The 144,179-nt window shown below is 39.2% G+C and overlaps 3 protein-coding genes and 1 pseudogene across 6 annotated transcripts; 2 read left to right on the top strand and 2 right to left on the bottom strand.

Annotated features, from left to right (window-relative positions):
• Nucleotides 1-30,026: 30,026 nt before the first annotated feature.
• On the bottom strand, nucleotides 30,027-31,091 carry Polr2e-ps1 (RNA polymerase II, I and III subunit E, pseudogene 1; annotated as a pseudogene).
• A 1,010-nt stretch (nucleotides 31,092-32,101) lies between these two features.
• Nucleotides 32,102-39,239, bottom strand: Cggbp1 (CGG triplet repeat binding protein 1). Of its 2 annotated transcripts, none has more exons than XM_006247975.5 (3): nucleotides 39,088-39,227; nucleotides 38,328-38,540; nucleotides 32,102-36,040 (listed from the first exon to the last, which is right to left on the bottom strand). In XM_006247975.5, exon 3 carries the CDS (start codon nucleotides 36,019-36,021, stop codon nucleotides 35,518-35,520), a length of 504 nt encoding a protein of 167 aa, XP_006248037.1. In that variant the 5' UTR covers nucleotides 36,022-36,040; nucleotides 38,328-38,540; nucleotides 39,088-39,227; the 3' UTR covers nucleotides 32,102-35,517. The 2 variants fall into 2 exon arrangements, with proteins under 2 accessions (XP_006248037.1, NP_001099370.1); NM_001105900.1 differs by having other exon boundaries at nucleotides 32,106-36,043; nucleotides 39,088-39,239.
• Nucleotides 39,240-39,532: 293 nt separating this feature from the next.
• Nucleotides 39,533-104,065, top strand: Zfp654 (zinc finger protein 654). Of its 3 annotated transcripts, none has more exons than XM_237855.11 (9): nucleotides 39,533-39,905; nucleotides 60,622-60,767; nucleotides 77,943-78,024; nucleotides 91,173-91,308; nucleotides 93,258-93,460; nucleotides 94,007-94,146; nucleotides 96,717-96,858; nucleotides 97,945-100,258; nucleotides 101,109-104,065. In XM_237855.11, exons 1-9 carry the CDS (start codon nucleotides 39,720-39,722, stop codon nucleotides 101,114-101,116), a joined length of 3,357 nt encoding a protein of 1,118 aa, XP_237855.6. In that variant the 5' UTR covers nucleotides 39,533-39,719; the 3' UTR covers nucleotides 101,117-104,065. The 3 variants fall into 3 exon arrangements, with proteins under 3 accessions (XP_237855.6, XP_063126906.1, XP_038944688.1); XM_063270836.1 differs by lacking the exon at nucleotides 39,533-39,905 and adding an exon at nucleotides 61,223-61,272 and having other exon boundaries at nucleotides 60,657-60,767; XM_039088760.2 differs by lacking the exons at nucleotides 39,533-39,905; nucleotides 60,622-60,767; nucleotides 77,943-78,024 and adding exons at nucleotides 83,299-85,846; nucleotides 85,965-86,054.
• A 12,272-nt stretch (nucleotides 104,066-116,337) lies between these two features.
• On the top strand, nucleotides 116,338-120,986 carry C11h3orf38 (similar to human chromosome 3 open reading frame 38). Its single transcript, NM_001005552.1, has 3 exons — nucleotides 116,338-116,532; nucleotides 117,837-118,075; nucleotides 120,099-120,986. Exons 1-3 carry the CDS (start codon nucleotides 116,406-116,408, stop codon nucleotides 120,777-120,779), a joined length of 1,047 nt encoding a protein of 348 aa, NP_001005552.1. The 5' UTR covers nucleotides 116,338-116,405; the 3' UTR covers nucleotides 120,780-120,986.
• Nucleotides 120,987-144,179: the final 23,193 nt, after the last annotated feature.

The following is a 144,179-nucleotide window of genomic DNA, read 5'->3' as shown; positions in this document are numbered from 1 at the left end:
GCTTTCCAGGATCTACTGCCTTCATTGTGGTCCTGCCTCTTTCCTCCTAGGTATACCAGCAAATCATGACCCTCTCAATAAAGGTAATCCACTGATCAGATCAGAGCCTTCATGATCCAGCCTCCAGGTATCACACTTTCAACACATGAGGCCTTTAGGGGACAATTCATATCAAACTGTAACTGTGGGCAAATTATCACTTGGGACTAACTCTCCCTGGGGCCCTCAGATTTGTTCTAGGCAGGCGTAATAATAGCCACATATTCCTCATTGATTAAGAGCTTCTTCCATGGACAGTTACTCTGTGGAAATTGCATTAAGCCCCACCTATGACACACAGCCTCCTGGGAAATGGGAGATCCTCTGGCTTAAGGTTTTAGATGCTCCAAATTAGCAATTTACTACTGTGTGTGGTTTCCTTACCTTGCTTTCTGCTGCTGTCATCCACTGAATTCCCTAAACTCCAGACGGCCTACTCCCTATCAATGTAACTTATAGTTTGAGGACTGAACCGTTCAAGATCGAAAGTTCTTTAGTATTAGTACCTCTAATAGTTGCCTATTTAGGAAGATGACCTCACACTAGTTTGAATACATATGAAGGTAGTCATTTGGTAAAACAGGAAATTACAAGATTCCATTCTCAGCCAAATATGGACATATACCTTTCTTTAATCACAGCACTTGGGAGGCAAGGAAAGGCAGATCTTTGGGAGCTCAAGGCCGGTGTGGTCTGTAAAGTAAATTCCAGGACAGCCGGGGCTACATAGTAAGATCCCGTCTTCAAAAAATTCTCACAACCAACCATTGTCCCAACTGGACTACATGAATTCCTTCTAAGATTGCCTCCATAACCACCTCCACCCCACTCTACCTCTTAAATATTATCATTCTGGGACCAAGCCTGTAAGACATGGGCATTGGAGGCAAATACTCAAACCATACCCAATCTACAGCATGTGACATGTGATTGCCCAGGAAATGTAGCTGAAAATACTGTAAGGCAGTCCCAACCCTTGCCAAACAGATCTATTCAGGCACCATTAAAATTCTTTGTCTAGGACTAGAGAGATGGCTCAGTGGTTAAGAGCATTTACTGTTCTTCCACTGAGTTCAAATCCCAGGCACCATGTGGTGGCTCAGAACCATCTGTAATGAGATTCGATGCCCTTTTCTGGAGTGTCTGAAGACAGCGACAGGATACTCATATACATAAAATAAATAAATAAATCTTTAAAAAAAATTCTTTGTCCAGTTGCTATTTGTAATGGCAGTGAAACAGAATGAGAAAAAGTTCTCACAGTAGGAAAGCAACCTAACAAAGTGCAGTTGCCTGTTGTTACTGAACTCAAGAGCTACCAGCAGCAGAGACTGGCACATCAAACACTTGGTGGCAGGCCTGGAGACGGTTCACTGGCTTCTCAAATCTTACCTGTAGCCCTCCTTCAGCTCTTTCTCTGTGTGTAGAGTTAATAAAGTCTTATTCTGCTCGGAGCCTGGGGGAGGCTCCCTTCCGCATGCATGTTCCTTCAGGACTGACCACAGCTGAGTAGGCTCAGTGTAGCGGCAGATTGTTTGTAGCTCTGGCTCGCATACTGAGTGAGTTTATCTTTACAATCAGGCATACAGGAAATGTTAAAACTCCAGTGCATTTGAGGATTTTTAACTGGTATGCAGTCACCTCACTGGCTTGTTGGTGAAACAGAAAAAGAAACCGAAAGGAAAGGACAGGGGACTTAAAACACTTAGTACTTAATATACATCAAGTTTTTAAAGACCACTGAACCAGTGCTTAAAGGAAATATTATAGTTTGGATATATTTATCAGAAAGCTTGAGCGAGTTTTAAGCTGGGATTACAAGAAGCTAGTAAAGTAAACATAGAATGAAGAGATAGAAAAGGAGGGAAAAAAGGTGTGGGAGGAGGTTAAAAACAAAAGTAAGCAGTATAAATCAAACAGAAGAAGCAATGAAAGGTAAATAAACCCAAGGGGCAAAGGCGGAAATCAGCGAGGTAAAGTCGATTCTTTGGAGCGATAACAGAGACCTGCAAATACCGAAGCTGTTTCCTTGTTCAGAGCCCAAGACACTCTTGCATGGGTCACTAAAGGAACAGTACAAGTTTCTTTCGACATTGTTTCTGAAAGTGTGGCGCTGTGAAGACAGCTTACCTGTTCATCATTCAGATAAGAGTCAAGTAAAATGTGATGACATTTATTATAGAACGTTGTGAAGGAGCGGAAAAAAAGCCACGATCTAGAAACAATCGGTGTCTCTCTCAAACATGCTGCTCAGAAACAAAATTAGTGTAATATCACGTGGGAAAGTTAAAAATACAGGAGAGCAAGGAAACACTGAAGTTTTTACAGTTTTACAACATACTGTGGGGGGGGGGGTTAGCATAACAAATGCAAAAGAGAAGAGGATCTGAAAAAAATAAAATTGACCGAGGTGAAAACCAATCAAGACAAGGACCCCTGGATGGGAATAAGGCCATGACCACTCCAGGTACGATAGAGAAGGAAGTTTCTATTGCAGGTACCAGGGAAGAGAACAGTCGCGGCTCTGGACAAGTCCAGACTGAACGCGGCCAGCGTATGAGACCAGACCGTGGACCAGGGCAGCAGCTGGATGGAGGGACGTGGTGTAAGCAGACCAAAGAGGATCGGAGAGAGAAGAGGACATAGAAACCAAGAGAGTACAGGGCCCAAATGGCTGGCTTATATAGTAAAAGAGTAGTCTCTCGCCAGCAAGAAAACGTGCGGGGACATAAGAATCCTTGCTGCAGCTAAAACATTTATTGAAACTTAAGGAGAGGCCCCCACATGGCGCGGCTTATATACACCCTAGCGCAGCGCATCCACACCTGATTGGTTGCTTACCCATGATCTCATTAGGCACGCCCCGGAGTGGGCAAAGGCCTGGCACGAAGGCACTCTTGCACATGCGCACACAGTTAACTTCCTGAAAGGAAGTCGGCTGGCGCGGCGGAGGCCAGCGCCATCTTGTAACAGCAAAAGCTATCCTGGCCTTCCACGTGGGGCGCAGTGGAAGCCAGCGCCATCTTGTGGTGGTGAATGTTATAGCGGCTCTCTACAGGGAAACACTGACAAGTTAACCATAGGGTAGGGAAGTGCTGAGAAGAAAGCCTTTGGAACAGCTCCTTGCAATTCTGAGAAAGTCTTTTAGTTGGTAGGCAGCTTCAGTCTGTTTTAGTATGTTAACAGGCCCCTCAGTTAGCCATGTGCTCCCGGTTTCTTTGGGACCTCACAGGCTCTGCTGGTGATGGCTGAACGTTGGCAGCACACAGAGTAAGTCTATTTGCATCTGAGATTTTTATTTAAAATGTTACATCACTATTCATGATTAATTATTACATGACATGAAATTGTATTTCCAGTAAATGAATACCGGAATATAAGTTCTTTCATGGAACTTCATGGCTATATCTCCCTTGACAAGATTTAACATTTTTTTTGACAATTTTTTTTCCTTTACACTTTATTTTGCTTTCATTGAGAGAGGGGGGAAAAGCATTTTTCGTCTCGAAGGAATTTATTATCCATCTTAGAACATAACAGAATATTCTCAGTCCGGATGAGTAAGTGATGAAAAAACAATGTAAAAAGACTAACCACCAAGTCCTTATGTTTTGGATATGTCTTTGTCTTTTGTCAGTTTGGTTTGGTTTACTTTAGTTTTGGTTTTTGGGACAGGATCTCTACATGGTCCTGACTGTTGAGAATCTCACTACATAGACCAGGTTAGCCACCCACTCACAGAGCTACTCTTGCCTCTGCTCTGAGAGCTGAGACTGAAGGCCTGTGCCACCATGCACAGCTCTGACCTTGAGTTTTACCTTTTCTACTAGTTTTCTTAGATTTCCTAATTATCTACATTTACCCCCAATATCAAATATAAGTGTTTATATAGACAACATCAAAACAAAAACATAAAGAAGGAACTCAACAAAGCATAATATTCCCAAGTTCCATCAGAATCAATGTCATTATTTTAAAATCACTTTTCAGTTCATGTCTAAGCAGGAAGGCTGGAGTCTGGGGAGAACATGTGCTGGTGAAGTGCTTGTCTAGCATGTAAGAAGGCCTGGACTCCGTGCCAGGAGCACATGAAGTAAGCATAGTGACACACACCTGCAATTCCAGGACTGGGAGATGCGGGTGGGGGGTGGGGTGGTAGACATGAGAAACCAAACCTACTCCATCTTGGGACAACCTCCATCTTAAAGAAAAAGGAAAAAAGAAGGAGAAAAGCCTGAGAACTTGACCTGCAGCAGAACCCAAGCTGCATTCACATACCAGGAAGGAACCCACGGCTTGTCCTTGGTCAGAGTCACTCCCTAGCTACTTCCTAGACACAGTTAATCAAAGATTAGTCTGATTGTTTCAGATGTACTTTCAGATCTTTGTGATGGTCTTGCCTCAGAGCACTCACCTGTTAGCTTGTAGCCATTCTATTAGATATTTGGCAGGTGGGAAACCCCTTCTTTCAGCCCCTTATTTGTTCCTTGTCTCCTATAAAAACTTGTCTTGCAGAGGGTTCAAAACTGCTCTGTCTGTCTTCCCTTCCCTTCCCGTCCTGCTGTGTCAGGGTTGGGTTGGAGCACAGTCCAAGCCTGAGCTTGTAATAAAGAGACCCTAATTACATTGGAATTGTCTCCTTGGTGGTCTTTTGGGGTTCACAAACACTTCTTGGCACAACAGAGGCAAGAGAAAAGGAAGTTCACAGTCATCCTCAGCTACATACTGAATTCAAGGTTAGGTTGGACGTCATGGATACACACAAGGTCAACAAAATACTGAATTGTCTTAGCTGAACTAAAGCCTAGTTTTCAATTTCTGTTTTTTTTTTTTGTTGTTGTTTTGTTTTGTTTTGTTTTGTTTTGTTTTTGTTTTAAATTAATCTCCTTGAGAATAGGGATACATTCAGATATTCTTTTTGGGTTTTTTTTTGTTTTTTGTTTTTTTTTGTTTTTTTTTTTGGAGCTGGGAACTGAACCCAGGGCCTTGCGCTTGCTAGGCAAGCGTTCTACCACTGAGCCAAATCCCCAACCCCCACATTCAGATATTCTTAAGTTAGTATGTAAATGTTTACTTAATTCATAACTACAGTTAAGATCTTTAGGGATGACATCACTCCCTTCTGTTTGGATGCTTGTAGAATATAATGATTGAATTAGTCACATACTTTCTACTTCTCTGACACTGGTGACAAGGCAGGGAGGCTGAGTGCTATTCCTACTTTATCCTGAAATTAATCCCAGTTTTTTTTTAAAGATTAATTTATTTTATTTATACAAGTACACCAAAGCTGTCTTCAGACACACCAGAAAAGGGCATCAGATCCCATTACAGATGGTTGTGAGCCACCATGTGGTTGCTGGGAATTGAACTCAGGACCTCTGGAAGAGCAATCAGTGCTCTTAACCACTGAGCAATCTCTCTAGCTCTAATCCCAGTTTTTAATGAAAATGAGGACATGAATGGTCCTAGGTATCATTGAAGAGAATTATAAATGGGGTGGGGGGAACTGCCAGAGATATCTGGAAGGTTCCATTTTGAGCTACTCCATGGGGCCATGGAGTAAGAGAGAAACAGCAGAGGAGATAGGCAAGAGAACCAGAGGAGGTCATAGGACCCAAGAGAGCACATCCCTCAAATGTCTGAATTTGCTGGGGGAAGGGAAGTTCAGGGGCTGGATAGTTTTAGGGTAGGGGGCAGGTTTTGTCATCCAAGATGACTCTAAAACAATTACTTTTGAGTAGAGACCGAGGAAGCCTAGAAGCTAGCATAGCTTGACCCTAATATGCTAACAGGTACTACAGGCATAGGTTAATAGAAGAGCCATATGCCTCTTTTGCCAAATATAAGGAGAATTACTCTAAGAACTTTGTTTTGTTTTGTTTGAGACAGAGTTTCTCCATAAATTCCTACTGTCCTGGAATTCTGTAAACAGGGATGGCCTCAAACTCAGAGCTCCACCTGCCTCTGCCTACCAAGTGCTGGGATTAAAGTTGTGTACCACCACTGACTGTCTTGGAACTATCGGGTGGCTCTTATCTCTGACTTGTTCTCGAAACTCCTCCTCCTATTCTTCACTTGGTCTGCACTTCAATTATTGTTTGGGATTAAAGGTGTACTACTTGTACTTATGAGAAATAGGCAGGTAATTGTTTTAAAAAGACCCTTAGGTGAATCAACATTGAATAGTTGGGACAACACTGATAGTTTTTTTTTTCTATTTACTAATAGCAAACTGGAAATAGGATCAGGTAGTCATGAGTACAATGAAGAGACAATCTAATCATTCTGGGGCCCCATGGAACTATTAACAGCCAGCTCAACCATGAACAACTTAAACCTTCTTAATGTATACCAGCTCAGTGTTCAGAGCATTTAGGACACAGCTTTAAACTTTATCCTGGTGATTGAAAAGCCACTAAACTCTAAGTGTATGTTTCTTCTATCTCTGTGTCCAATATCATAGGATTGTTGCATGAATAAAACATAAATAGGGCTGGAGAGATGGCTCAGTGGTTAAGAGCACTGACTGCTCTTCCAGAGGTCCTGAGTTCAAATCCCAGTGACTACATGGTGGCTCATAACCATCTGTAATGAGGTCTGATGCCCTCTTCTGGTGTGTCTGAAGACAGCTACAGTGTACTCATATATAATAAATAAATAAATCTTTGGGGCTGGGGATTTAGCTCAGTGGTAGAGCGCTTACCTAGGAAGCGCAAGGCCCTGGGTTCGGTCCCCAGCTCCGAAAAAAAGAAAAAAAAAAAAGAACCAAAAAAAACCCCATAAATAATTAAATAATTAAAACCCTAAAATCCATATACCACTTTTAGTTATTTACTTCTATTCATTTCAGTGGAATTCCTATAATTTAAATCAATTTCAAGTAAGTGTGCTAGTTTTATGGGAAAATAGAACCTAATTAACTATCCTGTATAATTGTCTCTAAAATATAATGAAAACACTTAATCTATGTTCTTAAAACTATTTAAATTTATTCATTTCTATTTGGAAATTTTAAAAAGGTGTATACTAAGGGTGTGTTTTCATTCTGGCTAGATCATACAGACCTAGAAGTTCTTTGGATGTGATCCCTGGCCGAGATGCCACGATGCTGGATTAAAACTCCTCAACAAAATCTATTGGGTCACACACACACACACACACACACACACACACACACACACAAAGACAAGCAGAAGAACGATTGGTTAAAAGAACATAGGGGGGTCGGAAAAAGATGGATATAAAGGGTGAATATGATCATAATGTATTACATAATAGATGTAAATGCTGTAATGGTCACAACTACAATGTATAGTATATTAAATTAAAATGTGCTGGTAAATAATATTTGAAAAATTATGTGAGCTTCTAAAAAATTATGTGGTCTTTTAGAAATTTCATGGTCTTTAAAAATACTGCTAAATGATACATTTGTATTGCAAACTTGTATAATTTCATGTAGCTGTTACTTACTTCACACCTTTGCATGAATAACAGGCCAGGCATGATCACAGTGTATGATTTTTTAAAAGGTCTTTCATTGAACTATTTTTGGAGCAGTACCAGCATGGCTTAGAAAGAGGGAGTAGGGCCTTGGTGACAGTGCACTTGAGGCTGAGAGCTTGGATTCCTGTGTTCCTTATCTTCGTCGGAATGTTTCACATCTTGGCTGTTAGAAGCCTCCTGTCCGGTATTCCTTCTGAGGTCAAATGTATCCTTGAGGGTGGAGACCAGCTGACTTTTAGGGCAGGAAGACTGCAGATTGCAGAGCTAATAGAAATGCACACAGGGAGGGTGTGGCTTACCCCTTAGGCTGCTGCAGACTTCCCTGAAACTAGTTTCACTTTCAGCCTAATCGTCTGGTTTGACAGTGTCTTGGCAGGAGTACACAATTTTCCCTTTCACCATCCTTAACAAAGAACAAGCATTTTCCACCAAGCCCCTTGTAACATACCCAGCTAGCAAAGGCTCTTGCTAACTCGTATTTACTTGCTTGGGCTGGGGACCAAGCCATAATTAACAATGCTGTAATTAACAATGCCAGTCTCCTTATCATAGTCTCACTGGGACACCGCATGGACTCGCCTGCTGAAATGATGTGCAGTAACTTTCCTAGACTTATGCTCTGTGTGTCCCCAGCATGGTGTGCGCATGATGCCTCAGTGCTTCCGGTGTGGAGCCCTCTGGTTTTACCTATCTGATTGAGGACTCTGGGGCCCACAGGACAGAAGCTGCCACTTAGCCAGCAAAATCCTCAATACCTAGCTGAAATAAGACAGTCACTCAGTATACGATCAGCAAGAAAAACAGACTGAGACTTGAACCAGAAAGAAATTTGTTCTAATGGACAATTGTCCCATCCAAGTAGCACAGTTATCACTTTGTGGCCCATGCATTTTATGTATATATTAACTCACCTTAAAAATAAACATGAATAGTTTTTAAAGTCAGTTTAAGTAGCTTCCATCAGGTGAAACAAGGGCAGTATAAATATAAACTTAAGTCTTCCAGACTCCCCTAGGTCTTTTATCTAAATTCAGCAAGCATAAAATATACATAAAATTCCACTGCTTCTCAACATAGTCTCGAGCACGGAAGGAAGCTAGCTGATATGCTGAGACGAAATTGCCTGCTTACAATAAGAAGGTGTTGGTCTCACTCACCCTGGGTTGGGTTCCCATCCAACCAACCTGAAGAAATTCAAACTTTCTCACTGGTGTTTAGATACCCCCACCCACCCCCATCCCCCAAAAGAGAAAGAACAAGAAGATGTAACATCTGCATAGTTCTTATAGATACAACACTTGGAAAGTTTTGAAAACAAAAACTGAAGCAATGGACTTCCTAGGAGTCCAGTAGCATCTTGTAGCATCTCACTCACTCGTGCCCTCATCCCTCCCAGACACAACCCAATTAAGCAAGCATTTTGGGGTTTTGTTGTTGTTGTTGTTGTTGTTGTTTTGTTTTGTTTTGTTTGTTTTGTTTTGTGTTTTGAGGCAGACTTTACTGAGCTTGACCTCTTGGCTATGTTCCTCTCTGCCTGCTGATAAAACAGTGGTCCTCAGTCTTCCTAGTGCTGCAACCCTTTAATACCCTCATGTTGGGCTGACCCATAAAATTACATTCATTGCTACTTTATAACTGTAATTTTGCTACTATTATGAATCAGAATGTAAATATTTGGGGGTGGGATATCACATTCATTTAGCCACTCAGCAGAACAGAAGTGCTGCTTTCTCCCTCCATAGCCTATGACCTCCTAGCACAGGCTTTTGAATAACTGTACAGAGAGTGAGGGGGGTGGGGTAGCAACATTACATCCACAGTCATGAAGTGGACACAGAAATGCTTGTGCTCACTTAACATCCTCTGTTTGTTTTTTTTTTCTTTTTCTTTTTGATACCTTATGTCTTACATTTGAAATGTTATCCCCTTTCCCCTTTTCCCCCTCCCACCCCGCCTTCCCCTGCTTCTAAGAGGATGCTCCCCCTCCCACCCACCTACTGCCACATTACCACCATGGCTTTCCCCTACACTGGGGAAAAGAACCTTCACAGGATCAAGGGCTTCTCTCTGCCTATTCATGCCAGAAAATGCCATCCTCTGCTACATATGAGGTTGGAGACATGGGTCCCCCTATGTGTACTCCTTGGTTAGTGGTTTAGTCCCTGAGAGCTCTGGGTGGGGTCTGGTTGGTTGATATTGTTGTTCTTCCTATGGGGTTGCAAACCCTTTCAGCTACTGGTCTGCTGTATATGGCTTTTACTATGTTTAGGTATGGGCCTTGAATTCCTGATCTTTCCAAGACTTTTATCATGAAGAGATGTTGAATTTTGTCAAATGCTAATGAGAGGATCATGTGGGTTTTTTCCTTTGAATTTGTTTATATAGTGGATTACATTGATGGATTTCCATATATTTAACCATCCCTACATCCCTGGGATGAAGCCTACTTGACCATGATGGATGATCATTTTAATGTATTCTTAGATTTGGTTTGTGAGAATTTTATTGAGTAATTTTACATCTATATTCTTATGGGAAATTGGTCTGAGGTTGTCTTTCTTTGTAGGGTCCTTGTGTGGTTTAGGTATAAGTGTAATTGTATCTTTAAAGAATGAATTGGGTAGAATTTCTTCTGTTTCTATTTTGTGGAATAGTTTGGATAGTAGTGGTATTAGGTCTTCTTTGAAAGTCTGATAGAATTTGGCACAAAACCCATCTGGCCATTGGCTTCTTTTGGTTGGGGGATGTTTAATGACTGCTTCTATTTCTTTAGGGGTTTTGGGACTGTTTAGATGGTTTATCTGATTCTGATTTAACTTTGGTACCTGATATCTGTCTAGAAAATTGTTTGTTTCCTTCACATTGTCCAGTTTTGTTAAGTATAGGCTTTTGTAGTAGGATCTGATAATTTTTTTTAATTTCCTGTTTCTGTTGTTATATCTCCCTTTATATTTCTGATTTTGTTAATTTAGATACTGTCACTGTGCCCTCTGGTTAGTCTGGCTAACTTGCTGATTTTCTCAAAGAACCAGCTTCTTGTTTTGTAGATTCTTTGTGTAGTTCTTTTTGTTTCTACTTGGTTGATTTCAGTCCTGAGTTTGATTATTTCCTGCTGTTTACTCCCCTTGAGTGTATTTGCATCTTTTTGTTCTAGAGCTGTCAAGTGTGTTGTCAAGCTGCTGATGTATGGTCTCTCCTGTTTCTTTTGGAGCCACTTGGAGCTATGAATTTTCTTCTTAGCACTGCTTTCATTGTGTACCATAAGTTTGGGTATATTTTATCTTCATTTTTACAAAATTCTAAAAAGACTTTAATTCCTTTCTTTATTTCTTCTTTGATAAAGTTATCATTGAATTGAGTGTTGTTCAGCTTCCGTGTGTATGTGGGTTTTCTGTTGTTTTTGTGGTTAATGAAGACCAGCCTTAGTCTGTGGTGATCCGATAGGATGCCTGGGATTATTTCAATCTTACTGTATCTGTTGAGGCCTGTTTTGTGACTGATTATATGGTCAGTTTTGGAGAAGGTACCATGAGTTACTGAGAAGAAGTTATATTCCTTTGCTTTAGGATGAAATGCTCTATAGATATCTGTTAAATCCATTTTGTTCGTAGCTTCTGTTATTTTCACTGTGCCTCTGTTTAGTTTCTATTTGAATGATCTGTCTATTGATGGGAATGGGGTGTTGAAGTCTCCTACTATTATTGTGTGTGGTCCAATGTGTGCTTTCAGCTTTAGTAAAGTTTCTTTTATGAATGCAGGTGCCTTTGTATTTGGAACATAGATGCTGAGAATTGAGAAAAAGATTTTTTCCTTTGATTAGTAAGAAGTGTCCTTATCTTTTTTGATGACTTTTGGTTGAAAGTTGATTTTATTTAATATTAGAATGGCTATGCCAGCTTTTTTCTTGGGACCATTTGCTTGGAAAATTATTTTCCAGACTTTTACTCTGAGGTATGTCTGTCTTTATCACTGTATGCAGCAACATGATGAGTCCTGTTTACCTATCCAGTCTGTTAGTCTATGTCTTTTTATTGGGGAATTGAGTCTATAAATGTTAAGAGGTAGTAAAGAATAGTGTTTGTTTTTTCTTTTTCTTTTTGTTCTTAGAGTTTGAATTATGTTTGTGTGGTTATCTTCTTTTGGGTTTGTTAAAAAAAGATTAATTTCTTGCTTTTTTTCTAGGGTGTAGTTTCCCTCCCTGTATTAGAGTTTTCTGTTTATTATTCTTTGTAGGGCTGGATTTGTGAAAAGATATTGTAGAGGGCCGCAATACGTTCGCCACAACTAGATGGCGCTGTCTTCCACTGCGCCCCACGTGGTAGGTCAGGATAGACTCCGCCATTACAAGATGGTGCCAACCTTCGCCGGGAGAGCCAGCCCCCCTTTCAGGTAGTTAACTGTGCGCATGTGCAAGAGTGCCTTCGTGCCAGGTCTTTACCCACTCCGGGGCGTGCCTTATGAGATCATGGGTAACAACCAATCAGGTGTGGGTGCGCTGCACGAGTGTTTTGTAAGCGCCCCATGTTGGCGCGGCATGGCTTTTCCTCTTCTAAGATTAATAAAGTGGTCACAGTAAGGATTTCTAATGTCCGCGTGCTCCTTGCCGGCGAAAAGTCGCGCGCGGGACATTTGGTGCCGAAACCCGGGACACAGAAAGCTACAACATCGCCGGTGCCAAGAGGAAGCCTCCGTTTCACGGAAGAAATCCAGAAGCTGTGGAATGCAGGTAAAAAACTCTGAGAGACAATGTTTAGCCCTGATCTGCTCCAGCTCAGTCCCCGGCCAGACGCGGCAGGTGCCGCTATGGTTGCTCTGGCAACCTTCGAGTTGTTTCTATTGACCTTTGAGTTTCTAGCTACCGCCAAACGGCGTCAGAGGTCGCGTGGGAACTGCCCAGCTATAACAGCAAAGCGGAGAGTGTTGGGGGAAGGGCGAGGCAACAAAGAGTCAGAAACAGAGGATAGTGAAAAGTTGCAACGAGAAAAGGATCCTGATCGATCTCAAGCACCAGGCCCCCCTGCGGTCTTACCACCGCCAGAGGTGAAAGATTGGGGAAAGAACGCCCCGGGTGAGAAGGGAGGAGGTAAAAGGAACACAGTATTTTGGGAGAAAAACTTTGTCTTAGTGCTTATGAAAGGTGTAATTAAGCTCCCGCGCCGGCTCTGGGGACGCCGCGGCGTCCAGGCGCTGACGAGACAGCTTTACAGAGTCATACTGATCAGATTTGATAGAGGCAGACCGCATGAAAATTTATTCAGGAGAATCAAACAAAAGGACATCTCAGTGCCCGTGCACAGCCTGATAGAGTTAATGTAATTGGGTTGTGAGTAAAAAACTCAGGACTGTGTTTTACTTCCATACCATTGGCGAATGTCGATCGTACTGCTCAGATAATATCTCTCAGTATCTTACAGAAATTGGGTTTCAACACGTTGGTGGACCAGTCCAAGAATTGAGACAATCCATCGCCCATATCAGCTCCACTCGAGTGGATAGTCGCCGTGAACACCATCTGGCTTTTTCCCCTCTTTGTCTATTGTTTGTCTCTGGTGCACCAGGATGTCCCCATGTCTGTCAGTGTATGTCTGTGGTTTTTGTTTCTCGTTGTCTAAAAGTTTTATGTTTCATGTTCAAAAGAAAAAATGGTAAAAACTTTATCTGCTGGTCGTGCACACCTTGACTTGGTTTTAACTCGTTTCAAAAAGGAACAAATGAATAAAAAAGTTTCAATCAAGTTTTTAAAGCCCTGTGCCTGGAGCCAGGTGTCTAGATTAGCTGGAGAAGCTGACCAGAAGCTAAGCGTCTACACGAGCTGATCTTAAAAGCGCCAATAGCTTCTTCATACAAGAGTTGATAGCTGTTTCTCTTAAAAAAAAAATCCCTGACTTATTACTTGACTCAACAGGTGACAAGATGCTTCTCTTAAAATCATAAGTAAAAGAGTAAAAATGATGTTTGGTCTATATATTAAAGATAGGTGTAGCCACTTCAATTTTGTTTCTCATTGGTTTTAAATGTATAAATATGCTCTACTTGCCTTGGTTATGGACTATTGGCTTTCAAGTTATTAGATATGGTTAAAAAGGTATAATATTGGTAACAGAAAGTTAATATAAAGCTGATAATCTGGATGGAGTCATTCTAGATAGCGTGTGACATGAGCCAACCCAGGGAAACAGGTCTAAATTGAGGTAATATTTTTATGGAACTCTTATCCTAAAAACCAGGCTTCTAAAAGAATTTAGGACATTGTCCCTTGTTGAGGTATTGGAGACCACACCATTGTGCGTCCAAATGTAAGAATTGACAGTCAAACTTTGTAACATAATAGATAGACCTGGGGTGCCTTGGAGACTAGATTGTTTGTTGGAGGTTGAGTTTTGCTTTCCAAAGTTGTGGCTTGCCCTGAAGTTATCTGTATTCTAATGCTAATTTCCACTGCCCGGAGAACAGCTGCCTAGTCACATACTCAGAACTCAGGTGACCTCATGGCTGTATTCTGGTGTTACAAAGAGAACTTAAAGATTGTGGTTTAGGATTGCCAGTGTTACATTGACTAACTCAAACTTATTTTTAATTAAGGAAAAATCAAACAGGTAGAGATTGTTACAGGATTTATAAGGATTGATGAGGTTTTAGAACTTGTGAGAGCATTACAGCCAGTTTCCTTACTCCAACTGCCATTTCAAGACAGATTTAGAGGATTGATTTTATACAATTTGTTTTCATCATGACAATTGTGAGTTTTCATTTCGAGAGCTTGCTTATAGTTTTAGAGAGCCCATAAAGTGATATCATTAAGAATGGCTAACAGCCTTATATTATATAATTTTGTTGCTTCTTCAGTGTAAGAAGTTAGAACTTAAATCTTTCAATGTATATGGAAAATTTTTACTACAAACTTTGCTCTCAAAATGAGCTTTAATATTTGGGGAGTAGCTGTTACACTACTCCAGATAAGAATATTTAAAGCTAATTTTAAGCTTCTAAAGATATGTTAATTGGCTAAGTACCTCACCTTACCAGAGGACTTAGGTCTTTGTTATACACATTGGAGATAAAGCTTCAGTTGTGTTAATACAGAACTGAAGACTAGAGTCATAGAAGTATTTTAAAGAAGAAACCTGGTAAAACATATCTTATTCCAAACAACAGTTAATTGGTTACTACTAAATACTGATATTTGGCCTATTACATATACAAATTTTTCAGACAAAATTGATAATTTTACTCTTTACATGATTTTGTACTTTCTATATATTTGTACACACAACCCATAGGAAATGCGCTTACTGTATTTATAGGTGGTTCATCTAATGAAAAGGCTACAGGTATGATTGGATCACTTGTTTATTCTCTTGAGTTTCTATTGCTTCAACACAGATTATTAAATTCCATGCTTTAGCCACTGTTTTTAATATGTTAAAAAATCAAGCTTTCTATTCATATACTGATAGCCAATGTGTGGCTTGTGGTTTACAATTGATTTCAATTACTTAATGCTTTATTAGAGACAAGTTTTCTACATGAAATCAGTGAGTGATTTCAGTGTAAATGTCTGACAACTCACTGTCCCTTCAGTGCTCTGGCTCAGACAACTAAACAAAACCATAGACCCAGCTCTTTAAAAATGGTAATAGAGTTGATAACACACCCTCACGAAAAGAGGAAGACTCCATTTGTATACTTTCAACTCCCAGCTTCACCCTGCCAGCTCAGGGATTTCTAGTAAGACTGAATCTGGACAATATTTACAAGATTTGACATTTCTAATTAATGCTTATGTTTAGGTAAATAAAGTTTGTGAGGTGCTAGAGAAATGGCTAATGGTTAAGAGCACTAAATACTGTTCCTTTATAGGACATTTAAGAACTCAAACTGGATTGCCTGGGCTCTTTACAAGAGAGGACAAGATTCCAGACAGATTATAGGCCTTACATAAGAACAATTAGTAAAAAAAAAATCTCATTCTTTATATATCCAATACAATTATGCTAGAGACAATAATTTGGTATACAAGTCAATTTATAAATACAAGTGCTCAGTGTCCTCAACTTAATCCTCGAGGACTTACCTTAATAAATAATATCTTTACTATATCTTAATAATTAAAAAGGGGGAGTTATCCCTGTATGCTAAATAATGCTCCTTTTATTTCAATTTTAAAAAATTTGGATGCCAAAGTTTATGGCACCCTACAACTAGGCATACTTCTGCCTAGGTGAAATAGAGAGATCCACTTATTGACATGTTCCTGTCCAGATATTTTATATGGGGAAGAGGGGATGTTTGTGTTTTTTCTACAGGATGCTACAAGAGTGTGCCAGCTGCCTGAGTGGTTGCTGAGACTTGCTGATCCTGGTTATTCAGCTCTCCTGGTTCGGGTCCCTGGAGTCATTCCTCTGCCCTGAGAGGAAGATAGAAGGTTCCCCTTCATCCTTTGTCATCACAGAGATTTTGCCGTTGCTGCAGTCAGTGTTACCGCTGCGTATGTTCCCGTCCCATTGTGGCCTACGCTCAGACTCTGTACACTGCTGCTTCCTGGAGAAGACTGGACTCCAGCTGTTACCCCTGTCCTTTCATTTCCCTGGTGACTCTTGCTGCCTTAACTGGTAACTGGTGTTGTCATTTTACAGACTGTAGCTTCACAGAAAGCTACCTGTGTAAAGCTACAGTGACTGGAGAACTCTGTCCTGGTTATACAGATCTCAGAAATGATTCCATTGTCTGCTGGTTGTTTCAGAGAAGAATGACTGATCCTGAACTGTCCTGGAAAAGACCTTGACACTTTCGCTGCTATTGTAGCAGCCATTACTGCTGCAGACGTTGTGTCTGCAATGTCTGGAGTTATCCTCCCCCAATCTATTGTTAGACAAGTACAGTGGGTGAACTTTCTAGAGTAGTTACTAACAATTGGGAATTCTAAATTTTATTATAAGAGCAGCTTGACTACGGTCCTTGGTGGTAACAGCTGAGGAGGACCATATGAGGTGCCCACTACTTATCGGGAGTGGCTCTGTTTGATGCAGCCCTATGCTGTGGATCAGTATTCATACCATGGTTGGTTTACAAACTCAGATCTCAACAGTAACGTGACAAGGCCGTTATCACTCAAGCACTTGTGGCCATTGTACAAAGGGCCTCACCTGGAAATTGGTTATCTTGTTCAGGATTTACTCTGTATCTGAGTTCTCTGCTCCTGCACCCCATGGATCTGTGGATCCATTGCACTGGGATTGAGAGAGACTCAGTGTTCCTTTGATCAGCCCTTGCACATCGCTGAGGTTTCCTCATTGCACGCGATAGGGTGATCATTTCTGCTATAAAATTATATAAATTATAAGGGTGAGATGTAGAGGGCCGCAATACGTTCGCCACCACTAGATGGCGCTGTCTTCCACTGCGCCCCACGTGGTAGGTCAGGATAGACTCCGCCATTACAAGATGGCGCCAACCTTCGCTGGGCCAGCCGGCCCCCCTTTCAGGTAGTTAACTGTACGCATGTGCAAGAGTGCCTTCGTGCCAGGTCTTTGCCCACTCCGGGGCGTGCCTTATGAGATCATGGGTAACAACCAATCAGGTGTGGGTGCGCTGCACGAGGGTTTTATAAGCGCCCCATGTTGGCGCGGCGTGGCTTTTCCTCTTCTAAGATTAATAAAGTGGTCACAGTAAGGATTTCTAATGTCCGCGTGCTCCTTGCCGGCGAAAAGTCGCACGCGGGACAAGATATTGTGCAAATTTGGTTTTGTCATGGAATATCTTGGTTTCTCCATCTATGTTAATTGGCGGTTTTGTTGGATATAGTACCCTGGACTGGCATTTGTGTTCTCTTAGTGTCTATATGACATCTGCCCAGGATCTCACCTGGCTTTCAAGTCTCTGGTGAGAAATCTGGTGTAACTCTGATAAGTCTGCCTTTATATGTTACTTGACCTTTTTCCCTTACTGCTTTTACTATTCTTTTTTTGTTTTGTGTATCTGGTGTTTTGGCTATTATGTGGCAGGAGGAGTTTCTTTTCTGTTTTACTCTATTTGGAGTTCTGTAGGCTTCTTTTGCATTCATGGGCATTTTTGTCTTTAGATTAGGGAAATTTTCTTCTATAATTTTGTTGAAGGTATTTACTGACCCTTTAATTTGCAAATCTTTAAACTCTTCTATATCTATTATCCTAAGGTTTGGTCTTCTTATAGTGTCCTGGATTTTTTGGATGTTTTGGGTTAGGAGCTTTTTTGCATTTTGCATTTTCTTTGACTGTTGTGTCAATGTTTTCTGTGTTATCTTCTGCCCCTGAGATTCTCTCTTCTATCTCTTGCATTCTGTTGGTGATGCTTGCATCAATGTCTTCTGATCTCTTTCCTAGGTTTTCTATCTTCAGGGTTGTCTCTACTTGTGATTTCTTTATTGTTTTTAATTTCCATTAAAAACCATTCTTGGATGGTTTTGCTCAATTCCTTCACCTATTTGGCTGTGTTTTCCTGTTTTAAGGGATTTTTTGTGCTTCCTCTTTAAGGGATTCTACTTGTTTATCTGTGTTGTCCTGTATTTCTTTAAGGGAGTTACTTATGTTCTTCTTAAAGTCCTCTATCATCATTGTGAGATGTGATTTTAAATCCCAATCTTTCTTTTCCAGAGTGTTGAGGTATCCAGGACTTCCTGTGATGGGAGAACTGGTTCTGATGTTACCAAGGAGCCTTGGTTTCTGTTGCTTAGGTTCTTGTGCTTACCTCTCACCATGTAGATATGGCAGGTGTTAGTTGGCCTTGCTGTCTCTGACTGCAGTTTGTCTCTCTGGTGAGCCTGTGATCTTAGGAGTAAGAGCATTCCTGGGAGACCAGTTCTCTCTGGGCAAGATCCAAGCATGGAGGACCTGTTTTACTTTTTTATTCAGTCTAAGACCTTAAGCAAATGAGATAATATCTCTCACATTGAGGGTGGTCATTATTCCTCAGTTAAAACTCTCTGGAAACATCATCACAGATAAACCCAGAAGTGGGCCTTCTAGGCCCAAATCTAGTCAACTGGACAACAGAGATCATCCATCACATATATATTTGGACTTATTCTGACTATTCCTATACTGTCTTTGCACTGGTTTCTTGATTTATTTCTTTATTGATTTGTCTGCTCTATTGAATTTTCTCTCTGGGCTTTCTGTTAATCAATGTTATGAGAAGTTCTGCGCCAACTCAGTGAGTTTTGTTGTTCCTTTTCATATGTAACTTTGTTTGATAGAAATATTTAATAGTTAACTGTAGCTGCATAATAGGCTTATAATTTTTTTGGAAAATCAGAGTACATTTTAGGCTTTACTTCCTTTTGAATTTTCCCAATTATCTCATCCTAATCTGTAAAATAATGGTACCATCAAGAATTTTAATCAATGTATACCATCTGTATTTAAAATTAAAATGCACATTTATATGCTGTTCTTTCTTGTATACTTAGTTTTCTTTTTTTCTAACCATCTGAGATGATTCTAAGTAATCTTTTTACAAAAAAATTTATTATGTTTTAGTTATATATTTTTTGTGGTTTTGTGCATGTGTATGCGGAGTCTGAAGAGGTCAGAAGAAGGTGTGGGATATCCTAGAGTTGGTGTCACATATGGCTGTGATCTACAGGATGAGGGCACTGAGAACCAAATTTGAGTCCTCTGGAAAGCATTGTCTTACTCAGAAATGTTTTTGTAGGTGATAATTCTGGAGACTTTGCAAACCAGAATAATTTTTATTTTGGTCTTGCACATGCATTCTAGTTTCAGTAAGTGTACCCATGTCGTCTTAAACTAACAGATCCTCAGAGTTTGGGAGGAATTGATCTATTGACTTCTAAATAGTAGCCAATACTTCAAGAAAACCTATCTTTGCAAGGTATCCTCTTTGTATCTTAAGGCTGCAAAGACTAGAAACTATCAAGCACATTGTGCGTCATGTGTTAGTGGTGTGTCAGTTTTTATACAGATAGTATCTTCCTTTTATGGATGTTTAAAGAATTCCTCTGAGTCATAAGAGTTCTGAAATTTCACAGATGTCTATAGTATAGTTGTTTTATTATTATTATTATTATTATTATTATTATTATTATTATTATTATTATCTGTATCACTATGTATTTCGTTGTTGTAACTAAGATCAAGTCTCACTGCCAAGATATCTTGAAGCTTTCTGTGTAGCCCAGGCTTGCTTCAATCTTGTAACAAACCTTCCCTATCTACCAAGTGGTAAATACAGGCACTTGCCTTTTCTTTTTGTCAGCTTCTCATTGTCTTTTCACTTTCTAGAGAAATGAGATACATTTAACACAAATCTCTGTGTTCATTTTCATCCAGGTTGCCCATCCATCGACTTGATGTCCAATGACAGACCTTTCTTAGGAACTGAAGGGATTATAAATGTAGCTACTCAAGCTTTCTTACTCTTCAAGTTTACAGCGACTGTCTTAGTTACTCTCCTGTGAAGAAACACCATGACCAAGGCAACTTCTATATGGAAACATTTAATTGGGGTTGGCTTAGAGTTTTGGAGGGTATTAGTCAAACAGGCCACAGTACCTGAGCAGTTGCTGAGAATTTGCATCCCCAAGCATCAGGTAGAGAGAGCCAGACTGGGCCTGGTATGACTTTTGAAATCTCAAAACCCACCCACAGTGACATACCTCCTCCAAGAAGACCCCCACCTCCTAGTCTCTAGTAAACAGTCCAGCAACTGGAGAGCAAACATCCAAACATCTGAGCTTATGGAGGTCGTTCTCATTGAAACCTCCACAGGAGCCCTGAACTCTTCAGCCTTTTCTGCATTCTCTCTATCTATGACACTACAGATACCTTCTTTCCAGATACCCCAGCAACTGTTTCTTCAGCGATCCTTCCTCTTAGAATGGCGGGGTTATGGGCTTTGGTTCTCCCTCTGTTTCGTCTCACATCTTCATTGGCTAAGTCTTCAGCATGTTCTTCAGGATACATGTAGAGCCGGATGATAATTTATGACCATGGTCTTTGAAGCACCATCAAGACACTGTTGACTAAGTTCAGCAAGCAAGATGGGGCTCCACCATCTCCTCTGCCATCTTGCTTCACGTATAGAAAACTTGATTTTTTATTAGTCAGTGAGTGAAACTGTTATGATGGATTGAATTGTGCCTCCCCCCAAAAGATATGCCAGAACCTGTGAATAGAATTTGGTTTTGAAAATCAGATGATCCCAAGCTTTCAATAGCTTGCCTTGTGTATCACAGCTTTCAACTTTCACTTTATAGTTGGGAATATATATCTTCACTAGGAAAAAAGTCTTCATTTTTTTTTTCCTGGGTTTTGTAGTATGGTGTTTTCTTGTCATGGTGGGTAATAGGTAGGAATACATAGTTAATAGTTAACTACATGAAGATAGACATTGGATATTTTAAGCACACTGTGCTGCTAAACTGTAAGGTATTAGAAGTTTAGTATTAGATGCACTTTTAAATGGATGATAGATATTTTCCATTTACAAAGGAGTTAATCTGGAGATAATTCACCATCACCTAAGAACTGTCTCTAGAACAAGTACAGACTTAATTAAGTTGGAAAGCATTAAAATGTTTCTAGTTCAGTGTGAATGGTGTTCGTATAAACACAAGGAAATTTAAATAAGGACACAAAGGAAGAATTCCATAGAACAACAGAGACAGAGACTGGAAGCTGCAGTTGTCTGTCAAGGAATATCAATGATTGCTGACAAACCACAAAAGCTAACAAGGGGCAGGAAGGATCCCTCCCCAACACACTGATTTCAAGAGTTGAGCCTTTATAAGTCCCCAGACTTATAAAGTCCCCCTGAAACCCAGTCTCACGTATGACAGGCAAGTGCCTTATCAGCAAGATACATCAATCAGACATGCGCCAACACCTTGACTTTAAGTTTGTTGTTTCCAGAATTGTAGGAGAACACATCTGTGTCACTTTTAGCTACCCAATTTGTGGTTGCCTGCCTATGAGCATTGCTGGGAAGTGCATATAGCTGCATTTCCTTGTTTTTTATGGCAACTCTGTGAATCCTGTTTCTATCAGTCTCACTTGCAAGAAGACCATAGTTAGTGAAGTGATAAAGAGTTGATGGACAAAGGTCTAAGATATGTGTCCCAGCCCTCCTCCTCTTTCAAAAGAAAGAAGGCCACACTTGAATAAATAGGCTTTTGTCATGGCCCATTCACATTTGGGAGAAGAGTTTTTACTCAGTCTACAGTTCAAGTATGAATTTCCTTCAAAAGCACCCTCATAGTCACCACAAGGATTATAGCAGATCCCAGTGGGCCAAGTCAGCCCACTCAGAAAACCATCACAGGTCTACCTGTCATTAACTTAGTAATGGCATGAATCAACTTAAGCCATACTTGATATCTAAATAAAGACAATATCAAGGATGTCTTGACACATAACAGCTATTCTGTGCAAACAGAAAACATCCTCACCCTCTTCCTAAAACTGAGGGCAACAACCCATGAGTTTTTTCATCTGATATCTTGTGACTTAGATACTATTATGTAAAATTAATAATACTTAATTACACTATCAAGTTGATACATTTTTACTTCTCAAATAAGAAAAATTGTTTCATATTTATATGTCTATATACAAACTCAAAGTTTCTATGAATACCTTATGCAAAATCCTATTCGTAACAAAATATCAGTATGTCATAATTGCAACAATTTTTCCTGTAACTGCCCAAGTGATTGTACTTGGAATTTGCTATTGTTTGGATCCAAGATGGATTCCTACTGAGGTCTCTGCAGTATGATATACATGTTCCACACCTTTCTTCTAGCTTTAGGTGGTTTGAGACTTGATGATTCTTGGGCTTGGCTGGGTCATTTTGGCCTCTACCTTCCTGTTCTTGTGATATGATGTGTTTGTATTGGTACCACATATATTAAATTAGGGGTCTGCTGTATACCAATTTGGCTTATCCTACACTATCACAAACAAACCTTTTTAGACATAAATTCATGTCCTGTAGAACTGGAGACTACTATTTCAGCATGTCAATACTTAACTCAGTTCTTGCTCTTAAAAGGTCACCCTACTCTCTTTGATGCTACAGAAATAGAAAACCTTTAGGAAAGTTGTTTTTAAAACTGACTTTCATATTCTGTAAAGATTGTCTCTATGTTCCCAAGGTTGACTTTTAACTTTTAAAAAAATATGTTTAAAAGTTTTAGTACATGTGCATTAGTGTTTTGCCCACATGTATGTTTTTGTGAGGGTGTTTGATCTCCTGGAACTGAAGCTAAAGACAGTTGTGAGCTGCCATGTGGGTGCTGGGAATTGGACACAGGTCCTCTGGAAGAACAGCTGATACTCATAACTGCTGAGTCAACTCTCCGGCCTGGCTATTTAACTTCTATGTATGAACAAATATTCAACAGTTCCTAGATCCTTAAATGATTCCAATAATTGAGGACACAAAAGTTATTAATAGAGAGACCTGGAGAACACTTTTTATTTTGTTTACTTTGTTTTTACGATGTTTTATTTTTGAGTGAGGTCCTCACACATCCAAGGCTGACCACACGTCTACCTTATGTAGCTGAGGGTGGCCGTGACCTTCTAGAGTGGGTTTTTTAAATTAATAGCACAGAAATATAATATACTATAATCATAAACTTAAAATAAGATGTTAGTAAAGGTAAATGTTCAGAGAGCAACAAAAATATCTTGGAAATCTAAAGCAGAATAAAACTATAGGAATAATAAATTATAAACACTTCAATATAAGATAATATACACATATGCCTTTTAATGGTAATCTCCTTTCCCTGTCTTCTTTATTTTTACTTTAATCAAAACTTGTTTTTCTAAGTCGTTTTGTATTGTCTTTGATTTTGTGTTGTATGGTAGTAAATATTTATAATGTATATAAAGATGATATAAATCTATATTATATGTAGCAGAAACAGAGGAAGGTACCAAACTTTCTATTCTAACACATAGGGTATGGAAGGACCAAACAGTGCTGTTATTTCTGTTTATAAAATAATGCACACCCCACACCTTTCAAAAATAAAGAAAATTATTTTCAATCTTAGTCAACTCTTTAATTAATTGTGAGGGAATAATGAAGTTGGTTTTAGTCTCACAAGGAACTAAGAACTGTACCCTCATTTCATTCATTCCTAGAAACTTGATGTGTTAGCACATGTGAATGATCATGTATCTGTAGGTGCGCATTCAAGTGTGTGTGAGCATGCATCCTGTGTGTGAAGGAAAGTAGACCATCTTCAGTGGCATTTGTTAGGCACCATCCTTCATTTTTTTCTGTTTTTTTGTATAAGTGGGTTCTAGGATGCAAACTGAGGTCCTTGTGTTTGCAAGTCAGTCTCTTAACCCACTGAGCTATTCTCCCTGTCCTTGTAGGGAACTGTCTTAGTCAGTACTGGAACTTACACAAGGCATGAAGCAGGAGCTGATGCAGAGGCCATGGAGGGATGTTACTTACTGGCTTGCTTCCCCTGGCTTGTTCAACTTGCTCTCTTATAGAATCCAAGACCACCAGCCCAGGGATGGCACCACCCACAATGGTCTGGGTCCTCCTCCCTTGATTACTGGTTGAGAAAATGCCTTACAGCTGGGTCTCATGGAGGCATTTACTCAACTGAGGCTCCTTTCTCTGTGATAATGTCAGCTTGTGTCAAGTTGACACACAAAACCAGCCAGAACAATTTGTTAATTTGACACACAAACACATCACTATTAAGCTTCAACTTTTACTTTCTTATTCATCTCCAAGATCTAAATAACTTTTAAGAGTCCCACAGTCTTTACATATTAAAAGTTCAATCCCCTTAAAGTAACCAATATCCTTTAAAATTTAAAGTCTTTTTAAAATTCAAAGCCTCTTAACTATGAACTCCACTAAAAATACTTTGTTACTTCAAGAGGGAAACATCAGGGCACAGTCACAATCAAAAGCAAAATCAAACTCTAACTGTCCAATGTCTGGGATCCACTTACAATCTTCTGGACTCCTCCAAGGGCTTGGGTTGCTTCTCCACCTCTGCCCTTTATAGCACACACCTTGTCTTCTAGGCTCTAAATGCTTCTACTCCACTGCTGCTGCTGCTCTTGGTGGTCATCTCATGGTACTGCCATCTCCAAATCTGTTCTGTCTTCTGCTGCAACTAGGCTTCACAAATAGCCTCTCATAGGCTCCCTTCATGGTGCCAACCCTCAACTCTTTTGCATGACCCCTTCAGCCCTGGTCCATCAATTGGAACTGAGGCTTCACCTTCACCAATGGCCTTCTATGGCCTCTCACAGTGCACAGCCTCAGCTGTTCTTCATGACCCCTTCATGCCTTCAGAACCAGTACCACCTGAGTGACTCTCACACACTACTTAGTCCAGCCACAGTTCGAGGTACAACTAAGGCTATCACCAGAACACAGCCTCTTTTGCTCTCAGAAAACACATCCCAGAAGATTTCACCTCAGTGATGCTTAGCTCCTGCTGACCAGCATCAATAGTCACAGTAATGCAACGGTTTCACTTCAGTAGTTCTGCTATATTGTTCGTCACAGCCGATTATTCAGCCCCAGACAACCAAAACCACAGAATCTTCACAATCAAACAGCAACAGCCCTAATAAGAGTCTTTAATCTTCCTTCTGAAATTTCACAAGCCAGGCCTCCATCTTCTGCACTGTTCTCAACAATATCTTCCAAGCTCCTATGGAACAGCACTCTTAACATCCCAAAGGCTCTTCTAGCTCAAAGTTCGAAAGTCCTTCCACGGTCCTCCCCGAAAACATGGTCAGGTTGTCATAGGAATACCCCACTTCTGGTAACAATTCGTCTTAGTCAGGGTTTCTATTTCTGCACAAAACATCATAACCAAGAAGCAAGTTGGGGAGAAAAGGTTTATTCAGTTTACACATTCACATTGCTGTTCATCACCAAAAAAAGTCAGGACTGGAACTCACACAGGGCAGGAAGCAGGAACTGATACAGAGGCCATGGAGGGATGTTACTGGTTTGCATCCCCTGGCTTGCTCAGCTTGCTCTCTTATAGAATCCAAGACTACCAGTCCAGGGATGGCACCCCCATAATGAGCTGGATATTCCCCACTGGATCACTAATTGAGAAAATGCCTTATAGCTGGGTCTCATGGAGGCATTTCCTCAACTGAGGCTCCTTTTTCTGTGATAACTTCAGCTTGTGTCAAATTGACACACAAAATCAGCCAGTGCAGGAACTTTCCCACAGGTCAAAACCAAAGAATGGATTAAGAAAAGAATAGGATTTGGGATCAGAGGGGAAGGATTTAGCTAGAAAAGTCCCACATGAAGAGAGGGCATATCCTAGAATCATCACTGTATTGGAACTGGAAGGGAAACTTTCAGACTTGAAATGGAGTTAAAATGGAAACTGAGAGGGCCATGGTCAGGAAGAGGTGTGCAACTGGTAGGTGACTTGCTATACATAAGCATCTGACGGATCCTTCACAGGTGCTGGCTATGTCTTTTGGAATAAATAAAACAGCAAATCCAAAGAAGTTATCTTTTTTTTTTTTTTTTTTGCAAATTACTTTAAAGAAATGTTACATGAAGGCTGGGAAGAAAATGTTACATGACTGCTCCTCCAGAGGTCCTGAGTTCAATTCCCAGCAACCACATGTTGGTTCACAACCATCTGCAATGGGATATGATGCCCTCTTCTGGTGTGTCTGAAGATAGCTACTATATATATATATGTATATATATATATATGAATGAAATGTTATATGAAAATTATATGAAGAGGTAAATGCTCATATTTCAATGGTGAGCAGCCACTTACATGGTCACAAAAATGGAAACATTACCTATTGATTTCAGCCACATAAGAACTCTACGGTTAAGGAAAATGTGGGATCATGATGGAACAGGTAAAATAATCTTTTTAACCTTCTCTAAAAACTGATGAACCTAATGATAGTATAAAAAATATATTAAGAAACAGGAAAATGTTGGTGATTTCCAGAGCTATGTAGAGAGAACCCCATCCCATTTATAAATAAATGAATAGGAAAAGAAAGAAATATGGTTAACTTGGAATAAAACCAACTAACCAACAAAACAAACAGGGCAGTGATTATCAGAATAAACATCTAAAGAGGTTTCAAAGGAGACATTTTACAGGAAACGTGGAAGAACAAGGAAAAGGAGACAGTGAGACAAAAATTGCTTATATGGTCACTTTGCATCATCTGATGCCATAAATCATGTGCACATATTGCTCTGACAAAAAAAAAACTTTAGAAAAATCCAAAGAAAAATTTAAAGCCAATCATTTTGGATATCATTTCAAAACCTATCTAGACATGTTATTTCTTAAATGTAGCATGGTGACTTATACTCTGCACAGGCTTCTGGAGACAGAAATTCTGTTGATCTGATATTTATAGTATCAGCTTCATCAATACTGGTTAGCACACAAAAAGCCAACATGACAGGCACATTAATACTCACCTAATGAGTTTAATGCTAAATGCCTTATAACTTTGTATGAGAGTTTATTGCCAGTCTCCCTTCTATGGAAATATAGAGCCTGAAGTCATGTTTATTGGGAAATTAGTCTAACTGTCACATCCCTGTTAGTATATGATGACTGAACTGAAACTTTTTGCTTGATGCTTTTCAAATGCAGACTGATAAGTACAGATTTCTGGACAAAAATAATTAATTTTAGTTGAAAGTGTATTTTATTAGATATTAGAATGGCTACTCCAACTTACTTCCTGGGTCTGTTTGCCTGGAAAACCTTTCACCAAGCTCCTTACTCTGAGTTAATGTCTATCTTTGGTGTTGAGGTGTATTTCTTGTATGTAGCAGAATGATGGATCCATTCTGTTAGCCTGTCTTTTTACTGGGGGAACTGAGCCCATTATTGTTAAGAGAGATTAATGACCAATGATTATTAATTCCTGTTCTTTTGATGTTGGTAATGGTAGTCTCTCTCTCTCTCTCTCTCTCTCTCTCTCTCTCTCTCTCTCTCTCTCTGTGAGTGTGTGTGTGTGTGTGTGTGTGTGTGTGTGTGTGTGTGTGTGTGTGTGTTTTCCTTCCTTTGCTTTGCTGGTGTGAGGTAATTTATTTCCTGTGTTTCCTTGGGAGTAGTAAGCCTCCTTGGGTTGGAATTTTCCTTCTAGTATCTCTTCTGTAGGGCTAGATTTGTAGCATGGATTATCTTGTTTTCTCCATGCATGATGACTGAAAGTTTTACTCAGAATAGTAATCTGGACTGACATCTGTGGTCTCTTAGGTTGTGCAAGACATCTACCATCTGACTTTTAGAGTCTCTGTTGAGAAGTAATTCTGACAGGTCTGCTTTTTTGTGTTACTTGGCCCTTTTCTCTTGCCACATTTAAAATTCTTTCTTTGTTATGCAGATTTAGGATCCTGATTATTATGTGGAGGGAGGGTTTTTCCGGTCCAATCTATCTGGTACATGAAAGCTTCTTGTATGTTTATAGGCATCTCTTTCTTTATGTTGGGGAGATTTTCTTCTGTGATTTTGTTGGAAGTATTTTCTGGGCCTTGTAGCTGTGAATCTTCTCCTTTTTTCTATTCCTACTATTCTTAAGTTTGGTCTTTTCATATTGTCTGAGATTTCTTGAATATTTTGTGTCAGGAACTTTTAGATTTAACTTTTCTTTGACAGATATATCAATTTCTTCAATCACGCCTAAGTTTCTCCCTTCTGTCTCTTATATTCTATTGATGTTGCTTGCATCTGTAGTTCCTGTTCTTTTCCCTTGGTTTTCCTTATCTAGGGTTTCTTCAGATCATATTTTCTTTATTACTTCTACTTCCATTTTTCAGTTCTTTTTTTTTTTTAAGATTTTATTTTATTGTATATGAGTACACTGTAGCTGTCCTCAGACACACCAGAAGAGGGCATCAGATCTTATTACAGATGGTTGTAAGCCACCATGTGGTTGCTGGGATTTGAACTCAGGACCTCAGGAAGAGCAGTCGGTGCTCTTAACCACTGAGCCATCTCTCCAGCCCCTTTTCAGTTCTTTTTTAAACACACACACACACACACACACACACACACACACACACACACACATATATATATATATATATATAATATAAGCACACTGTAGCTGTCTTCAGACACATCAGAAGATGGCATCAGATCTCGTTACAGATGGTTGTGAGCCACCATGTGAGTGCTGGGATTCGAACTCAGGATCTTTGGAAGAGCAGTCAGTGCTCTTTAGCAATGAGCCATCTCTCCAGCCCCCATTTTTCAGTTCTTAAACAGGTTTATTTGTTTCCTTCATCTGTTTGGTTTTATTTTCCTGTATTTCTTTAAGGGGTTTATTAATCTCTTCAATGGTCTTTAATGGCTTATATCATCTTTGATTTAAGGCCATCTTCTTGTGCCTCAGCTGTGTTACGATATCCAGGGCTTGCTTGCTATGGTAGGATAGCTGGGTTCTGATGGTCTCTTATTGCCCTGGCTCTGGTTGACTATGTTCTTATGCTGGCCTTAAGCCATCTGGTTGTCCCTGTTGCTGACTGGAATGTTCCTAATGCTGGCAGGACTCCTGAGGGAGGCAGGCAGAGCCATGGGCCTGGATGTTCCTGGGGTCCTGCAGGCCTTTTGGGGAAGGTAGACAATTTTCTGGGCCAGATGATGGAGGTGAGGGGATAGCATGCAGCTCGCCTCTGCTGTTCCAGGTGGACCAGGTAGGCAGGCTTTCTTATAGGACCTAGGCTCACAAGCTGGAAGATGGAACTACCCACAGTGGACTGGGCCCTCTCTCATCAATCACTAATTAAGACAGTTCTAGGCTGCATACTGTCCCCCCTCCCCCTTCCCCCTAATGCCTCCTGTTACATATATTTTAAACGTGCTATTCGCATTTATAGGATACACCCCAAAAGGAGGAATTTAGTAGATTAAAAAGAATGTATAACAATGTTTTTAATATTTTGTTCTTATGTATGTGACAGCTTTTCTTTATGTGCACCCTGTGCATGCAGAGCTTGTGATGGTGAAGAGTGATGAGTTCGGGGAACTGGAGTTATACCTACTCTGGGTGCTAGGAATTAAAAGTCTTCTGCAAGAGCAGCAAGTGCTCCCAACCCCCGCCCCACATCATTATTATTATTGTTGAGTAGGTATTAAATAGCACGGTTAATGGATGTGGAGAGGAGGAAGCAAGACAGAGTGCAAAGCGAAGCACTGCTTTCATGCTTAATTAGAAAACTTTGAGCATTTATTACGATATACATATACCCGGGGGCTTGGGTTATGATAATCATTAATGAGTATTTGTCTACATATACTCGTGTCTTTCTTGAGACTGAACAGTCAATTAAGGGTTTGGCCTTTGTGCACGTTTGGCTTTTTGTTGTTTTGGGGTTTTTTTTGTTGTTGTTGTTGTTTTGTTTTTGTTTTTTTTTAATCCCAAAGTATTTTCAGTCTCCAGAACGCTAGATTTCCCCTGCAGCTACTGCACCAAGCGATAGGTGGTGTCTCACTGGGGCAGATGATCTTCACAATCAGCCCTTGCTTGATCCCAAAGTACTGTGTCACAGGGTCCCCGGATCTGGATTCTGGGCAGCTGGCTCTCAAGAAGCTTGTACCGAGCAAGCAGTTCGGTCACCTCCTTGGTCATGATTACATGCTCAGGGACTAGCTCATGTTCTGCGATATTGATGAGCAGTTCCTTCTGTAGAAACTGTTCCAGTGCCTACTTAGGGACCATGTCCACAAATGGACCGCTTGGCGGAGGGTATCCTGCCCTACTGCACCACGATCAGTGCCTGTTCTCCTCCTGCGTGCGCTGGCAGTACACCTTGATGGTCTTGATGCCCACCTTGGGCTCCTCTGGAGAAAAAACAAACATCTGGTCTGTGGGGTCGACATTGTGGGCCACCGGCATGGTGAGGTCTGTGCGCCTTGGTCATCCTTCACTGGGTTGTCATCAGACTGCGCCTTGAACTCCTCGAGTGTCTGGTTCAGCTCATCCTGGGTCACCATGTACCCTCGGTCATGACAGTGAAGCTTTCTCCACTGGGGTCTTATCTGCTCAACTCAAACAACCAAGATTCCTTTTTTTTTTTTTTTTTTTAATTTCTTTCCAGACAGGGTTTCTCTGCGTGAATGTGACCCTGTCAATCCTGGAAATTACTATGTAGACCAGGCTCAGAGAGATCCGCCTGCTTCTGCACCCAGAGTGTTGGGATTAAAGACAAGCACTACTACCATGCCGGCTTATTTTACTTTTTTAAACATTATTTTTTACCCTATGTGTGTCTGGTGTCCCCAGAGACCAAAAAAAGGAGGTCAGATCCCCTGGAACTGGGATTACAGATGGTTGTGAGCTACCATGTGGGTGTCAGCGTTGGGGTTACCTAGTACTCAGAAAACCATTCATTCTCAGCACCCCATAAACCAGGTGTGAGCAAGCAGCAGCCACTTCCTGTTTCCGAATCAGAGCCGACCCTGGACTTTTCTTCTGAGGCAGGGTCAGGAGGTCGAGAGTAGAATTGCCATCAGCTGAAGCCTGCATGAGTGGACTCCACACTTTGAGAAGGGATGCATCCTAGCACCTGGGAGGCTGAGGCAGGAGGATTAGCCCTTCTTGTGCACAATTTGCTAAAATACTTATGGCAGGTTCTTTGTAAGGATTTCAATTTCACTGCTTGATAGATTTTAATTGGAAATTGGTATTCTATAAGTTATAGAATACCAGATCTCTAAAAGATACATTTCTGCAGATATTCGATTTTTGTGGCTTTTAAAAAACAAGTCAGTTGCCTAGAAACAAAGACCTATTTTCTTGCAGCATGCCACTGCACTTGAGTCCTGAGGGGACATTTCTCTATGTCATATATAGCACATATAGCATCAGCCACATTGCTTACTAATTACTTTAATCTTAACAAGCTGACGTTCTTTAGAAAACCTGAAGACAGTTCTCCAACAGAAAACTGAATAGTATGGGTTGATCCCTAAGAGCTTTTCTAACATTTGGTTTCAGTAAATAAAACACCATATTAGTTCATTGTTCTCTTGCACAGATGTGAGTGGAGGCAGGGGCATGCCAAACCATGTAATAATTTAAAAGACAATCTTATTATCTTAGTTGAAGAGTTTTGAAAACATACAAGAGGTAAACAAGGTCTTTTACACACATACACACCCATTTAGAACCAGTTCTGCTTGTGGTTAACTGATGTTCACGACATTTCTAAAGATATATGTGCACCCGTGTGAATTTATATGCACTTGCATGCTGGTGTCTGACAAGTCCTTAAGAATATCAGATCCTCTGGAATGGAGCTATAGGATGTGGGGTAACCACTCAACTATATCATAGCCCCTTCATAATACTTGTAGAAGTACAATGTTCCCATTAAAATGTTGACTGAACTTGCCCACTGCCTAGTGTTCTGGAAGAAAAAGGCAGTTTGAAGCTTAGATGTCTCCGTGCCTTTTACAAATAAATGACTGGATGAAAATCAAAATTCAATAGGCAAAACTTTGAAATTATGAAAAACAAAATAGGATTTCAAAAACTTTTGAATTTTTTTTTGCAATTTATTTCTAAATATCACAAACTTTTAAAAAAGCAACACATTCATACTAAAATACGTGCATGAGCAAAAATAAAAAATAAGCACAGGAGTACGAAAATTAACATAGTAAAATTTTAATACAGTATTCTGGATACAAGTAGAATAGCACTAAGTAAAGGACTGTAGTTACCTCAGCAGCCTGGGAGTATGGGTTGAGATCAACCAAGGTTTAGAATAGCCCCTTCACATTTCATCAGTGCTGACCAAAGCCAAAGCAAGCTAGGATGGAGACTACAACTAACCTTCCATGTTAACCAGTTATTTTAAGGTGACTTACCCTCACTTAATGGCAGTTGAGGTAAGTTAAACAGAGAGCCCTTACAAAGACTAAGAACCAAATGAAAACTTGTTTCTAGCCTTTGTTTTAGGTCACCTTAAACTAAAATGCTTTTACGTACTTCTTAACATTCATGTACACATTCTTTCAGGCCAAAGTTTCAGCTTGGGAATCTTGCCAACTGTATGTCCAACTTCTGAACATTTGCAATCAGACAAATTTACTGTATAAAACAGTAAGATTTACTTGTTAAAAGTTTTCTGGTCCCTCAAAATTCAGTAGGGCCACAGGCAATAACTGGAAGGAACATTTACTAAATAATATTAGAAAGCCTTAATCAAAGATAATGGATAAAATAACTATATAGGCTCTTCATAAGCAATCTAAGTTCTCACTCTGTAAAAGAAAAAATGATTACAATATCTTTCAGGCTTGCTATATGCCACAAATAATGAAAAAGAAACCAACAGGAAACTCAACAAGCTAGTAACTATTTACTGTCAGGATACAGTGAGGGTCTGGAAGACATACTACAATACTGAGAAAACATTAATAGGTAATCATGTGCTGAAAGCAGTTTATAAATGAAACATTACAAAGCTTGTGATAATGCATCCAATTAATAAGAGCGAGCTGCTATTGTTCCAATAGTATAGCATCATCCTACCACTACATAAGGAAGATTGAAGCTTCTGTACACAAGTTCACTTTGCTCCTCTCACATAGCACACGCCTTAGACATTCTCATGTTACCTAACATGCCAATCAGAGTTTTGCAAATCTTTACCAGTTTGTGCAGGCTACAATAACTGGTTATTATTTATGAGACAAAATTTAACCAGTTCCAAAAAACAAATGTTCATAATTGGTGAAGAAACATTGATACTAACTTTCCCCCAAGGGAATGGAAACCTCATTCTAAGGACATGATACAACCCTAACAGAATGAACTATGCCCCTAGATATTCAAAAATGGAATTAGTTGCAAGCCTGGAAAAACAGTTCTATAGGAACTAAATAACTGTGAAATTAGTAATAACTGTAAGAAAGGCAAAGGTGAATTATTTTCCTAGTGCAACATTAAACATGTTACTGGACTACTAGAAGTTGTTCTGCCAAGTTTACTGACAGTGCATAGTCCCAGACAATAGGGAATAGTCCAAATTACATGGAATCCTGAATAATTAAATGATCGTTTTTCTTCTGAAAATAGCGGTACAAAACTCAATTATTTTAGTTGCTTAGATTTCCTACCCTCTTAGGCAATTTAAACAAGGTTGCCTGCAAATTCCTTAAGGAAGTGGAATCAGTTACTGTTTACTTTGCTGCTGGTTTGTGTTTACCAACTGCAGTTAGTAAACAACTACTAGGCATTTATATGCTACATGAATATAACCAAACATGAGAAAATAGAAACTGCAATTTTTTAGAACTGATTCTTTTTTCTTCCATAGCAGGCTTTTAAAATAAAAACAAAGCAAGTGGTCATTTTGACAACCTGAATTGGGAAGGTTAAATCTATAAGACAAGCTGTTCTTAAAAACACAAATTATTGCTCAGCGTGATTTACACGCCCTTAATCCCAGCACTCAGGAGGGAAAGAGGCAGGTAAGTCTCAAGGCTAGCCTCCAGTGAGTTCCAGGAAAGCCAGGGCTAAATAGAAAGTCCCTGTGTAGAAAGAAAAAAAAAAATCAAAACACAAACCTCACAAATTATTTTTTCTATTAACTTTGGCTTTTTGTTTAATGGAAATTTGTGGCACAATGACCTCAAAGATAACTCCAAGTCACACAGGGCATCTTGCCACTGATTTAAAATAGAAATATAACTTCAATGTTTTCAACTATTTGATTTGTTTTAATATTAAAGCTCTAATCTAAGTCTTCACTTACTAAACTTTTAAAAAATATAATTCAGATCTGATGAAGAGGACTTATCTGAGCTAAATGACTTCTAATAGGCTTACACAACAGTGAGGTTCAGAGAACCTAAACATGGTTGACCTTTAACAGAATTGATTACTTCCTGACTCAGCATCCTGCTTTATTTTTACTATAAAATTCTTGCCTCATTTTCTGGATTGTTTAGCATCCAAGTTTTAAAACCTGCATCACCAGAGGCAAAGTAGTAAAAGTGAAACTAAATTTCGTTTCTAGTCTATTTACCTAAATAAACTCTTATAAAATCTTATGGAAAAATTAATGTATAGAAAGAAATTTTCTTATTTGTTGTCAGCCAAAATGTAACTAAGTCCCTGTAAAAAGAGAAACTGGAACCACAGTGTATTTAAATTAAAAGATCAGTCCTGTAGTCTTAATACCACGACATAAAAAAAGTTTGCAAATCCAGGACGGTATTTAACACGAAAACTATGGTTTGAAAATTTTTGTTCAGAGTTCGAGACTAAAATCTCATCACTGCAAAAATCCCCCATAGCTTTTGGCAACGACATTAAAGAGCGATTTTAGTCTTTTGGTCACTTGAAGCTGCTACTAAATACATGTCTTTAAAAAGGAGAAAAAGAGACCTTGAGGAAGTGAAGTTTAGGCAATTATTTCACATACAAGTAGAATGTAATTTGAGCAGTCATTTCTCCGAGAGAGCTCAAGCTCTAAAAGCATTTCCGGCCTTCTATTCTATTTTGAAAATAATTTGAACTTCTTTAAGGTCCTGTGAGAGGCAGCAGCTTCAATTTTCTCGGCTAGTTCTTAATCCAAATAATTTTGTAACTTTCCAAGAAAAAAAAAATCATACATGGCAACAGGGCTACAATGCAGGGAAGTTCTTCCATGCACAAACATTTCAGGAGAACATCCATCAGTTTTAAAGATAACCACCAGGTTTCAGATAGCCTAATACACTCCTAGCTAAGTTTTACTTTATACCATCAGTGACTAAAATTAGCAGGAAGTTTTGCAGTGAGGTTTCTTTCTTTTGCCTGCAACTATATACACATTGCAAAACTATTTTGTATCACATGATTTAAAATGAAATAAATATAAAAATGAACCACACAATCAACACATTAACTTTAATACTCCACATTATTTATCTTGATCACAATGGTCATAACTGCCTTGTCAACAATCTTGTGAGTTGAGGAGCTGATTTTCATTCTCATATCCATCAGGCAGATATGCTCTCCTCAGCTGGTCTGACTTAGGTATGGAGCCTCCGTTCTTCACGTGTCGAGACAGGAACGCTCGGACTGCTGGATGGTCAGCCTTCTCCAGGGGGATGTTGGCTTCCAGGCACATTTTCACAAAGTCCTGGATAACACTGACTTTCTCCGTCTGCGCAGTACTGTTGCACTGAAGAGATGCAGTCAGGGGCCTCTGCTTCTTTCTCACATTTTGCTCTTCGAATTCTGCCTTCCTCTTCGTGTGAGTCTTTGACTTGAGGTGGTCACTGATGGCAGACTTGCGAACATGATTCAGCACCACATTGCAAGAAGTGCAGAAGAGCTTGCCTCCATCTTCATGAAGCTCACCTCCAAATTCAGTGACTCGGTCCAGAGGGGTGACGTACAAAGCAGTCTTAGAACGATTTCTAGCAGGCGGTGCTGTGACGACAAACCGTTCCATTTTGTCTCTGGATAAGGCTCTTCTAAGACAAGAGAAAGATGTTGGTATTATGCTAACAGTTCATTCTAGAAGTGATTAACAATAAAAGGTAGGGTTATAAATACTTTAAGGGTAAAGATTAAAAAAAATGCACCCCTTCCCCACCCACCCCCAAAAAACCAAACCCAAAACCCTACCAAACTTAATTGGGTGATCCTATCCTCCAAGTACTCTTAGTTCAATTTGTAGGTTGTATGTCTTTTAAACCTTTTCTGAAATAGTCAAGGAAACAAAAACTAAAGCAAATTAGCAGTATACAGCACGGTTTATTTCTTGACATTTGTGTGTATGTGGCATATGTCTATGTGTACACCTTATTGGTTTGAATAACTTCTCTAATTGAACCCAGACCTGGGATTATAGATACATACTGCTGGGAATCTGAAGTCCACATACTTGCATAGGAAGCACATATCCTGCTGATCCCAATACCTTGATTTTTATGACAAATAAATTAGACTCATGAAGAAGTTCTCAAAGTATTCAAAATGTGGCTATCATTTAGAAAATCACAATCATAGCAAACATTCAGAGTACTAAGAATACTAATCTTGCCCAAGTTAGACATGTGTTCAAGTTAAGAAGCTTTCTTTCTTGCTGGGAACGTGATTTTGAGAACTCAACAATGTTCAAATCTGGTAGCAAAACTTACTTTCCAAAGACAAAAGCAAGTAAAAACTGAAAACACCATAAGCAAGTGTAACTCTTTACAATGATACTACAACGTGAGAACTACATGTAGTTGACAATAAGCACTGCTTATTTCAGACAGATCTCAATGCCTGGAGGTGCACATCCTTTAATCCTAGCACTCAGGGAGGCAGAAGCAGGCCTGTCCTATGAAGAGAGTTCTAGGACAGCCAGGGCAACACAGAGAAGCCCTATGTAGAAAAATCAACCAAAGAAGAGCAAAGTCTCACTGTGTACACAGACACCTATCTTTGCCACCTCCTGAAGAGACTCAAACTATAGGGCACCATGCCTGGAAAAATGTATTTTTTAAATATATGTATATCTCTACATTTTTAAAAGGTGATAGTCAAGATAAGCCAGGATGTTCTTTAACATTTGTTTTCCTATTTCCATTGAAGACTAATTTTTATTTCCCTTAACATAGTGCTCAATATGTGCTGGGAAGTCACTGAAAACTTGATGTAAATGAACAGCTGGATGTACAGTAGTGGCAGAACAACTACCTAGCATGAGCTAAATTCTGGGTTTGACCTCAGTATTGCAAATACACACACACACACACACACACATACACACACACACACACACACACACACACACACACACACACCTCTAAATTAAAACAAAAATGAAACACAAACAGGAACAAAAAAGCCAAATCCAAATAATCAATCTCCCATTAACCATTGATCTATACATTTAGAAGCCGCTTAATACTCAATTTAGCCTAGTAACAAAAACTCAAAACACGAAAAATAACCCTGCTGTCTCCTGGAACTATGCCTCTGAGTTAACTTCTTATAATAATCAAGACATGAGATACTACACTGAGTAATTTTCTGTTATAAACACGGTGATGAAATACTTCAAAGTATGTTCTGAAGAATTAGTTTTTATAAATAAAGTGACAAACCACAGAGTTTACTTGCTGGGCAACACCAAGATTCTTTCAACCTTTGGTCAGTATGTTGAACAAAATCTGTGGACTTAGCCATTCATGAAAATTCTGTAAGACACAAAACGTCTAGAATTTCACATGCTTACTTTTTGCTGATTTCTGCCCTGTTACATCTTTGGCACACAAGTATAACTTGTGAGATACTGTGTTAAGGTATGGGTTTTTCACGGCAGAAAAGACAGACATCATGATGAATCCCACCTAATGTACTCTGCAAATTATCATTGCAAGTGTCTGCAATTTCCGTAAGAACTCTGTACCTATGAAACAAAACTGTTCTAGTAACAAAGCTGTTATGAAAAACTGGGGGAACAGGTAGAATTTTTCTTTGACTACAAACTTACAGAAAATGAATCGGCAATTCTGTGCTAATGTGAAGCCTGAACTTTTCTGATCTTTTAACTTGAAAGATCTGCTGTTGATACTGTCAATGCAAATAACCACCTCGTAGAGAGGCGATGTTGGTTACTTGTTAAAGTATTTTCATAGGTCGGAAATATTTTAAACAAATGAGGAAGTTAAGAAGTTAAAGCGCCAAGAGCTAGCTAACAAAAGCCAAGCAGTCATTTACTAGTGCAAAACTAAACTCCTGAGTTTTCAGGTCGAGAATATTTACCGGCTTAATTTCCAGGTGTTTTTTTATCCCCCCTTGATATTAAGTTGTGACGGTTTTCCGATGCAAAACTACAGACGCATCCAATCCTAGAGACTTTCCGTTTGTTCAGACCCGGAGACGCCTTCGACTCAGTTTTTCAACAGGTGGTGGTGGGGAAACAGTTTCTGGGCTTGCACCCTATTTTCCCTGCGGCGCCGGGAAGTCATGCCTTTACTGTAAAACACAAAAACAAACAGAAAGAAAAGATGGTGGAGGGGCGGGAAAGGCAGAGCCCAGGCCCGCGGCAGAGCGTTTCCTGCTCCTCAGTACACAGGTGTCTTTGCCTTCCGTGCGCGATCCCTAAGCTCAAGCCTCAAGCTAGCTCGGCTCGCATGCCCCGGGGCGGGTGCCCCACCGCCCGCGCGCTCCACAGGCCCGAGGCCCCGGTGGGGGCGGGGAAGGCGGGCGCGGGCCGCCCGACGTCTAGACAGCCTCCTCGGGCCGCGCTGGCCGAGGAGGCGCCCCGACGCCTCGACCCCGCCTGCGGGCCGGGACCGGGATCGGGGCCGCGTCCCAGCTGTCCACCGAGGACCGGAGAAGTCGGTTACTCGGCCGACTCCGTGTCTGTCCCAGGGGAGGGGTCGGCGGGCGCCAGCCGAGGCCGTCGCTGTCAGGCTGCCGGTCTCCTCCCTCCTCCTCCTCTGGCCTCCGGCCCCGCCCCCGACTCCCTCGCACAGCCCGAAGGCCCCGACCCGCCGCCTATACCAACGGCCAAGCCCACCTTCCGCCTTCTCAGCTCTTCGGGACCGTAGGAGCGGGCCGCCGTTAGGGGAAGTGCACGAGCCCTCGCCCGGAACGAAAAGAGGAGGAAGAAAAGGCAGAGCAACGGGATGAAGGAGATCCCGTTGCGGCCGCCGCCGCTGCTCCTGCTGCTCCGGGTGCTCCGGCTGCTCGGGCTGCTCCTGCCGCCGCAGACGCCGCAGACGCCGCAGTCGCCGCAGTCGCCGCCGCCGCCGCCGCCGCCGCCGCCGCCCGAGCGAACCCCGCTGCGGCCGCCGTGTCCCCCGCCGCGCCCCGTCCTCCGGCGCGCCCTATGGCAAAGCTCGTAGGCGGTCCTCAGCAACCGCCGAGTAGTGTTGACCAACAGATGGCAGGGCTGTCAAACAGACGGTTAGTTTAACCAATAGGAGTGTAGGGCGGGCATGCCTATGATTGGCGGTTTCCTTCTTCCAGTGAAAACTGGGGGCGTGGGTGGGCGGAGCCGGAAGTAGAGCCCAGTGGAGTGGCCCTGTCCGGCTCGGGCGGAGGGAAAGGAGGAGGGAACTAGAGGAGGAGGAGGAGGTTAGCTGAGGCAGCGGCGGCGGCAGCGGCGGCGGCGCAGGGGCTGGGTACGCGCTGGGCGGCGAGAGCCTCATGGCGGAGGAAGAGAGCGACCAAGAGGCCGAACGCCTCGGAGAAGAGCTCGTGGCCATTGTGGAGTCCCCCCCGGGCCCAGTGGGGCTCAGAGCTGCCGGCGACGGCAGAGGGGGAGCCAGCGGCAGCGGCTCTGGCGGCGGCGTCGGGATCAGCAGCCGGGATTACTGCCGACGCTTCTGTCAGGTGAGGCGCCCGTCGGCCGCTCCGACTTGTCACCGGGCTCCTGGGCCTCTGCGTGGCTCCTGGCCTGCTGGCCCAGGTATCTGGGCTGTGTCCCGGACTGATCCTTCAGCGGGACAGAGAGGGAGTCTGGGAAGCCCCGGTCCCCTCTCTGCACCTCTCCAAGCTTGGCGATAGGGACGGGGAGCGGGTTGGGGGGTGACTTGTGTACTTCGAGGTGAGAAGAAAGTGAGTTTGTCGTGGTGGGTGGACTGGGAGCTGGACGGTCAACGGGAAAGAAGCCGGTCCTGACATGCCTGTGCCTCACGCAGACCCTCTTCGTGCATGAGGGTCCCGCCTTTCTCACGTTCACTACCCGGTTCCTCTCACTTCTGCTGAGCTCTCCTGTCTTTCTCTAAGACCCGGGTCCCCGCATTCTCTTTTTCAGAGACGCCAAGCATGCTATCACCCCACTGCCTGACCTCCTGTCATCGCCACCCCTCCCCCTCTGCTAGGGTCTCCTGTCATTCCCTCACTGGGTGCCTCTGGACCAGTTCTTCCGTTGGCTTTGGCACTGACCCACCGTTAGCTACCCCCATCCCCCACCAGGTGTGTGTGTGTGGGGGGGGGGTGTTTTCGGTGTGGGACGTTATTGGAGTGATTGTCATCTTCCCCTCTCTTGACCCCCTTCTCTGACAAACAGTTTCCTAATTGACTGCACACAGAGAAAGTCGTTTTCCTGAAACTATTGCCCTGGTTACACCACCCCTCCCCCAGCCTTTAAATTACATGTTTTTGGTTAGTCTGTTAAATTCAGTATCGGAAAAAAAGTGACAGTAAATTATTTACTTCCTTTATTCTTCCGACTGCTTTTAGGATTGAATGTAGTTTTTATTTAACTGTAAGTAAATATAGAAACAACCTACGGGTTTAGGGATAAAGTTTGGATAATCTGCATTCTCATCTGCATACATTTGTAATACAAGGTTTTTGCATTCGCAACTCTTGCTTCTTAAAAAAATACTTTTTTTAATACTACCTTTAAGAAGTATTTCTTAATGTGCACTAAGTGTTCAGACCTGGCTCTACCATTTCTTAGCTGTTACTTTGTTACTTAACCTGTTACTTAACATCTGTGCTTCACTTAATTTTTTTAGTTGGGATAGTTGCTAGCTGGATAAATACATGAAAGGTTTGGATGAGTTAGCGGTTAATTTCATTCTGGTCACAGGTGCGCAATAAAATGAACCATGAGTGGGCATTAAATTTGTTGACATTTCATTTTATGCCCTGCCACGCACTTAAGAAAAGAGTAAGTTGATATTTTTGGATAAGTTACTAGTGAGTAAATTTAATTTTTTTGCCAATGTCATAGAAAAATTGGTTTGAAGGTCGAAACAGTCTGGGTATAGACAATATATATCTTTAACACTGGCTCTATCTAGTAACTTTCTTGAAAACGTGTTTCATCTTGACAGTTGATGCTCAGTGAAGTTCACTGTCTTGATTTTGAGGGTATTTGTCTTATAACTACATGATTAATGTTTAGCAATCGTTACATTTATATACTATGAACCTAGGAACTTCAAACTAAGAAAAATTAGTATGCATTTGATATTTTAAATATATTCTGAAATAAATGTTATTGTGTCAGGCCTTTTAAGTATGACTTAGTTCTCTGTTTCTGCCTTGCCTGGCACCACCCCCCAGTCCTGCCCCCAACTCTGTGTGTGTGTGCACACTCTGTCTGGACATTGAAACCAAGCTCCCATTGCGTTCTACATTGCCCCCCTTCCCCAGGCCTGGTGGTGTTAATTTACTTGCTCAAATGCCTCCTCATTGCTGAAAACTTTGAGTGCTAGAGAACCTACTCTAAATTTCTTCTTGAAATTAATTTTTTAAGAAAAAATGAGCACATTTAGCTTATGAAAAACTTTGACAGCACCTGGGAGTTGGGGCACACAAATTGTCTGAGCTACATAATGAGACCCTGAGTCAAAAAAAAATTAAATTCTCATAGTTGACTTTAAAATGTTTTAAGAACAAATGAAATAACTATTTTATAAAATTCTAAGTTATAAATAGCCAGGAATAGAACTTAACAGAAAAAATGCAATGAACTTTTATTTTACATAGCTAAATTATGAGTGTTATCTGGACATACATTGAAAATGGCATTTTTTTTCCCCTGAAACCATCTATTTTAGAGATCAGTAATAGATCTCTTTCTGAGTTTCTGTTCTGGTTCTATTTTACAAGTGATATTTTTATTTACATATATTATCTTTTACATTTTTTAAATTGAATGGAAGAATCACATATAATAAGTTACATTTCATCTACTACTTAATAAAATAGGAGTTTATTGTTTTATTTGCCAGTAAGGAAAACTGGCTTATATAACTGAATTTCCAAATTTCAATTCTTTAAACAATTAGGATTCTATTATTTACTAATAGTAATATTAAATAACTTTCACTAATTAGCAAATTACCTAATCATGAGTTATTTCAAAAGAGATAATTTAATATTTGATTAATAAAATAATAATGTAAAATTGTTTGTCTAAGTGACAGAAAGCTAACGATATGAACTATGTATACTGCTTGTGATATTGAGAAGAAAATCTACAGTTTGGCTCTTTTTGGGGGAAAATATGAATCAAAATTTTTTGATTAGTAGCTGTGGTTGCAGGAGAAAGAAATGAACAATTCTTTTAAGGAAAACTAAACAAAGACTTTGGACTAATTGCTTCTAATTAGCTCTTCCTTTGGGTTATATTAGTTATCTGCTCAGGAAATGCTTCAGGATAGTGGGCCCTAACTAATACTTAATTTGCTTTGATATGGAAGGGAGGAGAAGGAAACTTTTACTAAGAACCTGTTAACTCTTTAACTTTCAGATAACAAGTAACATATTAGAATTTGAAGCCAAAACAAGTTAACTTTTCTTAGATCCCAAAAGAAGAACAAGATGGGAATTGATTTCAGACTTCAATATCTAGTAAAAAGCAAATTGAAGTGATCAAACAGAACACATACGCCTGGTGTGGATTTGATAGTGTAATGGGAAGTAAATGATAGGCAGGGGGGCAAACATCCTGAAAGTACTCAAGGAAGCACAGGAAGCACAGATATGATTTAAGAAAGGAGTCAAGACTGGTGGTGCAGCCTTTAATTTCCAAACTCAGGAGTCAGAGGCAGGTGAGTTCGAAGTCACCCCTGTCTACATAGTGATATCCAGGACTTTGTAAAGACCATGTCTCAAAACACACACACACACACACACACACACACACACCACACCACACCACACCACTTAAAATAAAAAAAGCTTAAAAAGGATACTTTATTATGCCATAGTAGTAAAATATTTTTCTCTTGAGTTGTTAGGTGCAGGAAACATTCACTCAGTTCCTAAAGCTGTAATATTTTGACTTTGGTCACATATAGTAAACTAAGCAAATTTTAGTATCAAATCATTTTAATGAGTTACATATCTGGAAATGATCTGTTAGGTTAAAGTAGACTATAAAACTATTTTGTACTGTGGTGGGATTGACAGCCACCCCAGGCAGATGACAAGCTATAAAACAAGAGAATGGATATAATGAACAGAAAGCCCTTATGTTAGTTAACACATAGGTAGGCTTAAATAGACAGAAGCTATTAATAATTCTGTGATGCAAAATCCTCTGTGGGTTTAGGAAGGGCATTAGAGATAATCTAATCTTTGGAGTTGATAGTTTATATCCCATAATGAACTTCAGAGAGTATGTTAAAATACTATCATCTTTAAATTTTATTCTGTAATATTGTCATAGGTAGATGCTGCTGATGAGTGAAACTCATTTGTGAAGCAATTACATTTGCTGTCTGGGTTTTCAGAAATTTTGTTTCCTCCCAGTGGCATTCAGCAGTCTTAGATTTTCCTAACTGGCAGTTAGTGGGTAGGGTTAGTGTAGGACAGCCAACAGTTAACCTGGTCTGTCTGACATGTTAGTGGTACCCAGGTGAGAAAGCCTGCCATACTTTACATTTTTACTTTGTAGCTAGCTAGGTTTTTGTTTGGGTAATGCTGTTCTTAACAAAAGGTACCTTATAATTCTTCAGTAAGATTTAACAGCAATTGTAGTCTATGCAAGACACCTAAGACATGGGTTTGCCTCTTTTTTCATATTTAATTTCTCTTCAAAGAAATTTAAATTAATTGTCTTAGAAATTGTTGGTCTGATATATTGATCTTGGTGCAAAATTTATACAATAATACTTTCATGAAACGTTTCTGAGGGTGTTTAACGTATTATTTTTATTATTAATTATTGCTATTAATTGACATCTTAACTCATCTTTAATCAGTGTATGTATTTTTAAAAGTCATATAGAAGACCTAAATATGAGGAAGTCTTTTTCCCTGCAAGTTCAGACCTGATTTAAGTGATTTAAATAATGTAGTAATATATTGCTCATGTAAAATGTTTTGACTTGCTAGTGAAGAGATGGCCCTGTGGTCTTGTTATAACTGTACAGTTGCTTTTCTTTCTTAGCCATCTTCTTTCTAGTTTATCTGATATGCCAGTATACATGCTGGGATTCCAGCTATCAAACCTGACTTTTATGTGATGACAGGGTATTTCTGTGGGTAATTGAAAACTTGCCCTAAGTCCTGTTCACTGGGTTTCGTCCAGCTTATTTAGGCATCCCCATTCACACAGAATGTTAGAACTTTAAGAAAATGATTAATTCATGCTTAAGATTCTATTTAGTAAGGAAGGAAGAAAACAAGTTAGGTATTAAGCTATAGAAGCAACCAGCTTTTTATGTGAGAGGTGTTGGGGGTAACTTTTTAGAAAAATGTATTTTCTCCCCCATTTTTTCAGAGCTAGTCACTTGCAACTGATACACACACACACACACACACACACACACACACACACACACACACGCCTAGTTATGATTTTTTTTCCCTTTTCATTTTAGGTGTGATCAGTTAGTTTGTAGAGCTACTCTTTTCTTGTTATTGAGTACATCCAGTTTGAACTCTTACATATACCCATTTTTGTCATTTCTCCATTGCTTTTGAGTCTCTTTCTTGCATTTCTCTCCAGAGAAATAATTAAGGGTTAGGTTCTATTTTTGCCTGGGAAGGAGATCTGGGGGAAGATTTTAGTCCCTCCCCTTTTATGATTTTTCACACTCCTTTTACTTCCACTTTTACAAGTATGTAGTGCCTCACCATTCCTTCAATTTCTCCCCCTCTCAGGATTTTGGAGTCCTTAAAACATGATTAACTTGTTCCTGAACTCTTCCATTATGTTTTGGATTTCAACTTCTCAGTTTTCAAGCTAGGAACAACTTCCTCCAGCTACTTCCTAGCTACCTAAATGTGTGTGGTGTGTGTGTGTGTGTATGTGTGTGTGCGCGTGTGTGTGTATGTGTCTGTGTCTGTCTGTATCTGTCTGTCTCTGCCTCTGTCTGTCTGTCGGTCTTTTAAAACAAAAACATTTTAATTTAGTTGAGTTTGCGAGTGAACAGAAGTAAATGTGTGTTTATTTGGCTACATTTAATATTGGCTACATTGAAAATTAGCTCAATGTGAAGAATAGCTATAAAGAGGAGCAGTCTTAGCACTTGGGAGACAGAGGCAGTCATAACTTCTAAAATCCAGAACAAGCAGGGCTACACAGAGAAAGAAACCCTGTCTAGAAAAAACAAACAACAATAGCAGAACGAATAAATATAAAAGATGAAGGCAAGAATTGACAGTAATTTGCCCTGATGTACTTACTTTTGCCAATTCCGTGGACTATTGTATTGTGAATGTTCAGAGCTAAAAATCAATTCAGTGCACCACTTTACTTCATACATTCCTTTCAGAGTTTTTTAAAATGTGGGCTTTAAAAATGGTTTTCAAAAACCTGAGTATTAGAGACATTTGAAGTATTCATGAAAGGCAAAATTTATGGAAGGCTATTTATTTGTAGTAATAGTTATTACTATTAATAACTAGAGAAAAAACAAAACAATTAGTCTACATGTTCTTTAATACATTTTTAGTTTGACTTTCATAGTTGAAGACTAGTTGTTGCTAATGACAACAGCAAATTATTGAGAATAGCTTCAGTGACAAACAGCATGGAAACCTTCACATGTAACAAAATCTATATCCCTCCCCCAGGTCATGTTTGTAAAGAATGTTTGTTCATATTTGAAACTGTTTAAGCATACTGATTATCCAGAATGCTTAAGACCAAGTAGTGGTGTATTCATTTAGGACTTTTATTCATTCATTCATTTATTTTTGAGACAGGGTCTTACCATGTAGTTTTAGTTGGTCTGAAACTGTGTAGATGAGGTTGTGTTTTGAGAGATCTTGCTGCCTCTGACTTTTGAGTGCTAGAACTAACGACTCATGTTGCCACAGTCAGTCCGCTTTAGTGGTCCTTCCACTCTGCAGATTTTAGAATATTGCATATACCTAGTACGATGGATAAGACCTAGATCCAATCCCCAAATCCATTTGCTTCCATATACCTTATTCGTAACCTGACAGCAGTTGTATACTTTTCTCAGTGCATGTAGAGGTTTGATTTTGAATCCTCATAGGCACACAGAAGACAAGTATGTCTGGTATGTTTATGGATGAATTTTATTATTCCTTTCACCTGTTTATTTTCTTAGGTTTTCTTTGTTAAAATTCAAATTTTATTAGAAAAGTTCTGTATGGGTTTTTCCAGACTGTGTGTGTGTGTGTGTGTGTGTGTGTGTGTGTGTGTGTGTGGTTTTGGCTCTCCTAGAACTTGTTCTGTAGACCATGCTGACCTCCAACTCAGAGAACTGCCTGCCTCTGCCTCCTGAATGCTGGGATTAAAGTCCATCACCATGCCCAGCTCTTAAAAAAATACTTTTTTTTTTAAATATAGGAAAAATACAGGATAAAATGTACTTTATTTTCTTGCTTAGATTCTTTTCAAGTGCAATCATTTTACATAATGAAATTTTATTTTATCCGCAAAGATAAGTGAAATACGCCTACTTTGGTGTAGAGAAGAGATAATTTAATTTAGCAAATTAATAAAGGTGTTACTTTTACTTCTACCAGTGAAATCTTAAGTGTAAGTAATTTATTGACACAAAGTCTTTCATATATTTACCATTGCTTTCTTTCTTTCTTTTTTTTTTTTTTTATTGAGTATTTCTTATATACATTTCGAGTGTTATTCCCTTTCCCGGTATCCGGGCAAACATCCCCCTCCCCCCTCCCCTTCCTTATGGGTGTTCCCCTCCCAACCCTCCCCCCATTGCCGCCCTCCCCCCCATGGACTAGTTCACTGGGGGTTCAGTCTTAGCAGGACCCAGGGCTTCCCCTTCCACTGGTGCTCTTACTAGGATATTCATTGCTACCTATGGGGTCAGAGTCCAGGGTCAGTCCATGTATAGTCTTTAGGTAGTGGCTTAGTCCCTGGAAGCTCTGGTTGCTTGGCATTGTTGTACTTTTGGGGTCTCGAGCCCCTTCAAGCTCTTCCAGTTCTTTCTCTGATTCCTTCAATAGAGGACCTATTCTCAGTTCAGTGGTTTGCTGCTGGCATTCGCCTCTGTATTTGCTGTATTCTGGCTGTGTCTCTCAGGAGCGATCTACATCCGGCTCCTGTCGGTCTGCACTTCTTTGCTTCATCCATCTTGTCTAATTGGGTGGCTGTATATGTATGGGCCACATGTGGGGCAGGCTCTGAATGGGTGTTCCTTAAGTCTCTGTTTTAATCTTTGCCTCTCCCTTCCCTGCCAAGGGTATTCTTTTTCCTCATTTAAAGAAGGAGTGAAGCATTCACATTTTGATCATCCGTCTTGAGTTTCGTTTGTTCTAGGGATCTAGGGTAATTCAAGCATTTGGGCTAATAGCCACTTATCAATAAGTGCATACTTATTTTATTAGAAAAGTTCTGTATGGGTTTTTCCAGACTGTGTGTGTGTGTGTGTGTGTGTGTGTGTGTGTGTGTGTGTGTGTGTGTGTGTGTGTGGTTTTGGCTCTCCTAGAACTTGTTCTGTAGACCATGCTGACCTCCAACTCAGAGAACTGCCTGCCTCTGCCTCCTGAATGCTGGGATTAAAGTCCATCACCATGCCCAGCTCTTAAAAAAATACTTTAAAAAATAAAGTGTATGTCTTTCTGTGTTTGGGTTAGCTCACTCAGGATGATATTTTCCAGTTCCAACCATTTGCCTACGAATTTCATAAACTCGTTGTTTTTGATAGCTGAGTAATATTCCATTGTGTAGATGTACCACATTTTCTGTATCCATTCCTCTGTTGAAGGGCATCTGGGTTCTTTCCAGCTTCTGGCTATTATAAATAAGGCTGCAATGAACATAGTGGAGCACGTGTCTCTTTTGTATGTTGAGGCATCTTTTGGGTATATGCCCAAGAGAGGTATAGCTGGATCCTCAGGCAGTTCAATGTCCAATTTTCTGAGGAACCTCCAGACTGATTTCCAGAATGGTTTTACCAGTCTGCAATCCCACCAACAATGGAGGAGTGTTCCTCTTTCTCCACATCCTCGCCAGCATCTGCTGTCACCTGAGTTTTTGATCTTAGCCAATCGCACTGGTGTGAGGTGAAATCTCAGGGTTGTTTTATAAAGTTGAATACATTGATTAATACATTGTGAACTAGCTGTGAATCAGAAAAGAATAGAAACTCACCATCTTTGCTGTAGACAGACTGTTGATGCTAATGTACTTGCCTGTAAAGACTTCATGAGGAGAAGGTGAACAATACTGTAAAGGGGGCTAATAGCCACAACTGTTTGAAGATTCTATATACAACTTCTTTGCTGAAATTCTTTGATTTAATCTGAACATGAAATTTAAGGTATTTTGCCCCATTTGAGTTGAGTTCAGAAAGCCGGACTTCTATAAATCCCAGCTTGGCAAGGAGCTCTGGATTTTGTAGCTATATGGATGGTATTTGATGTGAGATATGAATTTACATAGGGAGAAAATGCAGACTGGGTTAAGAAAGGAATAAGAAAAAGGAATAAAAACTGAAACTGGAGGAACTCTAAAAGCAATTGACCAACAAAGAAAGAATGATTCTTTAAATGAAGTCTGAGAAGAGTTAATTATTGGAGAACATCAAGGAACAGAAGTCATACTAGATAAGTTTCAGGAATATAGAGTAGTCATCACTAACAGCAGAAAACTTGATTTATTGAGAGTGTATGGGTGGGGCTGGAGAGAAAGAACAGAGGTCTAAATTGGCAGCTGCTTGATCAGGTAGTTTGGATTGGTATACAGAGGATCATTTGAGTTCCTGATATTGGATATAGAGTAGGTACTAGGTTATACGTTTCATTATCAATGTTCATCTGCTCCAATAAAGGTATGAAGGATATAACTCCCCCATTCAGTATTGGGTGATAGGCTGTATAGTTGATCACCTAATAAACTTTCAGAAAAAAAGGGACAGGCTTGTTTTCTGGCTTCTGTGGTAGTCTATATACATTACCTATTTGTCCATTCACATTAGATAGGGAACCAGGGACAGACCAAAGTAACAATTCTATCAAAGGCAAATTTGCTGAGCAGAGTTTATTAAGGTTAAGAATGTGTATATTAAGGTCACTTAGCAAGTATGGCTACGGGGTTTCTTGCAGGAGTAATATGGATAGCTTATTCCTGAGCCCCCAACCCCCGAATGGTGACAATTCATGAAGGCTGTATCCTTGGAAATTCCTGCACAACTTGGAGACAGCTCAGCTATTAGGAGTCTTCTATGTAGAAGTTAACTGTGTGTAGACTTATGTATCTTGTAAGCTTCAGGTCTGCTGACCTTTGGTTTGTTTACTTCTTCAGTCTAGAAAGGAATCTTTCAATTATGAGGAAATTGCTGATCAATACTACTCTCATACATGTATACTCTATTTATAAATATATATTTCTACTACTGAAGTTGGTATTATCGGGGTATTTTCACTACTCTAAAGGTTAAATGTTCTAAATACTCTCTAATGTCCCTGTGTTGATTGGCATGGACAATGATTTAAAACATACTTACAGTACTGAAAACTTAATATTTGTCTCAGTATATTTTCTGTTGCTAAAATAAAATACCACAGATTTGAGTAATTTAATAGTTCTGGAAGCTATAGTTACAAGGCTAGAAGCTGCAGCATCTTTTTAGGACCTATTACTGAATCAAAACATGAGAGAAATTGTGTCAAGAGCAAGGGAACATGGATACTAGATTCATATTTAGATCCATATTCTATTTCTGTCTATCTGTCTGTCTGTCCCTCCCTCCCTCCCCTCCCTCTGTAACATTACTAATGTAGGCTGGAGAGTTGGCTCAGCAGTTAAGAGCACTGACTGCTCTTCCAGAGGTCCTAAGTTCAATTCCCAGCAACCACATGATGGCTCACAACCATCTGTAATGGGATCAGATGTCCTCTTCTGGTGTGTCTGAAGACTACTATAGTGTACTCATATAAATAAAATAAATCTTAAAAAACGAAATAGATTTGTTTTTAAAAACATAAACCACTACTAATGCTATCATGATTGCCCTAACCTTGTGATGTTATGTAGCCCTAAGTATATTGGAAAGGTTTCAATTCCAGACACCATCAGAATGTTATTTAAGTTTTTAGAACACAAACTTTAAAAGATGTTTTCAAATTTATAGCAGCTTAAAATATCCAGTACATTTTATTAGATTTTCCTAATTGTATACATTTATGTATTGTATACATATTACTCCCACTTTCAGTGTTACTCATGTTAATTATGTATCAGAAATTTTGCTAATTGCTTTGCCTGTTGTAATGCGTTTAATTTGCTACCCTTCATGGTATCTGCTATTATTTTGATTTTACAGATAAAAGAACTAAGATTGAGAGAGCAGATGACTTGACCAAGTAGACATAAAAACTGTATTATGTCTGGGATATTATTTGATTATATTAAAGTATTTAAAATTCATTATTGATTAAAAGTAATGTCATAGACAGTAACCAAAAAAATGAAAAAATAAAAATAAAAATAAAACCCCACAAGACACCAAAACCACAAATGTTCATCAATGTGTATATTACCTGTTGCTGTGATAAAACAGTGACTCAAAGCAACTTATGGAAGAGTTTATTTTGGCTAACAGTTGCAGAGTATAACGTGGCAGGGAGGCATGCAACAAGAAGGAGGCATTGGGGCAGAAACAGGAGGCTGAGAGAGCACATCTTCAGATGCAAGCAGGAGCAGAAAACAAGCTAACAACATGGCTGACTCTCACAGCCCTTCTTCAGTGATAGTCTTCCTCCATCAAGGCCACACTTGTTAAACCTCTTCAGCCAGCACAACCTACTGGGATCAAGTACTCAGAATATTTGTGCCTATAGGGACATTCATATTCTAACCACTAAAGTGTGGAAGAACAAAAAGGAAAAGGGAATAAGAAGAAAGAAAGAAAGAAAAAAGGAAGAAAGAAAGAAAGAAAGAAGGAAAAAAGGAAGAAAGGAAGAAAAGACCAAACGCTTACATTTAAGCTTTCTGAAATTTTTCATTCAAAATGATTGACTTTATTTTGTGTCCCCTATGAAGCACACAGAGATTTATTTATCTCAGCAGCAGTGGCTTTGATATCAGTTAGTTCAACATGTAAATGCATGATGATTTTAAACCAGCAGAGGTTATGTTTGTCTTGTAACACTATGTAGACTAGGCTGGCCCAAAACTCATGGAGATCCCCATGCCTCTACTCCTTGAATACTGAGGTTAAAGAGTGCACCTTAATAAGCATCTAGCCTTATAACACTTAGGTAAATACAAAGGTATAGCAAGTTGTTATAGTGGTTGAAGCTGGGAAAATTTATGATGTGTGATTTTTCTCAAATGCTGAAATTTATTAAAGCAATATGAATAGACTGTAATCAAGATAGGAAGTCTAAAAATTTAGTAGATACAAATACGAGAATATCAAAAGCTGTTTCTTTTTTAAATATTAGTTTGGTTTCTTGTGTGCAATCCTGTGTTTATAAAAAGAGTAGATATGCATTCATTACTTTGATTCCAGTACCTAACTTAAAATTGGAGCCAGAGTCTAGTCATCCATGTTTTCCATGATAAGATGTCCACATTTTTATGTTATTAGTGTGAACTGGGTCTTGCTAGTCAAAAAATTCAGTTAAGGACTAAAAGGTTGAATAACAATTGAACTAGCATTTGAGAGAGAAAAAAACAACACAGACAAGCATAAATCTTAGCAATTTCTAGAAGAAGGGCGATAGAGGGGAGGAGGAGGGAAAGCCAGGCTACTTGGGTTATGAGTCTGAAAGCTAGCATGTTCAGCAATGCAGATTGGCAAACGACTGCCTGGCAGACAGGGAGAGACTACAGAGACAGTGAACAAGCCTAAAGAGTTAGGGTCAGTACATCTAGGGGTTGGCCACTAGAGAAAAAGAGAAAAAAAAAAAGGGAACAGGTTTGCTTTTTCCTCTCTTCTTAGCATTTTTTTCAAGTAAATCAAATTTCCTGTGGCCTGAACTCCTGGTCAGCTGAGTGACAGGCTTAGCTAGATTACTTCTTGGAGAAGCAGGCAATGCTATATGATGTTCTAATCTTTAGAACAGATCAGAATGCGATGGTCTCCACCTAGGGCCAGAGATATTTTGTTCTTTTGACTAGGAGGCCCAAGAGTGGCAAAGCTGATATGTTTATCTTTTTAGAGTTACCAGGGAAGGAGGTAGTGCAGTCCAAAACTCACTTTGAGGGAGGAGCCCTCAATTTTATGGAGCAGCATGTATAGAGATGAAAGCAAAGCTGTGTTTTTGTGAATCTTAAATGTTTTAAGATAGATAAGGGAAGGTAATATAGGAAAGCCTACCCAGAAAAGGACGCCATTGGTAGGTAGCTAGAAAATGAATGCCTAAGGGCCTGACAGACTAGTGATTATGGAAATTGAGTAAGGTGAGAGGAAAGTTACTAGAAATATTAGCATAGTAAAGTATTTAACATTTGGGAATGAGAATACCCCAAAGAATTCTTTGAGATTGTATCAGGTTCTAATCTGAATATCTGGAGTTATGTTAAGAAATCCAATGAGCATCAGGATTTGCTGACTCAAAGAGTTAATGTTTCTGTTTCAACTATTAGTATATTCTTTAAAAAAAATCAAATTGTTTATACTCAAGCTCTAGTGTGTCATATAGCTATAGTATACATATTTATTTATTTGAAGAGCTTTTTCTGGTGAAAGAACAATGAACTTTAAAGTAGCTAATGAGTTGAAATACAGAACTTGCTTTTTTTCAGTAGTGCTTCAGTTGAAGATCTGTCCACTATGATCAGTTTTCAAGTTTAATATTGGGTTTTAATTTGAATGGCCCTAGTTACATGTTTAAATGTATCAAATTTAATCTACTTGTCTCCCCCCACCCCCACCCCCCGAACTGAGGATGGAACCCAGGGCCTTGTGCTTGCTAGGCAAGCGTTCAACCACTGAGCTAAATTCCTAACCCCATCTACTGATTAATAAAGTGCCAATTTGTTCAATTGATTTGTCTCCTTTTACTAGAGATTTGGTTGACTGTATTACTTTGGGCCGGAGTTGAGACAAGATTGGTGGGAAAAAGCTGCTCAATTCATGTTAGCTAGGAAGCAGAACAGTTGGGAGAGTCAGTGACCAGATACAATCATTAACAAATTGGTTAACATCTAGGTCCCACCTCTGAAAAATGTGATCACCTCCAATAATGCTATTAGATTATGAAACTATTAGTGGATTAATCCACTTTAACAAGGGTCAAGGTACCCATGATTTTAACATAGGATTTTGGAGACACTTTATATCCAAATCATATAAAAATATAAAGTAAGTTTGTTTTCAGCTTTATGAGTCATAATCAATTCTTTGAATACATAGAGTTTATTGCCTGTATGTGTACATGCATGTGGGGGCCAGAATTCAACTTCATAAGTCTTTCTCAATCTCTCCCACCTTAACTTTTTTTTTTTTTTTTTTTTTTTAAGAGGATGTGGTCTCTCTATTTAGCTCTGGCTGTCTTAGAACTTTCTCTGTCGACCAGACAGACTGGCCTCAGAATTCAGAGATTTGTCTGCCTCTGCCTCATTAAGTCACACACCATTATGCACAGTTCCACCTTAATTTTTGAAACAGGATCTTACCATCCTGGAGCTCAGGCTGTCTGGGTAAAGAGCTCTGGAAATGCATTTGTCATGCACTAGACCGACATACTTATGCTGCCGTGTCCAGCTTTCATGGGAGTGTTAGGAATCTGAACTCAGTCCTCACGCTTGCAGAGCAGGCTTTCTGCTGACTGCGTGAGTCCTCTATCCTCTATAACTTGCATTTAACTTTTACTAGAAAGCCTCTCCAAGTGCTTTGTACTGTTTTCTTTTGGGGAGGGGGGGGTGTACAGGCAGAGAGTTCTTATCCCTAAACATTTTTACATTTTGAAGTAGTTTGCATTTTTCCTTTTAAAAATTTTATGAAATCAATGGTTTTTAACCACAGGTACCACCAGGTCTTAATTGATGGCTCCTGCATTAGAAGTAGGCATATTACTTCTACTACATATTTCTACTATTGATACTTATTTCTTCTGTGTGGTCCTGTACTTTTTTGCTAGAGTAAGTCTGGAGTCTGTGTAGTAGCACAGCATGTACTGTCTGAAGAACCCCAACCACAGCTGTTGTCCTCCAGGCTTCACAGTTCAGTGTTCTGTTCTTGTCTTCTGTTTTCAATCTTGTGCTAAGACACTTTTCGTACTTTGTTACCTGGGAGGTTGCTGCTCCCCTGATATCTTAAATCATAAAATCACTCATAAAATTAAATCATAAAAGCACTCTTCTGCTCCCTGTTTACACCATTTACGTAATAACCAAGAAATGAAGTTCTTTTAGATGTTTTTGAGCTACCTAATGTAGGTTCTGGGAACTGAACTTGAGTCCTTGCAAAAACCGTATGCTGAGCTATCTCTCCAACTGAAGAGTTCCTCATCTGATTTATATTCCTTTCAGCCTTTTTACTTTGCTTTTAGTTGTCCTATGTCCTATATAGTGTAACTTCGTTGGCACAATAAACATTCTATTTTGTCACATTTCTGTGAGCAGTGGAGGGTATGCATGCTTTACTATCAATAAACATACTGAGGTTGGTTTGGTTTACTTTTTAGACTACTTCTGAGCTGGCCCCCATGCCTTCCTTTTCCTTTCTCTTTGCTTTTGCTCCGTCCATTATCTCTCATCTTTATGATGCCAAGAAACTAAAATGTGAAGGACTTTGAATCAAGATGACATCAGTAAAAAACAAAATTTACCCACTCTTAGCTTCCTCAGTTAAGGAAATATTCGTCTAAAGCAGAGCTCCTACTTTCTTTTCATTATTGCTTTTCTTCTCACTAGGCCTTTCATTTATGGCACTATGCTGATCATATAATTGCAATTTATATTAACTATATACTCAAGATGTACCTGAAATACTTCAGAGAATTTAATATGATCTCTTATTTTGCTACTTATCAGATCAGATCTGTAGAATCTTTTTGCTACTTTGTATAAATTTCTCAGTGTTCTTTTATTATTTTCCATCAGTTTTTAATAGACTATTTTATCATAGTTGGATTTTCACTCTGGCTCAGTTTTGAGGTTTCTGTCCTATAGTTATGTTTTCCCTTAGTTAGGTACCTTTGAAATCATCAAAGATTCTCTTTCTAGTGGGTAGCAACTAGTGCTTTGTTCCTCCCTAATTCTATCCTTGAGAACATTTCTGCCCCCTAACCCCCTCCACCCCATACCGTTGATTTTAGGAGTGTATACTTTCTAAGGAAGTACAAGTTTTTTCCATCTTATTCAGCATTCCTTCTTATTTACTTTTCTTTAATTCCCTTACTATGAATAAAATTGTTTCATCGCTCTTAAATATTTTCTTTTTTTATTTTTATTTATTTTATGTATATGAGTAGTACACTGTAGCTGTCTTCAGACACACCAGAAGAGGGCATCGGATCTCATTACAGATGGTTGCGAGCCACCTTGTGGTTGCTGGGATTTGAACTCAGGACCTCTGAAAGAACAGTCAGTGCTCTTTATCCCTGAGACATTCAGTGGTGATGCACACCTTTAATCCTAACACTTGGGAAGCAGAGGCAGGTAGATCTCTGAGTTTGAGGCCAGGCTTGTCTACAGATTGAGTTCCAGGACAGCCAAATCTACCCAGAGAAACCCTGTCTCATAAAACAAAGCAATCACCAAATTAAATTCAACTTCTCTGGATATTGAGCAAACCTAGTGTTGTGGTTGCCCTGGTCCTGTTTGTATTCTGATGTTAATTCTGTTTCCTTAAGAGGAGCTGCCCCATGGAGGAGTGGATCACCCAGATGATTTCAGGTGAACCTTCTCCCCATTTTCACTGGTTAAATAAAGGCTGGAGCCTGTGATTCAGCAGTGGAAGGGAAAGGTGGGCAGAGATTTTAGAGAATAGGGAACAACAGAGGAAGAAGGACTAGGAGGAATAGGTGGAAGGAAGTCGGAGCAGAACCGCATGGGCTGGAGAAGCCTCAAGTAGCAAGGGATCTCATAGCCAGGGAATAATAGATTAGTCTAGTGGTAAATCTGCCCAACCTAAAGCCGTGCAACTTATAAATATTATGACTGAGTTTGTGTTTTTGCATGAGCGTATTAGGGTTGGAGATTTACCACAACACTTAGTATTGAAAGTTAGTTTTATTTAACTTTCATTTTAATTTAATCTTTTATTGTGCACATACTTGTATTCTCTTGTCCAGGCACCGATCCAATATGAAAATTTATAAAGCAAATGTTGTGTTACTCCTTAAGTTTTGGTAACAAATGGAAATTGACATCCCAATTGATGTAAAGCCCTTCCTGTTTACTATCACTTTACTAATAGGAAAGCCAGATTTTTATGCTGACCTGCATGCTATTGTGTAGGTGCCCTGACCTGTGTCACATGCAATGAATGTGAAAACTCTACATATAGAACTAAACCTCTACAATTAACCTTGCCTAGAGTTGGTAGGGTCTCACTAATCATTACAAACATCATCCCATGGACTAAGTGATTTGGGCATGTGGTATGAAATATCCTTATTATGGTATGTTTTGAGAAGGACTGAGCTCATATTTTATAAGTGAGAATGTGGAAAAAAAGACAGTCATACAGTCCAGAGTTGAGGAGGACAAAATAGAGTGAGAGGATTCTGACTGGTGTTTGGCAGCTACCCTTCTTTTTATTAAGCAGTATAGGCTTTCTAGCTCTTTCCCATAGTTTATAGAAAGTTCTGGGACCACAGAAGAGGAAGAAAGTCAGTCCCTGTTTCATACAAAGTATAGATAAAAACAATACCATTCCTATTGTGAGAATGTTTTTTCTAACATTGTGAAGTAGCAGAATGCTGGTTAACAGAATATTTAGAATATGAAGTCTCAACCAATTTTAAATTACAAAGAGTTATTTACAGTGTTTCAATGGCAGTTAGCACAAACCAAGTTGCTTGTTAGTATGCTTGTTAGTATGGAGATGTTTTGTAGTCTTATGACTTTATATATATGACTACCACTATTCCTTTACGACTTCCTCTAGTGCCTCCCATCCAGTCTTGCTCCTACCTTCATGTCCTCCTTTTAGAATTATTAATAACTCCCTGAGTCCAATTAATTAGTGTTACATATATGCATGATGTGGGACTATTCCTAGGGCATGGGCACCCTTGTAGCACCATAGTACTCAAAGGAGAGCGACTCTCCTTCCCATGAGGAGCCCACAGGTCTTCCACAGGTGTGGGAGCCCCTCTCCTATCCATGCTGGAGCTCCTGCAGGTCTTGGACAGGAGACCACAGCTGCTGTGTAATATCCATGTCAGGGCCACAGGCCAACATTTCACTGCTCTCCTTCCCATCTGCTCCCTCTTCCATGTACTGAGGGTTGGATTCGGGGGGTAGATGTAGATGACCCATCCATAGCTGAGCACTCAGCCATTTTCTTCTGATTTGTAGGTACAAATCAGAAGACAGTTTTGACAGGATGACTATTTAGAAAATAAGAGTTTTCCCGTCTAAAGCCTATGTTCTCCCCAGCCATAGGTTTTTAACCAGATTCACAGTAGAAGGTATGAAATTCTTCTTGTGAAACAGACCTAATATCTAATCAATATTTTAAGTTATTTATTATTTCATGATTCACCAAAGTACTTTTATTTCATGTGTGAAACTAGTTTTGGTATCTTTCCTTTTGAATGGGATACATTCTTATAGTGTGATTTTACTTGATTTCTTCCTTTCTTTTGAAAATTTACTGTCTTTTGTTAAGTCAGTGAATATAGTGAATATATGCAGAGGATATTTGGGTAGAAAAAATACAATTGCTTCATTACAAATATCTCATCTAACAAGGTAAATGATTTTTTTCCCCCAACTAGGAGCTGTTTGTATCTAAACGAACCAAAACTTACAAAGTTGGTAGGAATCTATAATTTAAAATTTTTCAATTACATTCAGATGGACTTTGGAGACACTATCAAACAATCAAGTTTATAGAAACTAGAACTGAAGAATTGCTGTAAACCTAGACAGATAAGCACAAATATTGTGTTTTCCAAATAGGTAGATGATGGGAACTGTTGAGCATGGGAAATAGTGAGTAAAATTTGCTGAAGCATTTACTGAATAAATGGTTGACAATGGGAAGAGAAGAGCATCTTTATCTTTTTGCCCCCAAATAATTTAAATTATTTCTACCTAAAAAATAAGATTATTGACAGTAATGAAATATGTGCCAGACTGAACATATATATATATATGTGTGTGTGTGTGTGTGTGTGTGTGTGTGAATATATTTTTCTTTTTCTAAACATACTTTCTCAGATAGTAAAATAGGAGAGACTTAATATTACTAGCTGGTTTAATAGCCTTGTCAAAAAGATATTGACTAATGATCATTAATAAGGAATTTGAACATGTTCCAGTTACATATCCATGTTATATTTTGGATACAATCTTGATGATGACATTGAAAAAACCTTGCATATTTTCAGGTAACATGAACTGGAAGTAAATGCTAATATACTAGCTGTGCATAACTGCTGGTTTGGGGTGGTACTGTGACTGGGAAGAGTGGAAGCTATGAAATTAGAAGGACTGCTTAAGAGCAATCTGGGTGCAAAAGTGATGCAGCAATTTTGCTGATTGAAAAACTTAAGTCTATACTATCCTCAAGCTAAAACAGATGTGAAAGTGATTGTGATTTGAGTTAGCTTATAGTCTTATGGTTCATTTTGGATCATGTACAGGAAGAAGGTGTATGCTTTGCGCTGTGTTCAGGGTATGTTCTTAAGAGAAGGAAAAATTCTAGAGAAAATAGTTAAAAGATGTCAGATATCAAATTCACACCGGAGACTGTATTTGACAGACTGTGGCATTGTTGATATAGTTTTAGATCACCAAACTAATACTTTTGAGTAGAATTATATTCTAACAAATGAATCTGTAAAGTAAATCATCTTTATTTAATTTGTCTTATTTATTCTGCTGCTACTAGAAATTGAACCTGAAGCTTTTTACATCCTGGTTTTCTACCACTGAGCTATGTATATGTACTCTAGCAAAAAATAGTCTTTAGATGTGGTGAATTATCTATCAGTAGCTTCATAGAGCATAGATAATGTTCAAGATGGCATGGTACGTGAGGGTGCAGAGGCATGTATTCCAGCTCCCATATTGGAAAAGTGTAGACTTAGCCACACTGAGAGCTCTTAAAAGTCCAGCATGGAAGTAACAATCTAAGGAGCAATGAGTTGAGTGAGGAACTTATTTTATTAAGCATCCAAAAATACTGAGGCTTAAATTGTTTACAGATTCCAAATGACTCTTACCTTTCTAGAATCTACTTTTAAGTCATTTTGCTGTTTTTTAAAAAATGTAACTTTAGATTTTTCTTACAAAATTATTTGTTAGAAAAGTTCAAAATGATGACTGACTCCTTTTCTATATGTGAGTATGAGTGTTTGGATTCTGTGTGTGTGTGTGTGTGTGTGTGTGTGTGTGTGTGTGTGTGTGTGTGTGTGTGCGTGCGCGCGTGTGTGTGTGTGTGTGTGTGTGTGTGTGTGTGTGTGTGTGTGTGTGTTGGGAAGTTGTGTATAAGTGGAGGCCAGAAGAGGAAGTCATATCCATCTCGATCTTTCACCTTTATTCCCTTAAAACAGGGCCTCTCACTGAGTCTGAAATTCAGGTAATGGCCAATAAGCCCTAAGAAGCATAATTCCCTGTTTCCTCTCATAATATAGTACATAAATATTCATATTATGCCAATGTAGTTTAAGGAACACTTATGGACATCATGTTTAGTGCTGTAAATGCAATGGTAATAATAATATGCATATCCATTTCTAGTTTTGTTTGGTTATTTTAATTTTCATACTTTTGATGTTTAAACCAAGGTTCATATAGACTGAAAATTTGTTAACAAATATTGGTAATGGTTTGTCAGCTAAAAGTATTCATTTAGTGTATTTCTTTTTTATATTTTCAAAGATGGTTGATTTTATTTTCAGATTTATACTGTGAGATAAGCAATATAGGACACTTTTCCTTACCTCTCATGCAGGTGCATTTGTGTAGAATTAATGTTTTTGTATGTCTTTTAAGTTTTATCTGCATTTTAAATTTAAGTTGGCAACATTTTTACAGTAATGTGCTTCTTAACTCTCCTCTTAGGTAGTTGAAGATTATGCTGGGCGTTGGCAGGTCCCGTTGCCACAGCTTCAGGTTCTTCAGACTGCACTGTGCTGTTTCACGTCAGCCAGCACATCGTTCCCAGATGAGTGTGAGCACGTGCAGTATGTTTTGAGTAGTCTGGCTGTGTGAGTACTCTTTATTTCTTATCAATACATTGTTTGCTTTGACATACTGACTTTGGGTGTTTGTTCTGAGGAAGAAGTCTTTCCTAATGTTGACCTTCAAAAAGAAACTGCCATTTCTTTCATTTTTTTATGAAATAAACTGCCAGTTATTTCATTTTTATGCTCATCATTTAGGAACAATTTTACTTTATTGAACAATTTTACTTTTCAATAGATTTGTGGTACACACATTCTTCTGTTTACTACATTGTATTTTATTTCTCCAAGTGGTCTTGGCAAATTTGAATGATAAGTCTCAGAATATGGTAATTGATACCATGATAATTGGCAGAGAGGGCCTTAAAGCCTTTCAGAAGGAGGTTAAGAAACTCCCAGCTTAAAAAAATATGCTTGTAGATAACATTGAATGAAAATTATAAACTGGGTGTTTTTATTTTTCTTTCTTGCCCCCCTAGGAGCCCACTGAAATAATAGTGAAAGGCTAAAAGAAATAAAGAGAAAATAGGTAAGGATCAACAGTGATAAAAAGACAGCCACAATTTTCTGAACTTTAGAAAGGCTATAGAATGCAGGAGCAAGTTCAAACCCATCTATTGTTTTTATGTTTTACACTCTTGGCACAACACTGGGTTATGAAATTATCCACTGCCAAATTAAAAAGAAGTACCAGGATAAATCTTTAAGGTTAAGTGTGTGAAATTCTTACTGATTTAGGTATGCACATACTTATTTGTAAAGTGAGTTTTAAAAACAGACTAGTGATTAAACCAGGTAGAAGGAGGCCTGTGTTCCTTGCCTGCCCACAAGTAGGCATGGAATGTGAATCTGCAAGGTGTGAACTCTCCATAGGAGCTGACCTCATTTGGGAGGCTATGGATGAAAGAGTTACTTGTAGATTTGTTTTTGTTTGTTGGTTTTGGTTTTTGGTTTTTGTTTTTTTTGTTTGTTTTTTTGTTTTTGTTTTTGCTTAAGGGTCATGGTTTCCTTCTTCTAAAGAAATTAAATGATGTTGGTGCAGGGACCTTTGAATCCTTTCATTAAAAGATTGCTCCTGGAATAGCTAGCTGTTGACTTAATTACTCTTAAAGTTTCACAAATCAAGAAACCCATGTTCATAGGGTTCTCAGTTTTCTGTGTGTGGTCTTATTTGTAAAGTACTAAAAGTTATTAAGGAGTCATCAGACATTTCAAAATTGCCTTCAATGTGAAAAAATATAATGGAAGAAAACAGAAAATAAAAAGTTAGGGAAGAGTGGTGTTAATGTGAGAAACTGAAACATTAAAACCTAAAATTACATTTTCAAGAGAGAGTTGAGAAAACAGTGTAACATTAAAACCACATTATGGTGTGTTAAAGGAAGTAATAAGATACCAAAGGTAAGGTTGAGATTGAGAAGTATAGTTAAGGGACTAAAGAGATGGCTCAGTGGTTAAGAGCACTGGCTGTTCTTCCGGAGGACCCTGGTTCAATTCCCAGCATCCACATGGCGGCTCCCAACTGTCTGTAATTCTAATTCTAGGGGATCTGACACTCTCATACCAATGCAGATAAAAAATAAAATCAGTAAAAATTTTAAATGTATTGTTAAAGCTAGATGTTGTAAAGAAATTAAATAGGAAGGAGAGCAGAACAAAACAAACTTGAGTGCCTATACAACTGTTGTTGGTGGTATATGCGTGTAATCCTATTACTTAGTGGCCTGACACACAAGAATCATAAATTTGAAGCCATCTTGGGCCACATAGCCAGAACCTCTCCTGAAGAAAATAAAAGGTAGACATACATGTAACATATAGACTGAGAGGTTGTTCTTATGTATTTAAGAACATATACTATTATACATATATATACATGCACATATGTGTATGTAACAGTAATGAAAAAAAGAGGCCATGATCTAGAATAAGTAAGGAAAGGTATGTGGGAGTGAAGTCATAACTCCAAAATATAAAAAAGTATCAAAAGAAATGCAGAGAAAAAATAATATTGTGTTCTTTAAAAGTTGGTTAAAGATGCTCAAAGGTGGGAGAAAGAAATGTAAGATACCATTGTTTTTAAAGGTAAAAACTGCATATGTAGCCCTTGTTGGGCACCAATAGAAGGAGAAACCCTTGGACCTGCCAACTTTGGAATCCCAGTATAGGGGAATGTCGGAGGGTGGGAAGGGGGTGGTGGATGAGGAGGGGAACACACTTATAGAAGAAGGGGAAAGGGATGGGATAGGGGCTTTGTGTCCAGGAAACCAGGAAGGGAATAACATTTGAAATGTAAATAAAAAAAATCCAATAAAAGAAAAAGAAAGGCTTTTTGCTTTTATAAAGAAAATATTTGATTTTTAAAAAATATTTTGTGATGCTTAATGGAATGAAAACTAAATTTTGACTCTGCTTGTAACTACAAAAATTCTTACCCAAACTAGATAAGCAAAAAAGAGAGAAAAGTCTTTGTGTATGTATGGATGTGAATTTATTAGGTAGATCAACCATAAGAAAGCAGAACTGGTTGCAGGATCTTCTGAATAAAATTTTTCTTTTCTAGCCTTAATCTTTTGCTTTAATTCTTCTACATCCTCTAACAATACTAGATTAAACACAGCTCATTAACTTTTTTTTTTCCTTTTTTTCTTTATTAACTTGAGTATTTCTTATTTACATTTCGAATGTTATTCCCTTTCCCAGTTTCCGGGCCAACATCCCCCTAACCCCTCCGTCTCCCTTCTATATGGGTGTTCCCCTCCCCATCCTCCCCCCATTACCGCCCTCCCCCCAACAATCACGTTCACTGGAGGTTCAGTCTTAGCAGGACCAAGGCTTCCCCTTCCACTGGTGCTCTTACTAGGCTATTTATTGCTACCTATGAGGTTAGAGTCCAGGGTCAGTCTATGTATAGTCTTTGGGTAGTGGCTTAGTCCCTGGAAGCTCTGATTGGTTGGCATTGTTGTTTATATGGGGTCTCGAGCACCTTCAAGCTCTTCCAGTCCTTTCTCTGATTCCTTCAACGGGGGTCCTGTTCTCAGTTCAGTAGTTACAGCTCATTAACTTAACCAGCTCCCCTCCTCACCTAAAAAAATGTGTTTGGAAGATCTCAAGCCCAGTTTGGGTATGTGTTCCCTACTTGAGTTAATCACTGTGGTGAGGAAAAGGTGATAAAACTTTTGGCTTATTCAAGTACTAGTGCCATGTCACCTCATTGAACATAGAAATGCTTAAGAGATAAGCACTCCATTCAAGAATGTGTCAGGTAGTTTCAAATGAGTCTGGCTAGGTACGAAAAAATTGATGCCCACATCAGTCAATATTTTCATATTTTGAAGATGCCCACAATAAATAAATGTAAAAAATATTTTTATATTTTGAAGACTTCCAAAACATTTTCTCTTGTTGTAAAAATATAAAAAATAAAAAAAAGTATTGTTGTCTTTTACCCCGCTAGGTCCGGCACCGCGGTGCCCCAAGATATCTACTAGATATCTTGGCAGAAACAAATCCCAAATCCTCTGTGGCCCAGTGTCTCCTGTCGTTGCACACTTTCCTACACTCCAATCCTCACATAAAAGAACACACAACACAATAATATTTGACCCAACTGATAATATATAATTACCCACTTAAACATACAAAGCCCGGTACCATCCATCCCTTAGGAACATTAATAACAACCTGTAAATACACAGCACAGACTCTTAACATCACCTGCCATGGATTCTCTCTCCCCTCTATCTCTTCTCTTCTCTTCCAGTCACCTCCTCTTCCTTCAAACTTCTCTCCCGTCCATCCTTCCTTCTCCTCCAATGACAGGCCTCCTTCTATCCTGTACCTGCCCCTCACCTGTACTTTACAAATTCAATGGGGAGAAGGTTCTGGTGAAGTTACCTGATTCCTGAGTACTTGACTAGGCAGCTGTCCTTGGGGCAGTGGAATTAGCATCAAACTTCTGGGCAAACAATTTTCAGTATTCTTTACTGATAGTTGAAGAAAATAAAAGTTTTAAATAACAAATTATTTTTAACTTTTTTGCAAAGTGCTATTATCTTCCTCCCACTTCTTTCTGTAGCATCATTATAGTGTTGCAATATAAAAAGTTTTAAGGGGCTGGGGATTTAGCTCAGTGGTAGAGCGCTTACCTAGGAAGCACAAGGCCCTGGGTTCGGTCCCCAGCTTCAAAAAAAAAGTTTTAAAAGCTTTGGAAGCACTGCATCATCAGCACCATCCATTATAATTAATTAATAAGTTAATTAATTAATTAATTTTGAGACAGAGGCTTTCTATGTAGTCCTGGCTGTTCTGGAACTCACTATGTAGACTAGGTTGGCCTTGAATCCTGCCCCTGTCTCCCAAGTTGTGGGATTTTATTTTTGAGATTGTAATATAGTTACATCACTTCCCCCCTTCCCTTTCCATCCTCCAAAGCCTCCCAATATGCCCCTTCTTGATCTTAAAATTCATTGCCTCTTTTTTCATTAATTACTGTTATAGATGTGACTTAGGGTTTCAATTGCTGTGAAAGGACAATATGACCAAGGTAACTCTTGTGAAGGGAAACATTTTATTGGAGCTGGCTTACAGTTTCAGAGGTTCAGTCCATTATCACCAATCATGGTGGGAAGCATGGCAGCGTGCAGGCAGACATGATACTGGAAGAACTAAGAGTCCTACATCTTGATCTGAAGGCAGTCAGAAGATAACTGTTTTGTTTGCTCTCAAAGTCTACCTACACAGTGACACACTTTCTCCAACAAGGTCACACCTAAGGTAGCACTTGCCATGGGCCTAGAATATTGAAGTCAACAAAATATATATATGTCTATGTATTACTAAATATATCTGTAGAAGGTTACTTTTGAGTATGATTTCAGGGATGACCATTTAGTATTGGATAACCAATTGGTGTACTCTAACCTGGTTAAGACTATTTCCTTCCCATTCTCAGCATTTCTTAGTTGCCTGAAGTTGTTTGTGCTGAAGCCTTGTGATCTTTCTTCTGTCCCCTTAGGCATGTCTATTCTTTTCCTTGTGCAGGTCATGTTTAGGTAGTCATGTTGGTGAGAACTTATGGGTCTGACATTTTTAGGAGACTGATTCTTTTTTTTTCCCTCCATCTTTATTAACTTGAGTATTTCTTATTTGCATTACAATTGTTATTCCCTTTCCGGGTTTCCAGGCCAACATCCCCCAACCCCTCCCCCTCCCCTTCTCTATGGGTGTTCCCCTCCCCATCCTCCCCCCATTACCGCCCTCACCCCAACAATCACATTCACTGGGGGTTCAGTCTTTGCAGGACCCAGGGCTTCCCCTTCCACTGGTGTCCTTACTAGGCTATTCATTGCTACCTATGAGGTTGGAGCCCAGGGTCAGTCCATGTATAGTAGGAGACTGATTCTTACAGCAAACTCTGATCCTCTTGCTGCTACAATTATTTCAGCCCCTCTTTTTCAATGTTCCTGAGCCTTATATGTGGAAGTATATTTAAATATATCCATTGGGAATGGCTTCTACAATTTTGCTTTTTGATTATTTGTAATGTTTTAGGAATTTCTGCTGCAAAGAGAAGTTTCCTTGAAGTAAGCACTACACTTATATGTGTAGAAAGACAAATATTTAAAAAGTAATTAGGAATTAATTCTGGTTTAGTACAGTGGTGGTTGTAGGTTCTCCTTCAAGGTTCATGACTTCATTAACTTGTGTGTTCAGTCCCAAGCGTGGTTTCCTTTTGTTTAGTTGTTCCTAAGTCCATTTAGAGAGTTATTAGTTACCACCAGGATACATGTGCTGCTGCTGCCCTCTTATGATTATCGTACCATGCTAATCATTGATGCTGTTCATAGGCATCATAGCTGGGTTAGGGCTGTTGATTGCTTTCCTCCTTTGAAAGCTTGCATGCTTCTGGTATTATGAAAGCTAGTGCTCAGGGAAGAAACCCTCAAATCAGTTTAAGCTCAAGGTTCTTGTCTCAAAAGTCTTGCAGAGTTTAGAGATACTAAACCACTAGCTATACATGTATGTAATTGCAATATTGAGATTCTTGTAGTATATAATGAGAGGGCATAGCAAAGTCTTTACCTAGTCTGGATGTTAGGGGAAAACTTGTAGTTGAGTTAACATTTTCTGACTTCTGAAAGAACGCTAGGAATAACTAGATGAAGTAATAGAAGAACCTTCTATAGCCACATAAAGGTACCTAGACAGGAAGTCAGAATATTTACAGATTTCATTATATTTAGTTTCTGTTTGAAGACTTTTTCATATTTTATATCATGTATATGTAGCTTTTATTCAGCTGAAAAAGCATACAAACATATGAGCTTTGTTTGAGATTCTTTTTTATATGAATCTAATTTTATGTATATATGTATATATAAATATGTAAGCTGCTAGGTTCTCTGGTAGTAATTTGTATATATCCCCATTTATAAAATTCTGAACTTCCTATACCATCTCTAGGCTGGGCAATTGAATTATGGCTTTTAAAGTGATTTTTACAGAAAATGAAAATGAATTCTGTTTTTATTTACCTGAATATTTTTCAAATGTTTTAGAAATGTAGAGTGATGTAAAAAAAAAAAAATTCGGGTTGGGGATTTAGCTCAGTGGTAGAGCGCTTGCCTAGGAAGCGCAAGGCCCTGGGTTCGGTCCCCAGCTCCGGAAAAAAAAAAAATTTAAATCAGCAACCACAATATATCTCTGGCTTTCCCTAGGTTTACCTTCTTTGTAAGCTGTATTTTTTTTCTTTTTCTTTCTCTTTTTTTATTGGATATTTTATTTAAATTTCGAATGTTGGGTTGAAAATTTAGCTCAGTGGTAGAGTGCTTGCCTAGCAAGCGCAAGGCCCTGGGTTCGATCCCCAGCTCCAAAAAGAAAAAAAGAAAAAAAAAGTCTTCAGTTGAAAATTCCTCATTAAATTTCAAATGTTATCCTCTTTCCTATCCTATCCCTCCCTCCCCCTGCTTCTATGAGGGTGGTCTTCCACCCACCCACCCACTCCCATCTCTCTGCCCTGGCTTTCCCCTAAACTGGGGTGTCAGGCCTTCACAAGACCAAGGGCCTCTCTTCCAACTGATGGACAATGGCATCCTCTGCTACATATGCAGCTGGAACCATGGGTCCCCCATGTGTACTCTTTGGTTGGTGGTTTAGTCCCTGGGAGCTTTGGGAGGTCTGGTTGGTCGATATTGTTATTCTTCCTATAGGTTGAAAAAAATTATATGTACATATATATAGTGTATATATACAATATATGTGTATATATATATGTGTATATATTAAAGCATACCTCATATTCATTCTTGGTAGATAAGGAACTGAGGATTGAGAAGCTTGGAGACTTGCAAATTTCAGGTAGCTAGTAATGACCAGTTTTTTCCTTTTCTATTGTAAATTGATTTAACACTAATCCCTTCCTTCCCTTCCTCCCTCTCTTTTTTTTTTCTTTCTAATTGAAAATATAGTCTTCTATTCTACAATACTTCCCAACCAATATCCCTTCCCACTACACTTTTCCTCAGTCTCAGATCCTCCCCTCCCCCGCCCCATTTCCTCTTCAGAAAATAGGTCTGTTATAGTCTACAGCCAAACAAGACAAAACAAAATACAACAAGATAAGGTGAAAGCTCTCATTATTTAGGATAAAAAAGCAACCCAATGAGAGGGAAAGAGTCGGAGATATATCTGCTCCACTGTAAGGAGTCCCATAAAACCACCAAGCTAGCGGCCATAACATATACTCAAAGGACCTGTCGCAGACCCATGAGGCTGGTGCTTGCCATTTCAGTCTCTGTGAGTCCATGTGAGTCTTACTCAGTTGATTTGGTGGGCCATGTTCTGGCATCTCACATCACTTCTAACTCCTACAGCTTTTCCTCCTCTTTGTGATTCCCATTCTCCAAGAGGAGGGACCAAGTGGAGAAATTCAATTTAGTCTGTCTGTCTGTCTGTCTGTCTGTCTGTCTGTCTCTCTCTCTCTCTCTCTCTGGATAATGTCTGGCTGAGGGTCTCTGCATTTGCTCCTATCTGCTGCTGGAGGAAGCTTCCCTGATGACACCTGAATGAGGAACCAATCTATGCATATAGCAGTGATTCCTAACTTTAATAGGTAAAACACAATGGCTGCTCATGAAACTGAGAACAGAGAGAGAAAAATGTAGATATTACTTCTTTCCCACCTTTCTCTTACAAAACGGAAAAAATGTTCATGAATTTTAGCATATTTTAGCATCAGGTCCTCAATGATTAGAAGAGTGAACTGGTTAAACATAGCATTCATATATGCAATGGCAAAAAATAAAAACAATTCAGAACAGCTTGACATTTGGAGGCTATACCACAGGTTTATTAGTAGATTGCCAAACATTTTTAATTATCTTACTTTACTATATTTCAAACTTGATTTCTACTGTATATTTGTAATGTTTTGTATATGCTTGGCCCAGGGAGTGGCACTATTAGGAGATGTGGTCTTATTGAAATTGGCGTGTCACTGTGGGTAAAGGTCTTAAACCCTTAAGACTAACTTCCTGGAAGTCAATCTTCCACTAGCAGCCTTCAGATGAAGATGTAGAACTCTGCCTACACCATGCCTGCCTAGATTTTGCCTACCTTGATGATAATGTACTGAACGAACCTCTGAACCTGTAAGCCAGTCCCAATTAAATGGTGATCTTTATAAGACTTTCCTTGAAAGTGGGAAAGAGCCTCAAATATATGGGAACTGGGGAAAATTTCCTGGACAGAACACCAATGGCTTATGCTCTAAGATCAAGAATCGACAAATGGGACCTCATAAAACTGCAGAGCTTCTCTAAGGCAAAGGACACTGTCATTAGGACAAAACGGCAACCAGCAGATTGGAAAAAGATCTTTACCAATCCTACATTTGATAGAGGGATAATGTAATATATACAAAGAATTCAAAAAGTTAGACTCCAGAGAGCCAAATAACCCTATTAAAAAATGGGGTACAGAACTTAACAAAGAATTCTCAGCTGAGAAATATCAAATGACTGAGAAACACCTAAAGAAAAGGTCAACATTCGTAGTCATCAGGGAAATGCAAATCAAAACAACTCTGAGATTCGACCTCACACCAGTCAGAATGGCTGAGATCAAAAACTCAGGTGACAACAGATAATGGTGAGGATGTGGAGAAAGACAAATACTCCTCCATTGTTGGTGGGATTGCAAGCTGGTACAACCACTCTGGAAATCAGTCTGGCGGTTCCTCAGAAAATTGGACATTGCAGTACCTGAGGACCCAGCTATACCTCTCCTGGGTATATACCCAAAAGGTGCTCCAACATAGAACAAGGACACATGCTCTACTATGTTCATAGCAACCTTATTTATAATAGCCAGAAGCTGGAAAAAACCCAGATGTCCCTCAACAGAAGAATGGATACAGAAAATGTACATTTACACAATGGAGTGCTACTCAGCTATTAAAAACAACAACTTAATAAAATTCATAGGCAAATGGATGGAACTAGAAAATGTCATCCTGGTTGAGGTAACCCAGTTACAAAAAACACACATGGTATGCATTCACTGCTCCAATTACCCAAGATAAAATCCATAGACCACAGGAAGCTCAAGAAGAAGGACGACCAAAGTATGGATGCTTCAGTCTTTCTTAAAAGGGGGAACAAAAATATTCATCGGAGGAGATAGGGAGACAAAGTTTGGGGCAGAGGCTGAAGGAATGGCCATTCAGAGCCTGCCCTATCTAGAGATCCACCCCCATATATACACAGCCACCAAACCTAGACAATATTGATAAAGCCAAGAAGTGCATACTGGCAAGAGCCTGATATAGCTGTCTCCTGAGAGTCTCAGCCAGAGCATGAGAAATAAAGAGGGGAATGCTAGCAGTAAACCTTTGAACTGAGAATGGGGTCCCTATTGGATGAGTTAGAGAAAGGACTGAAGGAGCTGAAGTGGCTTGCAACCCCATAAGAACAACAATATCAACCAACTGGAGCTCCAGGGGACTAAACTACTATGCAAAGACTATACATGGACAGACCCATGGCTCCAGCTGCATATGTTGCAGAGAATGACCTTGTTGGGCACCAAAGGGAGGAGAAGCCCTTGGTCCTGCCAAGGCTGGACACCCCCCCTCACCCCCATGGAGGGCAATGTCAGGGTGGGGAGGAAGGAAGGGGGGATGATTGGGGAGGGGGAACACCCTTATAGAAGAAAGGAGATGGGGATGGGATAGGGGGCTTATGGATGGGAAACCAGGAAAGGGAATAACATTTGAAATGTAAATAAAAATTATCCAATAAAAAAAATGAAAGAAAGCAGGATCAGGCAAAATTTTATTTTATTTGATACACTTATAACCCACAGTAATGTAGATAAAGTATAAACCAATTTGGAAATAAACATCTATATTTGATTGTTAAATTTGTATTGGTAGATGCAGAAAGTGGTAAGTAATGAAATATCCTGTTCCTGTCTACTGATTGATAGTCATGAGAGAAAAACAAAACTCACACTCAGCTTAACTTAATTTTTAAAAATAATTCTTATTAATTTGAAGATTTTTTTAATTGGTTTTTTTTTTAACATTTCAGATATTATCCTCATTTCTCATTTACCCTCTGCTAACGCCCTATCCCATCCCCTGCTTCTGAGGGTGCTCTCCTACCCACCTACCCTCTCCTGCCTCCCCGCCCTAGCATTCTCTTATGCCAGGGCATCAAGATTTCATACAATGTATTGTGATCATGTTCATCCCCACATTTCTCCTTTTTCCTTTCACATCCATCCCCACCCACCTACCTTAGCTTAAATTGTAACTGGTTTAAGTCAAGTGCTCCACAATAAAGGTGCAGTGCAAGAAAAGACAAGAATGTTTCCAGGGATATGGTACTGCAGCCTGTACTGTGTCAGAACTTTTACAAATTTACACACATCTTTAAAGTGTGATTTTTTTTTTAATCAAGAATCAAAATAATCAGTCAAATTAGGTACCGATCTATAAGGATTTTAGTGGGAAATATGGACTGCAGATTTTAGCACATAAATGGGCAATTTAAACATACAAATATAAATGCTAGAAACTAAAAAACCACAATATTATTCAGGATGCCTAGTGATTTTGATGGATAAAGAAAACGGGGTTAGGAATGAGTTTAAGCAAAGCCCGTGGTTGGCCTTGAACAAAAATTGAATGAATCTTGAATGCTGATTAGTGGAAATTATCCAATTTAGAAGACAAGGGAGAATAAAGAGCTTTAGGAGCTATCGGAAAATATAAAACTATACATTATATATCTATTAAAATCAGAGAACAGTGGTTCACAAGTTTCCTAATGCTGTAACCCTTTAATACAGTTTCTCATGTTATACTTCAGACCATAAAATTATTTCATTGCTATTTTATAATTATAATTTTGCTACTGCGATCGATTGTAATGTAAATATTTGATATGCAGACTATCTTACATGTGGTAATCAATAGGTTGAGAACCACTGTCCTAGAAGGAATATCAAAAATAAACCAGAAGCAATTCTGACAAAATTCTGACCACAAATTTTCTAAAAGTAAGAAGAAAAATTAATGCACAGATTCAGAACTCAGTGCAAGTCTTATTTCTCGTGTACACATGCAGACAGTTAGTGCCTCAATAGCCTGATACTCAAACTAAAAACCAGAGAAGAGTTATTACTTCAAAACTAAAGATGCCAAACATAAAACACAAACACATATTGTAAGTAAAACTATGTAAAACAGAACACAATGAAATGACATCTTAAAACAATGAAAGAAAAAGAAATCTCTCAACTGAAATGTATTTTTAAGTTGGAAGAGAAATAATAGTCTTCAGCCAAAACTGAGAGTTAGGACATTCCTTACTGTCCTGAACTAGGAGAAGCAGGAAGAGAGGAAGAATGTTAAAACCTCTTCAAGGAGCACCAAAATGAGCAAGCATTGGATATGGTATTAATATTTATACTGTTTTTGAAGTCCACATGCATTTTTAAATATAATTTTGAGCTGTAAAGATATTTCTATAGCTAGATTATATGGATTCTTTTTCATATATTAGCACTGATTAATTTTTCTGTATCTGGGTTTTAGTTTGAATGTTATCCACATTTGGAAGGTAGAGTAAATCATGTGTTGTTTTTTTGTTTGTTTTAAAGCATTCTGCTGTAGAGTGATTTGATATGCTGCTACCTAACACTTTGCTAATGAGTTGAGATGCTCTTAATATTTAACTGCTACTGCTTTTTATTTAAGAACTCTTTATTTTACCTTTGGCTTCATTAATCTATTTTATAATTCTTATGCTAATGTGATATTGATTTAATTACAGAGTCATTATAGAATATAAAAGTAGCTAGTCCTTTACTATTATTTTTTGTTTTATAGGTTCCTTTCCGTTTTTATTTCCCCCATTTCTGTCCCCTCACCATCTTTTCCCTCTTCCCTTCTCTTCTCTGCTCCCCTTTCTTTTCCCATGCCCTCTCCTCCCTTCCTGGCTGAGCTAGGTTTTCTTTTGCTGTCGTGAAACACCATGACTGAAGAGCGAGTTGGGGAGGAAAGTACACTTCTTGGTTGCTGTTCATCACCAAAGGATGTCAGGACAGGAGCCTAGAGCAGGAGCTGATGTAGAGGGCATGGAAAGGTGCTGCCTACTGGCCTGCTCCCCATGGCTTGCTCAGCCTGCTTTCTTAATAGACCCAGCCCAGGTTGGAACCACTACAAGGCTGGGACCTTCTCCACAAATTACTAATTGAGAAAATGCTCTACAACTGGATCTTATGGAATCTTTTTTTTTCTTTCAAATGAGGTTCTCTTCTTTCAGATAACTCTAGTTTGTGTGTCAAGTTGACATGACTGACTAGGACACCTCCTATTCTTTCTCCCCTTCTTCCCCTCTCTTCCCCTCCTCTCCCTTCTCTTTTTCTTTCCTGAGACAGGCTCTCACTATGTATCTTTGGTTGGCCTGGAACTCACTATGTAGACCAGGTTGCCTTGGAACTCAGAGGAGATCCATCTACCTATTCCTCTGGAATGCTGTGATTAATAAAAGGTGTGTGCCACCATGCCCAACTTCATAGTCTTATTTCTTCTGTTTCTTTTTCTTGTTTTTAATCAATCGTTAATGTATGTAAGTACACACAAGGCCCTAACTATTGTCAAGGCTCTGAAGGCTCTCTACAAAAGAAAAGATTAATGATAAGTAAAGATTCTTTTGTTTGTTTGTTTGTTTTTAGGAAGGAAGCTTTCTCAATAACACAGAAGTACTAAGTGGAACAGGAATAGTGATATAGAAGCTGAAGTTACGCAGAAGATCTAGCTAAGAAAATTTATGAAAGTGGTAGTTAGACAGCGTTCTTTACCTGTAAAGGAATACTTGAAAATGACCAACTTAAAAAGAGGTGTAGGCGGGTTGGGGATTTGGCTCAGTGGAAGAGCGCTTGCCTAGTAAGCGCAAGGCCCTGGGTTCGGTCCCCAGCTCTGAAAAAAAGGAAAAAAAAAAGTGTAGGCTTATTTGCTTGTGGAGTATGCGTGTGTGTGTGTGTGTGTGTGTGTGTGTGTGTGTGTGTGTGTGTGCACACCCTTGGGTGTGGTGTGTAGGGCAGTATTTTTTAGACAGAGTCTCTCACTGAACCCAGACCTTGGTGTTTTCCTAGATTGGCTAGCCAGTGAGTTCTGGGGGTATATGTCATCGCTTTGGCGTATATATGAATGCTGAGGTTCATAACTCAGGTTCTCATACTTGTAAAGGTTACACTTTATTCAAGGAACCATCTTTTCAGCCACCAAGGGTAGGTTTATTTTAGTTCACAGTTTTGGAGATTCAGTCTGTGGTTATTCCTATTGGGCATTTAGAAACACTGTACATCATGGCAGAAAAGTTCACAAATGAGAAAGCTCATGGCAGCAAGGAAACAGAAGACAGAAAAGTACTAGAAACTCTTGGTCTCTTTCAAGGTACACAAACAATGACATAAGAACTATGTCAGGGGCTAGAGAGATGGCTTAGAAGTTAAAGAGTACTATCTGCTCTTCCCGAAGCCCTGTGTTCAATTCCCAGCAACCACATGGCTCACAACCACCTAAAATGAGATCTGGTGCCCTTCTGGCCTGCAAGCATACATGCAAACAGAATGCTGTACACAAAATAAATTAATTAATTAATTAATTAATTTAAAGACCTTGTTTAGGACCCTAACACCAATAACATAAGCAGGTGACCAAACTTTTATCTATGGCCATTGGAAGACATCAAACATGTAGCCATGCTGTTCAGTTTAATAGATAAGCTAAACAGATTTTCAGTGTAGATGAACAGCTGTGTATTAGAAAATAAAGCTGGATAGCTTCTGAAACTGTATGTTGTGTGACCATACATGGTTGGTAATTGAATGGAAAAGTTGTGAAAAAGTGGCAAACATAAAGGTTTGTACACATGAAATGTCAGGATCTTAATTCACACTCAAGTATGTGATGAATTTAAGATATTTCTGGTACTGTTCACCCATACTGCATCACACAACTTCAGCCTTGGTACCTTGACTACCTGTCAGGGTACACTGTACATTGGTACTACACGCAGTACCAATAAATCCTTTCTTAAACATCTTGGTTCAGATTCAAAGATATTTCTTATAATTTGAAATGTTTTTACTGTACATAGTCACCTAATTCTGGAAAGGAAAGACTTTTAATATTGTCCTACCAGTCCTCTGTGCAAGTACCAAATTAGTATATATTAGTACATATCTTTATATGTTGTGTTAGAATGCTTGATAGTAAAAGTTTCTGTTTGAGAGCTCACTTGAGTCTTAAAAGAAATGATAAATGGGCTTGGGATTAGGTAAGGATTGTCAGCAATTTGTAAAAAAGGCCCCAAATTACTTCCGACATTTTATACTATGTATTTATATGAAGGAACATTCTCGACATTGTTGATCATAAAAACAAATATCAATCAACTCTGAAAAAAGAACATATTCTATGTTATGCATCATATAAATTCAAACAATATATGAATGTCTGTGTAACAATAAAAGAATATATTTGGAAATTTATTTTCATCTTTAGTCAATGGTAAAATTAAATGTATAATGAAGAATTAAAGTAAATTTCCTTATAATTATTATCAGTAAGTGATTATACCTATTGTACATACCTATATATCCAGAAGCGTGTAAAAATTTTTCAAGTGAAAAGGTACAACAAGAAAAGAAAAACAGTTTAAAGAAAGTCCTGTTGTAACTCTCAGATAGCCAAGGAAGATTGTACCAGTCCAGACTGACTCTTACTAGTAGAACCTTGTGGACATACCATTTCTGAAAAGTCTAGGGTCTTTAAGAATTCTACCAAATAACTATCAAGCTTTACTAGTAGAGCAATGCCTGGATGATGGAACATCTGTTTGCAACAAGGTTTGTTGGGTCCAGACTTGAGACCCACTGCTTAAAGAGAAAGATTCCTTTTAAAGTATACTGCTTGCTATTAATGGACCTGTTCATTCAAGAGCTCTGATGGTTTTACAGTGAGATTAATGTCATTTTCATGCATATACACCTATTTTGCAATAAGCAGTGACTTAAAATTTCACATCTTATTATTTGACAATTTTATTTTATAAGGTGATCCTTATCTTATAGGTAGTGGTCCCCTGATGGACCCAGGAAAATTATATTATGATAGCAGTGAAAAAACACTTGTAGTGCATAGGAAGATTCTATAAAGAAGAATATTTATGGGAATTTAAAGTAGATTCTAACCTGCATAACTTTGAAAGTTTCAAGACTTTAGTAGAGGAATTAACTGAAGATGTATTAGAAAGATATAATTACACACAGAGCCTGGAGATACAAATGAATTGCTATAGCCAATTTTAAAATAGGAAGAGTTGCATCTTATGAATAAGTATAATGCTTTTTAGATGACCCTGAGTAGGTACCTATCATGTCTGCTTAGGAAATTGACAGGTAGATTTCTTGAATCCAAAAGTTGAGGCCAGCCTCAGGGAAGCATAGGGGAATTGAGCCCCTAATGAAAAAAGGAAAAGTGGTTTTTTGAGATAATTCTTCTCTTGGAGAAGATCCTATTAAATATTGCTATGTAGTCATCAAAAGACTACATTGTCTAAACCCAGTTGACAAAGAGGTTTGAAAGTTTCATTCCAACTTTTACTAATACCACAGATATTTCTACTCTCTGATGCTAGAGATTGAACCTATGGTGTTAGTTGTGCTAGGCAAGAACTCTAGCACACAGCTGCATCCTGAGTTCATTTCAGTTTTATAAAAGTTCTGCTTCACATTGTAGCATGTGATGTTGTCTGAATCATATTCCAAAGAAGTTTCTGAAAAGGAGAATCCAAATGATGTGGCAACTTCAATGTTGTCTTTTTCTTTTTCATTATTATAATATAGTCATTGTACAAAATAATGGGTTTTTACTATGAGATTTTTGTACACAGATTTGATAAACCGTGATCATATTCACCCCACTGATCTACTCACTGTTCACCCTCCTTTCTGCCACTAGTCCCCTTTTCTTTTTCCAGCTCATCTTTGACTTCTGGGCCTTTTCTGTTTTATACTAAAGAGAGATAGTTGCCTTTATTAGAATCTGATCTCCCTAGGTAATCTACCAAAATATAAATAATGTATGTGGGTGAGTACACAGAGTTTTCCCTTGATGTATGACATGTACATTCTAGGATTTCCAGTAGGTGTTTAAAACCCCAGATAGTAAGGAGCTCCATATATAGTTTTCCTCTACATATTAGCATATAGTGCCAAGCTTGATCGGACATATTTTTAATCTCTCGTTGTCTATTTTGCATCATTACTTTTTGTGCTTTGTAAATTGTTTTTGTATTTTCAGACAGTATTTCATGAATTCCAGGCTGGCTGAAAACTTGGCATGTGACTGACAGTGATATTGAACTTCTGGTCTTTTTTTCACTTGCCAAGTTCTGGAATTAAAGACATGTACCAATACGCCTCTTTCTGTGCTGTGCTAGAGATTGGACTCAGAGCTTTGTGTATGACAACTGAGCTAAATCCTTAGCCCTTTAATAAGTTTTTAAAAGTCAAGTATTTATAAGTAAAATATTTGATACTAGAGAGATGTTAAAACTTGGTAGCATTTTAAAATAGAACAAAGCCACAGAGCAATGAAAATTATAACTTTTTTCTTTTCAGGAGTTTCTTTGAGTTGCTCCTGTTCTTTGGAAGAGATGAGTTTTATGAAGAACCCTTAAAGGATATTCTTGGCTCATTTCAGGTAAAATAGTTCACTATTTTATATTTTATACACACACAAATCAGTTTGATTCTCTAAAAATAGTTTATCATATTAAGTTTTTGCTTAAAAGTTGTTATACTCACTACAGTGACAGTCTTAAAGATTCCCTTATATTTGCAGGCGAAGAAAAGTCATGAAATCAATTTTAACTGAATTCCCACGCAGCTTCTATCTTAAATTCTAATGTGGCTAAAGAACCTAAGCATGTATGGGAACATAGTGACTTTTCCCATGTCTACAGCTCCCCTGGTAAAGAAGCAGCCTTGTTGATACTAAAAACAAGCTACTTGCCCTGTGTTTCTTTTCCTTGACTATCTGCTGATTTTCCCACCTCACGGAACCTCGGCAGGTTGTTGTTCTTGTTGAGAAACAAATCTAGACAAGAATGCCAAAGAAGTGAGATGGCTCAGTTGGTAAAATACCTGCCCTCAAAAGTATCAGCATTGAGTTTGGCAACCAAAACCCATAAAACACATAAGGGACTGGATAGATGACTTAGTGGGTAAAGGTGCTTGCTGCCAAACTGATGACTTGTTCAATCCCTGGTTCCCATATTGTGGAGGAGAAAACCAACTCCCAAGAAATTATTTCGTGAATGCCACATGTGGCGAGACATGCAGGTGTTCACATACGTACACAAAATAAATTATTGGAGAAAAAAAATCCAGATATAGATTTATACTTCTGTAATTGTCATGCTGAAGAGGTGGTGATGGGCAGATGCTAGTGGCTCATTGGCTGTCCAGTCTAGCTGAGTTGAAAGCTTGTGGTTCAGTTAAAAGACTGTATCAAAAATAAGGTAGATAGCAATTAAGGAAGATACACACGATCAACCTTTGGCTTCCACACTCATGGACACACTTTCTTGTGCACTTTTACACACTTGCATATGTGTATATATACATACAGTGCACAAATTGACACACATACATACACACACACACACACACACATATTCCACTAAACTGGGGCATCTAGCCTTGACAGGACCAAGTACCTCTCCTCCCACTGATGCCCGACAATGCTATCCTCTGCTACATATGTGTGGCTGGAGCACTGGGTCTATCCCTGTGTACTCTTGGGATGGTGCTTTAGTCCCTGGGAGCTCTGGGGGTGGAGGGAGTCTGGTTGGGTGATATTATTGTTCTTTCTATGGGGTTGCAAACACCTTCAGCTCCTTCAGTCCTTTCTGTAACTCTTCCATTGGGGACCCTGGTCTCAATTCAATGGTTAGCTGCCAGCATCTACCTTTATATTTGTCAAGCTCTGACAGAGCCTCTCAGGAGACATCCATATCAGTCTCTTGTCAGAATGCACTTCTTGGCATTTGCCATATGGTCTGAGTTTGGTGTTTGTATATGGGATGGATCCCCAAGTAGGGCAGTCTCTGGATGGTCTTTCATTCAGTCTTTGCTCCATACTTTGTCTCCATATTTCCTGCTGTGAGTCTTTTGTTTCATCTTCTAAAAAGGTCTGAAAGTCCATACTTTGGTCTTTTTTCTTCTTGAACTTTATGTGGTCTGTGAATTATATCTTGAGTATTCTAAAATGTTGGGCTAATATCCACTTATCAGTGAGTAATACCATGTGTGTTCTTTTGTGATTGGGTTACCTCACTCTGAATGGATTTTCTAGTTCCATCCAATTACCTATGCATTCCATGAAGTCATTTTTTATAATAGTTGAGTAGTACTTCATTGTGTAGATGTACCACATTTTCTGTATCCATTCCTCTGTTGAAGGGCACCTGGGTTCTTTCCATCTTCTGGCTATTGCAAATAAAGTTGCTATGAACATAGTGGAGCATGTATCCTTCTTCTATGTTGGAGCATCTTTTGGGTATATACCCAGGAGTGGTATAGCAGGGTCCTGAGGTAGTACTATGCCCATTTATCTGAGGAACCTTCAAAGTGACTTCCAGATTGGTTGTACTAGCTTGCAATCTCACCAACAATGGAAGAGTATTTGTCTTTCTCCACATCCTGACCAGCATCTGCTGTCCCTGAGTTTTTGATTTTAGCCATTCTGACTGGTGTGAGGTGGAATCTCAGAGTTGTTTTGATTTGCATTTCCCTGATGACTAAAGATGTTGAACTTTTATTTAGGTACTTCTCAGCCATTATATATTCCTCAATCAAGAATTCTCTATTTAGCTCTGAAATCTATTTTTAAAAGGGTTATTTGATTCTCTGGAGTCTAACTTTTTGAGTTCAATATATATATATATATATATATATTCCCCAGTGCCTAAGTGTTAGAGGGTCTTCCCCACTTTCTCTTCTATTAGTTTCCCTGTATCTGGTTTTATGTGGAGACCCAAGATCCATTTGGACTTGATCTTTGTACAAGGAGATAAGAGTGGATTGATTTGCATTCTTCTACATGCTGACCTCCAGTTGAACCAGCACCATTTGTTGAAAACCCTCTTTTTTCCACTGGGTGGATCCTTTGTCAAAGATCAAGTGACCATAGGGTGTAGGTTCAATTCTGGGTCTTCAATTCTATTGCATTAATCTACCTGCCTGTCTCTGTACCAATACCACTAAGGTTTTATCACCACTGCTCTGTAATACTGCTTAAGGTCTGGGATGGTGATTCGCCCAGAAGTTCTTTTATTGTTGAGGATAGTTTTCACTTTCCTGGGTTTTTTTGTTATTCCAAATGAATTTACAAATTGCTTTTTCTAACTACAAGAAAAACTGATTTGCAATTTAATGGGGATTGCATTGAATCTGTAGATTGCTTTTAGAAAAATGGCCATTTTTGCTATATTAATCCTGCCACTCCATGAGCCTGGGAAGTCTTTCCATCTTATGAGATCTGTTTCAATTTCTTTCTTCAGAGATTTGAATTTCTTGTCATAAAAATTTTTCATTTGCTTAGTTAGAGTCACACTGAGGTATTTTATGTTATTTGTGACTATTGCGAAGAATGTCATTTCTCTAATTTCTTTCTTACCCTGTTTATCCTTTGAGTATAGGAAGGCTCCTGATTTGTTTGAGTTAATTTTATATCCTCCCACTTTTCTGAAGTTGTTTATCAGATTTAGTAGTTCTGTGGTGGAAATTTTGGGGTCACTGAATTATACTATCATATCTTTAGCAAATAGTGCTATTTTGACTTCTTCCTTTCCTTTTGTATTCCTTTTTGACCTCCTTTTGTTGACTGACTGCTCTGGGTAGGACCTTGAGTACTATATGAAATAAGTAGGGAGAGAGTGGGCAGCCTTGCCTAGTCCCTGATTTTAGTGGGATTGCATCAAGTTTCTCTCGATTTAGTTTGATGTAGGCTACTAGTTTGCTGTATATTGCTTTTACTATGTTTAGGTAGTACTATGTTTATATTCCTGATATTTCCAGGATTTTTCTCATGAAGGGGTACTAAATTTTGTCAAATGCTTTCTCCGCATCTAATGAGATGATCATGTGGTTTTTATCTTTGAGTTTGTTTATATAGTGGATTACATTGATGGATTTCCTTATATTGAAACATCCCTGAATCCCTGGGATGAAGCCTACTTGATCATGATGGATAACCTTTTGATGTGTTCTTGGATTCAATTGGTGAGATTTTTTTTTTAGTATTTTTTTACTCTTTTTTTAAATTTTTTTATTCCATCTTTATTACCTTAAGTATTTCTTATTTACATTTCGATTGTTAATCCCCTTCCCGATTTCCGGGCCAACTACCCCCCTCCCCCTCTCCTTCTATAAGGGCTTCCCCTCCCCATCCTGCCCCCATTACTATCCTCCCCCCAACAATCACATTCACTGGGGCTTCAGTCTTGGCAGGACCAAGGGCTTCCCCTTCCACTGGTACTCTTACTAGGCTATTCATTGCTACCTATGAGGTTGGAGCCCAGGGTCAGTCCATGTATAGTCTTTGGGTAGTGGCTTAGTACCTGGAAGCTCTGGTTGGTTGGCATTGTTGTTCATATGGGGTCTCGAGCCCCTTCAAGGTCTTGCAGTTCTTTCTCTGATTCCTTCAACGGGGGTCCTGTTCTCAGTTCAGTGGTTTGCTGCTGGCATTCGCTTATGTATTTGCTGTATTCTGGGTGTGTCTCTCAGGAGAGATCTACATTCGGCTCCTGTCGGTCTGCACTTCTTTGCTTCATCCATCTTATCTACTTTGGTGGCTGTATATGTATGGGCCACATGTGGGGCAGGCTCTGAATAGGTGTTCCTTCTGCCTCTGTTCTAAAATTTTGTCTCCCTATTCCCTACCAAGGGTATTCTTGTTCCCCTTTTAAAGAAGGAGTGAAGCATTCACATTTTGATCATCTGTCTTGAGTTTCATGTGTTCTGTGCATCTAGGGTAATTCAAGCATTTGGGCTAATAGCCACTTATCACTGAGTGCATACCATGTGTGTTTTTCTATGATTGGGTTACCTCACTCAGGATGATATTTTCCAGTTCCATCCATTTGCCTACGAATTTCATAAAGTCATTATTTTTGATAGCTGAGTAATATTCCATTGTGTAGATGTACCACATTTTCTGTATCCATTCCTCTGTTGAAGGGCATCTAGGTTCTTTCCAGCTTCTGGCTATTATAAATAAGGCTGCTATGAACATAGTGGAGCACGTGTCTTTGTTATATGTTGGGGCATCTTTTGGGTATATGCCCAAGAGAGGTATGCTCTCTCCTGTTTCTTTCTGCAGACACTCAGAACTATGAGTTTTCCTCTTAGCACAGCTTTCATTGTGTCCCATAAGTTTGGGTATGTTGTACCTTCATTTTCATTAAATTCTAAGAAGTCTTTAAGTTTTTCTTTCTTTCTTCCTCGAACAGGTTATCATTGAGTAGAAAATTGTTCAACTTCCATGTATATGTGGGTGTTCTTCCCTTATTGTTATTGAAGACCAGTTTTAGGCCGTGGTGGTCCGATAGCACGCATGGGATTATTTCTATCTTTCTGTACCTGTTGAGGCCCGTTTTTTGACCAATTATATGGTCAATTTTGAAGAAAGTACCATGAGGAGTTGAGAAGAAGGTATATCCTTTTGCTTTAGGATAGAATGTTCTATAAATATCCGTTAAGTCCATTTGGCTCATGACTTCTCTTAGTCTGTCGACATCACTGTTTAATTTCTGTTTCCATGATCTGTCCATTGATGAGAGTGGGGTGTTGAAATCTCCCACTATTATTGTGTGAGGTGCAATGTGTGTTTTGAGCTTTAGTAAGGTTTCTTTTACGTATGTAGGTGCCCTTGTATTTGGGGCATAGATATTTAGGATTGAGAGTTCATCTTGGTGGATTTTTCCTTTGATGAATATGAAGTGTCCTTCCTTATATTTTTGATGACTTTTAGTTGAAAATCGATTTTATTCGATATTAGAATGGCTACTCCGGCTTGCTTCTTCAGACCATTTGCTTGGAAAGTTGTTTTTGAGCCTTTCACTCTGAGGTAGTGTCTGTCTTTGTCTCTGAGGTATGTTTCCTGTATGCTGCAGAATGCAGAGTCCTCGTTGCTTATCCAGTTTGTTAATCTATATCTTTTTATTGGAGAGTTGAACCATTGATGTTGAGAGATATTAAGGAATAGTGGTTATTGCTTCCTGTTATATTCATATTTGGATGTGAGATTATGTTTGTGTGCTTTTCCTCTCTTTGCTTTGTTGCCAAGACAATTAGTTTCTTGTTGTTCCTAGGGTGTAGCTTGCCTCCTTATGTTGGGTTTTACCATTTATTATTCTTTGTAGCACTGGATTTGTAGAAAGATATTGTGTAAATTTGGTTTTGTTATAGAATATCTTGTTTTCTCCATCTATGTTAATTGAGAGATTTGCAGGATACAGTAACTTGGGCTGGCATTTTGTTCTCTTAGGTTCTGTCTGACATCTTTCCAGGATCTTCTGGCTTTCATAGTCTCTGGCGAGAAGTCTGGTGTGAATCTGATAGGTCTGCCATTATATGTTACTTGACCTTTTTCCCTTACTGCTTTTAATATTCTTTCTTTATTTTGTGCATTTGGTGTTTTGACTATTATGTGACGGGAAGAGTTTCTTTTCTGGTCCAATCTATTTGGAGTTCTGTTTCTTTGAATTTGAGTTCTGTTTGGCTTCTTGAATGTTTATGGTCATCTCTTTCTTTAGGTTAGGAAAGTTTTCTTCTATGATTTTGTTGAAGATATTTACTGGTCCTTTGAGCTGGGAGTCTTCACTCCCTTCTATACCTATTATCCTTAGGTTTGATCTTCTCATTGAGTCCTGGATTTCCTGTATGTTTTAGACCAGTAGCTTTTTCCATTTTCCATTATCTTTGACAGTTGTGTCGATGATTTCCATGGAATCTTCTGCTCCTGAGATTCTCTCTTCTATCTCTTGTATTCTGTTGGTGATGCTTGTATCTATGGCTCTTTGTTTCTTCCTTTGGTTTTCTATATCTTGGGTTGTTTCCCTGTGTTCTTTCTTTATTGCTTTTATTTCCATTTTTAATTCCTTCACCTGTTTGATTGTGTTTTCCTGGAATTCTTTCAGGGATTTTTGTGATTCCTCTCTATAGGCTTCTACTTGTTTATTTATGTTTTCCTGTGTTTCTCTAAGGGAGTTCTTCATGTCTTTCTTGGATTCCTTTCTTGCCGTGTTTTTGGATATTCAGTGTTTTCTTTGGTGGGAGAATTGGGCCCCGATGATGCCATGTAGTCTTGGTTTCTGTTGCTTGGGTTCCTGCGCTTTCTTCTCGCCATCAGGTTGTCTCTGATGTTACCTTGTTCTGCTATTTCTGACAGTGGCTATACCGTCCTATAGGCCTGTGTGTCAGGAGTGCTATAGACCTGTTTTCCTGTTTTCTTTCAGCCATATGAACAGAGTGTTCTGCTTTCGGGCCTGTAGTCTTTCCTCTTTACTGGTCTTCAGCTGTTCCTGTGGGCCTGAGTCTACCAGGCAGGTCGCTTGGAGCAGCAAAGTTGGTCTTACCTGTGGTCCCGCGGCTCAAGTTTGCTCATGGGGTGTTGCTTTTGAGCTCTCCGTGAGGGCAGCAACTAGGAGCTCCCGTGCACTGGGGTCCCAGTTGGCATTAGGTGTTTTCCTCTGGAGTCAGAAATGTGGGCAGAGTGTAGTCTATTCTGGCTTCTCCGAGTATTTTTGAGTCCGATATTCATAAGGGAAATTGCTCTGAAGTCCTCTTTCTTTGTTGGGTCTTTGTATGATTTAGATATAAAGCATAATTGTGGCTTCATAGGACAAATTGGGTAGTGCTCTGACTGTTTCTAATTTGTAGAATAATTTGACAGTATTGGTATTAGGTCTTCAGTGAAGGTCTAGAATTCTGCACTAAACCCATCTGGTCCTGGGATTTTCTTGTTTGGGAGACTTTTAATAACTGCTTCTATTTCTTTAGGAGTTATGGGGTTCTTTAGATAGCGTATCTGTTCCTCATTTAACTTTGGTACCTGATATCTATCTAGAAAATTGTCTATTTCATCCAGATTTTCCAGTTTTGTTGAATATAGGCTTTTGTAGTAGGATCTGATATTTTTTTTAATTTCCTCAGATTCTGTTTTTATGTCTGCCTTTTCATTTCTGATTTTGTTAATTTGGATACACTCTCTGTGTCCTCTGGTTATTCTGGCTAAAAGTTTATCTTGTTGATTTTCTCAAAGAACCAGCTCCTGGTTTTGTTTATTCTTTGTATAGTTCTTTTACTTTCTACTTGGTTGATTTCAGCCCTGAGTTTGATCATTTCCTGCCTTCTACTCCTCTTGGGTGTAGTTGCTTCTTTTTGTTCTAGAACTTTTAGGTGTATTGTCAAGCTGCTAATGTATGCTCTCTCCTGTTTCTCTTTGGAGGTACTTAGAGGTATACATTTTCCTCTTCTCACTGCTTTCATTGTGTCCCATAAGTTTGGGTATGTTGTGCCTTTATTTTCATTAAATTCTAAGAAGTCTTTAATTTCTTTATGTCTTCCTTGAACAAGGTATCATTTGAATAGAGCATTTGTCAGCAATTTATGGAGCTTGAAATATCATCCTGAGTGAAGTAACCCAATCACAAAAGAACACACCTGGTATGCACCCACTGATAATTGTTTATTAGCCCAAAAGCTTGAATTACCTAAGATACAATCCACAGACCATATGAAACTCAACAAGAAGGATGACCAAAGTGCAGATACTTCAGTCTTTCTTAAAAGGGAGAACCAATGTATTCATTGAGGAGATAATGGAGACAAAGTTTGTAGCAGAAACTAAAGGAATGACCATTCAGAGCCTACCCCACCTTGGGATCCATCCCATACACACACACACACACACACACACACACACACACAACCATCATACCTTCATATGTATCATACCATCATATAACATTGATGAAGCCAAGAAGTGCATGCTGGCAAGGGCCTGATATAGCTGTCTCCTGAGAGGCTCAACGAGAGCATGACAAATATAGAAGTGAATGTGAGCAAACCACTGAACTGAGAACGGGATCCCCATTGGAAGAGTTAGAGAAAGGATTGATGGAACTGAAGGGGTTTGCAACCCCATAAGAACAACAATACCAACCAACCAGACCTCCCATGGAGTAAACCACTACTGAAAGAGTACACATGGACAGACCCATGGCTTCAGCTGCATATTGTAGCAGAGGATGGCCTTGTTATGCACCAATGGTAGGAAAAGCCCTTGGTCCTGCCAAGGTTGAACCCCCCAATGTAGGGGAATGTCTGGGAGGAGAGGGGAGAAGGGGGGATGTTGGACAAGGGGAATAGCCTCATAGAAGAAGGGGAGGATGGGATCAGGCGGGGGCTTATGGTGGGGAAACCAAGAAAGGCAATAACATTCGAAATGTAAATAAAATATATTGTATAAAAAATAACAAAATATATATTTTCTGTATGTGTAGAGATGGTGTGGCAGTTAACCCAGATAACCCAGGTTTGATTGCCAGTACCCACATGGCAGATCACAACCATCTGTAATACTAGGTCCAGGGAATTTGATACCTTTTACTGTCTTTCATGGGCACTGTACATGCTGCACAAAAGTACATACTGGTAAATCTTCCAAAATGAAATTATTTTTTAGAAGAAAAAATATTTGTGTGTGTTTGTACAAGCATGTTATAAGGTACGTTGCACAGTGGATGAGTGAGTATTCTCACTCATGCTCACATGCCTAGGACAGAGAGGATTATGGGTGTCCTTTATCACTTGCCATCTTACTATTTTGAAACAGGGTCTGCTCAACCTGAAGCTGACCATGTCAGCTAGGGTTCTTGGTCAGTGAGTTTCTGCCCTCAGCAATGTGGTAACAGGCATGCCTGATTCTTATGTCGATGTTTAGGATTTACACCCAGGTTCTCCTGTTTATATAGCATGTGATATGACTCAGAGTCATCTCCCCAGACCTGAATAAACTCCTAATTAGCTAAGGAAAGTAAGATAATAATATCCAAAGCCCTCATCTTAATGTGGTAATTAAGAGTGGATTTAATACTGAAATGACAGTAATTAAATCTGTTGTGGACTGAAGTAGATAATAAACGCTTTTTGAGTAATGGGAAATGTGCAAAGACAACACATCAACCAATCAGTCAATCAATCAGCCAATCATTCAACTAAATGACTAAATAGGATGGTTTTGGATAACACCGTGGCATTTGTTTAAGGAAGAGTGACATGAGTAGAGGAAGGGACAGGTAAAACTGAAGGTGAATTTAAAATGTTGTGGACATGGATGGAGAAAAGGATGTGTCATGTGTAATAGTTATGGTCCAGATAGGTATGGCCTTAAATTTCTAATAATGATAAGCTGACAAAGGGGTCAAACTCATATGTCCAAATATCCATATACTGTAATACAGCTTTATAGACACATGTGTACTTTAAAATGGCAACCAGTTTAGGAAAGAAAAAAAATCTAGCTTCAGAATAAAACATTAATCCTACTTTACAATGGATTCTGAAAGAAAGGGGAGTAGAGTTGTGTTCTTCATACCTTTGGCAAAGGCACAGTGTTGAAGGGAACTAGCTAAAGGAAATAGAATAAACCCACTTCAGTAAGCAACAGTAGTAAGCAGTTAATGTAGAGGAGTGCGTTAATGTACATCCATGTATTGTTTCAGAAAACATTCTAATAATCTGCCTAGTGCTTCAGGAGAGAAAAATTCTATAGTGCAGTAAATTCTATACTAACTTTGGGGGTGTTAGTTTGAATACCATGCAAAAAGCCATTCATGCCTTTCTAAAGAAAGGAACTATTTTTATACTTATTTCATTCTGTCTTTTCAAAAGTAGACTACACCGAAATGATTCATTTTTATTACCTCTATAAGTGTTATTTTCCATAGTAGTACTCTCCAAAATTTAGTATATTGACAAAAGAAACAAAAATATCCCAGAATAATCACACTGATATTTTACACATTAAATGAGAAAAGAATAGTTTCAAAGGTGTCCTACCAGATGGATAGTGTATACTGTCATCCTCGCCAGGGTAGAAGTACATAACGGACCCGACTGCACCGTGACGTGCTTACCTCCCAAATTGCCTGAGGTTGGCAGTTGTTAAAGGTAAATTGTCAGAGCTTTCTCTGAGAAACTTTCAGTGATCTAAATCAGGAGCTTTAGAGCCTTTGTTTTTTCTTTTTTAAACTAAATTTCTACTTTTTTAAAAGGAAATTTACAGGATACACTAACATAACGAGTCCAGTTCTGAATACCTCAGCATAATTGGCAATATAACTGGTAATTCATATATGCTTAAACATACTTTTCCCTCCGCATATCCATTAATAATAAATGTTATAGCATGCTGATGAGAAAATACATTTTTTCTAGGTACCCTAAAATAGATTATTTACATATGCCACATGTGTACTTTTTTTGAAAATGTTAAATACTCTTAAGAACTAAAAGCTCACATTCAATGAGTACTTACTTACATGTAGAAAGTACTGTCCCAAGAACCTTTTACTATTTACTGCATGTTGTTATTTAATCCTCACAACAATCTTATCACGTAGCCGTGCTGTAGAAAAATTAACTGATAGAGGACAGAGATGTTAAGTAACTTGCCCACTCTAGGATTTTTTTTATACTTCGTGGTTTTAATTTAGAGATACCCTTAAAAATCATTTAGGAGGTACCTTATTTTCTAACAATTGAACTTAACGATTTTTTTTCTTTGATGAAATAATTATATATGTGTGAAATAATTAACACAAAATTGTGAGTTCTTTGGTGTGGTGTGCTCCTAATTCCTGTTAGCTGGGAGCCTGAGGGAGGACTGATTGAGCCCAGCATCTTGAGATCAATCTGGGGATCAGAGACACCCCATTAGGAATTTTTGTTTTTTGGTTTAGTCCATTTTATTATTTAGTAAACCGTCTTTTTTCTTAATCAATAAGTGAAAAATAATACTTAGAATTAACTTTTAGGTCACAAATGTAATGTTCAAAGGACACAAAAATGTGATAGTTTAAGACAAGTAAAGTAATGGCCACTGTGAATTTAATTGATGATTCATCTAATGGGTCAAACATTTTAACACCTTTTAAAATGGTTAAACAGTATTTATAAGATACAAAGTTACCTGTCTGCCTCTAGTATTATGTTAAATATAAAAAACCCCTTTAACTGAAATGCAGACAATATTGAAATATATTCAGATACTGCCAGTTTCATTATCATATTTTTTCTTTTTTCTTTTTTTAAGATGTTGTTTCTTTTATGTATGTCATTTGTCTTAGTCAGGGTTTCTATTCCTGCACAAACATGACCAAGGAGCAAGTTGGGAAGGAAAGGGTTTATTCAGCTTACACTTCCACATTGTTGCTCATCACCAAAGGAAGTCAGCACTGGAACTCAAGCAGATCAGGAAGCAGGAGCTGAGGCAGAGGCCGTGGAGGGATGTTACTTACTGGCTTGCTTCCCCTGGCTTGCTCAGCTTGCTCTCTTAAAGAACCCAAGACCACCAGCCCAGGGATGGCACCACCCACAATGGGCTGGATCCTCCTCCCTTGATCACTAGTTGAGAAAATGCCTTACAGCTGGGTCTCATGGAGGCAGTTCCACAACTGAGGCTCCTTTCTCTGTGATAACTTCAGCTTGTGTCAAGTTGACACACAAATCTAGACAGTATATCAGTAGACTGTCATTGTCTTCAAACATACAAAAAGAGTGCATCAGATCTCATTACAGATGGTTGTGAGCCATCCTATAGTTGCTGGGAATTGAACTCAGGACCTCTGGAAGAGCAGTCTGAACTGCTGAGCCATCTCTCCAGCCCTATCTTTTTTCTTAACTGTTCAAGGTCAACTTATTTATTTACTAAGTCTTAGTTTATATTTCAAAATTCTAAGACTAAGTTTCCTGAACAACTTTTAAAATTCTTAGCATATAATGAACCAGAAAAAAAAGTTCAACAGGTATGCAAGTGATGTATATCTAACACTGGTGCATCAAACTCAGGAAATAAAATTAAGTAAATCAATGTAATTCCTTTACTAATGTTACTGTATTATAAAATATGATTTAAAAGCACTTACGTATATAAAAATACAGAAGCTGGAGAGTACTGATTGATTATTACTTATTTTATTAGTACATCTGTATCTAAAACCTGATGCAAACTGTTCCCTGTTATAGGTTTGATTTCTTTTCTTGACCTGTTGTCTTTTCATCTGCTAAATCACAAATCTAATTTTCAAACAAAAGGAAGTGGAGTTTTGAGTTTTGAAATTTATCACTGAAGCGTAAGATGTGGCTTAAGTTCAGGGCAGAGCAAGGGACCTGTGTGTCTCCTGTGCATAGAGTGTACATGCTGAGCTGCACGTCCCCTGAGCCTTTCTCCTGTTGTTGTTAACAGGCACTTCTTTTTGAATTTTTATGTAAACTCAACAGATCATTTAATTTTCAGCTGTTTGCAACCTGGTTCTTTCCCTACAAGTGATTCACCTGTAGGTTTTTCCGTTGGTTACATTTTATCCCTGTTTTAATGGAATTTTTTTCGATCCAATCATATATGTCTGTGTAACCTTTGGCATTAAGACTGTTTGTTACTTTTTCTCTTTTATAATTGAGTAGTTATCATGTGGCCATCAGTCACTTTATGAACAAGGATGATCAAGTAGTTTTTAACTCCTTTAAATTCACAAAGCCAAAATGACTTTTCTCTCCTAGGAATGCCAGAATCACCTCCGCAGATATGGAAATGTGAATCTGGAACTGGTGACTCGAATCATTAAAGATGGTGGTCCATGGGAAGATCCAGTGTTGCAAGCTGTTCTTAAAGCACAACCAGCATCTCAGGAGATAGGTACTTTAGGAGAGTCGACACCAAAACCATTTCTTTTCTAACCTGGCCCAAAGTGCTTCTTGATAACAGCTTTGTTATATTTCATTTAGTAATGGTACTGTGACTGTTGGCATATTTACTGGGTATTAAAGGGAGTTTGGTTTTGACCCAGCAGTTATAGTTATAAAATATGTTTAAGTAGGAACACTTTTTCATTGTTTTTTTTTTTTAAGTTCAAACCTTAAAGCTTTTCATAAAAATAACACACAGAATATCTGTCCATTGCATGGAAGTGCTCTGAAAGTTGGAGCTTTGAATTTATTTTCCCTGTTACTATGGTAATAGAAAACTACTACCATATTCTGTGCCTATATTCTATAGTTAGTCCAATGCCCTGCACATAGAAATTGGTTAATACTGATGATTACTGTGTACAGTACTGTGATTGAATGATCACATTATGAATGAATGACTTAAATAAATAAGTAAATTTCAAATATGATAGAATAGCATTTCCCAAACTAATAAAATTTTGTATCATTCCCTCATTACTTTACATCCTTCTTTGACATCAGCTCTTACATACTGACCCATAATGGATTCTTGAGAACCAGAATATCTTATTGAAACAGGAGGCTCTGTTCTCTAATCCCACCTGTTAATATGGGAAACCCTTTAGTTTCCCATATTACTAAAATGTCCTGAGTTCTATGTGGATCACCAAAACTTAGCATATAAACTTAACCATAGTGTATAAGCACAAAAATGTGTAAAGCCAAAGTAAACAGACAAGCTCTTTCAACTTGGGAACAGTTAATTATCATGTGTTAAACATATAAGGATATTCTCATTTGCAACAGGTCAAGACATGGAGTATGTGTAGAAGGGACTATCACGCGGGGCTTAAGACCAAACCAGCACTATACAAAGAATGGATAACGAAAGGCAAACAAGGGAGCTGTTGCTTGATGTGTAGATTGGAAAACACTTAGAGCAAATCAAAGACCAAGACAGTTGAAAATGAGGAGAAAGACTTGCTTATTGATCAGAATTATCAAGAGTAAATTATAGGAAAGATAAGGGTCATAGTGAGAGGAAACAAGGAACTGTGGCTAGAGAAGATAGGGTAGGAAGCATCAAGAAAGGCACAAATGGAAAAAGGCAGGAGGAGCTAGAACAGAGTGAGTGTGAAGCTGATGGCTCTTCAGATCCCTTTTATAACTACACTAGCATCACTCACTTTGGGCAAAGCCTCCCCAGAGCCTCACTAATATAGATGACTCTTCTCTGGAGTTCAGACTGAAACAGATTTTTGCATGAATTCCAAGTCATTGTTTATTCATCAAACATTTTAGAAGTAAATGTAAGTAAAATGTTTAAGCCAAAATAAAGTATACTTCAATAGATACTGATGAAATATAAATAATTGAAAAATGTTTGGACTTAAAAATCATAAAATATAGGTTCCATTTCAGTCTCTGGCACTTATCATATCTTTGTCATTGGGCGAGTCATTTAATCTCTAATAAAACAAATAGCATAGAATCTGTCATAAGGTTGTTAGGTTTAAATAAACTTACACAGTTAAATGTGTTTGTATATTATGAAAGTAAAAGTAATCATGAATTAGTAATTATCCTTAGTGACATTAATTAGAAACTGCGACACAACTTTGCATTAATTTTATTTAATATTTATTCATGATAAAGGTTTTTCATTAACTTAGCTTACATTTCCCTGCAGTTAATAAGATTTAATGTGGTTTTAATGTACTAGTTTAGTATTCGGTCTCTTTTGTTTGTTTGTTTGTTTTTTTTATTCATTGATCAGCCATCTTAGATGACTATTCAAAAATAAGTTTTCTGTGAACATGTTATTTATATAATCTAATGAAATATGTTTTAGTTGTAAAGTTTAAAACAAAGTTTGGATACTTTTTCAGAGTAATGATGTTTTCTTTTTTAATATAGTGAACAAATACTTAAGTTCTGAAAATCCACTGTTCTTTGAACTACGTGCCAGATATCTAATTGCCTGTGAACGCATACCTGAAGCAATGGCTCTTATTAAATCTTGTATAAATCACCCTGAAATCAGTAAAGACTTGTACTTCCATCAAGCGCTCTTCACCTGTCTGTTTATGTCACCTGTAGAAGATCAGCTATTCCGGGAGGTTTGAGACTTTTTTTCATATTACCATTTATTAACCTTACTAAAAACAAAACACAACTTTACTGTAACTGAATTGTTTTGCATTGATAACAAGGATTCAGAGATCATACTATCTAAATGTATTTACTTGGTACTCTTCTTTTAAGTTCATGTGCCTTAGAATCTGATAGTAACAAATGATTGAGATAATATAATATACTTAACTAAGTAATTGGTATGATACGGAAAAAATAAAAACTGAGAAATATTATGATTTTGACTCTTAAAGGACTAAGAAGTTAAATGCTTATATTTATTTTGCTTTTTACAATAAAAGGACTTCTTTCCTAACCTGAATTTTACTTACCCATAGGCATTAATGATCTTGCAAGTACTCATTGTGAAATGCAAGTGTTACACTCTGAAACTATGAAAGTGTTTCAATACAATGTATAATTGTAAAAGAAACTAAAAATTTATCAGTACTTGCAAGTATAAAAATAGAAACTGCAACTAGAGTTGTATATGTTTTTGATGATAGGAACTGACTTTTCCTTTCTTCTTATAGCATTTGTTGAAAACTGACTGTAAGAGTGGAATTGATATCATCTGTAACACTGAGAAAGAAGGCAAGACTTTGCTAGCCTTACAACTCTGTGAATCCTTTCTTATTCCACAGCTCCAGAATGGGGACATGTACTATATATGGTGAGTGTTTCTGATGCATAATTTGAAATGGAAAAATGGTGAACTAAAGGAGGATTGGTTAATAGAGTTTGGACTATATATTTTTCTTACAGTTGTATGAAAGTGTTCAACTACTTTTTAAAAACTGTATAGTTTTATTATTAAATTATGTGTGTATGTGTATTGATATGTGCATGTGAGTGCAGATGCTGTTGGAGGCCAGAAGGAGGGCATCAGATCCTCTGGAGCTGGAGGGATGGTGTTTGTGAGCCATCCACCATGGATGCTAGCAGCTGAACTAGGGTCTTCTATAATAGTAATACAAGCTCTTAACCACTCAACCATTTCTCCAGCCCCTTCAGTTGCTTTTATGTTTTTGTTGTTTGTTATGCTGAAAAAAAAATCTTGGGATAGGTATATATTTTGTTTTTTAAGTCCACCTCCCTCCCCAACCCCTGCAATTTAACAAAGAGATAAGAGAAATATTAAACTTTTATCAGCTAAGAATTAAAAAAAAACAAAATAAAACTTTTTGAGTGTAAAGACTGTCCATAAAATCCTATATTGGAACAAGTTGGGAAGAAATAAACATGTATATATTTGTAATATGTTCACTGGTAAAATATTAAATGGATTATCTATCTTCTGGTTTCCAGCTATCATTTTGTTTTAAAATGCATTGCAGAGTTAGGCTATATGTTCTTTAATATAATTGGGCTATTTGTTTTTATGAAATCTTTCCTTATTTCTAACATATACCACCATCTTTTATGTGTATGCTTTATCTTACGAAATTCCTCAAGAGGCTTCAGTATTTAGGGATACAATAGCTATGAGAGTGTCTGAATAGGACAATAGCTTAGCTACAGAATCGTTCTCTGGCATCTGTGAAACAATAACAGACCAAAACAAAATAAAATACCCCAGATTTTCAGCTAACAAAAATGTATTAATCAAATGTTATTTTTTGGTATCTTAAAGGTTATATAGAATCTGCGTAGGAAGCTAGGGACTTAATAAGCTTGAGTATATACCAGGCAGGCAGTTGGAGATGTCTTTAAAGATAGTGAATAAAGGTAAGCAAACATTAGCTTTTTTATTTTTTAAATGTCAGTAACTGTTTCCATCATACATTGTATTACTGAGGAGATGTTCATGCATTACTAATTGGAAAATGTGATTTATAAAATATATAAACAAGCCTATAAAATATATAAACCAGCATCTCAGGAAATAGGTGCATCGGGAGATTGAAAACCAAAATCACTGTGAGTAGCAGCAAACACAATGTTGTTTCCTAACTGGAACAGTTAGTCACTTTTTTAAAAAATTAATAATATAGAATATATTAGAGTTCATGAATTTTTAAACTGAATGTTTGTTATTCTGTCTTGGCTCAGAATACTTTTTGATAGCAGAATTGTTACATTTCTCTCAAGCAGAGTTGTAATTACATGATGTTACATGTAAAATGAAGAAAACCCAGTGTCCAGTGAGCCCTACTCTTCTTGCATGTGCTGAGCTCACAAGACACCGATAGGAAATCAATTGGACAAAACAAACACAAGCAAACTTGCCCCCAGGACTAAGATTTCTATCTGAGTTGTGTCCTTATGCTTTCACTTCACTCGAAAGCCCTCCTTGTGCATCCTTGGCCGTGTATTAGAAAAGACTCTCCCTGTGAATGCTTTAAGTGCTCTATAGTTTGTCTGTTCAAAAGTATAGCATGTTCACAGAAAAGCACATGATCTAAAGATAGTGTAAAGAATACAGTTTTAGAATCAGTACTATAATATGTTTAAATTTTAAAATTACTTTCATTATCTTAATAGGATGAAAATACTCTAAAATACTGTTTTTAAATTTGCAAGTAGTATGTTTACTGGTCTAGTTGGCAACAGGACCTGGGGAAATGAAGCCAAAATAATGAGACCGACTAAATTTTATACAACTTACAGCAAACTTTATTCAGAACATCAGACAATTTATACTGAGGATTAAGAGAAATCACATGAATAAAGTATAGAATCATAAGGACAAGCCATATGTGGAGAATATGGCAAAAAGTTGTTTTTCCATAAAGATATATAAACAAGTAACGATAGCCAGTTACACTGAGAAATGGAAGTAAACTCACTCCTGTCCACTGCGCCTAGGTAGGACATGAAAAACATTTCAAGAACAAGTCCATGTGTTTGAAGACACTAAAGTCACAAGACTCAGGTTTCTTGGACTCAGTTTTCTCACAAGCACTCAGAGTTCTCACTTAACTCCATTCTTGGATGGTGTTCTGATAATAGTATACTAAAGGTCAAAGTTTGTGTTTTAAAGTTATAATGTCAGTATTAGTATATGAAATTAGGACTGATTTGATTCAACACTATAAATTTCTTAGGTATGGCGGCATATCATGAAGATTATGTATTTTTTATTTTTCTCTTTTAACTTCTATTAATCTCAAAGGTAGCATGAAGAGCATACATATTTATAACTACTTTGTGTATAGCCTTGCTAGGATAGTATAGAATCAGGCCAAAGAAAGCAATGTCGGCACTTAAGAGTTTTGATATATGTCTTTTTCTCATTTACAGGGAGTTGATTTTCATATGGAGTAAACTACAGCTTAAATCTAATCCTTCAAAACAAGTGTTTGTAGATCAATGTTACCAACTTTTAAGAACAGCAACTAATGTGAGAGTCATATTTCCTTTCATGAAAATCATTAAAGATGAGGTAAATATATTCCATTTCAGTTTTTAAATTTTAATGCTACATTCTGTGTTTGTCAAAATTCTTTCTCTTCAGCTTCAGATATTCAATATGGCACTTGTTGAAGAAAGAAACAATCTATTTTTTCTTAATTTGGACTATCAAATTATCATTTTTACCATTATAAATTCTGTTTTTGAATACTAATCTACAAATGATCTGATACTCCTTCACTGTCTCAGAAAATCTTAGTTGATAATAAAACTGTATATAGTTAAGTGGAATTACCAGACTATAAGAGGCTTACGAGGACATGAAGCTTGCAAATGGTTACTTTTTCCTACAGTCCATAACCCATATGTTGGCAGTATGGCATACAATAATGCCGTTCTGATTTCTTGTCTTGGTCAAAGATGTGTTTACTATTCCAACTATTAGAGGCATAAAGTCGATTTCCGTGGATCAATAAAAAATTCTGCAGTAAAAGCTAATATAATTATCATTAACAGAAGTAAAAGGTTGACTGATTTTCATACAATTTCCAGTAAGCTTATTGTTCTTATACTTCATTAGATCTGTATGGTGCCCCCTTTTGTATTTGAGTAAATGTAAAGCTCTTGCCTACTATATATTATAATAATAGCAATAACAATAATATCACCATTATTATAAATTCTATTTAGTATGATAAAATTTGTACTGATTTTAAAACATAATTACTTCTTGGCATCTATTTGAAATGACATGTATTAACTCTTCTGTCAGAGAATGAGAATGATCCCTTAAGGGCTGAGAGATGGCTCAGCCGTTAAAGGCTAGGCTCACAACCAAAAATATAAGAGAATGATCCCTTAAGGGAGACTAGAGTTGAAAGAAAATTCTAAACAAAGTTTGCAAACATTTTATACTGTGGTTATTGGGTCTTGTCAAACATGAAAACTAAATATAAAAGAGTAAAGGAAACATAATTATTGAAGAGACTTGATTTAGAAATTCTTCCCATACTTCAGAATACTGTTTCAGAAAGTTTTTGGAATTGTACTCAAAATTTTCGAGCAGACAATATGGTGATTTGTTAAGATATATTTAGTGGGAACATTTGTTTTCCAGGTTGAAGAAGAAGGCTTACAGATTTGCGTTGAGATATGTGGTTGTGCTCTCCAGCTTGATCTCCATGATGATCCTGAAACTAAATGTCTAATTTATAAAACAATTGCACATTTTTTGCCAAATGATCTAGAGATTGTCAGGGTTTGTGCTCTCTCAGTATTTTTTCTTGAGCGTTCCTTAGATGCCTACCAAACCGTTGAAGAGCTTTACAGACGTCCAGATGAAGAGTATAGTGAAGGCACGAGTACTGTTCAAAATCGTGTTCGTTTTGAATTACTTCCAATTTTGAAAAAGGGATTGTTTTTTGACCCTGAGTTTTGGAACTTCGTAATGATTAAGAAAAACTGTGTGGCATTATTACGTGATAAATCAGCAATGAAACTTATAAATGAAAATACACTGGAAAATTCTGCAGGTAGTCTAAAAAACAGAGTGGAACAACAGAGTGTGGAAGACGGGCTTGACACACTCACAGATCTGAGCACTGGAGAGACGGATCCTGATGGTACATCTGTGATGCAGCGGAAAGGGCAGGTTAACTCGAAGAGAAGCCTCTCTGTTCTTAACACTTCCAAAGTGGATCATAGTGTCCCCAGGCATCGGTGCATGTTATGTAACAAGGAATTTCTTGGTGGCCATATTGTAAGGCATGCCCAGGCTCATCAGAAAAAAGGCAGTTTTTCATGTGTGATATGTGGTAGGAAATTTAGGAACAGAGGTCTTATGCAGAAGCATTTAAAAAATCATGTTAAGAAGATTCAGAGGCAGCAAATTGCTACAGCACAACAGGATGATCCAGAAATCATCACTTTGGAAGAAATAAATGGTTCCAAATCTTCAATTTCCTTTGAAAATGGGAATTCAAATACTAAGAGCTTAGAAATAGAGACATTGACTGCTTCCAGTGAGAGAAACAAAGAGGTCACCCGTGAACACATGGCTGAGTTCATTAAAATTCCTATTGCTATGCCAGAGAATGCTATGGAAAACATTGTTGAAAATGGTAGACCAGATACTTCTTTCAATAATATCTCAGAGTCTTTATCTCAGTGTGATGATGACTATGAGGAGGAAGAGAATGAAGATAATTATGAAGATGATTATGATCTGAATCAAGAAACATCAGTACTTCATAAAATCAATGGAACTGTGTGCCATCCAAAAGATGTATATGCTACAGACCAAGAAGGAAACTTCAAGTGTCCTGCTCTTGGCTGTGTAAGGATATTTAAAAGAATTGGGTTTCTAAATATGCATGCAAGAACTGTGCATCCAACTGATTTAAATGTGCGGCAGACTGTAATGAAGTGGAGCAAAGGAAAGTGCAAATTTTGCCAAAGGCAGTTTGAGGATTCTCAACACTTTATAGACCACCTTAATAGACACAGCTATCCAAATGTGTACTTTTGTTTGCATTTCAACTGCAATGAGTCATTTAAGCTGCCATTCCAGCTTGCACAGCATACAAAAAGTCACAGGATATTTCAAGCTCAGTGTAGTTTTCCAGAATGCCATGAGCTTTTTGAAGATCTTCCTCTGTTATATGAACACGAAGCCCAGCATTACTTAAGCAAAACACCAGAATCATCTGCACAACTGGGTGAAGTGGTTCCTAATCATCAGAACATAGACCCATTTAGTAATGAGAACCAAACGATTCATCAGCCAGTTTCTACTAGTAAATCAAGGAAAGATTCTACAGAACCAAAGACATGTATAGACACTATGGAAAAGAAAACAGACAGTTTAGTTCAGAATGGAAATGAACATTCTGATGATAGTGTTTCAAATATAAGCTTGATAGACCAAAAGATGCCTGCCATAGAGCCAAATCCTGAAAATAATCATAGTCCCACTGACTTAGTCAACGGACACAGTGAAATAGAGCAAATGCCATTAGTTACATCAGATGCTACTCTGAAAATAGACATAAACAGAAACGGGACAGAAAATGGTTCTGTTATACCCAATGTTATATCACAAGAACACAGTGCCCTGTCAGTATCTCAGGCACCATCCAAACCAAATCTTACAAGTGAACATACTTCATATGGCTTAATTTTAACAAAGCCATTTGTCAGACCTTTGCCTCCCAGTTACCTTGATGAACGATACCTTAGTATGCCAAAACGCAGAAAATTTCTGACTGATATTGTAGATGCCTGTTCTGATCAAGATAACATGTATAAAAAACCAGTAAAAAGATTACGATGTGGCAAATGCCTGACCACCTACTGTAATGCAGAAGCACTTGAGGCTCACCTTGCACAAAAGAAATGTCAGACACTCTTTGGATTTGATTCAGATGATGAAAGTAAGTATTCTCTGTTTTCAGTAGCTCTATCTTTAGAAATGTAATAATACCATCAATATATCTATAATGTATATTTGTGCAACTAAAAACAGTAACTTGTGTATCCCAGATGATAAAGCACTAATCTATACATTTCCTTAAAATCCACAACCACTATGTGGTGAGAGTAATATTCTTCCTTTAGATAAACCAACAAAAATTCACAAGTAGTTTGTACAGGCTTATGAACTTGTAGACGCTATGGCTCAATATTGTTTATTCTTTGCTCCTACTTTTCCTACTAATACTGTACTGTACTGCCCTATACTGCACTACACTACACTAATTTTTCTGCTACAAGCAGAAATCTTCATTCTAGGTTTCACATAATAGAACTTGTAGAAATAGTACTTTTCATCCGCATGATAGAATATGAAACAAATAAAGCTATAAGTTACTGTCAAAAATAGAAGTAAAGAGCTTGGGGAAATGGCTCAGCAGATAAAATGCTTCCTGTGCAGTGCTGAGGACTGGACTTCAGATCCCCAGCACCCATGTAAATGTTGGGCCAGCGTGGTGCCTTGTCTGTAATCCACGCATGCGGGAAGCTCAGTTAGATGCCCCAGCAAGCTGGCTATCTAGACTAGCTAGCAGAATCTCAGAGCTTTGAGAGATCCTGCCTAAACATGTTTATCAAGAAAGAAAACCAACATCACCCTCTAGTCTCCAAATGGATCTGGATACATGTACCCAGAAGCATTCATACACATACATGCACACCACAAAGCACATCAACACACATGCCAGAAATATAAGATTTGCTTTTGTACTATAATCTATGAAATTTGAATTAAAACATTTTATTTTACAGGTGCCTGATAATGTGTCAGAACGATCTGTTGATCATGCAGTAGTGTTAACAAAGCACTACAAGAAAATGCATCATCAATTTGCTATTTCCCTGATGGCCTTAATTTTAGAGTGGTCTCGGATTACTAAAGAAAAGACAAAGCACATTTTCTGGAATGAACTTGCAGAGGAGATGTGCCGGCTTAGACTCCAAAAGGGTTATAAAACTCCCAAAGTACCAGTTATCCATGAAACCACACTTTTAAAAAGTTTATGGTGATTAATAGCAGCATGTTCAGTTTTGCTTTATGTGAAAACACATTTGGGTAACTAGTCAGAAATAAAAAACCAGCTATGGCCTTACTGAAGAAAGGAAAAAGTTGATTCATTCCAAGATGAGGTGGAGGGGAGCTGGTTTACAATAAACAATGTAAAACATTCTGAAAACGGAATTTGTTTTCTTGTCATGCATATTCATTATGTCTTCCCTTCTGGTCAAACATATTTTAAAGAATCATTCGTTGCTTTTTAGTTTGTGATATAATTTAGAAGCTGATACATAGAAATAAAGCTTGATTTATCATCATGCTGTCTGCTAAAGATTATAACTTGTTTTAGGTGATTAAGTAGACAGGTCAAAGTTTAGTGAATGGCTTGCCACCATTGAAATATTAAAAATAAAACAAAAACAGTGCTTGGCTAATAAGCTCTTGAAAAGAACCTTCAACACCCCACTCTGTAACGTCATTTATTTAAAGGCAGCAGTGTGAAGTGGAAAAGAAAGGTACCATCAGCTACTTTAGTGGGGTGCAAGAAGAATCTAAGACCACTGCCTTCTAGATAGTTGAAGGAAAACACTGAATTGAAAAATCTTCAATGTGAATAATGGTAAAAGCACACTGGGATATTTCTATCTGTACATAATATTAGGACATTGCTGGATGATTCAGAGTGAAGTCCTTTACATATTAGTATGAATTATCTAAGTATGGTCCTATGAAAATAATTGGCTTAAAAGTATGTCGGCTAAGAATAAGATCAAGAGTTTATTTTATTCAGTTAGGAGAATTAATTCAAAATTAAGCCATATTAATGTGCTTTCTTTATTAGTGATGAATTTGGCCTGCACGGTGATTTTTTTTTTATATTTAAGGAAGTATTTACATCAAAATTTGCACAACAGGAATACAATAACATATATTAATGCATTATTGTCCTTGGTGATCATTGATTTTCTTAAGGAAGATTTTATCTTATTATTAAAACAAATATTTTACACTTAAAATCCTCTAGATATTTCCCACCTGTCTGTTATGAAAAGGAAAATACCTGATATCTCCTTTACCTAATAGTATATAATTCTAAACAAGATAAAGACATACAAATAAAAAAGTGAATTCTTTAGACATATTAGTATGCCACGTGTCAACTAAGTGTTTCAGCTACTCCAGCATGGTTTTCTGTGAATCAATTTCATCATACAAATTTTAGGAACATTGAGGTTAGGAAAATAGGACATTACTTTCAGGGTGGCATTCAGACTTTTAAAAACTATGTTTTTCAATAATGCTGTATCAGAGGATTTATTTTTTAAAAACAGTTCTGAATTTTATTATTTACCATGGGCATTTGCAACTATGCAATGATGGTCACTAGTCCATTCCAATCAAATTGAAGTTTGTTTTAGGTTTGTTATGTAGCCTACATTAGGCTTTGGAATTTACATGCAGATAACAGATAAGTGCAACTCATGAATTTTAAATCCTTTAATTTCAACTCAAAATATTTTCCATATTTCCTGACACTAAAAATGTAATAATTGACTTTTATTTCAGTTCATATTAAAAGTGCATCTTGTAATAAAAATCCTGTTTGGAAACTGGTTCATTTGCACAATGAATTTTTTTTGGAACAAAATTTCTGCTTTGTACACTTTGCAGTTAATTACATTTTACTATTTTTTAACTTTAGTTTTTACAGGTTGTAACCACTGATAGATATAAATTCATAAAGCATTACATTTTCTTGAAGTTTGTGTGCAAAGATGTGTTAAACAAATTCCGCCTGTTACTTTGTCCTTAAGCTTAACTTGAAGGTTTTCTTTTGACTTGTGTTGCTAAGAAAAAGTTTTCCTATAGATAAAATTGGTTCATATATAACCAACCCAAAACGTCATGTAAAATTCTGTTTGACCACATTTTTTCTAACCTCTTTATATACTTCTCATTTTACCTGTTGAAAGAATTTGTGCATTATGATTTTCTCCAAAGCATTTTGCTTTTATGTAAACCCAGAAGTTCTGATTTGGGATTCAGAAGGAAAGGAAGCTTCCATCTTACCTACGTTCTTTCCCAACTCCTCCTTTCCTACTTATGTTTTGAGGATACATGAACCACCTTTCAAATATTTGTTTTAAAATAAAGAATTATATGTGTCAGTAAAGTCACCAAAAGTGCAGATCTGAATCCTTGCTGCTCAGACACAGAAGATGCACAGGAAAGAGTCTCTCCGCGGACAAGGACACTGGTACTTTGGGCTCTAGCCATATTCATTTTTTAAAAACCATCACCAATATATAACAAAATATAATTTATATCATTGATCTGTGATTCTTTTCAAATCACACTGAACATTTAGCTGTACTTTCATGTTTGGTTTAATATTGTATGAATGAAAAGCCTAAAAGGGATGATAGTGTTTATTTTTTAATTTATTTGGTACTGTCAAACACCTTTTCAGAATGAGCAAATGCTGCATTTGCATTTTGGAATTGTTTTGTGAAAGATACTACAGAGATTCAGCAAGAAGGGAAATTTGTGCTTCCTTGTTGAACATTAAATTATTTTACTTTGCATTTTATAAAAGTACAAATTAAAACTGAGCCATTGAACTGCAATAAATCAACAATAGTGTCTCATTTCAAGAAATTTTTTGTATTGTACATAGATTTGTTCAATAAAACATTGTCCTTGTTGATAATGCAAGTGTTTACTTTTATGTAGTACACTGATTTCAAGAATTCAGCTTATTTAAATGAATTTTTATGCTTCATAAAAATGGGATGTTTCATTAATGTACTCACATTCCAGGTATTAAAATATTTTGAAAGGACAGAAAATGATACAAGTAGGATTTTCTTGTTGTTGTTTGTTTTATCTTTATTTTTTAAGCTCAGGGGTAAGAGTTGATGGAACTGAAAAGGTGGCTCAGAGCTTTATAGAACGCTTTCTGCTCTTTATAAAAGACCTGAGTTCAGGGGTTCAGTTGCCAACATTCACATGGCCTCTCACAATTGTCTAATTCTATTTCTAGGAAGATTTAATGCTGTCTTCTGGGCACAAGGCACACGTGGCACACAAACATATTACAAACATTCATAACAGTTAAAATAATGGCTACTAGAGTCATTTCAGAAAAAAGATGACAAGTCTCTGCAGACTTGAGACAAAAGGAGATATCAGAGCTCAGCACATGACAAACAATGCATATGTCAACGTTGGTACCTTCAATGATGAGGTGCTTCCTAGAACTCAACTTGGTATCAGGATAAGTCCTGGCTGTGCATGTCATGCTCAGTATTTTCATCCTATTCTAAAAAAAGATGAGAGGTGTGGTTCAACAATGGAAACATGTTTGGCATGCTTGAGGCCCTAATTCCAATATTAAAAAAAAATTTATTGATGTTACTGTTTGTATCCAAAAGTGATCTTGGGCAAGAGGGCTCTTTTGATTCAGTTTCAGGAGAAAAACAAAACTCTGCACTATTAGCTATACCTTAAATGTTTAAAAAATATGTAAGTAGAAATAACATTAATGCAATGAGATAGCACTACAAGTGAATAAGTAAAAGCGATTTGCCTGTGTTACAGCAGTTTGACGCATAAACATTTATTGAAACATTCTAGCAATGAGATGTAAATTTTTCTTACTGAGGGAGGGACACATAATCTTGGATCAAATGTAATCCATCTTCACAGCAATCTGTCTATTAAAATATTTAGGCAAGTTCTTTAACATTCCATTTTTTTCACCTTGGAATTGGAAAAGTAGGTATACTTTTGTCTGTTTGGTGTTGCCACTATTCCTGACATTAGATAATACACAAGCATAATTTATTCATCTCTGTTGGGGGCTAGAAAGCTGAGAGAGCATACTGTCAATCCTGGCTGTATCATGGCCTGGCTAGGAAATCAGGCAGTCTGCAGAAACGAAGCAGGAGTGAGGAGGAGCCATGCTGTTCTGGAACAAGCTCACAGGAGCAAACACTTTGTCAAGGATGACTATGATCTGATAATTTCTTAATGTTCTTCAGGCCTTAGATGGACTAAGCTTGAAGCACATGAACATCTGTACATGATCAAGTCAAACATGCTATATAATATATAAGTATAAATGTGCAGTATAAAATATAATTGTAGAACCAGCAGCTAACAAGGACACAAGTTCAGATTATAGATCAATATTTTGCATCTTGAAGAGTGCTACATATGAAGAAAAATGACTTCTGATTTACTATATTATCATGTACCCACTATGTGTTGCCTCCCATTGTTGTAACAACTCAAGCATTAATGTGAATGGTGCTTATCAGGTGCCTAAGAGGATTACCCAATTGAAAAATCAAATTTTTATTTTGCCATGCAATATTCCCAACAAACATGGATGGAGATGTGTCAGAGACAACCTGAGAATCAGTGATTTCAGGGACAAAATGAAGTCTGACATACTATCTTAGGGTTTTACTGCTGTGAACAGACACTATGAGGCATCCCTTAAAAAGGACAACATTTAATTGGGGCTGCCTTACAGGTTCAGAGGTTCAGTCCACTATTGTGGATTGCCTTAGTGCTATATTTGTATTTTGATGCTAATTACACTTCCCCAAGAGTGGCTGGCTACTTAGGATTAAGAGTGAATCACATACTCAGATGACTTCATCAGAACCTTCGCCCTATTTTAACTTGTAAAATAAAGGCTAGAGCAGGTGATTGGGCGGGGGAAGGGAAGGTGGAGCTGAAAAGTTGGGGGTCGGGGGGGGGGGAGAAAGGAACAGTGGAGGAGTTGGTGGAAGGAATATAGAGCTAAAGTACTTGACCTGGAGAAACCACAAATAAAGGATCTCATAGCTGGGGAATAGGGTAGTGTAATGGTAGATGTGCCCAATCTAGGCTCGAAGCTTGTTCATATTGAGTTGTATTTTCATTGGATGGGCATATTTGGCCTGGAGTCTTTACCACAACAGACTATCTTCTAGACAAGAGCATGGAGGCAACCAGGTAGGAATGGTTCAGGCAGAACTGAGAGTTCAACATCTAGGCAGCTAAGGTGAGGGTCTTAAAGTTCACATATACAGTGATATACCTACTCCAACAAGGCCACACCTAATAGTGCCAGTCTGTGGGCTGAGCATAAAAACCATCACATTCCACTTCCCGATCCCCATAGGCTTGTCCAAACATAAGAGTCTATAAGGGCCATCTCTAAACACAGCATAATGCAAAATTTATTTAGTTCAACTTCAAAAGTTCCCATAGCAGTCTCAACAATGTCCAAAGTTCTATGTCTTTTCTGAGAATCATCCAGTCATTTAACTAATTCTAAGTAAGACAGGAAACCAGCTGGGAACACTCCAAACTCTGAGTTTCAATGTCTGATGGCAAAGCAGTCTTCAGATCTCCAGCTCCTTTTTCATCTGTATTGACTGCAACAAACTTTTTTCTCCTGGGCTGGTTACACTCCCTGTTAGTAACCTTCCTCAGCAGATAGCCAGTCCACCACTCTAGCATCTCAAACATCTTGGGGTCTCCAAGGTAACTTCAATTTCACTTGTTCCAATGTCTGGGATCCACACATGACTTTCTGCGTACAGCTGCTTCAGGAGGTATAACCCTGACTATCTCTGGAACATGACTTCTTTATGCTCTCAGAAAAGACTTCCTAGATGCTTCCTCAGTGATGCTGGTCTCTTCTTAATCACCACTAATTTCTTAACTCAAACTAACCACCATCAATTGGCCCAGCAGTGCCAAATTCTGCTGCTTGTAGGAACTGGAATAGGACCCCCTTGTTCTTTTATATTATTTATTTCCAATTCTTTCACTGCCTAAGCCTAAGCCTGCCTGTCCTAGATCTTGTTCTGTAGTTTGACCTTGAACTCAGATTTGCATTCCTGTTTCCTGGGATAAAAGGTGTGTACTGCTGTCTCCTAGAACACAGGATTAGGCTCCATTTCACTTTCTAGTGCCCCTTTAATACTCAAACCATATATTAGATATTTTTCCTTTTTCAGCTTGCTGCGCTTGTTTAAAATGTTCTTCATAAGACTTAACCAGAGAATAAAATCTATGATGGGTGCTTCTGAGACTCCCTTCGTCAATGCAATTATCTAAGTCTCTTCACCTTAACTTCAGGCAGACACTTCAGAGAAGGACAAAAACTTAAGAGCAGCAATTGGGAGCGACAGTGACGCAAAATGGCAGCCACCACAGGTTTGGGAGTAAAAGTCCCTTGAAATTTCTGACTGTTGGAAGAGCTGGAAGATAGCCAGAAAGAAGTAGGCAAAGGCAAGTTAGCTGGGGTCTGGAAGACAACAAGGACATGACACTTATAAGATGAAAAGGTGTGATAATTGGGTCTCCACGAACAATTTACGAAAACCTAATATACAACCTTAAGATAGAATGTGGGTCTAAGTATCTAGAGGCTCCCCCGGTCTGTGAGATTTGTGACAAGAGTCAACATGAGCAGCGTGAGCAGTTCCAGTGGAGTGGTGGATTCAAGAGCCATGGCAGTGCTGGCAAAATGGCACAATTCCCACAGCATCAAAGTCATCCTGCAGGAACTGAGGCGCTTGATGATGTCAAAAGAGAGTATGAAGCTGCCACAGCCACCAGAAGGACAGTGTTACAACCATTAGTCACCAAGGCTCCAGTCTCTCCTCCCCATCCAACCCAAGTTTTCATTTACCACGGTAGTGAATTTTCTAGATCCATCTGTAGACCTCAAAGTAGTGGAGAGGAAGCCCCACTCAGACTTCATCCTGAGACACTGCTCTGATACTAACTTCTTGTCCATTTGAAATACCTAAGTTGTGCTATGTAACATCATCTGTTGAGTGTAACCGCTGTCTGCCTGGTTGAACTTCTGGGATCAAGAAGGTGTGTTGAAATCGGTTTCCTTTGGGAGCGGTGGGCACAGCTAACGCACCTGTGGACAGACACATCTCACACAATCACCTGCTGCTGGCACTTGGCCTGGGTATGCCTTTGCCCGCCCCGTCCTCCGCCACAGCTGTGTGGTAGCGCTTAGAATAGATGGGGAGGCTTAAGGTAGCAGCCGTGGGACTGACCACCGTTGGGCTTGGGGCGCTTTGGCTGCACCCCTGCTTTCTTAAGTCTTAAGTGATTGCCCCATCCAAGCCATGGTCCCCACTCCTCCACATCCACCCTTGGCCAAACCTTAGATTGTAACCTCCCCTCCCTCTGAAATTGGCCGCGGGTGAGGAATTCAGGGCTTCCTGTCTCCCCATCTTTATCAAGGGGTGCTGCTTTCCCTCTCCTCAAGTCCCTTGCTGCCTGTCACCTCCCAACGCTTGCTGTGGCCAGAAGCCACTGGATGAAATTGGAAGAGCCTGGCCTCCCTCTCTTAGCTCTAGACCACACTCGTCATCTGCCACCAGCCTGGGAAAGGAGCACTGTGTCCTCGGTCCTGCTACCACCATCAGCTCTTGAGCTTTGAGCTCAGGTCTAGAGGTGAACAGAGTAGTCCCAGGGCGACTCAGACAGGCCAGCGCTCGGGGTCCTTGGATATATGCCTAGAGAAAGGCCATGTGGAGAGTCCTTGGTGCACATGGTTCTGAGTTGGTTCCTTTCCCCATAATTGCTTTGCTTTTACACATTGAAGAGGTTTGAACAGGGCTCTCAGTCACCCTGACCACCCATTAGGTCTGGTGTGGAACCTGATAGCTGGAACACGAGACCCTGACCCTACAGACCCCGGTTTCAGTGTTGTTCCTCAGACCTTTGGCAGGGACCCAAAGGAGCTCTGTGTCGCCACGTTTGCAGATCATTTGTAGAATCGGTGGGCCTGGCTCCTGGCTCATTGCCACACTCCTACTCTGTGTTAGGACCACTAAATGTTGAAATGTGGATGCACACCGACATAAAGGCAATTTGCTGTGTTAAAAAAAATGAAAGAAAGAAAGAAAGAAAGACGGAAGGAAGGAGAGAGAGAGAGAGAGAGAGAGAGAGAGAGAGAGAGAGAGAGAGAGAGAGAAAGCAAGCGAGCGAGCAAAGAGCGAGCGAGCAGCAATTGTTAGCCACTGGAGAGGAATCATGAGGGTTTCCTAAGGATTTAGACAGCCTCTGGGAAGTTGACCACACTCTAGTTGGAACTCATATATCCAAGGATACTTGGCAACACAAATTAGTTTTGACAGTTTTAAAAACTTAAAAGGACACAAGCTTGGATGGGTAAGGTAGTGGAGGGGGGTGATATTGGAAAAAGTAGGGAAGGGAGTGAATATATATGATTAAAATGTACAGAATGCTCAAAGAATTAATAAATTATCTATCATCTATCTATCACCTATCTATCTATCTATCTATCTATCTATCTATCTATCTATCTATCTATCTATCTAGTGTTGTTTTTAACAAAATCTCAGCCAATCAATTTTGCCAATAAAGACTTGGGGAACCAGATGCTGGGATGAAAGCCTGCTAGCTCAGAAAGACAGAGAAAGCACCCAGCTGGCCTTCCTCCTCAGTCGGTGCTGCAAAAGGAAGTTCTCCTCAACTGCTTGTTTGCCCCACCTCTTGAGCTATGTTTGACTTTATTTAATTCTGTTTACAATTAAAAAAAAAAAAAGCTCTTGGATTAAAGGTGTGTGCTAGGGCTGAGCCACACTGCAACTGGAAACATGATTTTCCCAGTTAACACAATCTTGGGGTTCAAAGTTGTTGTGGTTTGCCCCGGAGTTATCTGTACTTTTATGCTAATTCCACTGCCCCAAGGACTGCTGCCTAGTCACTACTCAGGTGACTTCACCAGAACCTTCTCCCCATTGAATTTGTAAAATAGAGGTAAGGGGCAGGTACAGGATAGAAGGAAGCCTGTCATTGGAGGAAAAGGAAGGATGGGCGGGAGAGAAGTTTGAAGGAGAGAAAGGAGGAAGAGACAGGAGAGAGAGGGTAAGAAGCCATGTACGTAAAATTAAGATTCCCCTCTGTGTATTTACAGGTTGTTGATAATGTTCTTAAGGGATGGATGATACTGGGCTTTGTATATTTAGGTGGGCAATTATATCTTACCAATTGGGTCAAAGATTATTGTGTTGTGTGTTCTTTTATGTGTAGATTTAAGTGTAATGGAGTGTGGGGCAGCTGGTTGGGGCCACCACGGAGTTGGGATGTGTGTTTCTGGCATGGAAAGTGCCTTAGGAACTAGATAAATAGAGAGATTGCTGCCTGGCTCAGAGAGAGGTCTTCGGCAGTGTGATAGGGGATGGAGCAGAGCGGGTGAGAGGCTTTGCTGACTGAGAATTAAGATATCCAGCAGATATCTTGGGGCACTGTGGTGCCAGATCTAGCGAGGTAAAAGACAACATTACTTTTTTTAATTTTTTATATATTTTTTAAAGTTGCTTCTTTTATATTTTTGTTAGTTTCCTCAAAGTAACTACAGATATAACAAGCGTCAAGAAATCTCAATGACTAATAACCTCCCCTAATGAAATAATAAGCATATAATTATAAAGCTTATAGGTATTTTCCTTAGGACAGATGCAAAATAGTTATTTAATGGAACACAATAGTCTTTTTAAAAATACAGATATACAATTCAGCACTTCATCAGAAAAATTAAGGGTATTTTAAAGTCAAACAAATGCAAAATGAAAAGTAAATTAAGCAAAATTTTAAAAATGTGACAGAAGTCATCACTGACAGAAAAGACCAATGGTAGATAAGATAAGTAAGTTTGAAGATTGACATACTGCTTAGTATGGTTATGGGGAAAGAATAAAAAAGAATACAGATGGGGCTGGAGAGATGGCTCAGTGGTTAAGAGCACCGGCTGCTCTTCCAGAGGTCCTGAGTTCAAATTCCAGCAACCACATGGTGGCTCACAACCATCTGTAATGAGATCTGATGCCCTCTTCTGGTGTCTAAAAATAGCTACAGTGTACTCATATACAATAAAAAAAAATAAATCTTAAAAAAAAAGAATACAGATGTTCCATGGCAACATTAGTGTAGCATTAAATGAATTGATACATTTTTAAAAATTTTTTTATCTTTATTAACTTGAGTATTTCTTATTTACATTTCGATTGTTATTCCCCTTCCTGGTTTCCAGGCCAATATTCCCCTAACTCCTCCCCCTCCCCTACTATATGGTTTCCTCTCCCCTCCTCCCGCCATTACCAGCCTCCCCACAACAATCACGTTCACTGGGTGTTCAGTCTTGGCAGGACCAAGGGCTTCCCCTTCCACTGGTGCTCTTACTAGGCTATTCATTGCTACCTATGAGGTTGGAGCCCAGGGTCAGTCCATGTATAGTCTTTGGGTAGTGGCTTAGTCCCTGGAAGCTCTGGTTGCTTGGCATTGTTGTTCATATAGGATCTCGAGCCCCTTCAAGTTCTTCCAGTCCTTTCTCTGATTCCTTCAACGGGGGTCCTATTCTCAGTTCAGTGGTTTGCTGCTAGCATTCGCCTATGTATTTGCTGTATTCTGGCTATGTCTCTCAGGAGAAATCTACATCCAGTTCCTGTCAGCCTGCACTTCTTTGCTTCATCCATCTTATCTAGTTTGGTGGCTGTATATGTATGGGCCACATGTGGGGCAGGCTCTGGATGGGTGTTCCTTCTGCCTCTGTTCTAAACTTTGCCTCCCTATTCCCTGCCAAGGGTATTCTTGTTCCCTTTTAAAGAAGGAGTAAAGCATTCGCATTTTGGTCATCCTTCTTGAGTTTCATGTGTTGTGTGCATCTAGGATAATTCAAGCATTTGGGCTAATAGCCACTTATCAATGAGTGCATACCATGTGTGTTTTTCTGTGATTGGGTTACCTCACTCAGGATGATAATTTCCAGTTCCATCCATTTGCCTATGAATTCATAAAGTCATTGTTTTTGATAGAGGAGTAGTATTCCATTGTGTAGAAGTAGTATTCTGTTTTGTCCTAACAACAGTGTCCTTTGCCTTACAGAAGCTTTGCAGTTTTGTGAGATCCCATTTGTCGATTCTTGATCTTAGAGCATAAGTCATTGGTGTTTTGTTCAGGAAACTTTCTCTAGTGCCCATGTGTTCGAGATGCTGCCCTAGTTTTTCTTCTATTAGTTTGAGTGTATCTGGTTTGATGTGGAGGTCCTTGATCCACTTGGACTTAAGCTTTGTACAGGGTGATAAGCATGGATCAATCTGCATTCTTCTACATGCTGACCTCCAGTTGAACCAGCACCATTTGCTGAAAATGCTATCTTTTTTCCATTGGATGGTTTTGGCTCCTTTGTCAAAAATCAAGTGACCATAGGTGTGTGGGTTCATTTCTGGGTCTTCAATTCTATTCCATTGGTCTATCTGTCTGTCTCTGTACCAGTACCATGTGTTTTTTTTTTTTTCTCACTATTGCTCTGTAATACTGCTTGAGTTCAGGGATAGTGATTCCCCCAGAAGTCCTTTTATTGTTGAGGATAGTTTTAGCTATCCTGGGTTTTTTGTTATTCCAGATGAATTTGCAAATTGTTCTGTCTAACTCTTTGAAGAATTGGATTGGTATTTTGTTGGGGATTGCATTGAATCTGTAGATTGCTTTTGGTAGAATGGCCATTTTTACTATGTTAATCCTGCCAATCCATGAGCATGGGAGATCTTTCCATCTTCTGAGGTCTTCTTCAATTTCTTTCTTCAGAGGCTTGAAGTTCTTATTGTACAGATCTTTTACTTGCTTGGTTAAAGTCACACCGAGGTATTTTATATTATTTGGGACTATTATGAAGGGTGTAGTTTTCCTAATTTCTTTCCTGGCTTGTTTCTCTTTTGTGTAGAGGAAGGCTACTGATTTATTTGAGTTAATTTTATACCCAGCCACTTTGCTGAAGGTGTTTATCAGGTTTAGTAGTTCTCTGTTGGAACTTTTGGGATCACTTAAATATACTATCATATCATCTGCAAATAGTGATATTTTTACTTTATTTTTTATATTTTTAGAACACCACAATTTGATTAAATATCTTGGAATATTTATTTACTTTCATTTTTTCCAGGCTGGATTTCTCTGTTTAGGTCTTCCTTTCCTGGAACTAATCCTATAGACCAGGTTGACCTCGAAATTGGCCTGGGATAACTCCTCCTGCCTCTGCCTCCTAAGTGCTAGGACTAAAGGTAAGTACTACCACCACTGGGCTTGATAATTTGATTCACAATGGAGGAGTTAGATAAAGGCTGAGGTAACTGAGAGGGTTTGCAACCCCATAGGAAGAACAACAATAACCAACCAGACTTCCCAGAGCTTCCGGGGACTAAACCACCATCCAAAGAGTACACATGGAGCAACCCATGGCTCCAGCCACATATGTAGCTGACGATGGCCTTGTTGGACATCAGTGGGAGGAGAGGCCTTTGGTTCTGTGAAGGCTAGATGCTCCAGAGTAGGGAAATGCCAGGGTGGGGAGGCAGGAGTGTTTGCAGGGGGCGCACCCTCATAGAAGCAGGGGGAAGTGGGGATGGGATAGGGGTTTCCAGAGGGGAAAACAGGAAAGGTGATAACATTTGAAATGTAAATAAAGATATCAAGTAAAAAAAAAAAGGAAAAGAATTTCAGTACGTGTTAACATAATCATAGAGTTGTATTACTTTAGCCTGTTAATTCCATAAACTTTAGTAAATATTTCTTTATTAAAAAATATTTCTGGGGCTGGAGAGATGGCTCCGAGGTTAAGAGCACCGAGTGCTCTTCCAGAGGTCCTGAGTTCGAATCCCAGCAACCACATGGAGTCTCACAACCATCTGTAATGAGATCTGGTGCCCTCTTCTGGTGTGTCTGAAGTCAGCTACAGTTTACATTATATGTAAAAAACATTAAAAAAATTTACGTAAAATGGTACAATTTTTCTTTCAAGGTTATAAGAATTCAGTTTGTGTAGAGCCTGAGGTAGATTCTTTATTATCCCTTTACCAAATTTGTTCTGATTATCATCCTGCCTCTGCTCTTATGGTCATATTGAAAATTCTACCTGCCTTTATATTGCCACCCAGTCACAATGAACTCAGCACCCTCTCTCTGCCCCAGCCTTCTCCATTTGATTTATTCTTTCTTAGGTCTCATCACTTGCTCCAGAAAATATGAACTATTCTCATATCACCCATTAAAACGTACTTTACCCAGTGTTCCTTTCATCAGGAAATGGCAACTCTGGTGGTCAAAGCAAAGCCTGCCATTACCCAAGACTATCGGATCTTTCACTCTATCTCAAGGTATCATTTTTTGTCACACAGACTATTAGAGCTGCCTCCCAATTGGGCTCTCTTTGCCCTTCTCTTCCCTCAGGCTGCCCTTCATACCATATTCCAAGTCTGATCATATCATTCCTGTTCAAAAAATTTTAAAGTAGCCTCACAACTTTTTTTTTTAAAGTATATCTACTATGTGCTAGGCTTTGTAAAGGTAATAAAACAAAAACTGTTTACCCTACAGAACTCACCTTATAAGGGGATGGGTGCAGGATATGAACAATAAACAATATAATATATTAAACTATACAGATACTTTGAAGACAAATGAAATGGGTAGGAAACATAAGCAGACTGTGTGTGGTGACTCTGAATAGGATAAAGCATTAGACCCTTCCTAGTAATATTTTGAAGCAGGGACATGAAGAAACAGTAGGGAAAATGAGCTAAGGAAAAATGTCCCTTTCAAGTAAAACATCAAGAACATAGGTTTGAAGCAGAGACCTACAATAATGTCTAAGGAAACCCTTGTGGTTTTCTGCAAGAATGATTTAGAAAATAAAATAACTGAAGTCAGAGGTCAAATCTAAAAGATACTGTCTACAGACGGGCCTACAAACTCTAGATCAGCACGATCCAATCCCGTAGACAATTGCCATATAAAATTTGAAATTAAGTTTTTCAGTTTTACTACCATACTGCAAGACCTCAAAAGCCAGATATGAACAGTGGTTGGTGTTGGCAATACAAGAATATTTTCATCTTCTCAGAAATTCTCTTGGGTAGGGTTTGAATTAGTGGCTCACCTGGGAATGATTTTCCTTCTCAGGCAACATTTGTTAGTCTGGAGGTATTTTCACTTGTATCAAGTTAGAAAGGGGCGCAATTTTCTTTGTGGAAATGTGGGGATGGTGTTAAGCACCCTGCAACCTCTACAACAATAAATTACCATGTTCCTAATCTCAATAATTCTGTACTTCGAAAGAACTCTAATAGAAATCCAGTTTCTACTACTAATACTCACAACACAGATCACTTTCTACCCAAGGTGTTTGTGTATGTGTATTTTCCCCACACCACCCAAGCGACTATTACTACTTTGTGGACACCAGCACAAATCTAATGGCAGCAGGTCCTGCAGCTAGAGACGCAGTCCCAAGATTGTGTGACACCCTGCCCATCCAGCTCCACATTAGATGCAAATCCAAAGCCCCAGGTTGTTTCAGTTGTACTTAATGACCAACCAGCTGACAATTGGAGGTCCACTACCTCATTCTTGGGCTCAATTTTATAATATAGCTAGCTATCTAAAAGTCTGCGAAGCGAGGGATCAGAAAGAGAGAAGCAAGTTAAGTTCTTTTAAAACATTTTCTCCCTATAGCGTTTAAAAGTGTAGCCTAATTTTTGTAGCTAAAGAATATCAAAGTGCTGGATCACCTAACTTAGAGGTGGCTAGCAGAGTAAACACTTCCAAATGTTCAGGGGACCCTGGAGGGGAGAAGCACCTCCACCGGCCAGCCTGGAGCTTGCTTGCTCTGAGTTCCGCCCTCTCCCTTATCCCCGCCTCCACCATTAGCCAGGAGGCGGTGCAAAGGAGTTTACTGGTTCGTGTCTATCCAACCCTCGAGTGGAAGGCAGATGCTCAGGACGCTTCTTTAAATCGCGTTCTCTGGAACTCCAGTACCGGCCGGAACCATCATGTTTCCGCGCTGACTTCCACCCAGGGGGCTAGAATATTCGAGACTCTTCCGGCACCAGCGATTGATTGAAAAGGCACTTCCGGTGTCTGTTGCCAAGGCGCCGGCCGGCCCGCGGGCCGTGAGGGCGACATTGGTGGCGTCGTCCTCTGCCCCCTTCCCCGGGGGCGAGATGTCGGGGCTCAGCCACTTAGAGTCGGAAGGCTGCCGGAACCTACTCGGCATGCTGGACAATGACGAGATCATGGCCCTTTGCGACACCGTCACCAACCGCCTGGTGCAGCCTGTGGACCGCCAAGGTAGGCGCCGGCGCGGGTGCCGGGGTAGTAACCTCAACTGGTCGGGTCGGGAGGGGCGGCTTCGCCCAGGGAAGTCGCTGCACAACTCTCCAGCCTCTTTGCCGACGGAGCCGGGTCCAGGGGCGCTGGTGGGTTGTACAGTAGTACTGGTCGGGTAAAGCTTTGTGGACTTGCTGACCCGAGTAACAGATTGAGCCACTTTTCGTGATTTTCGGGAAGTCCCAGAGTGTGTTTCAGTTTTCAGTTCCGATTTCCGAGGGGGATCAGTCCGCTTCTGCTGTTTTCTTCCAGCCTGAAAGTGGGATAATAAACACCATTTGTGGGTATCTTAGGTAGATACCCACTGAAACAAATAAAAGTTTAAACCTTACATTCATAGTTGAGAAGTGGCAAGACCACATTTTTTTTTAAATAAAAAGACACAAAGACACAATAAAAGACACAAAGGATATATGTACATTGAATTTATTAAAACATTAAAAAAATATCCTAACTAAATATCAGTGAAACAAATGTTGCTGAAAAGAAAGGGATAGAAATGCTAAACAAAATAAGAAGAAAAACACTCCCAAACCTCCAAAACAAACAATCAGATTTAGTAGTTACCCTGAAATGGGTGGGAATAAGATAATAGCATCTTTAAGGAAGATACTAAAAAGTGGGGGCATCAAAGATACTGTGTGTCAGTGGAATAAGATCTTTGGAAAAGGTAGGTGTAATGAGTGCAATTTCTTTTTCTTTTTTATTTTTTTTTAATCCTTGCTATTTTGCAGCAGTAATATATCTGAAAGCTATTTGGACTGTGTTTTCAGCCCAACTTTTTAGTTTAAAAATCTCTTGATTCTGCTGTTTTCCAGCTCTGGTTGTCTGTAAAATCAGAAGTTTGACAATATTCCTTGGTATCAAATATTGCGATTTTAACCATTTTCTCAAGATTTATGGATCTTAGGTATTTAGAGCATAGAAATAATTTTTTTTTCCCTGAGTCAGAAAATTTCACTGTGTAGTTCTGTCTGTCCTTGAATCACTTTGTAGACCAGGCTGGCCTCAGACTCAGAGATCTGCCTGCCTCTGCCTCCCGAAAGCTGAGTGCACCAGTGTGCACCACCACTGCCAGGCAAGTTAAAGGAAGTTTAAGGTCTAAAGGTTTAAAAAGCAGACAAATGGGTAAGAAACTTCTTGCATTTCAAAGCATAGCCATGTTATGTAAAAGCAAGAATCAGTACAAGATCTTAAATAATTTTCAATAAAATTTTTGCTGATGCCTTCTAATTGTCCATTAATTGTTTTTACTTTTTTTCTAGATGCTATTCGTGCAATATTAGTGTATAGCCAAAATGTAGAAGAACTTCTGAGGCGCAAAAAAGTCCACCGAGAAGTCATATTTAAGTATTTGGCAACACAAGGGGTGGTTGTACCTCCAACTACTGAAAAACATGGTCTTATTCAGTATGCAAAAAGTTACTGGGAAGAACAGTCTCCAAAACTGAAGGAGACGGCAGAGCCAGTTAAAAAGACGGAGGACATCCAGCTCTTTGAGCAGGTATGCTAGATTTGTGCTTACATTCAGAGTCCCTGTTCTGTCTGAAACTGCACAATCCCGGCTCTTAGGTACATGGTTCACAGTTCTTTTGTTTTCCAGTCTTTCTCCTATACATACTTCAAGACCATGAAAGTAACTTAGATACAGAATATTCCTCAGATGTACCGGTGTGTATGTGATCTCTTGACTTAGGTGTAAGAGTAATATATTCCTCTTTTTGTAAATGGGGATTATTATATGTTTACAGAGTCTACGATATGAATATTTTCATTTTAAAGGAAGCTGTACTTACAGTTTCTGTACTTTAAAAGAAAGCTTTTGTACATTTCCTATTTCATAGTATAAATCTGCATTAGGTAGCTGAATAAAAATTTCATTGAAGCAATTAAAAAGATTTTACTTCAGTTAATCCTGGTTGCTCTCAAGTAGGGGTGTGTGTGTGTGTGTGTGTGTGTGTGTGTGTGTGTGTGTGTGTGTGTTAGATGTTGAGTACCTAATGTTAATGTCTGAAATCTGGATAATTTCTGAGGTTTTAATTAGGAAAGGATGTTTTAAGGTCTTGTTTGCTTAATATACTGAAAAAAAACATGTTCATAGCAATTTATATAATATACTGAAAAGAAATAAAGGAATGTTCATTGTGCTTATTGTGAAGGTGGAGAAAGTACAGTTAATTATCACATTTGTGCCAAATATATTGAATAGCAGGTGCTCTGTGTAGTATAGAATAAGGTATACTATCTTACTCTTGTGAGGAACTAGATTTTGAAATATATAGATGGATGAGGTCTAGATTATAGGGTTTGTTTTCATAGTAATATTCCCTTTTAATTAAAAAAGAAGGAAACAGTAGCTGGGTAATGGTGGTTTGTGCCTTGAATCCCAGCACTTGGGGGTGGGGAGAAGCAGAGACAGGTGTATCTATCTGAGTTCTAGGCAAGCCTGGTCTACAATTCCAGTTCAAGGACAGCTAAGGCTACACAGAAACCCTGTCTCGAAAACAAAAAACTAAACCACACCAAAATGAAAACAGTATTAATTCCAGTCATAGAAAATTGCCCATTTCAGTCAACTTTGGAAGTATCTGTTTAAAGAGGGTAGGGAGGGATTTTTTAAAAAATGATCCAGACAAACTGGTTAGAATAAAAGTCACTTTAATGCTAGAGCAGATACCATTGGCAAGAGGTTAATTAAGTACCTTCAGTAGAATTTATGGTGATGTTAGAAAAATGCACAAATTTCTCATGAGCTTTTTAATTATTGTAGTTGTCTTATTTTTATAATCACCTTTATTTATTCAATAAAGGATCCATTTGAAGCAATTGTAAAGTTTTGAGAGATGTGTATAATCAAGGGAAAAATCATGCACAAACCATTATCATTGACTTCATGCAGATACTGATATTTTAAAGGGCTTTGTTCATTTCCTATTTTTGTAAACTTCTAGGACCAAATTCACTGGCATTAAATATAACATTCCTATTTACTGTTTCGTAATTGGCTTTTAAGGGACAGGATATCAGAATAGGTGGAATGTTACATGCCTGTAACCTCAGCATACAGAGGACAAGAAACTTGGTGATTGCAAGCCCCAGATCTGTTTAGGATACATAGTAGATTCTTTCTTAGAAGAAGAAAAAAAGAAAAGGTCTAGGGGACTTACCAAGTTTGATACCAACCCCAGCAAAGAAAAGTGAGTGGGCGGGAGTGGGGATGGGAGAATGGGAAAGAAGAGAAGGAGAACGAATGGATGAGAGAATACTTAGGGCTCATCTTGGACCCCTGGGCTCCTGGGCTCAATCCAACTTTACTTCAGCCTCCAGAGTAGCTGGCACCTTAGCAGGGTTTGTTACATTTTACTTAGCTAAATTTAAATTTAAAAGGTTTGCTTCCTTTTTGGAAGAGGTTTCTCTGGGCTGGGTGTGGTTCAGTAGTTCCCTTTGCTTTAAGCAGTGCATTAGCACTTGGGTTGGGCAGGAATGTGGATGTGGGAGGTGACCTTCGCTTTGCTTTCCTCTTACAGCAGGCAAAGGAAGATAAAGAAGCTGAAAAGGTTGATTTTCGTCGCTTAGGAGAAGAATTTTGTCACTGGTTCTTTGAACTTCTTAATTCTCAGAATCCTTTTTTGGGACCACCTCAGGATGAATGGGGCCCACAGCACTTCTGGCATGATGTGAAGCTTAGGTTTTATTATAACACCTCAGAACAAAACATGACAGACTACGAAGGAGCAGAAATGGTGAGCCTTCGTTTACTGTCATTGGTGAAAGAGGAATTTCTTTTTCTCAGTCCCAACCTTGATTCTCAAGGACTAAAATGTGCGTCTTCTCCTCATGGACTAGTTATGGTTGGAGTTGCAGGGACTGTCCACCGCGGAAATTCTTGTTTGGGCATATTTGAACAAATTTTTGGACTTATCCGTAGCCCTTTTGTAGAAAATACTTGGAAAATCAAATTTATTAACCTGAGAATCGTTGGAGGAAGTTCCCTTGCTCCTGGATCATCGCTGAAACCATCTGTAACATTTGAACAGAGTGATTTCGAGGCCTTTTATAATGTAATCACTTTGTGTAATACCCCTGAGGTAAGACCTAATGTAAGGCAGATATTGGATAGTGGAACTGGAGACCAGGTTTTATGTAGTGGAGATGAGGCCTTGTTGAACAAAAAGGAAATGAATTTGCCTACCCCTCTAAAGCATTGAACACTGTACCACAGCCTGAAGAAGCTGCAGAAACACAACACTGACCATCTCTAAGCCACTGCAGGTCTGAGAATTGACATATTTTAGCTCAAATAACTTTTTGGACTACAGACTAATGTGAATACTTGCCTATTTCTACCTGAGTTACAGCAAATGTTCTGTGAACTTATTGCGGTCCACCAAATAAATCCCACTTTAGATGTTGTAGATACCTGTGTGCCTTAGAGACTTTAGGTAATATTTTCATTTCATTTAGTGACTAGCCTACTAATCTCTGAACTTCTAAGTGGTAATGTTATTCGTGCTCATGGCTTATTGGATCTCAAATGCATAAAATGTTGTAAAAAAAACCCAGCATTTTAAAGATGTTAAGTATAAAAGTCTTAATTATTCAAGACGCAAATAGTAGACTTGTTCAAAAAGTCCAACCAGTTAGCCTGGGAAGAGAACTTAGCTGCCTCTTTGCAACTTCTTTTTCAGGTTACCTGTTCTAGTCCAGGCAAATATTTCAAAATCTGTTACTTCTCTGAATTATTTTGGGCATAATTGCTGTTTTCAACACAGATCTTTTTACTGCTTAGGCTTCAGCCAACAGTTTCCAGCATGTTTACTCTAGTACTCTAAAGATAGAAGGTATGCTTTAAGACTTTGAAGGCATTCACGATTCCTAACAAATTACTGTTCTTATTCTGGTTGATCTTCTCAAAAGAGAAACAAATCATAGACTTGTGCAAACAAAAACACACAATAACCTGGCCCATTTAGAACTTACAACATGGGTATGCACATATGCATATATATATATGTACATATATATATATCCTAACGAAGTTTTCCACCTCTGTTATTAGATTTGAGATCCAAAGTAGACTTGACAGGTTAATTATACAGTTGCCTTAGTGTTTAAATTGCTCATCATTGATAGCTAGTTGCTGATCCTAGATTTGGTTAGGAATTTCAATTTTTAAATTATCATTTGGAAGAAATTCTGGAAATGTGATGGTGTATTATATTTGTTAAAATTTTGCATTCAACTCTGATGACTGGGGAGATTGATTATGGCTACTGGAAGTAAGAGGTGAAGATTCACCACTACCCCACCTTTGATTTTAGTGCATGCTTCTATGAAGAGCACAGATCAGCATGCTCTGAGATAATAAGGAAAATTCTTCTTCTGTATAAGAATAGATTCAGCCCACAGTTCCTAAGGAGCGCTTTAGGCATTTAACTACAACCAAGCTGATTTTCCTGTTATTTTCTGTATAGTAAGTTTAATTAAGTATAAAGGAACAATAATCTGCAAAACAATTGTTTGTAAGACAAAACAACCAGATTGCGTTCTTATCCACTCTCTACCTCTACTTGGGTTTTGAAAATTCAGTTTGATTTTATACTTTTCCTTTTCTCTTCTTTAAAAAAAAAAATTCCACATGGTTTCTTTGTGTAGTCCTGGCTATCCTGGAACTTGATCTGTAGATCAGGCTGGCCTTGAAGTCACAGAGATCTGCTTTCTGCCTTTTGAGTGTTGAGATTAAAGTCATGCTCCACCCCATCTGGCTATAGTTTTCTTAGCTTTTAAGTATCAATATAGATGCCCTGAAAAAAGCATAAGATTCAAAATGATCGTTGGGCTATTTGTGTCACTTACTGAATGTTTGAATTCTTAAAAAGTCTAAGGAAGGCACAAATTTCTACACAGCTTTAAGTCAACTTGAAAAAATTGAAGTATTCTTAACAGACTGAGAGGCTTGCCGAGCATCTTCAGGTTAAATCTCTGCACTGGGCTCACAGTAGCTCCTCTGCAGTGAGGTGATAAATGAGCGAACTGTCAGATAGGGTGGCAGGCTTGCTCCCCACATACTTGATTTAACGTGTACGTGTGCCAAAACTTAGGTCTCTATTATTCAAATTTAAGAGAATAATGGTACTTGGTGGTCGGTGGGATATTCTTACAACTGAAGCAATCTAACAGATATAGGGAAGTAATGAAAATGTCCAGAGAAAGAAATCTAGAAGAATTAAACTCTGTTCCAGAAGCTTGGAACGAAAAGAAGGTACAAACATTTCCATTCTTTAGCCCACTCCCTATGGCTATTAAGGAACAGCTGAGACAAGCTCTGTTTTGCTGTATTCTACCTAGCTACTACTTGAAAAAATCTGGCAAGTCCAACTCTGCTAGAATATGGATGATTGGTATGCTGGCTAGACATAAACTAGAGTCTTGAGAGAAGGGAATCTAGATTGAGAAAGTATCTTTTAAGATGGGGCTCTGTAGGCCAGCCTGTAGAACATTTTCTTAGTTGGTGATTGATGGGGGTGGGCCCAAACCACTGTGAAGCTATCCTGGGCTGATGTTCATGGTTTCTACAAGAAAGCAGAAGCAGGTAAGTAATAGCCCTCTGTGGCCTCTGCATCAGTTCCTGCCTTCAGGTTCCTGCCCTGTTTGAGTTCCTGTCCTGACTTCCTTCAGTGATGAACAGATGTGGAATTGTCAGCTGAATAAATTCTTTCTCAAGTGGCTTTTGGTCACAGCAGTAGTAGCCCTGAGTAAGATTTCAGATTTAAGGATCTAGGCTTTGCTGAAGACTATTTTGCCCGTAGCCTAATATAGAGTGCATGGTGAAATACTCCCTTTTGTTAAAATGACTACCAATGTTCAAGTTGCACTGAATTTTAGGCAGGGTTAAATTTAAATATTAATATCTAAAATTATTATTTAATGTGTCTTAAAAACCAACATGACAAACTGCAAGAAAAAAACCACTTAAACCACCTGTAATTTATTAAGCTGCCTTGTGAACCATACCAAATTTAGAAATACTCTGCTTTCTTCCCAGAAGGTGTTCTTTTTTTTGTGAAAAAAGGCTGATCACATAATCTTACTAAAAATCATTAAAAAAACCCAAACAAACCAAAAAACAAAAACAAAAAAACACCAGAAGACCATGCAAAGAAGTGCTTTAAAACATGATTACAGCCAGATGTGGTGGTGTAAGCCTGTAACTCCAGCAGGTGGAAGGCAGGAGGTTCTCCAACCTACTGACCTACCTAAGTGAGTCCCAGGACGTTCAGGACTACACAGAGAGGTCCTGACTCCAGAAGCCAAAATGAAGTAAATAATGAAGTTAATAATTATTAACTCTTTGCCTTGAGTAGATCACAGAAATGGATAAAAGCCGTATCATTAAAGTATGTTTGTTCTTATTCTTACATCTTGCCGTTTTCTCTCCCTCCCCTCCTCATAGTCCCCCCACTACTACCACATTACCTCTCCGATACCTACTACATTTTTGTTAAAAAAAAAAAAAAAAAAAAAAACAGCAGGCCTCCCAGGGATATCAACTGAAAATGGCATAACAAGTTACAGTTAAGTCTAGGCACAAACCTTCATATCAAGGCTGGAAGAAGCAATCCAGTAGGAGGAAAAGGGTCCCAAGAGCAGGCAAAGAGTCAGACCCCCCCCCCCATTCTCAATGTTAGGATAAACACAAGCCTTTTGTTGTTCTTTCCAAAGTAATTGAATTTTTCAACATTTCAATAAGTTGAACCTTTGCAAAGCACATTTGAGCTCTGGAGATAATAATCAGTGATAGGAAATCTCTATCTCTTAATGTTAACATTTTGGATATGGCCTTTCTTAAGGTAATGGGATAAGACTAATGAATGAAAGTGTAATCTCTAGGGAATATACTTTAAAAAAATAGTTGTTACAAACTTTATTTTTCAAAAGATATTAGGGGGGATTTGGCTCAGTGGTAGAGCGCTTGTCTAGCAAGTGCAAGGCCCTGGGTTCAGTCCCCAGCTCCGAAAAAAAGAAAAGAAAAAAAAAAAAAAAACCCTTTATCAAAAGATATTAGGAGGCAGCTCTCTGCTCCCAGACCCGGTGAGAGAGAGACCCAACCGCCTGGTCAGGTGGGCACTCCTGAGGCTGCAGAGCGGAAGAGACCACCAACACTGCTCACCCCTGCCCACATCCCTGGCCCAAGAGGAAACTGTATAAGGCCTCTGGGCTCCCGTGGGGGAGGGCCCAGGAGCGGCAGGACCCCTGTGCCTGAGACACCGCCGGACCCTGAAGGAAACAGACCGGATAAACAGTTCTCTGCACCCAAATCCCGTGGGAGGGAGAGCTAAACCTTCAGAGAGGCAGACAGGCCTGGGAAACCAGAAGAGACTGCTCCCTGCACACACATCTCGGACGCCAGAGGAAAAAGCCAAAGACCATCTGGAACCCTGGTGCACTGAAGCTCCCGGAAGGGGCGGCACAGGTCTTCCTGGTTGCTGCCGCTGCAGAGAGCCCCTGGGCAGCACCCCACGAGCGAACTTGAGCCTCGGGACCACAGGTAAGACCAAATTTTCTGCTGCAAGAAAGCTGCCTGGTGAGCTTGGGACACACAGAAGCAGAACTTCTCTAGAACCGGGCACGCTCTGTGTTTACCGGAAGTCCCACACCCGCGGATCCCGGCCCGCAGCAGCTCTCTGCTCCCAGACCCGGTGAGAGAGAGACCCAACCGCCTGGTCAGGTGGGCACTCCTGAGGCTGCAGAGCGGAAGAGACCACCAACACTGCTCACCCCTGCCCACATCCCTGGCCCAAGAGGAAACTGTATAAGGCCTCTGGGCTCCCGTGGGGGAGGGCCCAGGAGCGGCAGGACCCCTGCCACAGACACCGCCGGACCCTGAAGGAAACAGACCGGATAAACAGTTCTCTGCACCCAAATCCCGTGGGAGGGAGAGCTAAACCTTCAGAGAGGCAGACAGGCCTGGGAAACCAGAAGAGACTGCTCCCTGCACACACATCTCGGACGCCAGAGGAAAAAGCCAAAGACCATCTGGAACCCTGGTGCACTGAAGCTCCCGGAAGGGGCGGCACAGGTCTTCCTGGTTGCTGCCGCTGCAGAGAGCCCCTGGGCAGCACCCCACGAGCAAACCTGAGCCTCGGGACCACAGGTAAGACCAAATTTTCTGCTGCAAGAAAGCTGCCTGGTGAGCTTGGGGCACACGGAAGCAGAATTTCTCTAGAACCGGGCACGCTCTGTGTTTACCGGAAGTCCCACACCCGCGGATCCCGGCCCGCAGCAGCTCTCTGCTCCCAGACCCGGTGAGAGAGAGACCCAACCGCCTGGTCAGGTGGGCACTCCTGAGGCTGCAGAGCGGAAGAGACCACCAACACTGCTCACCCCTGCCCACATCCCTGGCCCAAGAGGAAACTGTATAAGGCCTCTGGGCTCCCGTGGGGGAGGGCCCAGGAGCGGCAGGACCCCTGCCACAGACACCGCCGGACCCTGAAGGAAACAGACCGGATAAACAGTTCTCTGCACCCAAATCCCGTGGGAGGGAGAGCTAAACCTTCAGAGAGGCAGACAGGCCTGGGAAACCAGAAGAGAGTGCTCCCTGCACACACATCTCGGACGCCAGAGGAAAAAGCCAAAGACCATCTGGAACCCTGGTGCACTGAAGCTCCCGGAAGAGGCGGCACAGGTCTTCCTGGTTGCTGCCGCTGCAGAGAGCCCCTGGGCAGCACCCCACGAGCGAACTTGAGCCTCGGGACCACAGGTAAGACCAAATTTTCTGCTGCAAGAAAGCTGCCTGGTGAGCTTGGGACACACGGAAGCAGAATTTCTCTAGAACCGGGCACGTTCTGTGTTTACCGGAAGTCCCACACCCGCGGATCCCGGCCCGCAGCAGCTCTCTGCTCCCAGACCCGGTGAGAGAGAGACCCAACCGCCTGGTCAGGTGGGCACTCCTGAGGCTGCAGAGCGGAAGAGACCACCAACACTGCTCACCCCTGCCCACATCCCTGGCCCAAGAGGAAACTGTATAAGGCCTCTGGGCTCCCGTGGGGGAGGGCCCAGGAGCGGCAGGACCCCTGCCGGAGACACCGCCGGACCCTGAAGGAAACAGACCGGATAAACAGTTCTCTGCACCCAAATCCCGTGGGAGGGAGAGCTAAACCTTCAGAGAGGCAGACAGGCCTGGGAAACCAGAAGAGACTGCTCCCTGCACACACATCTCGGACGCCAGAGGAAAAAGCCAAAGACCATCTGGAACCCTGGTGCACTGAAGCTCCCGGAAGGGGCGGCACAGGTCTTCCTGGTTGCTGCCGCTGCAGAGAGCCCCTGAACAGCACCCCACGAGCAAACCTGAGCCTCGGGACCACAGGTAAGACCAAATTTTCTGCTGCAAGAAAGCTGCCTGGTGAACTCAAGACACAGGCCCACAGGAACAGCTGAAGACCTGTAGAGAGGAAAAACTACACGCCCGAAAGCAGAACACTCTGTCCCCATAACTGACTGAAAGAGAGGAAAACAGGTATACAGCACTCCTGACACACAGGCTTATAAGACAGTCTAGCCACTGTCAGAAATAGCAGAACAAAGTAACACTAGAGATAATCTGATGGCGAGAGGCAAGCGTAGGAACCCAAGCAACAGAAACCAAGACTACATGCCATCATCGGAGCCCAATTCTCCCACCAAAACAAACATGGAATATCCAAACACACCAGAAAAGCAAGATCTAGTTTCAAAATCATATTTGATCATGATGCTGGAGGACTTCAGGAAAGACCTGAACACACTTAGGGAAGCACAGGAAAACATTAATAAACAAGTACAAGCCTACAGAGAGGAATCGCAAAAATCCCTGAAAGAATTCCAGGAAAACACAATCAAACAGTTGAAGGAATTAAAAATGGAAATAGAAGCAATCAAGAAAGAACACATGGAAACAACCCTGGATATAGAAAACCAAAAGAAGAGACAAGGAGCTGTAGATACAAGCTTCACCAACAGAATACAAGAGATGGAAGAGAGAATCTCAGGAGCAGAAGATTCCATAGAAATCATTGACTCAACTGTCAAAGATAATGTAAAGCGGAAAAAGCTACTGGTCCAAAACATACAGGAAATCCAGGACTCAATGAGAAGATCAAACCTAAGGATAATAGGTATAGAAGAGAGTGAAGACTCCCAGCTCAAAGGACCAGTAAATATCTTCAACAAAATCATAGAAGAAAACTTCCCTAACCTAAAAAAAGAGATACCCATAGACATACAAGAAGCCTACAGAACTCCAAATAGATTGGACCAGAAAAGAAACACCTCCCGTCACATAATTGTCAAAACACCAAACGCACAAAATAAAGAAAGAATATTAAAAGCAGTAAGGGAAAAAGGTCAAGTAACATATAAAGGGAGACCTATCAGAATCACACCAGACTTCTCGCCAGAAACTATGAAGGCCAGAAGATCCTGGACTGATGTTATACAGACCCTAAGAGAACACAAATGCCAGCCCAGATTACTGTATCCAGCAAAACTCTCAATTAACATTGATGGAGAAACCAAGATATTCCATGACAAAACCAAATTTACACAATATCTTTCTACAAATCCAGCACTACAAAGGATAATAAATGGTAAAGCCCAACATAAGGAGGCAAGCTATACCCTAGAAGAAGCAAGAAACTAATCGTCTTGGCAACAAAACAAAGAGAATGAAAGCACACAAACATAACCTCACATCAAATATGAATATAACGGGAAGCAATAATCACTATTCCTTAATATCTCTCAATATCAATGGCCTCAACTCCCCAATAAAAAGACATAGATTAACAAACTGGATACGCAACGAGGACCCTGCATTCTGCTGCCTACAGGAAACACACCTCAGAGACAAAGACAGACACTACCTCAGAGTGAAAGGCTGGAAAACAACTTTCCAAGCAAATGGTCAGAAGAAGCAAGCTGGAGTAGCCATTCTAATATCAAATAAAATCAATTTCCAACTAAAAGTCATCAAAAAAGATAAGGAAGGACACTTCATATTCATCAAAGGAAAAATCAACCAAGATGAACTCTCAATCCTAAATATCTATGCCCCAAATACAAGGGCACCTACATATGTAAAAGAAACCTTACTAAAGCTCAAAACACACATTGCACCTCACACAATAATAGTGGGAGATTTCAACACCCCACTCTCATCAATGGACAGATCAGGGAAACAGAAATTAAACAGTGATGTAGACAGACTAAGAGAAGTCATGAGCCAAATGGACTTAACGGATATTTATAGAACATTCTATCCTAAAGCAAAAGGATATACCTTCTTCTCAGCTCCTCATGGTACTTTCTCCAAAATTGACCATATAATTGGTCAAAAAACGGGCCTCAACAGGTACAGAAAGATAGAAATAATCCCATGCGTGCTATCGGACCACCACGGCCTAAAACTGGTCTTCAATAACAATAAGGGAAGAATGCCCACATATACGTGGAAATTGAACAATGCTCTACTCAATGATAACCTGGTCAAGGAAGAAATAAAGAAAGAAATTAAAAACTTTTTAGAATTTAATGAAAATGAAGATACAACATACTCAAACTTATGGGACACAATGAAAGCTGTGCTAAGAGGAAAACTCATAGCGCTGAGTGCCTGCAGAAAGAAACAGGAAAGAGCATATGTCAGCAGCTTGACAGCACACCTAAAAGCTCTAGAACAAAAAGAAGCAAATACACCCAGGAGGAGTAGAAGGCAGGAAATAATCAAACTCAGAGCTGAAATCAACCAAGTAGAAACAAAAAGGACCATAGAAAGAATCAACAGAACCAAAAGTTGGTTCTTTGAGAAAATCAACAAGATAGATAAACCCTTAGCCAGACTAACAAGAGGACACAGAGAGTGTGTCCAAATTAACAAAATCAGAAATGAAAAGGGAGACATAACTACAGATTCGGAGGAAATTCAAAAAATCATCAGATCTTACTATAAAAACCTATATTCAACAAAATTTGAAAATCTTCAGGAAATGGACAATTTCCTAGACAGATACCAGGTATCGAAGTTAAATCAGGAACAGATAAACCAGTTAAACAACCCCATAACTCCTAAGGAAATAGAAGCAGTCATTAAAGGTCTCCCAACCAAAAAGAGCCCAGGTCCAGACGGGTTTAGTGCAGAATTCTATCAAACCTTCATAGAAGACCTCATACCAATATTATCCAAACTATTCCACAAAATTGAAACAGATGGAGCCCTACCGAATTCCTTCTACGAAGCCACAATTACTCTTATACCTAAACCACACAAAGACACAACAAAGAAAGAGAACTTCAGACCAATTTCCCTTATGAATATCGACGCAAAAATACTCAATAAAATTCTGGCAAACCGAATTCAAGAGCACATCAAAACAATCATCCACCATGATCAAGTAGGCTTCATCCCAGGCATGCAGGGATGGTTTAATATACGGAAAACCATCAACGTGATCCATTATATAAACAAACTGAAAGAACAGAACCACATGATCATTTCATTAGATGCTGAGAAAGCATTTGACAAAATTCAACACCCCTTCATGATAAAAGTCCTGGAAAGAATAGGAATTCAAGGCCCATACCTAAACATAGTAAAAGCCATATACAGCAAACCAGTTGCTAACATTAAACTAAATGGAGAGAAACTTGAAGCAATCCCACTAAAATCAGGGACTAGACAAGGCTGCCCACTCTCTCCCTACTTATTCAATATAGTTCTTGAAGTTCTAGCCAGAGCAATCAGACAACAAAAGGAGATCAAAGGGATACAGATTGGAAAAGAAGAGGTCAAAATATCACTATTTGCAGATGACATGATAGTATATTTAAGTGATCCCAAAAGTTCCACCAGAGAACTACTAAAGCTGATAAACAACTTCAGCAAAGTGGCTGGGTATAAAATTAACTCAAATAAATCAGTTGCCTTCCTCTATACAAAAGAGAAACAAGCCGAGAAAGAAATTAGGGAAACGACACCCTTCATAATAGACCCAAATAATATAAAGTACCTCGGTGTGACTCTAACCAAGCAAGTAAAAGATCTGTACAATAAGAACTTCAAGACACTGAGGAAAGAAATTGAAGAAGACCTCAGAAGATGGAAAGATCTCCCATGCTCATGGATTGGCAGGATTAATATGGTAAAAATGGCCATTTTACCAAAAGCAATCTACAGATTCAATGCAATCCCCATCAAAATACCAATCCAATTCTTCAAAGAGTTAGACAGAACAATTTGCAAATTCATCTGGAATAACAAAAAACCCAGGATAGCTAAAGCTATCCTCAACAATAAAAGGACTTCAGGGGGAATCACTATCCCTGAACTCAAGCAGTATTACAGAGCAATAGTGATAAAAACTGCATGGTATTGGTACAGAGACAGACAGATAGACCAATGGAATAGAATTGAAGACCCAGAAATGAACCCACACACCTATGGTCACTTGATTTTTGACAAAGGAGCCAAAACCATCCAATGGAAAAAAGATAGTATTTTCAGCAAATGGTGCTGGTTCAACTGGAGGGCAACATGTAGAAGAATGCAGATCGATCCATCCTTATCACCCTGTACAAAGCTTAAGTCCAAGTGGATCAAGGACCTCCACATCAAACCAGACACACTCAAACTAATAGAAGAAAAACTAGGGAAGCATCTGGAACACATGGGCACTGGAAAAAATTTCCTGAACAAAACACCAATGGCTTATGCTCTAAGATCAAGAATCGACAAATGGGATCTCATAAAACTGCAAAGCTTCTGTAAGGCAAAGGACACTGTGGTTAGGACAAAACGGCAACCAACAGATTGGGAAAAGATCTTTACCAATCCTACAACAGATAGAGGCCTTATTTCCAAAATATACAAAGAACTCAAGAAGTTAGACCGCAGGGAAACAAATAACCCTATTAAAAAATGGGGTTCAGAGCTAAACAAAGAATTCACAGCTGAGGAATGCCGAATGGCTGAGAAACACCTAAACAAATGTTCAACATCTTTAGTCATAAGGGAAATGCAAATCAAAACAACCCTGAGATTTCACCTCACACCAGTGCGATTGGCTAAGATCAAAAACTCAGGTGACAGCAGATGCTGGCGAGGATGTGGAGAAAGAGGAACACTCCTCCATTGTTGGTGGGATTGCTGACTGGTAAAACCATTCTGGAAATCAGTCTGGAGGTTCCTCAGAAAATTGGACATTGAACTGCCTGAGGATCCAGCTATACCTCTCTTGGGCATATACCCAAAAGATGCCTCAACATATAAAAGAGACACGTGCTCCACTATGTTCATCGCAGCCTTATTTATAATAGCCAGAAGCTGGAAAGAACCCAGATGCCCTTCAACAGAGGAATGGATACAGAAAATGTGGTACATCTACACAATGGAATATTACTCAGCTATCAAAAACAACGAGTTTATGAAATTCGTAGGCAAATGGTTGGAACTGGAAAATATCATCCTGAGTGAGCTAACCCAATCACAGAAAGACATACATGGTATGCACTCATTGATAAGTGGCTATTAGCCCAAATGCTTGAATTACCCTAGATCCCTAGAACAAACGAAACTCAAGACGGATGATCAAAATGTGAATGCTTCACTCCTTCTTTAAATGAGGAAAAAGAATACCCTTGGCAGGGAAGGGAGAGGCAAAGATTAAAACAGAGACTGAAGGAACACCCATTCAGAGCCTGCCCCACATGTGGCCCATACATATACAGCCACCCAATTAGACAAGATGGATGAAGCAAAGAAGTGCAGACCGACAGGAGCCGGATCTAGATCGCTCCTGAGAGACACAGCCAGAATACAGCAAATATAGAGGCGAATGCCAGCAGCAAACCACTGAACTGAGAATAGGTCCCCTATTGAAGGAATCAGAAAAAGAACTGGAAGAGCTTGAAGGGGCTCGAGACCCCAAAAGTACAACAATGCCAAGCAACCAGAGCTTCCAGGGACTAAGCCACTACCTAAAGACTATACATGGACTGACCCTGGACTCTGACCCCATAGGTAGCAATGAATATCCTAGTAAGAGCACCAGTGGAAGGGGAAGCCCTGGGTCCTGCTAAGACTGAACCCACAGTGAACTAGTCTATGTGGGGAGGGCGGCAATGGGGGGAGGGTTGGGAGGGGAACACCCATACGGAAGGGGAGGGGGGAGGGGGATGTTTGCCCGGAAACCGGGAAAGGGAATAACACTCGAAATGTATATAAGAAATACTCAAGTTAATAAAAAAAAAAAAAAAAAAAAAAAGAAATGTAAAAAAAAAAAAAAAAAAAAAAAAAAAAAAAAAGATATTAGGATTAAGTCTACTGAAATACTGTCAAGTGGGCTCTAAAAATGTAAGTTCTATCATTTTGATAAAGTGAGTGGCAGCATGCTTTGGAATAGGAGTCTCAAGTTGTTAACCTCATACTAAGACAACGGTTATTAGTGACTGTAATTTGGTGATTCTAATCAATGGTTTCTAAGAACAGAAGTATTTCTGTGTAGTCCATATATGTGGCGACAAACTGGTTCTTCCCTCATCTACTTCCTACAACCTTTTTCATAAGCTTTCCTCTGTTCATTTTGCTTAGATAGCATAATTGCAATGTTGGGAAATTGGATTTGAGTTCTCATCAAGTTTATTTGAAATATATCGTCTACTATTTATAAGTCATTGAGTCATGTAAAATATCACTAGGTTATTTGGTTAAACATGTTGAGTTTAAATCTCATTTTTGGAGTTTAGATTGCTTGAGGGAGTAAATTTCTTTAGGTTGAAAGTTTTTGACAGACCATAAAGAAAAAGTTAATCGATAATTTAAATCATCATAAGGATGCATGCAATATTGATTAAATACAGAATATAATTTAACTTGACACCATTTAATTTAGATTAGTAAGGAAAACTTCCAAATTATCAGAATGTGTCAAATGTGTTAGTTTCAGTTTGTTACCAATTCTTTATAGCAATTTTTAAGTAAAACTTCAGTTATATATTAAAATTGCTGTATTTACCTTGAGCTCACTGTGATGTGTAAAGCCAGAACTCCAGCTTTGTGTATGCTGAATCATGAAATCACTTGCCTAGAATTTTGTATCTTGTAAATTCTGCTTTCCATTTACACTCTATGTCTTTTTCAGTCGTTTAGTGAGGCTTCATGATTATTTAGATCTTCAATATGGAGACACCAAGAACAGCTGAAATTACTTCTCACTTATTAAGCTTAAAGCCTGGAAGAAAACTTACCAACAACCAAAGCTTGTCTGATGAGCAGGTTTCTAAGTAAACTGTATGTAGGAAGCGTAGGTGTGTAGCTCGCTTGAGTGAGTTCTTGTCTAGCAGGCTGGAAGTCTTTGGACAGCATAGGTAAATAGGTGTGGCTGTGTGCGCTTACAGTGCCAGCACAGGGAGGCAGTGGTAACCGGATCAGACTGCTCCTGAGCATCTGTATCCAAGTTTAATTAACACCGGCCTGGGATAAAAAAGAAATTGGCATATTCTGGCTCTACCAATGATGAAATATAGGTAACTTCACTAAGTATATGTAGCTACCTTTCTGTGTACATTTATTTAATGCGGCCGTCTGCTATTATTGCAGTAGCAACAGCTGATGTTACAACCTAGATTTAAAAAAAGAAAATTTAAATTTTTGAGGCATGGTCTCAGCCTAGCCCTGGCTGTCCTGGAACTCACTGTGTAGGCCATGCTAACCTCAACTCACAAGAGATCTGCCTGCCTCTGCCTTCTCAGAGCTGGGTTTAAAGGCATGTACCACTGCACTGACTAGGATCAAGATTGAAACCCAAATACTCAAAGACGAGCTACAATGGCGCTATTGCATCTCTGTATTGCATCTCTATATTGCTTATAAAAGATTAATGTTTAATCCTTTTTGACTAATCATCCTCAGAATGAGCACTGCCATTTGCTTGCTGTCATCTTTTAAAAGCAAAGATGCCTTATATTTAAAATAATATTTTCCCTGTTTGTGTAGTGTGTGTGTGTATGGACATGTAGAGAGATCAGACAACTTGTGGAAATAGATTCTCCACTTGTCTTTGTGGGAAATAAGAGATGGTCAGGCCTGGTGGGAGAGCGCCTTTACTGCTGAGCCATCTTTCCGTTTCCCTATTTTTATATAAATATTTCTTACGGTTGTGCATGCTTTAGGGGTTTTGGATACATTGAGACACTGACATGTGTTTTACATGGCTGCCTTGTTTTTGTCTTTGAGGACTTGTATTCTCAAAGGATATGTATTCTCCTCACTGAGATCCTCTGTTAGCTTTCACCGCCACTTTTTTTTTTTTTTTTTTTTTTTTGGCTTAGTATTAGCAGTCCCCCATGTGTTATGAATTTACCAAATGTCCTTCGTTGTGGCTGGATGTTAAGTCGGGATTGCAATTGTTTCTTTTATATTCTCTTTCTATTATTTGGAAGAAACCAAAGTTTAACAGGTTCTTTTGTTTTTAAATTCCTGGAATTCCTGTTTGGAATTCCTTCTGCATCTTCTCCCATTTTAACATTTATTTTATTTATTTATTTATTTATTTATTTATTTATTTATTTATTTATTTATTTTTTTGAGACAGGGCCAAACGCTGGCTACCTTGTCTCAGCCTACTGGGAAGCTGGTTTTACATGGCTTGTACTGTAGTGCCTTTTACAACAAATACTTTTTTGTATTTCACCAATGATGGACAATGATGACTATCTGTAGTTATTGTTTAAAACTTTAATATCTGAAGTGGGTGTAGTAGTGCACACCTTTAATCCTAGCCATTCAGGAGGCAGAGGGAGGTGGATCAGTGTGAATTCAAGGTTGTTACCCTGGTTAAGCCAATGCTATTGAGTTTCAGGATAGCCAGAACTACATAGTGAGACCTGCTTCTAAATAAACCAAAAAATAAAATAAAATACAATAAATAAATAAAATAAATAAATAAAAAATAAGTTATAGAACATAATACCTTGATTCTTCACGTTATACTTATTGAAAAAGAACTCATTCTGCAAACAAATGTATGCAGGTGCTAGAGAGATAGCTTAGTGGCTAAGAGTACTTGCTGTTCTTGCAGAGGACCTGCATTCAGTTCCCAGCACCCACACGGCAGCTCACAGCCATCTATACCAATAGTTCCAGGGATCTGACTCTATTGGCCTGTGTACATGGGATACATGCATACAGGCAAAACAGGTAAAAAATAAAAATAGATTTTTTAAAAAAATAACATATACTTTTACATGTTTATGTCACAGTATTTGACATTTTGTTTGCAGTGAATAATATCCAGAAAGTGATATGTATATTATACTAGAACCAGATAAGGGGAATATGTATTGTCTTTAACATATTTTTTTGTTATGTAATCACTACAAACTCTGAAAGTGTTTTGCTAAACTGTTTTTTGTGCTTTTACATATATTTAAAAATATGTCTCTGTTTTTAATCAAGGAAAGTAGAAAGTAGTTGGGCAGAAACCAAATGAAAAACTGTTGCAGGAAATTCTCTACTTCTGAAGGTTTGACCTGAGAACTTTGGACTGATGGGGAAAGCAACCTAGGGAAGAGAATGTTTCAGGGAGATTCACAGGGAGGACTGAATAGTGTGGTTCTCCCTATAAACCCTGGAACACCAGTTGTGGGAAGCTTTGTATGACTTCAGAAAAACAATGTGTGTGCTATGCAAGAGACAGTGTTTTCAAAGGTCTGAAACAGACACAGGAGGACAGTGGGGAATATCTGAAGTGATTTTTGGCCTGAAATCCATTTATTATTAATCAAAATTGTACTACATGTCAAATAGCTTTATGATGCCTTCAGATTTTTATATGATTACTTTGTATTCTTTAAGGAATCTTTTATTTATTCTTTGGCAATTTCAAAATACAACCAATGAAGCTTGACCATACCCACTGAATTGTCCTACTCCTCCCAGGCTCCTCCAGAATATGTCCACTCTCCTACCATGTCCCTCCCCACTTCTGTAACTCAGTCCAGTTAAGGATGTCTGCTGGAGTGCTGACTGATCTCATTGGCTTGCTCTTGTGTAGGCTGTCATAGGTGCAGCAGTGAGTTCTTGAGCACACTGGCCATGTCATATCCAGATGGTGTGACATTTCACATCATTCTTCCACACCCTTTAGCCACATTATTTCTAAAGCACATTGACTTCACTGGTAAGTTAAGTTCAATAGGTAATTATTTTCTTGGCCACCAGGCAAAGTAGATGAAAAAAAAATTAGAAGCATCTTACAGAATTTTAGTAAATCTTAAGTTACTTGCTAGAAGCTTATTAGGGAACACTGAACCTATTGTAAAAGTTTTATCGGCAAGAAAACAGTGAAGGCTAAAGAGGTGGCTCCAGAGTTAAGAGCTGTTGCTGTTCCAACAGGATCTGGAATTAGTTCTTAGCACTCACAGGGCAGTTCATACCACTCCAGTTTCAGGAGATCTGGTGTGCTCTTCTGGCTGCCATGGACATAAGACAGGCACACGATTCAAATACATACACAAAGAAACTTTTAAAACCTAGCATAGCTGAGAGCCAGTGCGGAAGAGCAGTCCTGACTTGTGTTCTTGAGGTTATTCAAATTTTCAAACAAAATTCCTGAGATGAGTCATTATTTGACATGAGTGTATTACATATGAGAATAAAAAGACTTGAATTTCCTGTTCTACTTTTTTCTGAGAACACAGAAATACTGAAAACAAGACTATAATATGAAATAAGCTTTAGTATAGACTAAAATGGCCCATGGTCCATGACATTTCTCTAATGATGCAAGGCAGGCTTTGGCAACCCTGGAGATGATAGGTTAAAAAAAAAAAAAACAACAACAACAACAAAAACTACAAAAAAAACAAAAAAAAAATCCCAAAAACCCAAAAACAAAAAACCCAGCACTTCACTTCCCTTTCTTTTCCTTTTTTTTTTTTTAAGATGTATTTATTGTGTACACTGTAGCTGTCTTCAGACACACCAGAAGAGGGCATCAAATCTCATTACAGATGGTTGTGAACCACCATGTGGTTGCTGGAATTTGAACTCAGGACCTCTGGGAGAGCAGTCAGTGCCCTTAACCACTGAGCCATCTCTCCAGCCTAGCACTTCCCTTTCTTTAGAGGGTGGGTAACTGAGGATATACAAGGCTAACAAGATGGCTCATTGCTGAAAGAAGAAGCAAATTTGGCTTTCAAGTTCTAATAATGCTGGGGGGAAAGCTAAGCAGGAAGTCCACCCCCTGTCCCCATGTACACTACCTGTTTATAGAGGGAAGGGTTTCACATGAAGTTTTAGGATCAGGGTAGAGACTAAAAACATTTCTGGGGAATATATTTTGGGGAACAATATTTGGGGAAAATATTGTCTGGTGAAGGATTTTCTCTACTGTTAGATACCTTGTGTAAGTGGCACATGAATGAATAAACCACTGTCTTTAAGAGCTGGTTATTTTAAGATTATGAGGTCATGTGGCTCTTGTACAAACAGTTCAGTTCTACAGAGCTGCTTATCTCTTCACTGTCACCTTGGTGTTTTGCTTACTGCAGAAACTTGGGAGTTTATTTAAAACCACATCCAAATACTGTGACTGCTATGAAAGAGTACTTCTCTCTGGAGCTAACAGGCAGACTGAGAGCCCATCTAAGCTATCTATGGATAGATGTGTTTATTTTCCTGTACATAGGTGACAATATTATTGAAAGAGAAGGTTTATATTACAAAATATTTACATAGATTGATTGCTAAGAAAACCAAGCTTTTAGAGCTACCTGAGAATTCTGTGGAACGCTTCTGAGAGGCCAGCAGTTTGTCATTCAAGCCGTTGGAGTGACTGTGCTCTCACAGATCAGTAATTACCTTTTCACACACACACACACAACTAAAAAAATCACCCATGTTTCAGTGGCTTCTGGTGCCCCTTGATTTCTTTTCTTTTTACTAAACTTATGGTCTGGCCAGTTAGCTAATAATTTGGCTACCTACCATGGCTGGGGTCTTGGACTGAATATAAATGAGAAAGGAGCCAGAGTGGTTAAGAGCATTTGAGGCTCTTGAGAAGGAATAGAGTTTGGTTCCTGTTGTTGTAAAAATATAAAAAATAAAAATGTATAGGTGTCTTTTACCCCGCTAGGTCCACACCGTGGTGCCCCAAGATATCTTGGCAGAAACACATCCCAACTCCTGGTCAGCCCAGTGTCTCCCACCGCTGCACACTTTGCTATACTCAAATCGTCACATAAAAGAATACACAATAATCTTTGACCCAATTGGTAAGATATAATTCCCCACCTAAACATACAAAGCCCATTACCATCCATCCCTTAAGAACATTTGCAACAACCTGTAAAGGCACAGCATGGAATCTTAACGTCACTCGCCATATTCCAGCCATGGCTTCTCTCTCCTGTCTCTCCCTTTCCGTTCCAGTCTCCTCCTTTTCCTTCAAACTCCTCTCCCGCCCATCCAATGACAGGCCTCCTTCTATCCTGTACCTGCCCCTCACCTGTATTTTACAGATTCAATGGGGAGAAGTTTCTGGTGAAGTCACTTGATTCCTGATTCCTGAGTATGTGACTAGGCAGCTGTCCTTGGGGCAGTGGAATTAGCATCAAAATACAGATAACTCCAGGGCAAACCACAACAGGTTCCTAGCATTCAAAATTGCCTACTGTTCTAGCTCCAGGGAGACAGGCAGACAGACACACACATGCACACACACACATGCAAACACACACCCCTTACACAATAATAATATTTTTGAAAGCATGTTGTCAGAGACAGGACTGCATTCACATTAAAAGCTTTTCTTTGCATTCCAGGAATAGCTGCCAACTCTTTAAGATTTCAAAGGCCCATGGGCTAGGCCTGTTTCCGCTTGCTCAGGAGGCCTCTGGCTGTACCCAGGTGTGGCACATCATGTTAAGGGGTGTCTCTTGAGTAGGTCAGAGTTGCCAAACAAAACCCAGCATTGAATTCTGCAGCAAGCATGCTAACTGAGTGAACCAGAACTCTTCCTGCCATTGCTGGTGCTTTCAGACCCTGGCCATTCAATACGCTACTCCATGCAGAAAGGAGGCTATCTTAGTGAGGATTTTATTGCTGTGAACAGACAGGCACCATGACTAAGGCAACTCTTTTAAGGACATTTAATTGGGGCTGGCTTACAGGTTCAGTTACAGTCCATTATCATCAAGGCAGCTTCCAGGCAGACATGGTGCAGGAAAAGCTGAGAGTTCTACATCTTCATCTGAAGGCTGCTAGAATATTGGCTTCCAGGCAGCTAGGATGAAAGTCCTAAAATTCATACCCACAGTGATATTCCTACTCTAGAACTGCCACATGCACTCCAATAAGGCCATACCTCCTCATAGTACCACTCCCTGGGCCAAGCATATACAATCCATCACATTTCATTCCCTGGTCCCTATAGGCTTGTTCAAACATCTGAGTCTATGGGGGACATACCTAAACATAGCACAATGCAAAATACATTTAGTCCTACTTCAAAAGTCCCTTCAGTCTGTAGCAGTCTTAGTTAAAAGTCCAAAGTTCAAAGTCTCTTCTGAGAATCTTCCAATTGGAATCCTCAAAACAAGACAGGAAACCAGGTGGGCAGCCTCCAAGCTTTGCATCTCCCTGTCTGATGTCAGGTTTTCAACTCCTTTCTCATCTTTTTGATTATAACAATGTTCTGTTTACTGTGCTTTTTCTATCCCTGTTTGCAGTTTTCTTCAGCAGATATCCCACAACTCTGGCAACTCAAACATCTTGGTGTATCTAAGGCAACTTCAAAGTCACAGCTTCTTGATCTAGTGTCTGGGATCTGTATATGATCTTCTGGAATCCTTTGAAGGACTTGGGTCACATCTCTAGCTTTCCTCTCTGTTGCACTCTAGGCTCTGGTTGACTCCACTCCAATGCTGTTGCTGATTTTGGTAATCATCTCATGGTACTGGCATCTCTAATACACGGAGGTCTTCTGCTGCAACTAAGCTTCCCTTCATGCTGCCAAGCCTCAACTCCTTTGTATTACCCTTCAGTCCTGGGCTTTCAACTGCAACTGAGGTTGCACCTTCAACAATAGCCTTCCATGGCCTCTCACAGTGCCAAGCCTCAGCTGCTCTTCATGACCCCTTCATGCCTTCCAAACCAGTACCACTGGGTGACTCTTGCACGTTACCAAGTCCAGCTGCAGCACGAGGTACAACCTTAGCTATATCTGGAACACAGCTTCTTTGTGCTCTCAGAAAACAATACCCAGAATTCACTTCAGTGAGATGCTGTTCTCTTAATCACAGCTAATTTCTTAGCTTCAGCTAACCATCATCCATTGTTCCAGTAGTCACTTCTATTCTAGACTCTAAAGCCAGAGCCTTGTGGCCAAAGCTGCCTAGTCCTGCTGCTTGCTGGAGCTGGAACATGGTCCCTCTTATTATCGTACCAGCTTTCTGTTTTGCAACTCCCTCACTGCCCAAATTTGGCTACCCTTGAACTTGCTCTGTAGATTGACCTTGAAACCAGAGATCTGCAAGGTTTCTCCTGGAGTTAAAGGTGTGTGCCACCATAACTAGACCTAAATTTAGCTGGGTATGATCTTGCCCCCAAATCCCACTCCCTTAATCTGTTAACTCCTAGAACACTGGATTCTGTGTTCCTTTAATACATGAACCAAATATTTTCATATTTTCCCATTCTCAGCTTGCTATGGTTGTTTAAAATGTGCTTCATGAGACTTAACCAGAGAACAAAGTTGGACTATTTGGTGACTTCCTTTCTCAATGCAATTAATATAAATTTCTTTACCTTAGACTCAGGTAGACTCTTCAGACAAGGGCAAAAAGCTGTCACATTCTCCACCAAAATATCACAAGAACAGTCACATACTAAAATTCTTCTCCTTTGAAACCATTAGAAACAGGTTTCCATTGTTAATATCACCTTCAGCAACAAAGTCTTTCATATTCCTACTAGGATGGCTCATTAAGCCCCACTTAAAGCATTCTACTGCTTTCCAAATACAACATTTCCAAATCCACACTCTTTCAAACAAAAGTATGGTCATGCCTATCACAGCATACCTTAGACCCTGGTACCAACCTGGTACCTGTCTTAGAATTTTATTGCTGTGAACAGACACCATAACCAAGGCAACTCTTTTAAGGACAACATTTAATTGGGCCTGGCTTACCATTATAGAAGTTCAATCCATTATCATCAAGGTGGGAGCATGGCAGCATCCAGGCAGAGCTGAGAGTTCTTTTTTTTTCTTTTTCTTTTTCTTTATTAACTTGAGTATTTCTTATTTACATTTCGATTGTTATTCCCTTTCCCAGTTTCTGGGCCAACATCTCCTAACCCCTCCCTCTCCCCTTCTATAAGGGCTTCCCCTCCCCATCCTGCCCCCATTACTACCCTACCCCCAACTATCATATTCACTGGGGGTTCAGTCGTGGCAGGACCAAGGGCTTCCCCTTACACTGGTGCTCTTACTAGACTATTCATTGCTACCTATGAGGTTGGAACCCAGGGTCACTCCATGTATAGTCTTTGGGTAGTGGCTTAGTCCCTGGAAGCTCTGGTTGGTTGGCATTGTTGTTCATATGGGCTCTCGAGCCCCTTCAAGCTCTTCCAGTCCTTTCTCTGATTCCTTCAACGGGAGTCCCGTTCTCAGTTCAGTGGTTTGCTGCTGGCATTCGCCTCTGTATTTGCTGTATTGGGGCTGTGTCTCTCAGGAGAGATCTAGATCCAGTTCCTGTTGGCCTGCACTTCTTTGCTTCATCCATCTTGTCTAATTGGGTGGCTATATGTAAGGGGCCACATGTGGGGCAGGCTCTGAATAGGTGTTCCTTCAGCCTCTGTTTTAGTCTATGCCTCCCTACTCCCTCCCAAGGGTATTCCTTTTCCCCTTTTAAAGAAGGAGTGAAGCATTCACATTTTGGTCATCCTTCTTGAGTTTCATGTGTTGTGTGAATCAAGGGTAATTCAAGCATTTGGGCTAATATGCACTTATCAATGAGGGCATACCATGTGTGTTTTTCTGTGATTGTGTTACCTCACACAGGATGATATTTTCCACTTCCCTCCATTTGCCTATGAATATCATAAAGTCATTGTTTTTGATAGCTGAGTAATATTCCATTGTGTAGATGTACCACATTTTCTGTATCCATTCCTCAGTTGAAGGGCATCTGGGTTCTTTCCAGCTTCTGGCTATTATAAATAGGCTGCTATGAACATAGTGGAGCATGTTTCTTTTTTATTTGTTGGGGCATCTTTTGGGTATATGCCCAAGAGAGGTATAGCTGGGTCCTCAGGTAATTCAATATCCAATTTTCTGAGGAACCTCCAGACTGATTTCCAGAATGGTTGTACCAGTCTGAAATCCCACCAACAATGGAGGAGTGTTCCTCTTTCTCCACATCCTCGCCAGCATTTGCTGTCACCTGAGTTTTTGATCTTAGCCATTCTCACTGGTGTGAGGTGAAATCTCAGGGTTGTTTTGATTTGCATTTCCCTTATGACTGAAAAGCTCTCTGGGAGAACTTTCCTTCGGGATGGAGACCCTCCAACTCAATGACCAGACCGAGTCCACAGGATGCAATCAGCAAGAAGATTTGGTTTACTGTCGGGATACACAGGCACAGGCATCTGTGGGCGCTTCAGTCACTCGGGGGACTGGCGCGCCCCACGGAACCAAGGATGGGCTTTTTATAGGATTCTGGGGAGCAGAAGCAAGCATACAGAAGCAGATGCATGGTCACAGGGATATAATTGGTGGATTCTAATGTGGCAAGGGTTCAGCCCGGGGGCAAGTTTCTTAGCTACCTTCCTGAAACATAACGACTGACTCGGCCCCCCAAGGGTTCAGCCCGGGGGCAAGTTTCCTAGTTACCTTCTTGGAACATAACAGCTGACTCGACCCCCCAACAGGGTGTGGGACCTCTCCCGGGGCTTTTCTCATTGTCAGGTGCTCAACCGCAGTCGTCCTGTTGCCAGGCCTTCAACCATACACATCCTGCTTGGCAGCCTCTGTGTACTCAGTGTTCTAACCTTTCCCTGAGCCAATCATCTTAAGTACAGCCTTGCAAAATGGCGTTACTGCAGCTAAGCTGGGGTCTTTCATGACTAAAGATGTTGAACATTTCTTTAGGTGTTTCTCAGCCATTCGGCATTCCTCAGCTGTGAATTCTTTGTTTAGCTCAGAACCCCATTTAATAATAGGGTTATTTGTCTCCCTGCAGTCTAACTTCTTGAGTTCTTTGTATATTTTGGATATAAGGCCTCTATCTGTTGTAGGATTGGTAAAGATCTTTTCCCAATCTGTTGGTTGCCGTTTTGTCCTAACCACAGTGTCCTTTGCCTTACAGAAGCTTTGCAGTTTTATGAGATCCCATTTGTCGATTCTTGAAACACCATTGGTATTTTGTTCAGGAAATTTTCTCCAGTGCCCATGTGTTCGAGATGCTGCCCTAGTTTTTCTTCTATTAGGTTGAGTGTATCTGGTTTGATGTGGAGGTCCTTGATCCACTTGGACTTAAGCTTTGTACAGGGTGATAAGCATGGATCGATCTGC

The sequence above is a fragment of the Rattus norvegicus genome, chromosome 11, assembly GCF_036323735.1.
Source record: "Rattus norvegicus strain BN/NHsdMcwi chromosome 11, GRCr8, whole genome shotgun sequence".
Taxonomy (NCBI): domain Eukaryota; kingdom Metazoa; phylum Chordata; class Mammalia; order Rodentia; family Muridae; genus Rattus; species Rattus norvegicus.
Note: the sequence above shows the minus strand (reverse complement) of the source record. Positions and strands in the feature narration are given on the sequence as shown.

What these genes read in the sequence shown, in the direction of transcription:
- Zfp654 (XM_237855.11), top strand. Translation starts at nt 39,720, where the DNA reads ATGGCGGAGGAAGAGAGCGACCAAGAGGCCGAACGCCTCGGAGAAGAG. An exon ending in ACTGCCGACGCTTCTGTCAG is followed by an intron (nt 39,906 to 60,621) that starts GTGAGGCGCCCG and finishes CTCTCCTCTTAG; the next exon opens with GTAGTTGAAGATTATGCTGG. An exon ending in ACCAGCATCTCAGGAGATAG is followed by an intron (nt 91,309 to 93,257) that starts GTACTTTAGGAG and finishes TTTTTAATATAG; the next exon opens with TGAACAAATACTTAAGTTCT.
- C11h3orf38 (NM_001005552.1), top strand. Translation starts at nt 116,406, where the DNA reads ATGTCGGGGCTCAGCCACTTAGAGTCGGAAGGCTGCCGGAACCTACTC. An exon ending in GCAGCCTGTGGACCGCCAAG is followed by an intron (nt 116,533 to 117,836) that starts GTAGGCGCCGGC and finishes CTTTTTTTCTAG; the next exon opens with ATGCTATTCGTGCAATATTA. An exon ending in ACATCCAGCTCTTTGAGCAG is followed by an intron (nt 118,076 to 120,098) that starts GTATGCTAGATT and finishes TTCCTCTTACAG; the next exon opens with CAGGCAAAGGAAGATAAAGA.
- Cggbp1 (NM_001105900.1), bottom strand. Translation starts at nt 36,021, where the DNA reads ATGGAACGGTTTGTCGTCACAGCACCGCCTGCTAGAAATCGTTCTAAG.